Source organism: Haliotis rubra, unplaced genomic scaffold (assembly GCF_003918875.1).
Source record: "Haliotis rubra isolate DU_JTF1 unplaced genomic scaffold, ASM391887v1 Scf66, whole genome shotgun sequence".
In the NCBI taxonomy this organism is placed as follows: domain Eukaryota; kingdom Metazoa; phylum Mollusca; class Gastropoda; order Lepetellida; family Haliotidae; genus Haliotis; species Haliotis rubra.
Window position 1 is genome coordinate 272,083 of NW_025767368.1, and position 136,723 is coordinate 408,805.

Genomic DNA, 136,723 nt, shown 5'->3' on the forward strand with positions numbered 1-136,723 from the left:
GTTACAGTGACACCACAAGGCAGACACTACAGAACTGTTACAGTGACACCACAAGGCAGACACTGCAGAACTGTTACAGTGACACCACAAGGCAGACACTACAGAACTGTTACAGTGACACCACAAGGCAGACACTACAGAACTGTTACAGTGACACCACAAGGCAGACACTACAGAACTGTTACACCACAACAGACACTGAGAAATGCAGACACTACAGGCGAGACTGCAGAACTGTTACAGTGACACCATAAGGCAGACACTACAGAACTGTTACAGTGACACCACAAGGCAGACACTACAGAACTGTTACAGTGACACCTAGAAGGCAGACACTACAGAACTGTTACAGTGACACCACAGGCAGACACTACAGAACTGTTACAGTGACACCACAAGGCAGACACTACAGAACTGTTACAGTGACACCACAAGGCAGACACTACAGAACTGTTACAGTGACACCACAAGGCAGACACTACAGAACTGTTACAGTGACACCACAAGGCAGACACTACAGAAATATTACAGTGACACCACTACACTGAACTGTTACAGTGACACCAGGCAGACACTACAGAACTGTTACAGTGACACCACAAGGCAGACACTACAGAACTGTTACAGTGACACCACAAGGCAGACACTACAGAACTGTTACAGTGACACCATAAGGCAGACACTACAGAACTGTTACAGTGACACCACAAGATAGACACTACAGAACTGTTACAGTGACACCACAAGGCAGACACTACAGAACTGTTACAGTGACACCACAAGGCAGACACTACAGAACTGTTACAGTGACACCATAAGGCAGACACTACAGAACTGTTACAGTGACACCACAAGGCAGACACTACAGAACTGTTACAGTGACACCATAAGGCAGACACTACAGAACTGTTACAGTGACACCACATAAGGCAGACACTACAGAAGGAACTGTTACAGTGACACCACAAGGCAGACACTACAGAACTGTTACAGTGACACCACAAGACAGACACTACAGAACTGTTACAGTGACACCATAAGGCAGACACTACAGAACTGTTACACACCTAAAAGATAGACACTAAAGGAACTGTTACAGTGACACCAAAAGGCAGACACTACAGAACTGTTACAGTGACACCACAAGGCAGACACTATAGAACTGTTACAGTGACACCATAAGGCAGACACTACAGAACTGTTACCGTGACACCACAAGATAGACACTACAGAACTGTTACAGTGACACCACAAGGCAGACACTACAGAACTGTTACAGTGACACCACAAGGCAGACACTACAGAACTGTTACAGTGACACCATACAAGGCAGACACTACAGAACTGTTACAGTGACACCATAAGGCAGACACTACAGAACTGTTACAGTGACACCACAAGGACACTGCAGAACTGTTAGACACCACAAGGCTACAGAACTGTTACAGTGACACCACAAGGCAGACACTACAGAACTGTTACAGTGACACCATAAGGCAGACACTACAGAACTGTTACAGTGACACCACAAGGCAGACACTACAGAACTGTTACAGTGACACCACAAGGCAGACACTACAGAACTGTTACAGTGACACCACAAGGCAGACACTACAGAACTGTTACAGTGACACCACAAGACAGACACTACAGAACTGTTACAGTGACACCATAAGGCAGACACTACAGAACTGTTACAGTGACACCACAAGGCAGACACTACAGAACTGTTACAGTGACACCATAAGGCAGACACTACAGAACTGTTACAGTGACACCAAAGGCAGACACTACAGAACTGTTATAGTGACACCACGAGGCAGACACTACAGAGCTGTTACAGTGACACCAGAAGGCAGACACTACAGAAATATTACAGTGACACCACAAGACAGACACTACAGAACTGTTACAGTGACACCACAAGGCAGACACTACAGAACTGTTACAGTGACACCACAAGGCAGACACTACAGAACTGTTACAGTGACACCACAAGGCAGACACTACAGAACTGTTACAGTGACACCACAAGACAGACACTACAGAACTGTTACAGTGACACCACAAGGCAGACACTACAGAACTGTTACAGTGACACCATAAGGCAGACACTACAGAACTGTTACAGTGACACCACAAGACAGACACTACAGAACTGTTACAGTGACACCACAAGGCAGACACTACAGAGCTGTTACAGTGACACCACAAGGCAGACACTACAGAACTGTTACAGTGACACCACAAGACAGACACTACAGAACTGTTACAGTGACACCACAAGACAGACACTACAGAGCTGTTACAGTGACACCACAAGACAGACACTACAGAGCTGTTACAGTGACACCACAAGACAGACACTACAGAACTGTTACAGTGACACCACGGGGCAGGCACAGCTACTGACTGACTGAATATGACACCACAAGAATTGACACTGGCGGCTGTTACAGTGACACCACAAGACAGACACTTCCAGCACGAGGCAGACACAACAAGACAGACACTACAGACGCAGAACATGTAGAACTGTTACAGTTACACCACGGGGCAGGCACAGCTACTGACTGACTGAATTTTGTTTTATGCAGCTTTTAGTAATATTCCAGCGAAATCAAAGCGAGGACGCCAGAAATGGGCTTCACACATTGTAACAACACATGGTAGGAAATCGAACCCGGGTCTTCAGTGTGATGTGCGAACGCTTTAACCACTAACCTACCTCACCACACCTTACATTCACTGCGAGGAGAGTAACTGTATATGGATACTGGACACCAGTTCAGTGTTTCAAAGAGACATATCTGCTGTTGCCTGTCATATTAAACCGACTTCAAGACGGTATACTTGTGTACACGACTAAAACACTCCACCCAACAATTACACAACCCGTAACGTTAACTCTTAGAGTACGGCACCATTTGGAGCTAGGAGCTCAGGAAACCCTTTAACGCTATTCCAAGTATGTTTACACTTGGACACGATAATCCCTCAAAGTAGTTTTATCGTGTACTTGTTTCACAAAACATACATATCATCAGATGTAAGGTTAACTGTTGATCCTATAAAACCCACAGACTTGTTGGGTTGAATTCGTTCTAAGCGTACCCGACTTCTGCGAGATAATCTCTTGGCTTGAAGGCTCGCTCTGTGTAATGCAGCCGATATACGACAAGAGGCACATAAGAAGACGAGTTTAGGTTTTGATATATAGCAAGGCGGTGATTAATGGCCCGCCAAACGTGACATTTGTCGACAATACATAAGCGATAAACAACGTTACAAAATGTATATTTGATAGGACATAGTCCCTCTGTATTACAGAGAACCGACTGTCTCTACCGCAAGACTTACTGGTCTTTTAAAGACGTGAGACGAAACGCACTAGCCTAGCCTGTACGGTAGAGAGATGGTGGTATATACTAGTGAGAGGGAACACCACTGTTCTAGTCGATACATGTACGTAAAGACATGGATATAAGTCACTATTCCAACCAACGCTGTTTCCATATAAACGGGCTATTCGGATTAAAAGTGTCCGACCAGGTGGGGTTCGATCCCTTGTTATCAGAATGTGCGCACGGGGTATTCGGACTCAAGTTGTTCTGACAAATGAGGTTTGCGTATTAACGCTCTGTCCGTACGAACTAGGTGTCCGGGCTAACCAGGCTTCGACCAAAGATGTCTGGACTAACAGGGTGTCCGTAAGAACGTTGACCGGACAAACTAACTTTGTCAATATTTATTCAGCTAAACATAAGTGAACTAATGCATGCCGATATTATGTCGCAATGCAATCATATGACCCTGTGGCCCACTGATATGAAGGCCCAGATAAAACAACCTCGTCTGTATGAGGTGACGAAGCGATTTCTTTATTTCTGTGAAATGATCATTCTACAGATAGGCTTATTAAGAGGGGTTTGAATTTTACCATGATAGCGTCTCTGTTATTGTAGCGACAATGTCCTGCAAACTTCGATGTCTTATAATTGATTATGAATTAACATTAATTTAGTTCCTGGTACAGATTACTGCGTCTCAGAGATGGCTGGGGCATTGCTCTAGAGGGGTACCAAGCTACCAGACTACCCTGATAATGTCTCCACCCAGGGCGACTACCGACCTACCAGTCATCCAGGTAATGTCCCCACCCAGGGGAATACCGACCTACCAGTCATCCAGGTAATGTCCCCACCCAGGGCGACTACCGACCTACCAGTCATCCAGGTAATGTCCCCACCCAGGGCGACTACCGACCTACCGACCTACCAGTCACCCAGGTAATGTCCCCACCCAGGGCGACTACCACCTACCAGTCATCCAGGTAATGTCCCCACCCAGGGCGACAACCGACCTACCAGTCATCAGGTAATGTCCTGCACCAAGGGCGACTACCGACCTACCACCTACCGTCATCCAGGTAATGTCCCTACCCAGGGCGATACTACCGACCTACCAGTCATCAGGTAATGTCCCACCCAGGGGACTACCGACCTACCAGTCATCCAGGTAATGTCCCCACCCAGGGCGACTACCCACCTACCAGTCATCCAGGTAATGTCCCCACCCAGGGCGACTACCGACCTACCAGTCATCCAGGTAATGTCCCCACCCAGGGCGACTACCGACCTACCAGTCATCCAGGTAATGTCCCCACCCAGGGCGACAACCGACCTACCAGTCATCCAGGTAATGTCCCCACCAAGGGCGACTACCGACCTACCGACCTACAAGTCACCCAGGTAATGTCCCCACCCAGGGCGACTACCCACCTACCAGTCATCCAGGTAATGTCCTCACCCAGGGCGACTACTGACCTACCAGTCATCCAGGTAATGTCCTCACCCAGGGCGACTACCGACCTACCAGTCATCCAGGTAATGTCCTCACCTAGGGCGACTAACGATCTACCAGTCATCCAGGTAATGTCCCCACCCAGGGGGACTACCCACCTACCAGTCATCCAGGTAATGTCCCTCACCTGGGGCGACTACCGACCTACCAGTCATCCAGGTAATGTCCCACCCAGGGCGACTACCGATCTACCAGTCATCCAGGTAATGTCCCACCCAGGGACTCACCGACCTACCAGTCATCCAGGTAATGTCCCACCTAGGGCGACTACCGACCTACCAGTCATCCAGGTAATGTCCCTCACCCAGGGCGACTACCGACCTACCAGTCATCCAGGTAATGTCCACCCAGGGGACTACCGACCTACCAGTCATCCAGGTAATGTCCCCACCAGGGGACTACCCACCTACCAGTCATCCAGGTAATGTCCCCCCAGGGCGACTACCGACCTACCAGTCATCCAGGTAATGTCCCCACCCAGGGGACTACCGACCTACAAGTCATCCAATGTCCCCACCCAGGGGACAACCACCAGTCCAGGTAATGTCCCCACCCAGGGCGACTACCGACCTACCAGTCATCCAGGTAATGTCCTCACCCAGGGCGACTACCGACCTACCAGTCATCCAGGTAATGTCCTCACCCAGGGCGACTACCGACCTACCAGTCATCCAGGTAATGTCCTCACCTAGGGCGACTAACGATCTACCAGTCATCCAGGTAATGTCCCCACCAAGGGGGACTACCCACCTACCAGTCATCCAGGTAATGTCCTCACCTAGGGCGACTACCGACCTACCAGTCATCCAGGTAATGTCCTCACCCAGGGGGACAACCCACCTACCAGTCATCCAGGTAATGTCCCCACCCAGGGCGACTACCGATCTACCAGTCATCCAGGTAATGTCCCCACCCAGGGGGACTACCCACCTACCAGTCATCCAGGTAATGTCCTCACCTAGGGCGACTACCGACCTACCAGTCATCCAGGTAATGTCCTCACCCAGGGCGACTACCGACCTACCAGTCATCCAGGTAATGTCCTCCCAGGGGACTACCGACCTACTAGTCATCCAGGTAATGTCACCAAGGGACTACCCACCTACCAGTCATCCAGGTAATGTCCCCACCCAGGGGACTGCCGACCTACCAGTCATCCAGGTAATGTCACCACCCAGGGGACTACCGACCCTACAAGTCATCCAGGTAATGTCCCACGCAGGGGACAACCCACCTACCAGTCATCCGGGTAATGTCCCCACCCAGGGCGACTACCGACCTACCAGTCGTCCAGGTAATGTCCTCACCCAGGGGACTACCGACCTACCAGTCATCCAGGTAATGTCCCCACCTAGGGCGACTACCGACCTACCAGTCATCAGGTAATGTCACCCAGGGGGACTACCGACCTACCAGTCATCCAGGTAATGTCCCCACCCAGGGCGACTACCGACCTACCAGTCATCCAGGTAATGTCCTCACCCAGGGGACTACCGACCTACCAGTCATCCAGGTAATGTCCCCACCCAGGGGGACTACCGACCTACCAGTCATCAGGTAATGTCCTCACGCAGGGCGACTACCGACCTACCAGTCATCCAGGTAATGTCCTCACCCAGGGGACTACCGACCTACCAGTCATCCAGGTAATGTCCCCACCAGGGGACTACCGACCTACCAGTCATCCAGGTAATGTCCTCACCCAGGGGACTACCGACCTACCAGTCATCCAGGTAATGTCCCACCCAGGGCGACTACCGACCTACCAGTCATCCAGGTAATGTCCTCACCCAGGGCGACTACCGACCTGCCAGTCATCCAGGTAATGTCCTCACCCAGGGGACTACCGACCTACCAGTCATCCAGGTAATGTCCCCACCCAGGGACTACCGACCTACCAGTCATCCAGGTAATGTCCTCACCCAGGGCGACTACCGACCTACCAGTCATCCAGGTAATGTCCCCACCCAGGGGACTACCGACCTACCAGTCATCCAGGTAATGTCCCCACCCAGGGGACTACCGACCTACCAGTCATCCAGGTAATGTCCCCACCCAGGGGACTACCGACCTACCAGTCATCCAGGTAATGTCCCCACCCGGGGGACTACCCACCTACCAGTCATCCAGGTAATGTCCCACCCAGGGGACTACCGACCTACCAGTCATCCAGGTAATGTCCCCACCCAGGGGACTACCGACCTACAAGTCATCCAGGTAATGTCCCCACCCAGGGGACAACCCCACCTACCAGTCATCCAGGTAATGTCCCCACCCAGGGCGACTACCGACCTACCAGTCATCCAGGTAATGTCCTCACCCAGGGACTACCGACCTACCAGTCATCCAGGTAATGTCCCCACCAGGGCGACTACCGACCTACCAGTCATCCAGGTAATGTCCCCACCCAGGGGACTACCGACCTACCAGTCATCCAGGTAATGTCCCCACCCAGGGCGACTACCGACCTACCAGTCATCCAGGTAATGTCCTCACCCAGGGGACTACCGACCTACCAGTCATCCAGGTAATGTCCTCACCCAGGGGCGACTACCGACCTACCAGTCATCCAGGTAATGTCCTCACCCGGGGCGACTACCGACCTACCAGTCATCCAGGTAATGTCCTCACCCAGGGGACTACCGACCTACCAGTCATCCAGGTAATGTCCCCACCCAGGGGACTACCGACCTACCAGTCATCCAGGTAATGTCCCCACCCAGGGCGACTACCGACCTACCAGTCATCCAGGTAATGTCCCCACCTTAGGGCGACTACCGACCTACCAGTCATCCAGGTAATGTCCTCACCCAGGGCGACTACCGACCTACCAGTCATCCAGGTAATGTCCCCACCCAGGGCGACTACCGACCTACCAGTCATCCAGGTAATGTCCTCACCCAGGGCGACTACCGACCTACCAGTCATCCAGGTAATGTCCCCACCCAGGGGGACTACCGACCTACCAGTCATCCAGGTAATGTCCCCACCCAGGGGACTACCGACCTACCAGTCATCCAGGTAATGTCCTCACCCAGGGCGACTACCGACCTACCAGTCATCCAGGTAATGTCCCCACCCAGGGGACTACCGACCTACCAGTCATCCAGGTAATGTCCCCACCCAGGGGCGACTACCGACCTACCAGTCATCCAGGTAATGTCCCCACCCAGGGGACTACCGACCTACCAGTCATCCAGGTAATGTCCCCACCCAGGGCGACTACCGACCTACCAGTCATCCAGGTAATGTCCCCACCCAGGGCGACTACCGACCTACCAGTCATCCAGGTAATGTCCCCACCCAGGGCGACTACCGACCTACCAGTCATCCAGGTAATGTCCCACCCAGGGCGACTACCGACCTACCAGTCATCCAGGTAATGTCCCCACCCAGGGCGACTACCGACCTACCAGTCATCCAGGTAATGTCCCCACCCAGGGGACTACCGACCCACCAGTCATCCAGGTAATGTCCCCACCCAGGGCGACTACCGACCTACCAGTCATCCAGGTAATGTCCCCACCCAGGGCGACTACCGACCTACCAGTCATCAGGTAATGTCCACCCAGGGGCGACTACCGACCTACCAGTCATCCAGGTAATGTCCCCACCCAGGGGCGACTACCGACCTACCAGTCATCCAGGTAATGTCCCCACCCAGGGCGACTACCGACCTACCAGTCATCCAGGTAATGTCCCCACCCAGGGCGACTACCGACCTACCAGTCATCCAGGTAATGTCCCCACCCAGGGGACTACCGACCTACCAGTCATCCAGGTAATGTCCCCACCCAGGGCGACTACCGACCTACCAGTCATCCAGGTAATGTCCCCACCCAGGGCGACTACCGACCTACCAGTCATCCAGGTAATGTCCCCACCCAGGGCGACTACCGACCTACCAGTCATCCAGGTAATGTCCCCACCCAGGGCGACTACCGACCTACCAGTCATCCAGGTAATGTCCCCACCCAGGGCGACTACCGACCTACCAGTCATCCAGGTAATGTCCTCACCCAGGGCGACTACCGACCTACCAGTCATCCAGGTAATGTCCCCACCCAGGGCGACTACCGACCTACCAGTCATCCAGGTAATGTCCCCACCCAGGGCGACTACCGACCTACCAGTCATCCAGGTAATGTCCCCACCCAGGGCGACTACCGACCTACCAGTCATCCAGGTAATGTCCCCACCCAGGGCGACTACCGACCTACCAGTCATCCAGGTAATGTCCCCACCCAGGGGCGACTACCGACCTACCAGTCATCCAGGTAATGTCCCCACCCAGGGCGACTACCGATCTACCAGTCATCCAGGTAATGTCCCCACCCAGGGCGACTACCGACCTACCAGTCATCCAGGTAATGTCCCCACCCAGGGCGACTACCGACCTACCAGTCATCCAGGTAATGTCCTCACCCAGGGCGACTACCGACCTACCAGTCATCCAGGTAATGTCCTCACCCAGGGCGACTACCGACCTACCAGTCATCCAGGTAATGTCCCCACCCAGGGCGACTACCGACCTACCAGTCATCCAGGTAATGTCCTCACCCAGGGCGACTACCGATCTACCAGTCATCCAGGTAATGTCCTCACCCAGGGCGACTACCGATCTACCAGTCATCCAGGTAATGTCCTCACCCAGGGCGACTACCGATCTACCAGTCATCCAGGTAATGTCCTCACCCAGGGCGACTACCGATCTACCAGTCATCCAGGTAATGTCCCCACCCAGGGGACTACCGACCTACCAGTCATCCAGGTAATGTCCCCACCCAGGGGCGACTACCGATCTACCAGTCATCCAGGTAATGTCCCCACCCAGGGCGACTACCGACCTACCAGTCATCCAGGTAATGTCCTCACCCAGGGCGACTACCGACCTACCAGTCATCCAGGTAATGTCCCCACCCAGGGCGACTACCGACCTACCAGTCATCCAGGTAATGTCCCCACCCAGGGCGACTACCGACCTACCGACCTACCGACCTACCAGTCATCCAGGTAATGTCCACACCCATTGCGACTACCGTCTTACCAAGCATCAATGAAGTCAACAGGTTTATTCCATAACCTAGTTGTGACAAATCGTGCGTAAATCACACACATGCAGTGCCTACTTGAGACACAGTGCACATGGATTTAACGCTGCTAAGTTTCGGTGGCGACTACAACGGTACCTCACACGTTGTCCTCTCAACAACTACTGCACGGTAAGCAGTATTTTTTTCATCTGCTAATCAATACCGATGGACTTGACGCCATCGTGAGAAGTGTAAACATTATAGGGAACTGTCATCTAGTGGTTCCTCTGTAGCTTTAATCAGGACCAATTTGTCACAGTAGTGAATGTGACGCTAATCGCTCTTCAATGCGACTTACAATACCCCCGAATTCCACCACTGCTCTATAGTGTGCCTACCGCCCGGGGCCTCACTAAGCCCCTTGAGAAGCACACAATGTCAGTGTCATCCGCTGATCGGTGAAGCTCAATGTGTAATGATATAGCCACATTGACTTCGATGACACAGTACAGTTACTTTCTCACTTCAAAGGGTTTTAAACAGTGCAGAGTACGGACCGGAATATATTAGTCTACTTTGATTATAGTACAATTTACACTGATAAACACAAATATTAGAGAGTGGTTGGTTGGTCACCGTTTGTACAGATACGGTCAGTTGAGATGAAACAGGGTGTAGTGGAGTGAGTGAGTTTAGTTTTACGCCGCTTTTAACAATATTCCAGCAATATCACGGCGTGAGAAACCAGAAGTGAACTTCACACATTGCACCCATGTGGAGAATCGAACCCGGGCCTTCGGTGTGACAAGCGAACACTTTAATGCTTTAACCTCTAGGCTACCACACCGCCCCTGAACTTGGGTTTAACGTCGCGTTCGAGATTATTGCACTTATAACTAATCCCACCCGTGAAAATCCGGGTTAGAATTGATCTTCAGTAACCCATGCTTGTCGTAAGAGGCGACTAACGGGATCGGGTGGTCAGGCTCGCTGACTTCGATAACATATATCCCAATTGCGCAGATCGATGCTCATGCCGTTGATTGCTGGATTGTCTGGTTCAGACTCGATTAGTTACTGACCGCCGCCATATAGCTGGAATATTGCTGAGTGCGGTCTAAAACTAAACTCACTCACTCACTTTAACTAAGCCCACCGATATATCACGCTGCAGCGTGCTGAGTCCAATGAGACACAGTGTACTGATTCAAGTGAGACACAGTGTACTGATTCAAGTGAGACACAGTGTACTGATTCAAGTGAGACACAGTGTACTGATTTAAGTGAGACACAGTGTACTGATTCAAGTGAGACAGTGTGAGACACGACACAGTGTACTGATTCAAGTGAGACAGTGTACTGAGTGATTCAAGTGAGACACGGTGTACTTCAAGATTCACGGTGTACTGTTCAAGTGGACACAGTGTACTGATTCAAGTGAGACACAGTGTACTGATTCAAGTGAGACACAGTGTACTGATTCAAGTGAGACACAGTGTACTGATTCAAGTGAGACACAGTGTACTGATTCAAGTGAGACAGTGTACTGATTCAAGTGAGACAGTGTACTGATTCAAGTGAGACACAGTGTACTGATTCAAGTGAGACACAGATTCCAGTACTGATTTCAAGTGAACGCAGTGATTCAAGTGAGACAGTGTACTGATTCAATTGAGACACAGTGTACTGATTCAAGTGAGACAGTGTACTGATTCAAGTGAGACACAGTGTACTGATTCAAGTGAGACACAGTGTACTGATTCAAGTGAGACACAGTGTACTGATTCAAGTGAGACACAGTGTACTGATTCAAGAGACACAGTGAGACTGATTCAAGCAGTATACTGATTCAAGTGACTGATTCAAGAGACACAGTGAGACACAGTGTACTGATTCAAGTGAGACACAGTGTACACAGTGTACTGATTCAAGTGAGACACAGTGTACTGATTCAAGTGATACCATTACTTGTTTCATCCCTTTGACCATCACCGGGCAGGATGACGTCAAGCACAGCCTTTTGACCTATTTTTGGTATGAAGCGTACGAGAAGGCAGTTCATCCACTAAACCAGGTCTTCAAGATAACAACTGTGGTTTTGTTAATCCAAGCCTCTCCAGGAAGAGTTCACGTTTATAGACAGACAGACAAACAGGTTTATTTAAGACTCACTCGTAGTACATATAAAAACATATATCACTTCATATACATATACAAAATAAATAAAATTGCTACGACCAGTCGCTCAGCGACTTATGAGAGACATCTTAACAATTATTGACATCATACATTTCTAAAATATATATTTACAAATACAGCTTTATAAAATCATCATGTAAATAAGCCATATAAAATTTCACGTGTTTTAACTAAAATATCATGGCAGGTTTTGGCAACGCTAAAAACTACATGTACTTTATAAGTCATGTACTTGCCAGGCTATTCATTGACAAGCCCGTCAACTACGTTGCATGTAACTGAATACTGATATGTGTTTTGTGCTTCTTCCAACACAGATTATATACATCTGTGCATAAAATAAGCACCACCCTGTATTTTTACCAATTAAATTTGTCTGAAATGAAATTCTAAACTCTTTCCAAAAAATAACCTTATAATTTGATAGAGCAAGCATTTGACATTTCAAAAACGAAAACATCATTGAAATTACCATGTATTTTAAATCGGATAATTGCCTATATTTAAAACAGGTGTTTTTCTGTCCTAAAACAAGTTACCTTATTTTGAAAACTGAAAGTAATAATTGATTATTGTGTGGCCTATAAATTCGTTATTTATTGTGAATGGATGAAAGTTTGTAAACTAAGATTTAGGAAAAGTTACAGTCAAACTAAAGAAAGGAAAATTTTAAAATGCAGTAAAAGTTGCTTTACAAATAAAACAAACAGATTTTAGCTGTAATTATCAGTATCCGGTAAGGAGAAGTGTGTATTCATTACAATAAACTCAAAATCATAAAAACTTATTCCAAAATCTTATTAATGTGGCCTTTTTCAGTTTTTGTCAATTCGTAATCTGAATTGTTGGAAAAAAGTTTCGATTCTTTGACATTCGGGTTCTTCCCGATTATGCATAATTAAAGCTTACTCGATGTGTAAATGTCATCATGGTATATAACAGAATTGTTATTTTTAGTCAAAACTTAATTTAATTGTGCAGTTTGAGCATGAGAGGAATAGTTATTTTGGATGAAAATTCAGTCCCATCACATTTTCATCAACATGCTCTTTCATAAAGAATAGAAAAGGTTATGGTATTTTTAAACCTGTCAGTAAATAAAGCTTCTTTAATTATAGGTTGATTAAATTGATGGCGATACCCTAACTTTTCTGAAGCATCACATCTTATTTTCAAAATAGGGTGGTGCTTAATTAATGCACAGGTGTATATTTCCAACCTTCTGATGACTTGCCTATTTCAGATCTAGATTGAGGTTCGTTCTTTAAAACGTCTGCTTCAGTGTCACGCTCCCCGTGTTGCACAATATATGAATTTATGTACTGTAAAACACAAGTATGTTAATAAGTTTCACATTCTTTGCGTGACAGTGTTTAGTGACAAGCCAAGCGAACCAAACAAGACAGGTTCCCCAAATGTGGGGTACTCAAGTCGCTGAGAGTGTTTTCAAATGAATTATGTTTAAGTACTTCCACATGAGGCGCCTCCGTTGTATTTGAAACGCGATATCAATCTGACCGTCGTGTGCCCGCGTGTGTCATGTGTACGCTCATTTCACACTGTCACAACGCCTTACAGTTGCCCTCCATTTGTGAACAAACCTTTCTCAGTTTAACCAATTGGCACACCGGAAGTGGCTTCCACATACATGCGCATATATGTCAATTATAAATTAAGGGATATAATTGACATGCACGGCGGTACGAAACCCCGTACCGAGCGTAATACTAACTCGTCTTTATAACAGGCACGCCAAAGAAATAAAGGTGAAAAGTTCATTCTTTCTGTCCACATGTCCTAATTGGTTGAACAGAATGAAAACCTGTGCCTCCACCAAAATATAGGACAATTGAAAATTGTGCTGGTGAGCAGATTAACTCTTGTGTAAATCCATTTGTCGCTTTACAGAATAGAGTAACTGTATAATAGGCCTTAGTTGTGTTTGAATGAGCCACACAAGAACAAATATTTGTCGCTGACAAGGAATCTTTTAGCTCCTTATTATGCCCCCATTTTACTGGGCTATGTCCAATCAAGACTACCCCGACTAGTGCCGATTCGTCACCTACGATGTTATCGTTCTCAATCGGCCAGTTTTTGTTTATATTTTCCTTTTCTACGCAGTATCTACGGTAAAACTACGTAATAGACGATGAAGAGACTGTAGACTTACGTATAAATGCCGATAACACTGCGATTGAGCACCTGTTGTTGATACGGTTTCACCCGGTATTGGCCGATTGGCTACGTTTAAATCAGGTTTCTGCTGCGATATATCTACGATTCAGTCCCGATTCCTCACGATGCTCGCCGACACAGGCTTACGATATCGAAGACTAATTGCCGTAAATGCCGAGTACACGCGAAGAATACAGATCGACGCCGAGTAAAGTACGTATAATTGCCGAGTAAGACACGTAAAATCGGCCTCCAAACCACAAAATGGTCCCGATTCTGGGCTATAAAAGCTGACGATGACAGCCGATTCTTATTATCTAGCAAATCATGCTCACAGCTGCACAACTACTTCTTCCGCTGCAACAACATATGGAGATAGATCTATATCAATACAGAAGGAATCAGGCACCAAAAAAAAACAAAAACGGTTTTGGGTACGTCCGCGGTTGAGGCTGGAAAGAAGATTGAACTTTGGAAACTATGACAATCTCCTATCTGAACTCAGATTCGAAGACACGCCTTCTTTCTTCAACTATCTGCGAATGCCTCCTGATATGTTTGATGAACTGCTTAATTCCCTGTCTCCCAGACTTACCAACAGAAGACACCAACTTCAGGAAAGCTCTGCACCCTGGTCTGAAGTTGGCAGTTTTACCATAAGGCCCCTAGCCTCTGGAGAGAAGTACCCCTCCCTCTCCTATCACTTCAGAGTATCAAGACACACCATAGCCATCTTTCTCCCAGAGGTGTGCCAAGCCATCGTAGACCACTACAAGGATACAGTAAGTGCATGCCCTGTCACTCAAGGGGATTGGAAGACCATCTGTCTGGAATTCGAGCAGAGATGGAATCTCCCTCATGCTGTTGGTGCCCTCGATGGAAAACACATCGCGATTCGTAAGCCACCTGATAGTGGAAGCCTCTACCACAACTACAAGGGTTTCTTCTCCATTGTCCTGGTTGGCCCTTGTAGATGCTAATTACAGATTTCTATGGGTGGACGTCGGAGGCCTGGGTCATATGTCAGATGCACAAATCTTCAATGCCTCACAGTTGAAAGAGCGTATAGAAGATGGCCGCATATGCTTCCCCGAACCTGAACCATTGCCAAATGATGATCTGGATACGCCTTACTTCATACTTGCAGATGATGCATTTGCCCTTCGTCAATATCTAATGAAACCCTACTCAAGAAGAGGTCTGTCAGAAGCCGAACTGATTACCACTATAGGATCTCCAGAGCAAGAAGAGTCGTGGAGAATGCCTTTGGTATTCTTGCAAACCGATGGCAATTTCTTCTCAACACTTCGCATTAGGGTCCAGATGTGGTTATGATTATGGTTGAATCTGCCGTGTGCGTCCTGGCTGTCATCTGGTGGTGGGGTGGGTGATCTCACCCTCTCCCTGTTGGCTGTTCTCTTTGTTCTTGCCATGTTTCCATTACAGCAGTTGAAATTGGAGTGATGTTGACTTCGATCGCCAGTGCTGTTATACCTTTTCTGTCAGTCTGATGTGAATCATGCAAGTCGTGAGTAAAGCGTGAACATTACGAACGTGGACTGTCAATAACGAATCGTTATATGTTATGTGACATAGTTGAATTTCTAACGTCGATGTTACAGGATATACGTGAGTTGACCGGCTAACGTGACAGTACATGTTGTACAAGACAAATCTCATGGATAACAACTTCTTGATTTATTTTTCACAACGTTTCTGGGCTAGTTCTTGCCCCTTCTTCAGGTGGATGATGGCGATAGTGAACAGTACAGTATATATATATATAGAAGCCAGATATGTAAATTGAGTATATACAAGTGCAAGGGGAAAAGGAGATATTATTAAGTATGTACAAACAATGCAGTAAGATCAAAAGAGCAGAATACAATGATAGGGTATGTTTACATAGCAGGGTGGTTAAAGCAGAGATTTGTCTTGTATTACTACACCAACATCTAAATGCCTTTGAACAATTTCAGTACATGTTTTAGTTGAAATCGAAGCTCTACTAACAGGACACAGGCCGTTATGGTGTGAATGCCAGATGACCTCACCGTTAACGTCCTACAGTGATAGTCAGTTATTCGTGGAATGTATGGCAATATACGTCAATGTAATCTCAGTACCTATGATCTCTATAGAGTGTTGTTATGTCGTTGTGGTTCTGTGTTTGTTCCGAGTCATTGTTGTCACATCCTTTTATCTCTGGTGCACATCACATATTCTCCAAGTAGTCAACTCCGGGAAAAGGAATAACTTGGATCAAGCTTAAGATACCGGAGGCGAATACCAGACTGACAAACACGGACTGAAGATATCCCTCTTTATATAGGATCGCCACCTAGCGACCAAGTTACTACCGTTTGTCTCCCCATTAATCCTAGGTGATGACCCCTCGTTTCGCTGCTTATGGCAATGGCACACCAACCTATTTCAAGTCAAAGGTTGTCTGTAACATATGTAGGTGAGTGCTGGTCTTGTCATTGAGCAACAGGATAATGTAGATCCTTACACTGTCAGCTGGCTGAGTGGGTTAACCTATTTGGTCACGTGGACAAGGCCCTCGACCGTAGGAACAAAAGGTCCGTGGTTAGAGGCCCGTGAATATCCGGCTTAGCACTGGTATTCAGCGACGCATGCTTCTTGTAAGGGGCGACTGACAGGACAAAGTGGTCAGACTCACTGATTTGGTTGATACATGTCAGTCACTAGATTGTCCGGTCCAGACATATTTACACATCGTAGCCATATACTGTACTGAGCTGGAACATTGCTGAGTTCGGTGTTAAATGACAAACAAACAAATCTGTGGTTCGTATTTTTATGGCCGCTACACAGACATGGCTAGTCCATTATATCTTTATCCTATGATGGTTCATATTCGATTTTCCAATGTGTTCTATATGCCTTCGACAATATTACATATAAACTGCCTTTGAAAATCGAGGATGGGCTGAGGGTAAGACTGCGAGTGGAAACACCGGCATGGACGGGTAAGGACAAACAATGTTCTCCACTCATGTAGTATGATTGTAAATATCGTGACATCGTAAAACAAGCAACATACTTTCGAAGAGCTTTTATATTTACAAAATATCCAGTAAACAGTCATTTGTTTTAACAACAACTATCCATCCATCAAATATCATTGGATAAAATAGGTGCAGTCGAAAGAGAAAATAAGTCCTATGGCTTCGTAAAAGTAGACTAAATATAGAAGTGTGACGTCACTTCATTGTACATTTCACACGTGATGATAACACACTCCTAAACCGCATGTACTGATTACTGACGAGAGTGGCATGTGCTACCTCAATGCGGAATGGTACTGTTACAGCACGTGTTCTTCACGTGATCCTGAAGAAGATACACAACTTTTAGATAACTTCCACGCGAAACTGTACTGACCTATTATAATACCCACATCTTTGAAATTAAAAAAAACACAAACAAAATGTTCCACATTTTTATTTAAGTGTGTGCTTCATGTGAAGAAATCCCAAATCGTGTGCAGGAGAACATCCCTAAGCGCTGAAATAACAACAAAAACAGTTAGTGAGTATACCTTTCTGGTCCATGTGATATACGGGGGGTGACTTAATATAACGGTACGCGTGGAGGATATTATGTATATACAGTATATAGAGGTATTATGTAGATATAATAGTATATACACTTGATGTTAATGGAATATACAGACAATATACCAGTACATACGGACGTGTAGTGTGATGTAGATATAAGTGCTGGTTAGTGAGTGAGTGAGTGGATTTATTTTTGCGCCGCTTTTAGCAATGTTCCAGCAATATCAGAGTGGGAGACACCAAAAGTGGACTTCACACATTTTACCCATGTAAAATCGAATCCGAGTCTTTGGCGTGACGAGCATAAGCTTTAACCACTAGGCTACCCCACCGCCCCTTGCATGGTAGAGAAGGGAGGGGACATTAAGAGAAAGTAAAGAAATGGATGATAGGAAGAGGGGAAATGGGGAAGAGCCCAAACAGGGGGTATTGAGACAGGCGGTAGAGAGAGGGATAGAGAGAGTCAGAGAGTGAGTGAGTGCGGGAAAATGGTTTTACGCGTCTGTTGGCAATATCAGGACGGGGAACCAGACAAAGGCTTCACACATTGAGGCAACAGGGGAACAGAAAGCGTGGCCGAGAATTACTAGGTGACCAGTATGAAACTCACTTTGGGCAGGTACAGACGTCATTGTGATGGTCACAGTGGGCTCCATGTGCGCAGGAAGAACACTCAGCAGCGCAGAAGTCGTGTCCACCATGTGCCTCGTTCTTACAGGAGCCCGCACACTGCTGGCCACTCACCTCGCCTGGTGAACATTCAGGGACGGCGTTAAAGGTGTCATTTAATAAGAATAGATTACAGATCACCACTCTCAGAGACAGTTAACCCTTTAGCGAATACGGCCAGATATTTCTTTCTTATGAACACAAGCGAATGTCTAGTTGAGAAATGGTTTAAACATGATTTCATACCAAAACAATCGTATTTTATTGTCTTTTCTGATATGCTTAAGTTGTGAAAATTAAGTCTAGGCTAATTACAGACTTCTTTCCAAACTAAAGCTAAGATGACTGACATGATTGCATTTTCTATTGCAGCTGTTTACACTAAGTATAGTTCCTAACACACGGCCGGTAACGTTGATACCAATACAGAATGCATACAAACTTGTATTAAATAAGAATAAATTGTACAAAAGAAAGAAGAAAACTCTGACATACATACAACCGAAGTGGTTATTCACTTAGGTTCCCCGGTCACATGCACGCACGCAGGCACGCAAGCACATTCGTGTACACGCACGCACACACACACACACACACACACACACACACACACAGACGCATTGAAAATCCAAGCTGCTTAAATCTGCGATACACCCAATTGACACCACTTTATCACTTTTCTCGGAGCTGCTTACCTGTGTTGAGGGTGAAGACTGCAATGACCAGGAGAAGAGCGAGATACTTCATGTTGTCTGTTAGTGGGTATGGCGTCTTGGACAGCAACCGGGGCTTATATAGTTGACGTGACGTGTGGGAATACAGTGGCAGCAAGATAATCAGAAGTTGTGCTTTAGAACGGAGACACAAGTTTGAACACCGGTACTCTATCTACAGACATCTGTTGGAACAGAACAGAACTTTATCTCAACGCTCAATCTCTCTACCACACTAGATGTACAGGATAATGGCATTCCTCTCACATATCGTGTACAACTTTCAAAAACTCCAGTTCTGTTATCATGGAGCTCAAACAAAATATATAAAAGTTTTTAACCGGACAAAACAAACTATAACTGATCAATAAAAATATGCTATATTCCGCGAAACTATTTCGCACAGTGCATTCACACTATACTGGTCATTTGGTCTGGAATACTTTGACACAGTTGCTGACGTCAACAAGTCGCCGGTCCCTGGCCGCTGCTCACAAACAGCCAGCCACAAAGAATTCACCCCTCAGCCAGGGCGGCTACTGAGCTTCCCAGTCACTCTGATAATGTCTCCACCCAGGGCGACTACCAAGCTACCCAACCACCGTGATAATGTCTTCACCCTGGGCGACTACCAACCTACCCAACCACCCTGATAATGTCTTCACCCAGGGCGACTACCAACATACCCAACCACCCTGATAATGTCTTCACCCAGGGCGACTACCAACCTACCCAGTCACCCTGATAATGTCTCCACCCTGGGCAACTACCATGCAACCCAACCACCCTGATAATGTCTTCAGGGCAACTACCAAGCTACCCAACCACCCTGATAATGTCTTCACCCTTCAGGGCGACTACCAAGCTGCCCAACCACCCTGATAATGTCTTCACCCAGGGCAACTACCAAGCTACCCAACCACCCTGATAAATGTCTTCTCACCCAGGGCGACTTCACCCAGGGCGACTACCAACCTACCCAGTCACCCTGATAATGTCTCCACCCAGGGCAACTACCAAGCTACCCAACCACCCTGATAATGTCTTCACCCAGGGCAACTACCAAGCTACCCAACCACCCTGATAATGTCTTCACCCAGGGCAACTACCAAGCTACCCAACCACCCTGATAATGTCTTCACCCAGGGCAACTACCAAGCTACCCAACCACCCTGATAATGTCTTCACCCAGGGCGACTACCAAGCTACCCGACCACCCTGATAATGTCTTCACCCATGGCAACTACCAAGCTACCCGACCACCCTGATAATGGCTACACCCTGGGCGACTACCAAGCTACCCAACCACCCTGAAAATGGCCCCACCCAGGGCGACTACCAAGCTACCCAGTCACCCTGATAATAACTCTACCCAATGAAATCACCAAGCGACCGGACCACCCTGATAATATCTACACTCGCTTTTTGGTTTCGGTGGCGACTTCAACGGTACCTCACACGTTGTCCTCTCAACAACTACTGCACGGTAAGCTTTTCGGTATCTGCTAATACTTACAGGCAGACTTGACACCTAGAAGTGAGAACTCTGAACATTATATAGGGAACTGTCATTAAGTGTTCCCTCTGTAGCTTTAATCAGGACCAATTTGCCACAGTAGTGACTGGAATATTATGAGAATTAAGGACTGACTGTGTTTTTATTTTCGGTTCATTGACATATGAATTAAATTATATTTTCGTTGTGGTCATTGTAATTCCTGCATTCGGAATGTAAAGCAATTTTTACCATTACTGTTTGTCGGAGAATCCCATATACAGACCTGAGAATTCCCTTTCCGTCTACCAGTATCATTCGTTCACAGTACATTTTAGCGATATATTCATGCATGTTCGGTTTTACGCTCGTCTGGTTTAAACGAATGACACAAGAAGCCCATTGACAGTGGCGACCAGTGCTTGTTTCATCCTCTCGACCAGGCACGGTAACCTCAAGTACAGAATTACGACGGTTCTGAGAAGTTACTTCAGTCAGTAAACCAAGGAGGGTAACAGGTTAACAACACCAGGGAGAGTACGTTCCAACGGGCGTAATATCCGGGCTCTTCATTAATTAGCCCGGACCTGTTGTAAACCGAATGCTGATGGGTGTTCTGTGCTTCTTCCAACACAGACTGTAATTCAACCTTAATTAAATGTACATCTAGTTCGAGTCTGTTTGCGTTTCAGTGACTTGAGCCACGCTCTAAAATAAATGAAAGAAATAGGGGTTGGAGCCGCAAGTCGCTGAGCAGAAATACTTTCTTCGATTGTATTTATGTGAATGTGCTTCCAGAGGCCCCCTCGTTGTATTAAATTGTGCTGACAATCTGGCCGTCGTTACTTCACACAATCACAAGCATTACAGCAGTTGCCCTCCAGTTGTCTAACATGGACGTTACAGGATATAGCTGACTGTCTAACATGGACGTTACAGGATATAGCTGACTGTCTAACATGGACGTTATAGGATATAGCTGACTGTCTAACATGGACGTTACAGGATATAGCTGACTGTCTAACATGGACGTTACAGGATATAGCTGACTGTCTAACATGGACGTTACAGGATATAGCTGACTGTCTAACATGGACGTTACAGGATATAGCTGACTGTCTAACATGGACGTTACAGGATATAGCTTACTCTCTAACATGGACGTTACAGGATATAGCTGCCTGTCTAACATGGACGTTACAGGATATAGCTGGCTGTTATAGGTTATATATAGCTGGCTTAACATGGACGTTACAAGGTATAGCTTGCTATCTAACGTGCACATTATAGGATATTGCTGGCTGTCTAACATGGACGTTACAGGATATAGCTGGCTGTCTAAAATGGACGTACAGGATATAGCTGACTCTCTAACGTGGACGTTACTGGATATAGTTGACTGTCTAACATGTACGTTACAGGATATAACTGGCTGTCTAACGTGCACGTTATAGGATACAGCTGGCTGTCTAACGTGCTTGTTATGGGATATAGCTGGCTTTCTAACATGGACGTTACAAGATATGGCTGACTGTCTAACATGGTCGTTACAGGATATAGTTGACTCTCTTACATTGACGTTACAGGATATTGTAACAGTAGGCAGTCTAACATGGTCGTTACAGGATATATTTGACTGTCTAACATGGACGTTACAGGATATAGCTGACTGTCTAACATGGACGTTACAGGATATAGCTGACTGTCTAACATGGCCGTTACAGGATATAGCTGGCTGTCTAACATGGACGTTATAGGATATAGCAGACTGTCTAACATGGTCGTAACAGGATATAGCTGGCTGTCTAACATGGACATTACAGGATATAGTTGACTGTCTAACATGGACGTTACAGGATATAGCTGGCTGTCTAACATGGTAGTTACAGGATATAGCTGGCTGTCTAACATGGACGTTACAGGATATAGCTGGCTATCTAACGTGCACATTATAGGATATTGCTGGCTGTCTAACATGGACGTTACAGGATATAGCTGGCTGTCTAAAATGGACGTACAGGATATAGCTGACTCTCTAACGTGGACGTTACTGGATATAGTTGACTGTCTAACATGCACGTTATAGGATATAACTGGCTGTCTAACGTGCTTGTTATGGGATATAGCTGGCTTTCTAACATGGACGTTACAAGATATGGCTGACTGTCTGACGTGGACGATACAGGATATAGTTGACTGTCTAACATGGTCGTTACAGAATATAGTTGACTCTCTTACATTGACGTTACAGGATATCGTAACAGCAGGCTGTCTAACATGGACGTTACAGGATATATTTGACTGTGTAACATGGATGTTACAGGATATATTTGACTGTCTAACATGGACGTTACAGTTTATATGTGACTGTCTAACATGGCCGTTACAGGATATAGCTGGCTGTCTAACATGAAGGTTATAGTATATAGCTGGCTGTCTAACATGGACGTTACAGTATATAGCTGACTGTCTAACATGGTCGTAACAGGATTTAGCTGGCTGTCTAACAAGGACGTTACAGGATATATTTGACTGTCTAACATGGCCGTTACAGGATATGGCTGGCTGTCTAAATCGGAGGTTATAGTATATAGCTGGCTGTCTAACATGGACGTTATAGCTTACAGCAGAGTGTCTAACATGGTCGTAACAGGATTTAGCTGGCTGTCTAACATGGCCGTTACAGGATATGGCTGGCTGTCTAATATGGAGGTTATAGTACATGTATATAGCTGGCTGTCTAACATGGACGTTATAGTTTACAGCAGACTGTCTAACATAGTCGTAACAGGATTTAGCTGGCTGTCTAACATGGACATTACAGGATATGGCTGGCTGTCTAACATGGCCGTTACAGGATATAGCTGGCTGTCTAACATGGACGTTATAGTTTACAGCAGACTGTCTAACATAGTCGTAACAGGATTTAGCTGGCTGTCTAACATGGACATTACAGGATATGGCTGGCTGTCAAACATGGTAGTTACAGGATATAGCTGACTGTCTGACGTGGACGATACAGGATATAGTTGACTGTCTAACATGGTCGTTACAGGATATAGTTGACTCTCTTACATTGACGTTACAGGATATCGTAACAGCAGGCTGTCTAACATGGACGTTACAGGATATATTTGACTGTGTAACATGGATGTTACAGGATATATTTGACTGTCTAACATGGCCGTTACAGGATATGGCTGGCTGTCTAAATCGGAGGTTATAGTATATAGCTGGCTGTCTAACATGGACGTTATAGCTTACAGCAGAGTGTCTAACATGGTCGTAACAGGATTTAGCTGGCTGTCTAACATGGCCGTTACAGGATATGGCTGGCTGTCTAATATGGAGGTTATAGTACATGTATATAGCTGGCTGTCTAACATGGACGTTATAGTTTACAGCAGACTGTCTAACATAGTCGTAACAGGATTTAGCTGGCTGTCTAACATGGACATTACAGGATATGGCTGGCTGTCTAACATGGCCGTTACAGGATATAGCTGGCTGTCTAACATGGACGTTATAGTTTACAGCAGACTGTCTAACATAGTCGTAACAGGATTTAGCTGGCTGTCTAACATGGACATTACAGGATATGGCTGGCTGTCAAACATGGTAGTTACAGGATATAGCTGACTGTCTTACATGGACGTTACAGAGTATAGCTGACTGTCTAACGTGGACGTTATATGATATAGCTCACTCTCCCACGTGGACGTTACAGGATATATCTGACTGTCAAACATGGACGTTACATGATATAGCTCACTGTCCCACGTGGACGTGGTGTGAATGCCAGATGATCTCGCCGTTAACATCTTACATTGACAGTCAATATATTCTTTATTTCCTCCAACTGAATGAAGATTACAATATGCAGTGATAATATACTTTACGTTAAATAATTAAGATTGGTTAGTGATAAAGTCAAAAATTGTTCATATACAGACAAGTGTTTTAGTAAGTATCGCCAATTCCTTATTAATTATTACATAAATTATTATTTTTCCAACACATCTCTTTCTAGTTCCATGATACACTCTATTGGACATCCACCAAGTGAAGATGCAAGAATAACATCATCGTCTTGATCCCAGATCATAACAAAAGTTTCTACATCCAGAATACCGCATATTGAGTTAAACAGGTCATTTCGGTCATTCATATTGTTATGAGAGTGTAGTTTGTTGTAATTTGTAATATCACATTGATTAAGTGATAATTACTATGGGTCACAATGTTTAAAGTTTTGAGTGTGGGTTTTGGCTCGCATCTCGCATCATATATGTTCAATGGCAACAGTATATTAGCGGTAGGCCTTTTTGATAGCACTTCAGAGTTGCCTCCCTTGACTGGCTTTATTTTGTTTTTACTTCCGGTCGTATGTTCAAGAAAATCGTCTAATGTTCTGAGAGGTGTGAGGACAGGTTCAAATTCTTCTGACAGACAGTCACATTCTTTTCAGTCTAAGCTTAAAACTTCTTTGATTGGCATTCTAGAACTTGGGTTGACTATTTTTATGGATATATAACTTCTGTCGAGTCTTTAGCGAACTCGGGTGTTTTGCTTCAGGGTATAGGTGGCAATTCTTCTGCTCCTCTCCATTTTGTGAATTTGACTTCAGATCTGATTTCTGGCAAGGTGAAAGTTCTTGACTCTCTCCCAGTTCCGGGTGTCGATTTGTTGATCGGTAATGATCTTATGGGGGCCAAAGGTGGTGCTGATCCCATTGTCACTGTTTCTCCGGAGAGTTCAGTTAATACAGAAAAGTGGGAGGAATAATTTCCGGGTATTTTTCCTTCTTGTGCAGTGACTTGTTCAATGTCGAAAGGCATTTCTTCCAAGACTTCTTTGCCGAATGATTCCATTTATGATTTGTCAGGTACCTTCATGGATCATTCTTTTCATGAGGCAGAGGCTGATGACTTATCTTCAAAGAGTAGTAACTCTTCAGGTCTTCTTTATAAGTCTGATAGTTTGTCAGGTGGTGATCACATTCTTTCAAGAGAGCAGTTTATTAGTTTGCCGGTTGAAGATGTTGAGTTGAATTATGACAGGAAGTCAAAAGAGAGAAATTTCATTTGTGGTGAGAAAGTGTTAGTCTAACTTCCCATTCCTGGTCAACCACTGAGAGCTAGATATCAAGGTCCATATGTTGTTGACAAAAAGGTTAGCAACAGAGACTATGTCGTCTTGACGTCTGGCCGTCATAAGCAAAAGAGATTGTGTCATGTAAACATGATTAAGAAATACCATGACAGGTTAGAAACCAAACAGGTCAATTGTATTGCCACACTTTCTCCAGTTACTGATTGTACTAAAGACCCGCTGTCATATAGCTGGAATATTGCTGAGTGCAGCGTAAAACTAAACTCACTCACTCACTAAAGACAATGATGAACATGTTGACAATGTTGATGGTGTTAGCAATGTGAAGTTTCATGACCTTAGTGATAATGTTTCACCAAAGTTAAGAAGTTATGATGTGTTAGCTCACCTTGATGACCTTTAAACTATCACATTTATCCCCTGAGCAGAAGGTTCAAATGTCAGATTTGATTCACGAGTTCTCTCACTTATTTCCTGATGTGCCTGGTCGAACTAATATTGTTAGCTATGATATAGATGTAGGTGATGCTGTGCCTGTAAAACAACATCCATATCGCATGAATCCTGTGAAACGTGAAATTCTGCGGAAAGAAGTGAAATACATACTGGACAATGACATTATTGAACCCAGTGACAGTCAGTGGAGTTCACCATGTGTTCTTGTGTTGAAGAGTGATGGAGGTGGTTGGTGCTGCTGTGCTGACATGAAAGCTGTCAATACACTCTCACGAACTGATTCTTATCCAATTCCGAGAGTGTACGATTGCATTGATCGCATTGGTCAAGCTAGATATATAAGTAAGTTTGACTTATTGAAGGGCTTCTGGCAGATTCCACTCACAGACCGTGCAAGAAAATGTCAGCATTCGCTACACCAGATGGAGTGTATCAATACAAAGTGATGCCGTTTTTGTCTGAAGAACGCACCAGGAACGTTCCAGAGACTCGTCAACCATGCCACATCTGGTCTTGATAGTGTCAAAGCTTACATGGATGATGTCATCAATTACGACATGGAGTGGGAAGACCAACTGAAGAGAACTCGTGTTAAGTTACAAATTGATGCAAGTGATGTAGGTGCAGGTGCTGTCCTGATTCAAGAGGATGATTCAGGAATTGATCACCCAGTTTGTTATTTTTCCAAGAAATTTGACAAGCATCAAAAACATTATTATACTACCATTGAGAAAGAGACATTAGGTATTTTGCTAACTTTGCAGCATTTTGAAGTGTACCTAGGTGCCACTACGTTTCCAATTGAAGTGTTCACTGATAACAATCCCTTGACTTTTCACAAAATGAAGAACCAGAATCAAAGACTCATGAGGTGGAGTTTGACCTTGCAAGGGTTCAATCTTGTGATTAGGCACATTAAAGGCAAAGACAAGGTTTGTGCTGATGCACTTTCCAGGTTGTAAATGTGTAATGATTTGATGATGCTGTATGTTTGTATCTGCATTATATCATAGTAATTCTGCAAGATGTTTTTCATGTTATTCGTATCATTACGCGTCATCTTAAGGTTAGTTATCTTGCTACTGTAACAGAACGTTTCTGTGAAACTTTCGTTTCCTTGAGGGGGAGAGTGTTAGGAGAGTGTGTTTTTTGTAACTGGCTTTATTTTGTTTTGACTTCCGGTCGTTTGTTCGAGAAATTCGCCTAATGTTCTGAGAGAATAATGAGGGAGCCTAGCTTTGCTAGAATGCTCGAGAACTGTGTAAGAGCTATGTAAAGGCTAGTTGTTGTGTAGTGCGACACGTGTCTTATTACATGACTGGAGTTATACACATCTGTCTGCCATCATCATCAGAGTGATCGTGCTTGCCTGTATTCATCTGTGTCATTATAAACAACAATCAGTATATCTGCTCTCACTGTAAAAGTCAAGACTCTGTTGCGTTATTACTTTATATTTGTTACCCAATATTTTAGATTTGTGACTCAATTGCATTGTACTAGAAATCGGTATTGTCATTCATTGTAGTTTGTTCATTGTTTATCCAATATATTATTGAATATTTTAGACTTGTCTGTGTTCTATTTTGCTGGTTCAAAGGGGACTTTTAAACCTTTTGTCACGGCAAATTATTAACCATAACAATATTAATGGTACATGACATAAACACGTGCTTTACAATATCATTGGCGACAGTTTTACAATAACATTCTCTTGAGAAAATTTCAGCTGACCCATAGAATACAAGTCTTGCAATAACTGTTCATTCTTCTCTGCGCTAGCATCCAGAGATAGTGTTCATTACTGCATCGTATATTGATATAATGAATGAATGAATGAATACTCTTTATTTCCCCCAATAATTTGGAGAGTACATTACATTATATTACTTGTCAGTCGCACTGACAATAGAAACATACATATGACAAGGAAACAGGGATTTTACAACAAAGAGAAATATGAAGAGCTGTATATATATGGTGTGTGACATAATTTCACGGATATAATATACACCTTAAGTTCCATGAGCTGATATTTTTAGCCACATGCTCATGAATGTTGCCTAGCTGTCAAGTGTCATATCATGGACCACATCTGTAATGGCATCGAGATATTTCAGGACCTTAGCTTCATCACTAGCAGTGTCCTCGAGGCTTTCACAGTAAAGCAATTGATGCTTAACAATGTCCTCACTTTCGCAGTCACAGAGCAGACATTGTCCCGATGGTACAGGTAATATGCCGAGCTTAACAAGGGCATAAACAGGAGAAGATGATATACCATACCATACACACAGATTCCAGAGACGATGTGGAGCAAGCTGGGTGTGAATATCACTAAACCTATGCATATCATGACGTTGTTGCAAAGTGTTTCTCCATTTAATATTTTCAAATCTACAAAAGATTCGTTGGACTGTGCTTTCCCATATACTTTTACATGGGAATTCTCCGGTTTTGATAAATTTGTCTAGTACGCCTGATAATCCATACTTCTTGGCTACATTTAGTAGATCATGTGTTATGGATCTGGTACTACGTGTGGTAGTGGCGACATACTGGAACAGTCTCAGATAGAAGATCGGCTTCACAATGGTTGTGTCGGCTGCTCTACACAGAGTCGTCCTAGGAAGAGAAGCTTCATCTTGTCTATTCTGCCCATTGTCCATAATCCAAGGACCTGGATTGTAGCAGCCGTAGACGACCTCCTGTGGAGATTCTGGGCTCGCCGCGCAAAGTACCGTTGCAAAGTTTCCATTTCGTTGATTTCACAATTGCTAATATTTGGCCAGAGTTCACATGCATAGAAAGCAGATTGGAAGATTACTCTTTGCCAGATATTCGAAGAAGATATTGGGCTCAATCCTCCAGTTCTGAGGCCAACTTGTATGAATCGGCAATGTCACGGCTCAAATTTTGAAGACAGATCTATTGCATTGTCTTCTGTCGTTGATGAAAGACAAGACACAGCTGTTACTGGCGTTATATGTCAGTCACAAGCGGAGGGCATACTGTTAGATAGCATCAAGGGACATGTTCAGTCCATGTGCAGTAGTACTGGCAACAGTAGTGTCATCAGTCAGTAATACTGAGGGGATGTGCTGCTTACCAACAATTAGCCCGTATTGTAAATCATCAAGTTGAGATATCAGGTCATTGATATAGACTAGGAATACCCATGCTGAGAGCACACGACCTTGTCCTACTCCTTGTTGGACATTGAACAAATCACTCGTTTCACCATTGTATACAACACAGGCACTTGCTTCTTGATACGACTGACGGATGATATGCCATACACGGCCTTTCACACCAAGATTGAATAGTTTCAACAACATGCCATATCCCATGGAGGGCCTTTTCGTTGTCAAGAAAGGCAACAAGGACATTTGAGTGTCTATCTCGATAATATGAAATAGTCTCCTTTAATACATATGTGGCTACACTGGCTCCATGCTCTTTCTGGAATCCACACTGGAGGCGATGTGGGAAATCAGGATTTACAGTTTTGATGTAGGATTCCAGTCTGTCAAGCAACAGTCTCTCAAACACCTGTCCAGTCACAGATGTGAGAGTGATACCGTGATAATTAGCTGGGTTGCGTTTATCCTTGTTATTTCCTTTATGTATTGGAATAATAGTTCCAGCTCTCATCATAACAGGCGTGTGACAGGAGCTGACGATCATATTATAGAGGTGGGCCAGGTGTCTAAACAGAAGAACATAATGGAGCATAATATTCGGCATAATGGCGATGCTCTTGCAATAATACAGTCAGGTCCCGAGACTTATTCTTTTTCAGCTTCTTCGTTTCCTCATAAAAGTCCTTGTCGAACTCAGGCTTGTTGAGAGGTGACAGCAGATCCCCATAGTAATCAGACCACATTTCCTCGGGTGTGCTAGCTGTCTTGTCGTTATAATGAAGGGATGTGCCTGTTACGATAATCTTCCTCTGTTTCGTGACAGTTCTATGAAATTCAGCAATGTCCACTTCACAGGCACAGTTCAGCTCTGTATACTTGTGTCTGTTCAAATCCTTTTCTGCTTTTCGTTTCTGTCGGCGGAAGTCGCATTTCGCTGCTTTATATTGCTTGTTAGAGTCATGCTAATCTCCTCTAGGTTTACCTTCAGATACCCATTGTCGTCTGGCCTGATGCATCTGGTAGTGGTAGTAACCAAGACCGGAGTCTCTCCAATAGGGTTTGAGGTATGGCATGTAGTATCCTATTGGAATGTACATCGCTGTTGACGTGTGGAGATAGCTTACTATGGCATCAAAATAATATTCTACCATCTCGCTAATAGCATGTGTTAAGTCTGGTAGGGTGTCACCAAGTAGTTTGTCAACTTCAGATGAGAACATCCTCAGTTCGATGTCATTAGCTTTCTGCCATTTGTAGGTTGGAGGAGTCCATAGCTTTTGGTCTGTTAAGAACGCATAACTAAGGAATGATACACCCACTGGTGAATGATCCGATATCTCATAACCGATCTTGTTATCGTAAAGCGTTGTCAACACAGACGATTGAAGAGCACTTGGTAAGAATATATAATCAATCAGAGATGATTGTGTCCAGCCTTATTGCGCCATGTCTTGAGATGTTTGTGTCCCAGCCTTATAGCGCCATGTCTTGAGATGTTTGTGTCCCAGCCTTATAGCGCCATGTCTTGAGATGTTTGTGTCCCAGTCTTATAGCGCCATGTCTTGAGATGTTTGTGTCCCAGTCTTATAGCGCCATGTCTTGAGATGTTTGTGTCCCAGCCTTATAGCGCCATGTCTTGAGATGTTTGTGTCCCAGCCTTATAGCGCCATGTCTTGAGATGTTTGTGTCCCAGCCTTATAGCGCCATGTCTTGAGATGTTTGTGCCGTGTTTGTAAAGTTTTGTAGTTTTCTAAAATTCTTTAACATCTACTTCTGTTGCTTCCTACATTTCATCAAATCTATTTTTAGATAACTGGTGTTTTGCATGGCGATGTTTCTTACGAAAGCGCCGTTTACTTTCTTTATATGGTGCATAGGCAGCATCGTTTTATCTCTAGCTTCACCATTTGTAGCCAATTGACGGCGACAATCTCGCATTTCTTTATGCAGATTATTAAGACCATCTTTCTTCCAGTAAGGTTTAAGATAGGGCCTAAAGCGTGTGTCCCTCAAGGGTCAGTCCTAGGTCCTTTCTTATTTCTTGTTTATGTCAATGATATTGCTAATGATTTAAACTGCTTCACAAGATTATTTGCTAATGATTCGTCTCTTGGCTTATCTTCTCATGATCGTCTATTCATTAAAAGAAATTTGAATTCAAACTTGGAAAGACTGCGGTCTTGGGCAAAGCGGTGGCTTATAACATATAATCCTGATAAAACTGAGGCAATTATTTTCCCCTTGCAAAAGAATGTTGATGCACTAAATGTCTACTTTAACGGGTTCGTGTCAAAACAGTTAATAATGATAAACATTTGGGATTAACATTTTCAATAGATTGTAAATGGTCTGGCCATATTGATAATATTATAAAAATAACTTCAAAAATGATATCTTCTCTAAGTAAACTCAATTTTTTATTACCGCGCTCTGTATTGAATAGAATTTACGTAATGTTCATAAGACCCCATTTCTAATATGCGTGTGAAGTATGGGATGGATGTGCTCAATGTCAAGCAAATAAATTAGAACAACTGCAATTAGAAGCAGCAAGAATTGTAACAGGTTTACCTACATATACTCATCATGAACATCTGTATTATGAAACTGGTTAGGAATCTTTAGCAGAACGTAGGATAAAGCGCAAATTTCGTCTTTTTTACAAAATACAGAATAATATGGCACCATCGTACCTTATTGATCTTGTTCCTGGGAACGTAGCATCTAAATGTAACTATAATCTTCGTAACTCTGATGATGTCTCACTTCCTTTCTCACGATTGAAATTTTCGTATGATTCGTATTTTCCATCCACAATTAGAATGTGGAATGAACTTCCAGTTGAAGTGAGAAAAAGCGTGTCATTGAATTCTTTTAAATCTAATATTGCTATAAAACATAAAACTGCTCCTCAATACTTTGATTTTGGACCGAGAATCACTAACATCATCCTTACAAAACTACGTTTCATGTGTAGTCAATTGAATTATGATCTATTCCGTGCTGGTATAAGAGATAACCCAAGTTGTTCTTGTGGAAATGTTTGTGAAAATTCTTATCACTACCTATTTGACTGCCAATTACATACGGTACAGAGAACTACCATGATGACTAATTTACGCAGTGTTACCAATGTGAATATAACCTATGAGTTACTATTAAATGGCAATGCAGATCTGACTGTTCACATAAATCAAAACATATTAAAAATTGTTCAAACATATATTTGTCAATCAAAACGATTTTCTTAATTGTTGCAATTGTTCCCCCCTTTCCCATCTGTGTGTTCTTCTCTGTCCATCTTGTAGAATGAATGTACATAATACTATGTAAATGCTACGGAGAGGGTGTTCTAAGTTGTATAACGTGTACCCAATCCTTTTCTCATGAATAAAATATGTTTAAAACAAAAAACAAAGCGTGTGGATGGAATACTACCGGCAGCAGAAGCATATCGATGTAGCATTAGGTCAGTTTCACTTGCTTTCGTCCAGTTTAAGTTCTCTCCATGATAGCACCCAACATGTACAGGAAGAAGTATAGAGACAGTGTTGGTAGGTGATCTGAGATGTTATATGGAATGCTCGTGTCAGCGACATATCCAGTTACACTGCTTAGTGAATCAATGTCTACAAAGACATAGTCAATTAATGTTTTTACTTTGTTACATTTAGTATGGAAAGTGTACCTGGACTCGTCAAGTGGAAACACAGAATAAAGGTGACGTTCGCTTAGAAGTCGTAATAGGCACCTAGCCCTGGGTTTCATATTAATACAATGACTGATATTAGAGTCTCCTAGAATGCATGTTGGGTATTCTTGAGAGAGAATATCATAAATTTCGATAACATAATACAGTTCTGCATAGTACACACTGCCAAGGACATTTGTCGATGGCAGTCTAGTCCCGAGTTTATACACATAGCTGGTACAGATGTGCAGTTTGATACACAGTACGTGGCGGCTGTGGTGGGTGTCAATAAGAGTAACTTTACACCAAGCACCTTTCCGTACAAACATGGCTACACCTCCATAACCTCGCTGGTGCTGGTTAGAGTCACAACTGGATTTAGATTACACATTAAAGTTGTCGTGTAATGTTTCAAGAGACTGTGAATTTTCTATGTCTAGCCAGTGCTCTGTTCCATGTCGCTAGGTTAACGAGGGTAATCAGTGTACATCCATAGATGGACAGACTTGCAAGATAAGGCATCATGGTTAATACTCACTCTCGCCTTGTTTATCATTAGAGTACAATGTATTCCGGGGAACCCATTCTCTGCACTTCACGTTCTTTGGACAGAATGTGTTGTCGTCCAATATTATTTGGGCACTGTACAGTGACTGCAATACGGATGGTATAGGTTGGGTTAGAGCCTTCCCAATGTCGCAGGAGAATTATATTCGTAATAATCGCACCCCCGTTCTTTGGTGTAGTCAACGATAGCATCTTTCACTATGTCAAAAGAATCGTCACGAGTCTCCTCTTTTTGTATTTAGCCACACCTGTGAAGGATCGTCTCCACTGATTGTCAAACCGAACAGATCTTGATTGCTGATGTTCCTTAGGTTGAATAGATGTATTGTCTTGGATTAAGGTTGGCTTGTATCTCGTGCTGGAAGGGTGTCCCGTGGCTGGCACGTGATCGTGGAATGGACTATCATCAAGAAGAAGTAAGCTGTCTTCTGGGCTTGGTGGTGGATGGATATCATCGCAGATTGGGACTGTGCTTTTTTTTTGTACTGCAGGGTGTGTTACATCATGGCTTGGAGTTGATTGGCCCTCCGCAATGACTGGCCTTCCTAGGCCTTACCATAACTAGGGGTGTTAACTGCCTCTGAATAGAGCAGCTTATTTCTGGTATTCATACAGTCAATCTTGTCATCAATTGCACAAGTTGGCTTTTTTATCCCATTTATTGCTGTGTTTAGAGTGTCCTTCATGTCCACAATGTCAATATCTTTCCTTTCGATTTCACTTTTTAACGTAGTGATTTCGGATTTCAATTTGTCTACATTGCCTTTGAGCTTCTAGACTGCACTGTGGTATATTTTGATTTCATCATTCTTATGTTCAGGGACCCCTATCATATCCCGCATGTCGCTTTCATACTTAGACTTGAAATATTGCAAGTTCTCATTTAAATCCATAAACGTTTCACACATATCTTCATGAAAACAGATAAATTTGGTGAACATACGAGCTATAGTCTCCTTATTATTCAAGCTATTGTCTTGGCTCTCTATATCAGTATAATCGTCTGATCGAGTTTTCTGTTTACTCATGACTTCACTCTGTATCACGCCAGGCTCCCTACGCTTGACGCCATTAAACACGATGTTGACTCTATAAAAACAAACACGGCTAGACTTGAAATTAAGGTTCAGGAAGTAGATGGAACTAAACAACGACTGGATGAAGTTGAATTCCGTACCATGTTTATGGGTGAGAGTCAGTGGCGGATCCAGAGAGGGATGGGGGTGGGGGCTTTCAGGCGGTTCGAAACCACACACACACACCCCTTTCAAACTTTATGGATCCGCCTATGAGAGTTATGAAAAACAGATCGACGACAAAGCTACTCTTGAAGCGGACCTTCAATCTCCGAAAAACACGTTGGGTACTTGTGTACCCGAGATCCCTAAACTGAGAGAGGACGACTTAGCTTTACGTGAGTACGTCGTGGATCTCAGGTGTAGGTCCATGAAAGACAATTTCATATTTACTAATATCCCCGAGACCGAGCCCCAGCCCATCCTCGAACACTGTGAGCAAGTCCTGACCAAATTCATAAAGGATCACCTTCACTTGGACAGTAAACCTATTTAACTCAAACGTGTCCACAGAATTGGCGACAAGGTGACGGAGACAGACCCCGACCCCTCATCGCCAAGTTTATCTACACCAGGGAACGCGATGCTGTAAAATCGGCCGCACGGAGACTTAAAGGAAAACCCTACAGTGTCATGGAGCAGTTCTCGGAGGACGTTGCTCAGTACCGTAGAGAAGTTCTGATGCCCCTATTCACATCAGCTAGACAACAAGGTAAACAGGCCTACATGGTCATCGACAAGCTGTATGTGGACAGGAGGCTGCAGTCCGTACCAACACATCCTCCCTACAGGATGGCAAGCTTGACCCTCAGGACAGGGACCCGCTAGGACAGGCATGGTGGACATGCCAACCCTAGTCAGAGATGTGGAACTCACAGTGTATGACAGGACTCACACCCATTTAGCTCTGCTACTACTGATGTGGATTTCAGGTAGCACACAGAGGTAAATGTGATCTGTCATACCATGGGGATATCAAACTACTCCCAACTGATATCAAACATAACCACATGTCATATGATACTAGTGACACACAGATAAATACTTCTTATGCACCATCTGTTCGTTAAACCTAGAATGTGTTATTCATTTGAACAAATACCTGATACTTATTGTGAACAATCTTACAAATAGATCGATGGAATTACTTATGAAAAAGGTGTTGCTCAAGACAATACCGACAATATGGTTATGAATGGCAATACAGAACTTGTAAGAAATGAGACAGTTGCAGCAACACAAGCTGATAAACAGCGTGTCCTAATGCCTAACATTGAAAATACTGTTAGTGCTGATATTACTTTTGAAGCAGATACAGGCTGCGAAAACATTGAAAGAGTTCACACTTGTGATGTTGTCAGCAATGCTGACGTTACAAATTCTCCTGTGGCTGAAGGAAACAGTGCCTCATGTGTTGATAACATTATACTGCCTGCAGATAATAATATCTTAGATGATGACGCTGCTCATGATGACGCTGACGCTGATGATGATGATGATGACGATGACGACGAATGTGAACATTTAAATATACCTAATCAAAATCTCCTCCAAATACTATCGTTAAATGTATGAGCATTCAAAGAATAAAATATGTTTAAATCAATAGATTAGAATACAAACAATCCCTGAATCCAATTAACAATAATGATATTATTGGTTTTCGGGAAACAAAGACTGATCATTTAGATGAACTACAGATAGATATTTATACTCTATATCTTAAACATAAGACTGGTGCCAGGAGAAGGTCTAGGGGCATTGGAGAAGCCATTAGAAATAAATATAAAGATGTTGTTACTCAATTAGATGATACCTGCAATTATGTTTTATTGATTAAGATCAGTAGAGCGGTATTTGATTTAGATGAGGATATGTACCTTGGTATAGTTTACATACCGCCTGAAGGATCTAGATATGCAAATACATATACCTTTCATGATACTGAACAGTTAATTTAAAATTACCTTGCTAAAAGCCCATATGTCTCTTTAGTAGGGGACTTTAATGCAAGAACAGGTACCTTAAGCGATTAAAAGATTTTTTATGAATTCCCGAAGGATGATAATAATATTAATCTTTATTTGCACTGAAAAGGCCACAGGCCTATAGTACATAAAGTTATGTTACATTTGAGAGGAATTAAGATCGGGTAATCATAGCATAGTAAATGAACATTGAAATATTTTGTAGAAGAACTGGATTTTAACTACTTAACAGTGAGGAGAAATTTATCACATTTGGATGGACATAGTAATATCTTTTAATATATTTGGTTCGCAACCGGTCATAAAATGGACATATTAGGAGGAAATGTAATTCATCTTCTATTTCGTTTAAATTACAAAGTGTACATAATCTATTTTCTCTGTTTACATTCATATATCTGCCTCTTTCAATCAACAAATCATGAGAAGAACATCTGAATCTTGACAGTGCTATTCTAAACGTTTTAACATTAACACAGGATAGATATGACTCAAGGAATATGGCATTTTTAAACGATGAATAATACATGCATTTATTTGATAAGGATATCCTTTCACACCATGTTTGAATATACATATCTTTTAGTCTTGTCGTTAAGGATTGTATGAATAATGTAGGTGATTCGACATATTGTGTATTCCATGTAATTCCAAAACCAATAGAATATAGAAAGTTTTTTACATTAGTTGTCCAGCTTTTTTGTCCACTTTTATCTTATAACAAGATCATATTATAACACTTCTTGGATAAGCGATTTGAAGGCATAATCAACAGTTTTAGCCAGTACTTAACAACTTTAATGCTTGTAAGAATGTGCATTGGATACCTACCGCATTCACCATAAATTACTGAGTTGATAGTGTTAATTTTAACTCCGAGGAATTTTTGGCATGCGTATAAATGGATTTTTTCAATTCCGTCAAATTTTGTTATTCCCCAAATTTCGGCCCCATATGATAAAATTGGACTGACTTTGGCATCAAATATTTTAAAGAATGAAGAGTCGTTAATATTACCAAGTACACTCAACTGTTTCATAATTCCAATTAATGTTTTTTGTCCCTGTAACGCTGCATATTTTACATGCCTCGTCCATGACAGACCACTGGTGTAATATAGTCCCAAATATTTATAAAAGCCAGTTTTCCTTTTTATACACTTTGCCTCCATATTTGAATACAACAACTTTCTATTTTTCTCTATTTACAGTTAATTTCCATTTATTTTGCAGTAACTTTCAAGTTCATTAATTTGATTCTGTAAGCCATTGATCGTACTTGAGAACAAAACAATGTCATCTGCAAATAGCAATAGGAAAATATGAACTATATCAGGGTGGAGTTGAATCCCGTGTACACAATTAGTTTCGACTCGTCGTGCTAACTTTATAAAAAAAGGAAAATAGAAATGAGCTTAGTATACAGCCTTGTCTTACACCAAGTTGCAAGTCAATTGTTTCTGAAAAATTATGATTACTTTTAATACAGGCCTTAACATTTTCATACATATTAATAAAAGTTTACTCATTTTACCACTGAGACCGTGGGTATTAAATAGAAGCCAAAGTTTTTTTCGTTGAAAAATCTACAAATAATGCATAGAATTTCCCCCCTTTAGAGTTTAAATACCTTTGAATAATACTTTGTAGTATAAACATATTATCTACTGTCGTATATCCCTGTCTGAAGCCAGCTTGCGCTTCGCTGATCTTATCCATTGAGTCTCCCCAGTTTACAAGTCTTATATATATTATAGAGGTGAAAGTTTTACTAAATATGCTCAGTAGTGTTATGCCGCTGTAATTATTTGGATAATTTATATTACCTTGTTTATGGATAGGAACTATTATGCCAATTGCCCAACATCTGAGGAACGTACCATTTTCTAATATCAAATTAAAGAGTAATTCTAAGTATGGGACGATAAGATCTGCTGAGTATTTAAAAAATTCAGATATTGTTTTATCAATACCTGGTGATTTAATACATTTCAGTTGGTTAATGCTATCTAAGATTTCATCTCTAGTAACTGGGGAATCAAGTATTACCTTGGTAAGCTCTGAATTCGGATCTGATGGGTAAACATTCTCGAAATTATCACATGTTACATCGTCATTTTCATTCTGTAAAGAGTTAAACAGTGTCCGAAAGTGTTCTAGCCAGTCGTTCATTTCGATATTGTTTTGACCTTCATATCTAGTATTCAGGTGTTTGAGTTCATACCAAAACTTTTTGAATCAGATATACTGTTTTCTATTTCTCTCTGCTTCTCTTTATAATAATTAAGGCGTTTTTCTTACAAACTGAGTTACAAACTCACGGGCGAAATTAAAGAAACGTCACCTCGCCTTTTTAACATGTCACAAAACAATAAACTCAGACTTTGGAAATTTAACAATCATATGTGGAAAATTAATGGATTTACAACATTGTGAATGATGAAAGTGTGAACTACAGATATGAATATTCACTTAGTGTACGATAAAAGATTAAAAAATCATTTTGGTGACGTTTCTTTCGCCCGTGAGTTTATTTATTTCTTTTAACGCAATATTGATCGTGTGATTCTTTATCTTTCGATTTCCTAAACTTATTCAGAGCTCTAGATCGGTCTGATGTTAATCTTTCACATTCAGAGTCAAACCATTTATTAGTTGTTGTTGTGGGAGGGCTAACTGTTTTCTTCATGCAAGAGGCGGCCAGACAAAGTGTCTCGTCATATAGCTTATACTATCATCAATATTAACGAAAGCACAATCAATCGATTTATCGAATAATTCTAATTTATCGTTATCCCAAATGAACTAAAACGACTTATTCCTACATTTTGTAGAAGTGTTGGATTGCTCAAGTTGTACTGTTTTTAGTTTTAATGTAATGGGAATATGATCAGATTCAATTCTCGTTTGTATGCTAAAATCTAGAATATAGTCGAATATTGTTGATGAAGAAATTATACAGTCAATAACACTGGTGCCAGTTGAACCTAAAATAGTAAAGTCTCCAACTTCTGTGTCACTGGATGAATTTGAGTTGGATAATGCAGATATTGATGAAACATTAGAACCTGAATGTATTCTTGATGAACATTATTTGCCTCATGTACGTGGAACACAAGATAATGATAAGGTAAATACCTATGGTACTAAAATGAAAGATACAATGTATATGTAGAAATTTGAGTTTGTTTATTGGTAATTGTGGGATTGGCCACGACAGATTGATAGGCAAAACAACTTGCAAGGATACCAGTGTAATAGACTATTTGTTGGCACCACCTAAATGTTTGCACCTTCTCACTGATCTACAAATAAGGGAATTCCCACCATTATTTTCCGATGTCCATTGACCACTTGTCTTCAGCCTGAAAACACCCTCCTGATTCAAGTCACGGTAATCCAAGTATTTCTTACAGTCCATCGGAACAGGCCCGAAACCAAGTCGATATGATAGGTCGAAATATCACACTATTGTCAATAATGTAGATATCGAAGTCGTACACAATGTATTGCAGTCGACCCACGATGCGCACACAGGCCGCTGTAACCCGGGTATCGCGAATAGCCTGGCTGAGAAGTTCACGTACGTGCTTTCTAACGCTGCACGAGAAACATTTGGGACCCGTACACAATCTGTACACAATCTGTACACAATCTGTACACAACCTGTACACAATCTGTACACAACTTGTACACAACCTGTACACAATCTGTACACAACCTGTACACAATCTGTACACAACCTGTACACAACCTGTACACAATCTGTACACAATCTGTTAAAAACAAGCGGGTGAAACGTAATCATAAACCGTGGTTCGGAAATGAATTTAAGTTTTACAGAAATCAATTTAACAAAGTGAACAAAACGTTTTAAAAAGCAATTCTACCATGAATCGAGAAAATACTAGATTCTGATTGGTTGTTCAGAAAAATCAGACGGCATCAATTGTGGATTGACGTTCATCTGATTGTAAGGCCGCTTCACCGCGCATTAACAAATCTTATTGTGCGAACTACTTCCGTTTGACCACAATGATGGAGGATCATAACAACAACTCCATGGATTTTGACGCTGACTTTCGAATATTCCACATAGGCAATTGGAAATTTTGGGATTAAAAATGCGTTTGATTTCATTGCGCTTCACTGCGCACGTATAGAACACTGCTGCACTACTTCAGCTTGACCACCAACATGACTAATATCAACACAACAGACGTGATGGAAATGCTGATAAACATTTATTTAAACTCGAAAAATACAATAATATGACACCACCACCCACCCCCACCCCACCAATTATGGGGAACCTCACTATCATATTAATTCTATTATAAAAATATTCAAACTCAGTTACAATACACAGCCCCAAACATAAACAAAACAATATGTAACATATAAATCAGAAAGCCTTGTAAAAATACATCCCTACCTATACAAACTATGCAGCAAAACATTAGTAAACATTTACCTACCTGGTAAATGGTATATTTAATTCCGTTTAGAATGGAAATTTGCAAGATACTAGTAGATCTAACGGTCTGGCGAAACACCACATTTATGCCACTCACAGTCATAATCCATCATATCCGTTGCATCGTTCACAGAATAATTCTGCTCTCTGACAGCTTCCCCGCAAGGTTGTCACTGTTATGTTCATCTACTTTGAAAACGCTTGGACACAGTCCAGTCCCAAACGAAGAAAACAAAGTTCCAAGGAATCACAAGTTAGTCGCATGTACGCTAAGCAGCAGCACTGTCACCCTTTGTCGCATGCCGGGGTTGAGGCAGTACGATGAAATCATGATCGGCCGGTCATAAAAACAACAGTCTTTGATGAGTTACAGGTCGTAGGTTGATCAGGGAAAGGATCTATTCTTCGATTCTGCAGGGTTCAGATTCGACAGTCAGTCAAGTAATACCCACTGTCACTTCAAATTTCAACCTTTCGCAAAATGTAAACACTGGCTCGTCCGCCATTTCAAACTGTTGCGTAACTGTCTACTTCGAAGAAAATAAGTAGGTCAGGCGATTCCATTATAGTGTGGCCAGGGGTAAAGTTTCACGGCACACAAAACAATAGGCTAAACCTCACGCTACGCGTTCGGTTCCAATTGAAATTTAGTCGCCATCAATTCAGTAAAGCATGTCTCTGATTTTCAAAGACACTAGGTTTATCTCCTAAATAATATCTTGAACAAAGAATCGGTCTGTAAAACTTCAAAAGAGTACAGGAAATGTAAGGATAGAAACATTCGACAATATAAACAGCAGTTGCACCACATGTTGAGAAATTCATAAAAACACTCGCCTCGAGAATTCTGGAAGTTATTTGATATAAATGCGGAACAAACATTGAATGATGCAATGCCAGATATTGATACGTTTTTCAACCATCAAATCTGAAAATAGTCCTGAAGAGGTAACCGGTAATGATAACGAGAGCGCAGATGAAACTGATTCTATTTCAGAAACATATGACTGTTGTTATGAGAGTGTTTTTTTGTAATTTGTAATTGTAATATCACTTTGATTAAGTGATAGTTATTATGGGTCACAATGTTTAAAGTTTTGAGTGTGGGTTGTGGCTCACATCTCGCATATTATATATGTTCAATGGGAATAGTATTTTTAGCGGCACGCCTTTTTTATAGCACTTTAGAGTTGCCTCCCTTGGCAATGTTGTTTGTTTGCGGCTTTCATCATGCCGTGTGTTCCACATGATTCGATAACATTCTGAGTGGATAATGATGCTGCCTAGCTTTGCTAGAATGCTCGAGAACTGTGTAAGAGCTATATAAAGGCTGGCTGTTGCGTTGTGCGACGGACTTTATCACTGGAGTTATATACATCTTTTGCCGTCATCAAGCTGATACACATCTGCCTGCCATCCTCGGGTCTGTCCACATTTCAAGACCGTGTTTGTCTATTCAACTACTGTCATTGTAAACAACCTTCAATCAGTATATCTGTTCTCACCGTGAATGTCAAGACTCTGGTAAGTTAATATTTTATATTTGTGACCCAATATTTTAGATTTGTGACTCAATTGCATCGTACTAGAAATCTGTATTGTCATTCATTGTAGCTAATTGTTTATCCAATATATTATTGAATATTTTTAGACTTGTCTGTGTTCTTTTTTGCTGGGTCAAAGGGGACACTTAAAAACCTTTGTCACGGCTAATTATTAACCGTAACACTGTGCAGCATTGAATGAGGATATAACGCTGCAGAAAATCCCGAAAGCAATAAAGGAAGTGAAAAGAAATAACGCCTCGGGTGTAGATCACGTTACGGTAGAAAACGATTACATTATAGATTCGGCCGAAATCTTAGTACTGGTTTATGTTGAATTCTTCAATTTGGTACTTACAACAGGTTATTTCCCCGACATGTGGCTTAATGGCATCAGCCTATATATAAAAATAAAGGTTATACCAAAGCCCCAAGCAATTATAGACCTATCACAATTATAGACCTATCACAATTATAGACCTATCACAATTATAGACCTATCAAAATTTTAAGCTGCTTAGGGAAACTGTTCACACGAATACTTAATACGCGAGTTTCAAACTTTCTTGACAAAACCGCGATTTTATCCTCCGCCCAGGCTGGATTTCGTAAACATTTCATGACGGCCGACAACGTATGTGTTCTCCATTTACTTACGCAGTTCCTAAAGCTATTGAAAAGAAAATTGTATTGTGCTTTCATTGATTTCTCCAAGGCTTTTGATACCGTTTGGAGAGTAGGATTATGGTAAAAAATGCAGAAAAATGGTATTAAAGGTAAAATCCTTACATTGATAATAAACACGTATAAAGATATCAAATCTCAAGTTCAGGTAAATAATTCTTGTTCACCGGAGTAAGACAAGGAGAGAACCTTTCTCCACTGCTGATCTCTATATCCCTAAATGATTTGGAATCATATTTGTTATCAAAAGGTTGTACAGGGGTAAGTGTCGATATCAAGTGCCCAGATAACTCCGATATCATTATGGGGATACTTTACGCTGATGACACAGTTATTTTTTATGTTACACTAGAAGGCTTACAAAGTAACTTAATGCTTTTGGTGATCACACAACTTCGATGAAGTTGAATGTGAATATCAGTAAAACTACAATACTTATATTTGGAGGAGGACCAGCTAAATCCTCGAAACTAACATTCTTTTACGGTAAGAAACTGTAGTTCCACTGTAGTTCATACCTATACATATCTTGTGATTAACATGCATAGAAATAGACGATTTAGAAGCGGAATAAAACCATTTTGTGATAATGCACTAAAAGCAATGTATGCATTACTCGAGAAAGCCCGAACCTAGACCTACCTTTGGATACGGTATTAGCATTATTTGATACTCTAGTTGTTCCTATCCTAACATATGGCTCAGAGGTATTGGGGTTTGAAAATCTTGACTGAATTGAACGGGTTCACCATAAAATTTCTTAAACTAGCTGCATGTTTAAGAAACTCTACGCCATGTTTTATGGTATATGACGACCTGGGAAGACAGCCGTTATATATTAAGATATACAAACGTATGATAGCTTTCTGGCATAAGTTGAATCTTCCAAATGATGTAATAAAATTATCCCAAGTAATTTATAATTTTATCACACTGGACTCTCAAATCAACTGTAACGATTATCCCTGGCTCAATTCCATGAGGCGTATCCTCAATAATCTTGGACTAAGCAATGTTCTAAACAATCCACTTGGGTATTCCACTCCATGGTTAATAGTATCAAATGTTGAACGAATCCTTAAAGATCAGTTTATACAAGCCCAAAAGGCATTTATTATCGATGCCACAAACACTACCCTGATTTTGAAATATATCTTCTCCTTACTAAAGCTACATCACAGCAACTTTTGATATTCCGAACATCAAACCATAACCTACCGGTTGGGAACTAGTCGCTGGGGTGCAGTACCCAGAGAAGAGCGACTTGCCCTCTTTGCAGCTCACCAGCAGTTGCAGATGTTCCATTATCATTTTAAATGTGAAGCCTCCATTTCCGAAAGATCCATTTTTATATCAAATCAATTTCTACAATGGCCGAATCGCTCAAAATGGCGAACCTTCTCAAATTCAAAAGAACAAACACTTTACGTAACTTAGCAACATATATTAGAATTGTTTCCAAAAAGCTCTAATTTGTAACATGTACGCTTTTACAATTAGTCACAATATATCTTTGTACATGTATTATAAATGATGTCGATCTCACTTTGTACATCCCTGCTATCTTGGCATTTATTGTGTTCATTTGCATTTATTTGTCTCATGTACCACCGCTGGTGGGTTTTTTAAGAATAAAGATGAGATGAGATGAATCTCCAGCTAGAGGCCCTTGACCTTTATAGAGTGTTGTTATACTGTCGCGTTTCTTTGTTCCGAGTCATTGTTGTCACGGGAAACTCCGGCAAAAGGAATAACTTAGATCAAAACACCGGAGGTGAACCCCAGACTGACAAACACAGACTGAAGATATCCCTCTGTATACAGGAACGCCACCTAGCGACCAAGTTACTACCGTTTGTCTTCCATTAATCCTAGGTCATCGAATATGGTTAAAGACGCTCATATCCCTGCTATGGCAAAGGCACACCAACCTTGGTTGTTTGTAAGATATGTAGGTGAGAGCTGTTTCTGCCACTGAGCAACAGGATGATGTAGATCCTTACACTGTCAGCTGGCTGAGTGGGTTAATGGACCATGTGGACAAGGCTTCCAACCGTAAGCATGTCCGTGGTTCGAGACCCGTGCATATCCGGCTTAGCACTGGTCTTCAGCAACGCATGCTTGTCGTAAGGGTCGACTGACAGGATAGAGTGGTCAGACTCACTGATTTGGTTGATACGTGTCAGTCACTGGATTGTCCGGTCCAGACACGATTATTTACACATCGCAGCCATAATTATTGCTGAGCTGGAACATTGCGGATCTCAGTGTTAAATAACAAACAATGGCCGCTACACAGACATGGCCAATGCATTTCATCTTTATCCTGTTTTGTTTCATATTCGATTTTCCAATGGATTCTATATCTCATGGACAATATTACAAACAAGGGGATATAAACTGCCTTTGAAAATCGAGGATGGGCTGAGGGTAAGACTGCGAGTGGAAACACCGGCATGGACGTGTAAAAGACAAACAATGTACTCCACTCAATGTTTACTAAATGTCATGATCGTCATACTGTTGCATGCATATCAGAAATGGTAGATCTACTTATATTCATCGTACGTAAAAATATTCACAGAAATAAAAAATACTAACAATACATACTTGTTATCATTTATTAACATTCGTAGATGGCATAACATACATATATAATCACATAAGCGAACCGTTTCATATCTATTTCATGACCACATTGGCACAAAACTCACGTTTGTTTTTTACCGCATATCAGCTGCCATTATGACCCGGATGTTGAATATGTTACAGTTTCCATACAACTAATTCCATAATAGCATGTGGACGTCTAATGTACAATCAGGCGTGTATCATAACATATATAATTTATAACTTGAAAAAGTCTTTGATGGTCATTAACATCAAACACGTCTAAGTGGTGTGTCAGAAATGTTTGCAAAGTGTTCAACGATGTTTTGGCCTCAGATAGCTTGAAGCATTGGAATCAGTCATCAGTCATAGAGACGCTCAACCACTAAGCAGATTCAGCTGGTAAGCTGGTTCCCGGCTCCCTTTGCGCGCGCTAACGTTTGACAAAGCTAGGAGCCGGTATAGGCTGCCATTTAAAACGCTCTGCTCGTTTATTTGACGTCACATCCGGATTGGTCAATCTGGATTCCGCCGCGATTAAAGATCTAGAAATCATAAGACTTGAAAAGTGAACGTTGTGCGAGAATTGCGCTCACGTGGTCCTGGATCTGCGTATGGCTATAAAATTACATAGAAATGTAGAATATTAAATTTCCTATCCGTTGGTATTAAAAATAAGTACACCTACCTCGGCGGTTTGAGAAATAGACACTGTTAAATGTTGTCCAAATCTTTGTTATGCGTTAAAAAGCAGTAAATATCTCCGCTTTTGATTGTGTATTGATGAAAGCACTGTGCTACGAATTTTTTAATTTGGCATCGTTACGGAAAGGGTGAGCGAAGAAAATACAGCCTGATATCTGAACTACTTAAGTATATATGAAATGGGTGTGTGTGCTTATGCATAATGTTATACGCTCAATCTTAAAAATGACTCGCAATAAATGTCGAAAAAGGATTTTGTTCTATGACGTCAAACGACGACAGAGAGGCCATACACGTATAAAGATAAGGGGTCATAACTCCCACATGCTTAACACTAGGTCAATGTAACTCAGAATACTTGGAGAGAATTTGTAGTGGATATGGACGCTATATTTTCGTTATGGTTTGTTCACCATGAACCAAACTATAGAAGTACAAAGTTCCACAATGTGAGCGGATATGTTTTGATAGTTGCACAATTCATAAGAAAATATGACAAAGTACTACATGAGAAAGCACGTAATAGCGATTTGGATGGCCCTATCTGATATATAATTTAGTTCTTAGATTCCCATATTCTCCTGTTAGTGTAGATGTATTTTGACTAATTTTGCATCATTATTAATAGAGTACTAACCATATCTTCAAATGTAATGAAATTACTGAAAATAATACCACTGGATGCGGAAGTATTTTGTGACGCAGTTTCATAGGATCTGAAAAGTGAACGTTGCATTGGATCTACGGTCCTCCGACTATAACATTATGTTCAGATGTAGAATACATTTAGATCTGCTGACACTTGTCTAAAGGTACGAGATTTTGTATACAACACTAACATTGTCAATTTCCTATTAAAAGTATGTTCAAACCAACTAATTTTATCAAACGTTCATAAATCTATAAACTACACAGTGTAAGATCTGAATTGTGATGATTTGTTTACATTTTAAACAAGTAAAGTTTGCTCCGCCTTCGTTTTCACACCTTATCTATATTGCTCAATTTCATATAACCACTTTGTATTGATGAAAAGACCATATTGCTTAAAAAGCCTTCCCATGTTGATTTTTAATATTTGGTGAAAATTGATGAACAAAGAGTTTGCCGCGGTGTTGATGCATCGCATCAAAAGTATTCTTGTTGCTGTACTAAAGTGTCTTCAGGACACATTCAGCATTTTCTAAGTGAATAATTCAATACTAATATATCGCCACAAAATATTATAAAATCATTTTCCGCCTTACTACTGATTTTGTGCCAGTGTTGGCACACCTACCCACTCTAAGACACACATACCTTTCTAACGTCATCCGCGAAGAAAGTTTAGAATATTACAATACGAGATTTAATTTGTATGCGTGGCTCGACCGATGTCCACATGTATAAATTACCTGCATATTTGTGTCGTTCATACATCAGTGATGATATTATTCGCTCACAGTTTTCTGACAAGCACATAATAAAAATCTTTGAAGCATAGGGAAATTAGGGTGTGCATTTAAATAGCGACGATCCTTTCACGCAAATAAAACGAATATTTACGTTTACTATTATTTTTCGTGAATATTGATATCAAATATGTACAATAACAGAAAGTAAGAATTTTTTGAAAGAGGTTTCTAGAAAATAAGAACAATTTATATTTTTAAAGGTCTTTCAAGCGTCTGCATGACCGATTTTTGTGTTTTGGACGTCTTCCGATGAAGGACAGCGCGGCCGTCTAAAAATAGAAACCAATGGAAAATGACATAACATTGTCAATAGGACCCGTAAGTAGGTCACGGCACTTCGCGAGAGATTACGTAGTTTAGAACTTCCGGTGACAAACAACGTTTTTCGGCAATGGCGGTAACACTGTTACATGGGGTATGCCGTTGATAATCATACTCGACACTCGCTGTGTGAATCAGAAACCTATGCCATGTAACAGACTATGGACTGCTGGAGCACTGTGGCAATGCTGCATGAATAGCACGTGAATATTTGCCAAACAGATGCAGAGTTGTCACAGCGTCGTCTTCAGGCTGGCCCATTCATTAGTCGAGGTAAGTATGTTACATGGATTTCTTTGTTTTCATTTAAAGGCTGGTATTGTTTAAGCATGGCACGCACAGTAAGGGTGGAGTTGACATGTGTGCAGATTGGCGAATCGTTTGATTGCATTTGATATCTTACAGTGGGATTTTATTGTCCCCCGGAGTGGGGACCTAATAAAATATGGCAGGCAGGTATCCGGTATAATGCATGTGTACCAAAAACTGTGTCAATAAAATATCTTGCAGTTGGAATTATCCAGAAGATAACTTAATGTGCAATGAAAATCCAGGTGTAATTCTAAAAAGATAAATGTAATGAATTAAATAATAATTTAATTACATGTAAACAATGATGATTATATCCACACTTTGATTGATACCAATAGCTCTGAAACACTGAATAGGTGTCTCTCACAAATGTATTCTGTAATATGAGCTTGATTATTATATTATTACAACCCCATTTAGCATTTGGTTGTGGTGCAGCATGTTCAGTTAAACATAACATCATGCTTAATGTATCAATAATATCTTGATGTCAACATTGTAAGGAACTGTTTACATTTTATATCATACTTGGTCTCACGTGTGTTGTGTATTTTTTTCAGTTGGAACAGATGCACATCTTTAAGAGGAGAAAGGAGGAATAAATTTCTTTATCACCACAATTACTATTGACATCAAGAGCAACACAAACTGAAACAAATCTTCAGATTTCTTTTAACATCTGGTGGTCAAGCAATATACTAGTAAATTGCAAATGAAGAAACAGCAAGTCATTGAAGTGTTGTATATACAGTTGTAAAACATATTAAAGCCCTACACATCATCCTTTGGACACTTGCTGGAACAGGAAATGCTTGTAACCAGCAAGGTGTTGTGGAAAGTCTTGTGACATCTTGGAACTCTCAGATAATTCAGTGAGAATTTAGATGAGTGACCATGAAAGAACATTTGTATTCCAGATGATACTGTTACAGTATTTTTTCAGGTTTAGCGTCTGAAATGCAAAGAATGTTTGATATGTTATGAGTAATTATGTCTTTGGAATAAAATTGCAGAATAGTTCTAAAACTTGTTTATTGTTTTTTAAGTGTGCATAAAGCAAGCACAAACTGAATGGTTTGGAAGATTTCTGCTTTTAGCCATGATATTGATTTGACAGTAAATATACAATGATGGATGTAGGAGATTAGATTTTCAGTGTATATAGCAAAGGTTTCCAAGTGAGAGAGTTGGGTTTTACACCATTTTTAGCAATATTCCAGCAACATCATGCTGGGGAGAGCAGCAATGGGCTTCACACTTTGCACACGTGGGGAATCAAACCCGGGCCTTCAGTGTGACAAGTGTCAACGGTTTAACCACTAGGTTACCCTACTACTCCAGTTTCCATGAAAAAACATGCTTACCAATGAAAAGTTAAACTTAATCAATGGCATAGGCATGTGATTCTACATGACATGGAATTTTGTTGAAATATGAAATTCTTTGTTTGTATTTGCTGTAAGATTACAACACTGGTTCACAGCACAATAACCAGTACACATTATTCTTTTCCATAATTTTAAAACCTATTGGTCTAACTGTATAGTAGAAAATATGGAATGCCAGTTACCAACCTTGGCCTCATTGGCAGAATATTTGGAATATATAAGTTACTAAAAATGGGTGAAAAACACTATATTACATGACAAGTAATCATACTCATGCTGCTATCAGCCAGTGTCTGCAGAATCTACAGTCATGACATAGTATATATGCACATTTAGTTTCCCCATGTATTGATCAGTATATTTTACAATACAGGAAATGTCTTTGAATGATTACTCCATATTTTGAGTGTATTTGGTCTTGCATTTTTGCCAATTGTGACTTGAAGATGCTGTGTGCTGCTTCATATTTTGCTTACAGCATAGCAGAATCTCACCCCTGCATAACCAAGAACTAAGTAACACTCATGTACTTTAGATCCTAGTACATAGTTCACTCACTCCAAGACATCTAGTACAAAGTGTAATAAATATTGTCCAACAACCAGTTTTTATATATCACCTCTAAAATGATGTTCACGTAATTTGATAAATAATTGTTTCATGATGAATATTCATAAGGCTGAGGGTTTTCACATTTTTGTTTTGAATATCTGACAGTAGTAACCGAAATAATTGTAACCATGCCATCAAGGTTATTTTGTCGAGCTGTTGATTGATTTGTGACACTATGACTTCTTGTGTGAATAAAAACGTCACCATAAATGGGAAAGTTCATATATTTATAAGAAAAATTATAATGTTACAAGAACTGCTATTTATTCCAGGCATTGGGAAAGACAGGGGCCATTTTGCACATTAGAATAAAAATGCCCCATTAAAATTTTGAAGTTTACTATTGATACAAGGGCAGTGGCCCATTCTAAATTCAGAAAATGGCTAATAATCCTGAAATTTTTGAAGGTCTCCATCCCAATCCCTGTATTCAATATATCATTATCAGTATATTTACAGCATGGCAAAGAAACAATTTGACACATGCAGACCCCCCTATCCAAAGTAAATTTATAATGCATTTTCTTTCACATTTGCAAAACCAAACAAAAAAATATTTCTTGTATCTTTGAGTCATTCTGTCACCTGAACTTGCATACAATCATCCCTTGGACTTGGAAGAGAGTAAAATTATTAAGCCTACCAACTAGTTTACAAAGTATTTATATTAGTACCTCAAGTATTTATACACATGCATTTTACATTGCATAAAGCCAATTGTCTTTATTGAATATTTTGTAACTATTCCAAATTAAAAAACTATTTTTTACATTTCAATATTGATATTTGTTATAAACTATTTGATCTCAAATAGTTCCTAACAAATATAAATATATCGAATATGTAAAAAATAGTTTTTAATTTTGAATAGTTACGAAATATTGCTGCAGCATAACAAATGAATTTAGAAAGTAAATAACAAATTAAACAAACAAAAATATTCTAATTTGGAATTACATACTTTAATTGAAAAGGGAAATGAGACAGAGTCAATGTGGCCAAATATCAATAGAACATCAGCTTGATAAAGTTGGTAGCACATGGCTGTTTACTGAATAGCAGTATATTAATTAATAGTTTTATTAATTCAATATAAATACAGATTACTCAAATGCATTTTACGTTAACCATTTCATTGATTCCCGAAATATGTTTAGTGACAAACACTGTCCGCGATACTGAAAAGAAACACGTTTAGCGATAGAACTGCACTGGTTGTCAAAAATATATTATAGCTAAAGAAAGGTACTCATATGTTTTCGAATTGACTCATGGTTGTCGGTTGTCAGTAAGGAACCGATAATCCTTGAAGGAATAATAATTTTTCGATCTTATCGTCCCCAAATCATCCAATTATTACGACTGTCACCAGCTGTGACAGCCAAGCATGGTAGTACAATTGGTCCGGTCTAGTAAGGTCATATTAGGCGGTCGCGCAATTTGGCACCACAACTGGTTCTTGCGTATTCGCTTGTCACACACTCCGGCACAGCGATGACTTAACATAACATCGCTGCCACAGGCTAATTTGCATATCACGTGACCGGACTTTTCTCTTGTTTGTAATCAAACGCGCATATTCATAATTAGAAGAGACTGGACCCACGAAAGCTTTTCGGCGCTCTCTTCATAATGTTTTACATTGTTACATATATATTCTTCCACAACTGCGACAGTTAGGTCTATGACAGTACATATTTAGATATCAAACTGGCTGCATCGTTTGCTCTCCGTCGGCTTCGATGACAGCACGTGGAGCCGTACAACCTATGTAAACAAAGGATCGCTACGCAAATCGAAATAGTGTTACATGTTTAATAAAACTAATTCATTCTAGAGTAAAACAAATCTGCACATTATATTAAATGAACGGTGCAAGATGTGACGAATCGTCACACTTTTCTGGCCTGTGGCAGAGGTACTATGCTGGCTTGCCGCATGGAACTCTGGGTAGGAGAGTGCGCTTGTCACCGGAAATCTAGAAGCGGAAGTAGGGCCTCGCGAGACTTACGGGCCCTATGTTGGCTTTTCGTAGGCCTTCTCGGCCATCGTCTCTTTGGCCTGTACCGGCTCGTATATTCCGATATGCGAGACGGGGCCCAGCTTACTAAGCAGATAAGCAGGGCCCCGTCTCGCATATCGCAATATACTAGCTTTGTCGAACGTTAGCGCGCGCAAAAAGAGCCGGGAACCAGCTTACTAAGCAGACTGCTTCAGGAGGTCAGATACGGTTGATCGTCCAATCTTCACATCAAACTTCTGCTCTGCAAAAGTGATGACTTCTTGTTGTGTTGTCTGGGGTTGTCTTTCTTCAAAAGGAAATTTCTTTCTTGATCAATGGGCGTAACTTCTACAAGGGGTCGCTTAGCAGGTGGTGTACTCGTGACAAACATCTTGTGATGAAAACTCGTGTCGGTTGTAAACATTTTATACAGCTCGCTCTACTGTTATTTCTTGATTAAATCGTCTCAAATAATTATCCTGTGTTCCTAATTGACAAGTGTGATGTTCACCGACGTCAGTGTCAAGTAGCCAGTAAGGCACACGCTAATTACCACTCACGTGTGATTGTTTGTACGGTCGGATCATCCGACCGGCTGTTTTGATTGTCGGATTAACGAATGTTTTTACAATGTATTTACAATAATCAGTTGCTAGATTGGTGTGTCGGAGTCGGAACGCGAGAATGTCGGATTAACGAGAGTAATTATCACTGTTTTAAATGGTTCCGTAATTTTTTGTCGGATTAACGTGATTGTCGGATTAATGAGTATCGGATAAACGAGAGCTGACTGTAGTATGATTGTAAATATCGTGACAACGTAAACAAGCAACACACTTTCGAAGAGCTTATATATTTACAAAATATCCAGTAAACAGTCATTTGTTTTAACAACAACTACCCATCCATCAAATATCATTGGATAAAATAGGTGCAGTCGACAGAGAAAATAATTCCAATGGCTTCGTAAAAGTAGACTAAATATAGAAGTGTGACGTCACTTCATTGTATATTTCCCACGTGATGGTAACGCACTCTTAAACCTCATGTATTGATTAATGACGAAAGTGGCATGTGCTGCTTCATTGTGGCATTGAACCGTTATCGCACGTGTTGTTCACGTGATCCTGAAGAAGATTCACAACTTTTGGATAACCCCAACCCCACCCATCACCACCACCACCCCACGCCCCATCCCCTACTGTATTAGCTTTTGCAAAATACAAACATCCTTGAAATAAAAGACAGAATAAAATATGACACAATTTTATTTAAGTATTTGCTTCATGTGAAGACATCCAAAACCGTGTACAGGAGAACATCCCTAAGCGCTGAAATAACAATAAAAACAGTTAGTGAGTATACCTTTCTGGTCCATGTGACGTACAGGGTATGACTTAATATAACGGTACGCGTGGAGGATATTGTGTATATACACTGTATATAGAGGTATTATGTAGATATAATAGTATATACACTTGATGTTAATGGAATATACATACAATATACCAGCACATTGGAACGTGGCATGTGATGTAGATACAAAAGTGCAGGACAGTGAGTGAGTGGGTTTGGTTTTACGCCGCTTTTAGCAATATTCCAACAATATCACGGTGGGGGACACCAGAAAAGTATTTGGATTCACGCATTGTACCCATGTGGGGACACGAAACCGGGTCTTTGGCGTGACGAGCGAACGCTTTAACCGCTAAGCTATCCCACCGCCCCTTACATGGTACGGGGATAGGAGAAAGCAAAGAAATGGGAAGACAGAGAGGGGGGAAATGGGTGGAAGAGCAAACAGAACATTGAGGGGGAATTGAGACAAGCGATTAGAGAGAGAGAGAGTGAATCCGGGAAAATGGTTTTACGCGTCTGTTGGCAATATCAGGACGGGGAACCAGACAAAGGCTTCACACATTGAGGCAACAGGGGAACAGAAAGCGTGGCCGAGAATTACTAGGTGACCAGTATGAAACTCACTTTGGGCAGGTACAGACGTCATTGTGATGGTCACAGTGGGCTCCATGTGCGCAGGAAGCACACTCAGCAACGCAGAAGTCGTGTCCACCATGTGCCTCGTTCTTACAGGAGCCCGCACACTGCTGGCCACTCACCTCGCCTGGTGAACATTCAGGGACGGCGTTAAAGTTGTCATTTAATAAGAATAGATTACAGATGAGCACTCTCAGAGACAGTTAACCCTTTAGCGAATACGGCCAGATATTTCTTTCTTATGAACATAAGCGAATGTCCAGTTGAGAAATGGTTTAAACATGATTTCATACCAAAACAATCATATTTTATTGTCTTTTTCGAATAAGCTTTTAAGTAATTTCCAATGTGAAAACCTTATGCTGATTACAGACTTCTTTCCAAACTAAAGCTAAGATGACTGAGATGAATGCAGTTTATATTGCAGCTGTTTATCCTAAGTATTCTTTTAACACACGACCGGTAACATTGACACCAATACAGAATAAATACAAACTTGTATTAGATATAAATAAATTGTAAAAAGGAATAAAGGAAACTTTGATATACATACAACCGGAGTGGTTATTCACTTAGGTCGCTCGGTCGCAGGGACGCACTCAAGCACACAGAGCACAGAGAGAGAGAGAGAGAGAGAGAGACATTAACATTCCAAGCTGCTTCAATCAGCGATACACCCAATTGACACCAATTTATCACTTTTCTCGGAGCTGCTTACCAGCGTTGAGGGTGAAGACTGCAATGACCAGGAGAAGAGCGAGATACTTCATGTTGTCTGTTAGTGGGTATAGCGTCTTGGACAGCAACCGGGGCTTATATAGTTGACGTGACGTGTGGGAATGCAGTCATAATGCAAGATAATCAGAAGTTGTGTTTTTTAACGGAGACGCCAGTTTGAACCCTGCTACTCTATATACAACAAGACATCTGTTGGAACAGTTCGCCACAACCAAGTTAGTGTTTTTTGTCAACCACACAATCTCTCTACGACGCTAGATTACAGGATATTTGCATTCGTCTCACATACTGTGTACAACTTTCACAAACTCCCATTCTGCTGTCATGAAGCTGAATTACGTGAACAATATTTAAAACGTTTTAACCTAACATAACAAGCTATCACTGAACACTACAAACATGCTATATTCCACGAAACTATTTCGCACATTGCATTCACACTATGCTGGCCACTTTGCCTGGTTTACTTTGACACAGTTCGTGACGTCAACATTTTGCCGTTCCCTGACCACTGCTCACAAACAGACAGCTGTTCCCACAGATCACAAGACCTTATCTCTTCACACACAATTACACAATTACAGTTCTTCGCTATCTCCTCGCGTGCTTGTGTTTTACTATATATATAAATATTGCTTCATGTCGAAATCAGCACTGTTCCAACTGTCTCACAGTGATGACGGACTCAGCCAAACATGGATAACAGCAGGACCATCGATTCACAATCTGACACAGATGATGCGGATAATCTGCCAGGTCACACACTGCAACTGTCCCATCATAGACTACTTGCAGCTTGTTCTGCGCGTCCCCTTATATTGCGCTGGGCTGTCAAGAATCTCCACCGAATTCTGAACCGCGAAGAATTGATCTTCAGTAACCCATGTTTGTCGTAAGAGGCGACTAACGGGACCGGCTGGTTGCATTGGTTGACACATGTCATCGTATCACAGGTGCGTAGATCGATGCTCATTGTGTTCAACACAGGATTGTCTGGTCCAGACTCGATTATTTACGGACCGCCGCCATATAGATAAAATATTGCTGAGTGCGGCGTAAACTAAACTCACTCACTCCATGGAATGCTATGATAGTGACTAAGGAAGCGTTACTGAACTGAACCCCCATGCTGTACAAGATCCCGCCATATAGCTGGAATATTGCTGAGTGCGGCGTAAACCAAACTCACTCACTCCACGGAATTCTACGATAGTGACTAAGGAAGCGTTACTGAACTGAACCCCCATGCTGTACAAGATCCCGCCATATAGCTGGAATATTGCTGAGTGCGGCGTAAACCAAACTCACTCACTCCACGGAATTCTACGATAGTGACTAAGGAAGCGTTACTGAACTGAACCCCCATGCTGTACAAGATCCCGCCATATAGCTGGAATATTGCTGAGTGCGGCGTAAACCAAACTCACTCACTCCACGGAATTCTACGATAGTGACTAAGGAAGCGTTACTGAACTGAACCCCCATGCTGTACAAGATCCCGCCATATAGCTGGAATATTGCTGAGTGCGGCGTAAACCAAACTCACTCACTCCACGGAATTCTATGATAGTGACTAAGGAAGCCTTACTGAACTGAACCCCCATGCTGTACAAGATCCCGCCATATAGATGAAATATTGCTGAGTGCGGCGTAAACTAAACTCACTCACTCCACGGAATTCTATGATAGTGACTAAAGAAGCGTTACTGAACTGAACCCCCATGCTGCACAAGATCGTCATAGGATCGGTATTAACACCATTCGTTTACAGGGAGCAGAATGTCCGCAATTCTGAAGTTCGAGTGCGTATGTAATTGAAATTAAACGGAAAATGAATGGATAACATGAAATATCATCCCTACCAAAACATTTCACTGAAAGCATCCGAATGTTCACATGGCATATGAAACTATAGTCAAAAGTCTCATACCGCTGGAGTCCGTATATTATCAAAGTTAGCGTTATCGTTTATTATGATAAATAGTACTCTGAATGTAATCTGTCTGCGACGTTATCAATTAAATTGATAACGTCATATAATTTTTTTTCTCAACAAGAGAGTGAGTGAATGAATGAGTGGATTCCAAACTGATTTGCCCGATTTCTAGCTAAATCAAAGCTGTCAGTTCGAAGTATTGTATGTATGATATCCAACATTTGCCTCTTAAGGGATCAATCAGCATGGAAATGTGTAAATATTACAATCAATATATCCAGTCAGTAATACTGCACCAACGCTACCCGAGTTGATACTACTGTGAGCATATATTCCCCTGCAGTCAGAATGCTGGAGTAAGTGAATGAGAGAACAGCCTTCAAACTTCCCACTTGTCCGCTAAGACAAAATTGTGCTGAGAACACATAAAACTAAAGTGAATAGTAGTCCTGTTTGAGGTGTTTGACAGGTATATATCTGCTTCAGTTCTCAATGCTTCAGTTTGGCTTCAAAAAGGAACTGAATAAGACTGACAGACAATAGAAACAGTAAAATGATTGTCTTGATGAAGCAGGGCCAGTTAAAGTTGAAGACAAGTGAAAGGCGGTTTACACTACTCTTTGCTCCAGAGGTAGAAATCCCAACACATTAGTTAACATGTGACACATTTATTTGAAGTTGTACAGTACATTATCCAAACTATCTTTTCAATTACTTTATATCAGTAATACGTACAGTACAATATACAAATGAAACATACTTTGTATATTTTGCCAGTTACTATGTACAACGGTGTTATATATAAACAATGACAAGAGGTTCCCCAACATGACCGATGACAAGCTATGACATACAGCTGTACCATGCTATGTTGCCGTACTGAGGTCAATTTTACGATTTCAAAATTATCATGATCATTGCCTCTCATTTGTAGTCAAGGACACAACAGGCATGGAAACTCCCTCCCCCATTTCATCAATCAATGTAAAACATTCATCATGATGAATGATGTAATTTCTGTGTAGCTTTTTGGTTAAATAATACTAATAATTATAAAAATTGCCCTATACTTCTGTCCCACTCTTAAACCTCATGTATTGATTAATGACGAAAGTGGCATGTGCTGCTTCATTGTGGCATTGAACCGTTATCGCACATGTTGTTCACGTGATCCTGAAGAAGATTCACAACTTTTGGATAACCCCAACCCCCACCCATCCCCACCGCCACCCCACGCCCCATCCCCTACTGTATTAGCTTTGCAAAATACAAACATCCTTGAAATAAAAAGACAGAATAAAATATGACACAATTTTATTTAAGTATTTGCTTCATGTGAAGACATCCAAAACCGTGTACAGGAGAACATCCCTAAGCGCTGAAATAACAATAAAAACAGTTAGTGAGTATACCTTTCTGGTCCATGTGACGTACAGGGTATGACTTAATATAACGGTACGCGTGGAGGATATTGTGTATATACAGTATATAGAGGTATTATGTAGATATAATAGTATATACACTTGATGTTAATGGAATATACATACAATATACCAGCACATTGGAACGTGGCATGTGATGTAGATACAAAAGTGCAGGATAGTGAGTGAGTGGGTTTGGTTTTACGCCGCTTTTAGCAATATTCCAACAATATCACGGTGGGGGACACCAGAAAAGTATTTGGATTCACGCATTGTACCCATGTGGGGACACGAAACCGGGTCTTTGGCGTGACGAGCGAACGCTTTAACCACTAAGCTATCCCACCGCCCCCTTACATGGTAGGGGAGGGACATAGGAGAAAGCAAAAGAAATGGGAAGACAGAGAGGGGGAAATGGGGAAGAGCAAACAGAACATTGAGGGGAATTGAGACAAGCGATTAGAGAGAGAGAGAGAGAGTCCGGGAAAATGGTTTTACGCGTCTGTTGGCAATATCAGGACGGGGAACCAGACAAAGGCTTCACACAATAGAGGCAACAGGGGAACAGAAGCGTGGCCGAGAGGGTACTAGGTGACCAGTATGAAACCTCACTTTGGGCAGATACAGACGTCATTGTGATGGTCACAGTGGGCTCCATGTGCGCAGGAAGCACACTCAGCAACGCAGAAGTCGTGTCCACCATGTGCCTCGTTCTTACAGGAGCCCGCACACTGCTGGCCACTCACCTCGCCTGGTGAACATTCAGGGACGGCGTTAAAGTTGTCATTTTAATAAGAATAGATTACAGGATCAGATCTCAGAGCACTCCAGGCAGACAGTTAACCCTTTAGCGAATACGGCCAGATATTTCTTTCTTATGAACATAAGCGAATGTCTGATTACAGACTTCTTTCTTTTTTTCTGAAAACTTAAAGCTAAGATGACTGAGATGAATGCAGTTTATATTGCAGCTGTTTATCCTAAGAATATTCTTTAACACACGACCGGTAACATTGACACTAATACAGAATAAATACAAACTTGTATTAGATATAAATAAATTGTAAAAGGAATAAAGGAAACTTTGATATACATACAACCGGAGTGGTTATTCACTTAGGTCGCTCGGTCGCAGGGGACGCACTCAACACCACAGAGAGAGAGAGAGAGCGCGCATTAACATTCCAAGCTGCTTCAATCAAGCGATACACCCAATTGACACCAATTTATCACTTTTCTCGGAGCTGCTTACCAGCGTTGAGGGTGAAGACTGCAATGACCAGGAGAAGAGCGAGATACTTCATGTTGTCTGTTTAGTGGGTATAGCGTCTTGGACAGCAACCGGGGCTTATATAGTTGACGTGACGTGTGGGAATGCAGTGATAATGCAAGATAATCAGAAGTTGTGTTTTTAACGGAGACGCCAGTTTGAACCCTGCTACTCTATATAAAACAAGACATCTGTTGGAACAGTTCGCCACAACCAAGTTAGTGTTTTTTGTCAACCACACAATCTCTCTACGACGCAAGATTACAGGATATTTGCATTCGTCCTCACATACATGTACAACTTTCACAAACTCCCATTCTGCTGTCATGAAGCTGAATTACGTGAACAATATTTAAAACGTTTTAACCTAACATAACAAGCTATCACTGAACACTACAAACATGCTATATTCCACGAAACTATTTCGCACATTGCATTCACACTATGCTGGCCACTTTGCCTGGTTTACTTTGACACAGTTCGTGACGTCAACATTTTGCCGTTCCCTGACCACTGCTCACAAACAGACAGCTGTTCCCACAGATCACAAGACCTTATCTCTTCACACACAATTACACAAATTACAGTTCTTCACTATCTCCTCGCGTGCTTGTGTTTTACTATATATATAAATATGGGCTTCATGTCGAAATCAGCACTGTTCCAACTGTCTCACTGAAAGTGATGACGGACTCAGAAACATGGATAACAGCAGGACCATCGATTCACAATCTGACACAGATGATGCGGATAATCTGCCAGGTCACACACTGCAACTGTCCCATCATAGACTACTTGCAGCTTGTTCTGCGCGTCCCCTTATATTGCGCTGGGCTGTCAAAGATCTCCACCGAATTCTGAACCGCGAAGAATTGATCTTCAGTAACCCATGTTTGTCGTAAGAGGCGACTAACAGGACCGGCTGGTTGCATTGGTTGACACATGTCATCGTATCACAGGTGCGTACGTAGATCGATGCTCATGCTGTTCAACACAGGATTGTCAGGTCCAGACTCGATTATTTACGGACCGCCGCCATATAGATGAAATATTGCTGAGTGCGGCGTAAACTAAACTCACTCACTCCACGGAATTCTATGATAGTGACTAAGGAAGCGTTACTGAACTGAACCCCCATGCTGTACAAGATCGTCATAGGATCGGTATTAACACCATTCGTTTACAAGGAGCAGAATGTCCGCAATTCTGAAGTTCGAGTGCGTATGTAATTGAAATTAAAGGGAAAATGAATAGATAACATGAAATATCATCCCTACCAAAACATTTCACTGAAAGCATTCGAATGTTCACATGGCATATGAAACTAGTCAAAAGTCTTATACCGCTGGAGTCCTATATTATCAAAGTTAGTTAGTACTATCTCTAGTACTCTGAATGTAACCTGTCTGTGACCTTATCAATTGAAACGTCATATAATTTTTTTCTCAACAAGAGAGTGAATGAAAGAGTGGATTCCAAACTGATTTGCCCGATTTCTAGCTAAATCAAAGCTGTCAGTTCGAAGTATTGTATGTATGATATCCAACATTTGCCTCTTAAGGGATCAATCAGCATGGAAATGTGTAAATATTACAATCAATATATCCAGTCGGTAATACTGCACCAACGCTACCCAGAGTTGATACTACTGTGAGCATATATTCCCCTGCAGTCAGAATGCTGGAGTAAGTGAATAATAGTCCTGTTTGAGGTGTTTGACAGCTATATTTCTGAATCAGTTCTCAATGCTTCAGTTTGGCTTCAAAGAGGAACTAAATAAATATGACAGACAATAGAAACAGTAAAATGATTGTTTTGATGAATCAGGGCCAGTTAAAGTTGAAGACAAGTGAAAGGCGGTTTACACTACTCCTTGCTCCAGAGGTAGAAATCCCAACACATTCGTTAACATGTGACACATTTATTTGAAGTTGTACAGTACATTATCCAAACTATCTTTTCAATTACTTTATATCAGTAATACGGACAGTACAATATACAAATGAAACATACTTTGTATATTTTGCCAGTTACTATGTACAACGGTGTTATATATAAACAATGACAAGCGGTTTCCCCAACATGACCGATGACAAGCTATGACATACAGCTGTACCATGCTATGTTGCCGTACTGAGGTCAATTTTACGATTTCAAAATTAACATGATCATACCTCTCACTTGTAGTCAAGGATACAACAGGCATGGAAAATCCCTCCCCCATTTCATCAATCATTGTAAAACATTCATCATGATGAATGATGTAATTTTTGTGTAGCTTAAACAATACTAATAATTATAAAAATTGCCCTATACTTCTGTCCAACTTACTGCAGAACAAATATTACAATAACTATGGCATGAAAAGTATATTGCACTATAACCATGCAGTCATACTGTTTCTACAAAGATATACAAATATCTCACAGAGAAAAAATTCTAAATATAAACTTATTTTATTAAACAGAACTCATAAAATATTCGAAAGCCTCAAAACGGCATACAATAAGTGAAAAGTGACATATTCATGATATTAAAAGTATATGTATATATATATATGAATTCATATTAAAATCACCAAAATTCCCTCGTTTCCAACATTTTCAGTTTCTTCTAAATAAAATTTGACAGTGAAAACAACTGATGAACACACAGCCATACAGTGATGAAGTAATGACAGCAATCTGTGACAGGTAACCACCATGAGATCAACGTGCATCTTCCCACCAGCAAGTCCCTCCTGCTGCTGATGTAAGACAGAGGATCAGTGGATCCTGTTGGTCTGGAGACCCTCTGCATCCTCCAGCAACTGCTCGACCCGCTCTCTCTGACAAAACAAAGTCAGCAAACTGTCTCATCTCTGCACCTCATTTCACTATTTTTTATTTTACTGTAGTCAGCCACGGATATTGGAAATGATGTGTCTCACTACCCTGCTTGTCTTCTATATCGATCATGATGAAATGATTTTCTTGTTTTAATGATATTTCTCTGTACATACATATTGCCCAATTATAAAAGTTGTCCTTTGTAACACATGTAAAATGCATGATAGTACTTAAATAAACATACAGTTTAAGATATGCTTCACAATCAGATCATTATTCTGCTATATATTTATGTGCAGAGATTGCTGTTGAGCTTTTAAGACAGGAAAAACATAAAAGATGGGGACAACAAAGCACCAGACTCTCATGTTATTCTAATATCCTTATGTTGAACGCAATGCAGAAAATGTATAAGTAGAATTTGTTCATTTCTCTCCAAGGTGGGATGCAATGTATTCAAAATGGTGAATGGATTTCAATCAAACTTTTTGATCTGAAGTGAGACTATTAATCTAGGACTGATGGGAGAGGAAAAACAACATGGATATCATTACGAAACACATGAGGTGCAAGGAATATATTCTGACCGGAGACGCTGCAACTGAAGGACTGTACAATCAACAATGCAGACATTGTTCCAAGGACTAGGAAACACAGTTGTGTGCTACTCACATCTAGTTTGTCCAGACGATCTCCTCGGTCCTTGGTGTCTGGGTAAGGTGGGAGCAATGCCTGGAGTCGGACAGCCTTCAAGGCCACCGGCTGACATGCAATCAAGTGGCTGATTTCCTGGGCCTGTAACATTCAGTAGGACCATATAATCCCCTCCCCGTGTCAATACATACAACTATACACATCCATCATACCATTTCCAGTGCCTAAATATTTCCATGGTGAAATGCCTTACACAGAGCTACAGATAACGTTTTGAGTCATTGAGTTATGTACTCGCTTGTGTTCATCTCGATTGGGTATCCTAAGTTTCCTTTGAGTAACCAAATAAATTGTACTCACCTCACTCAAACTCAATTGGGTATTTTGAAATTTTCCATTAATTTTAAAAATATAATAAAGTTTAAATTATAGTGTTTGTTATTTATATTTAATATGTAATATGAGAAACGATAAGAAAGACTGCAAGTTGTCAAGTTCATGTCCTGATATAGAACCTCTCAATATACCTCGGTTATTTTATCTATCCACTGGTATGCAAGCTAAGATTTGACATTTTTTGTGTGTACGCATGCTAGATCACATTTATTGATTATTTACAAAAATTCAAACGTACTTGTACGCAATAGACTTAATAGGAATTGAGTTTTCACATAAATATTTGCGTAATTTACGCAGATACGCAGGTTATCTGTACCTCTGCTTACACATATCACATCACTTCCAATAGTTAATATACCAAAGATAAAACACTGTGCATGTCTGTCTGTCATATTGCTTCCACTACTTAAATATTCCATCAACTTATATGCAACATAGATTTCTGAGTCACAAGTCAAATAATCCCCATCATCTGAATAGGCCAAATAAAAAAAATGTTGTGGTTCCCCTTTACACCTCTTAAAAATTTAGGGTAGGTAGGTTGGAATTTTTTTTTTACATATTTTTTTTTTAGAAGGAAAGTACAAACTAATAACACATTTATCAATGTGTAATTGTTTATTCAATCAAGCTTATGGCCATCATGTCAACTTTCTCTATCAGAATGACAGATATCTGTTGGTGCCGGGGAAACACAATGGTATCTGAAAGCTTATTTTATTCATTCCGCTTAAAAAAATAGGGGCGGCACCAGAATTCAAGGGTCGGAAAGAGATCCTTCCGTTCCCCCCATATTATATTTGTAACATTACCGTGCCTGGGGCCCTTATCATCGACGTGGTTCGACCCTATATATTGTAATTAATTTTTGGGATTTTAGTTATTTTTGTTTGTTCTCTAGTAATTGTTGTGTTAGGTTTTGTTAATAATTTTAGTACATATTAATTTATACATATTATTTGGGATGGGGGAACGGGAGGAACTCTTACCCAAGGGTCGGTCGGGTGATCGGAACCACAACATATTTTTTTTCAGGCCTTATAACATGTCCATATGATTTACTATCCACAAACATCACCAGCAGCAAGACACGTGGACAATAGTAGAAATCCATTGCATACTTGAGAAAGTAGACCAATATGAATGGAATATAGTCAGAGATTTCCAGGAATGATGACAAACCCTATTTGCTTGATAACGCAGCCTCATGATCCTTAACCGGTTCCGGGATTCTGCTGCCCTGGAACATGAAGTGTATCTTGTTGTGAGAGGTGAGTTGAACCAAGGGTATCATTCACAAGGGCATTACCACTTGTCCAGCAAGTATTGTCAAAGATACAAATTCCACTGAGCATGGTGACTGGTAAAACTATGTGGGACATGTCACATATGACACAACTAATTCATTTCAGAGCAATATCATGGAATAATAATTCATTATTAATTATAACCACTACAAGCGATATATTAGGATTCAGATATTAGGAAAATATAAATATAGAATATTAGTTCCATCATGCATCAGTAATAGCTTAGAGAAAGACTCCAGTCAAAAGTAGTAAAACTCATCTCACAGACATACTATTGAAAAAGGTATAAATTACGGCTGCACAATTTCACAGATGTTCAAGATAAAATCCTAGCATAAGGTATCAAGGACTTAGCAGTGTCTTATTGATACCTTAGGCGAACACAGTATCTGATTTCCAAAATTCTTTTGAAGCGCCATGGTGCAAGCGAGAGCCCGAGTCTCATGACTCTTCGCCGTCGACGGTGGAGGAAGGTCAGCAAAGGCATATGCATGCAGATCGTACTTCTCATCCAAAACGCCAAGGTAGTGCATGAGACTTCCGAGGCGGAGGCAGTGGATATCGGAATGAACAGTCTCTTACGCAGTCTGCGGCGATCCTGCGAGGCAGCTTAGTAAGGTAAATCCGTAATGCTCGAAACAGGCACAAGGAAAGATATTCTTTGTCATCTGGGCCCAAGATAGTGGACAGCGGCGGGATCGTAAACGTGCAGTCCAGCTGTACTGGCGCTTCTTAGAACCATTACGATTCGATTTACCCATGTTGAAACACAATCAAACTTTCTTAGAGACAAGCACACGTCCACAGGACATAGCAACAAGAAAGAGAATGACAGGCACAGGTAGTCACGTGATCATCTGAGCGATATGCACGCTTATTGAGATGATTGACAGGTGCTGCTATCGGAGTGGGGGCAGAGATCAGGTGGTCAGAGGCCAGTAAGATTTGATTCAACTTAGCCTACAGCATGTTTCCACACATGGTCGTAGAAGAAGAGGAGAGGTGCATACCGTCACTTGTAGTGGTTGTAATTAATAATAATTTTTGGTTTGAATTATTATTCCATGATAGCAATAAGGGTGTACAGTGCATGGATGACACTGGGTTTTTTTTTCTTGTATCAAAGCTTGAAAGCATATTGTGATAGAGTTGCCAGCTGAGTGTGACACATGTCGTAGGCAAATACAACTTTTGTGAAGCAAGATAGGTACCCGGGTATTGCATTGACAGATTTAAAGATTACTTACCTAACAAATATATGGTTTGAAACTATGATCACAGCTGAGGTGAGGTGAAATTGGGTTTAATGTCATGTTGAGGATTATTGAACTGCTATAGCAACACACATGTATAAGTCAATGGCTGTTGGTGCTTCACTGGTTCCATAATTCTAGCTCACAGAGATACCATGTTGAAGTTAAAATAATATAATAAGTCATCTTCTATAGCACACAGTGATTGCTCATGGTGCTTAATCAGAATCTGATTATTATTACCCTGGACTTATTAGCCCAAGCTGCCTGTTAGGCGCTAGAAGGTTATAGTCACTGTACCCATTTTCCTGCTGGGTGAACAGAGGCAATTTTGAACAAACTGATTTGCCTAAGGTGAGACCACATGTATCACATGTGCTTCGTTGTGGGGCAGGACTGAAGTCCTAGAAACTCTCAGGAGTCAAGCTGCCAACACAGTCACCCATCCAAGGACAGTGACCGAGCTCGATGTTGCTTAACTTCAACTGATTCGTGACCTGAGCTCTGTGCACAGGACCACACACCACCACGTTTAATGTGACTATCCCACTCATACGGATTATATATTTGTTATTTCACCTGTATAGTGAAAGACATCTTAAAAAACATCGTTTGGTATGATGCATCCAGGGAATTGAGCTGCCCACTGTCTCTACACCAAGCAGACATTCTATCCACTAGACCAAGGAGGAATGTGAGGAAATGAGACTTTACACAGTGAGTTGGGGAACATGGACCTCTTGGTCACCCATGTCGCCTGGTTTTAACATTCATTGCTTAAACAAGTAACAAACTTGCAGCTGTAGAAGTGACAAACTCACTTTAGTTGTCCTATTAAGTTGTCATATTTGTCTTTCTCCTCCACTTCCTTTTCTGAAGGTGGAGCACACTCTCTGAAAAGGTGACAAAAAATGAATTAAGTTACAGGAAGATTCTGAAAATATCTATATATATGGTTCATCTGATTGATGTTATTACTTTTAGGATTAAACTTAAACAGAAAATTAAACTGAAACATCAACAAAGTATAGACCTGATTTTGTCTCTGTGACAGCATAAGTGGAAATATAATACAATGATACGGCAATATGCAGTGGACAGTGATAGAACATGGTCGAGTGGAATGTCCCATGAATGATGCATGGTCAACGTCTTGGTGGAATGTCTATCACTGACATGTGACAGAAGTGGGCATAAAACAATCAGTGATATATGACAGAAGTGAGATTCTGATCAATGATATATGACAGAAGTTGGATTCTGATAATGATATATGACGGAAATGGGATTCTGATCAATGATGTGTGATGGAAGTGGGATTCTGATCAATGATGTATGATGGAAGTGGGATTCTGATCAATGATGTATGATGGAAGTGGGCATCTGATCAGTGATTTATGACAGAAGTTTGATTCTGATAATGATGTATGACAGAAGTTGGATGCTGATCAATGATGTATGACGGAAGTGGGATTCTGATCAATGATGTATGATGGAAGTGGGCATCTGATCAGTGATTTATGACAGAAGTTTGATTCTGATAATGATGTATGACAGAAGTTGGATGCTGATCAATGATGTATGATGGAAGTGGGATTCTGACAATGATGTATCATCGTGGGATTCTGATCAATGATGTATGACAGAAGTTGGATTCTGATAATGATGTATGACGGAAATGGGATTCTGATCAATGTGGGATGCTGATCAATGATGTATGATGGAAATGGGATTCTGGTCAATGATGTATGATGGAAGTGGGATTCTGATCAATGATGTATGATGGAAATGGCATTCTGATCAAGCATGGATGATGGAAGTTGGATGCTGATCAATGATGTATGATAGAAGTGGGATTCTGATCAGTGATGGATGATGGAAGTGGGATTCTGATCAATGATGTATGATGGAAATGGGATTCTGATGACTGATGTATGACTGAATGAGATGCCAATCAGTAATGTATGATTGAAGTGGAATGCCAGTTCAGTACTGACCTGGTCCTTGTTTTCTTCAGCTCTACAAGCCTCTTATTAGTGGCACTCACAGCTTCACTCACATGCTTAGGGGGTTCCTCATACTAAAACAAGTGGCAGGTTGAGAATTCAATGATGAGACATTACCCCTTGGTGGAGTGAGAAATAATGTTTAATCTAAAACATTTTTAGATGTTATCCAAAAATCGTATGTTTGGAAAAAACATAAGTCCAATATTTTTGCTATCATGAATAAGAATGTGGTTTCAATTCAACTTATATAAAAAATATCAGAATGATCAGAAGGTTTGTACAGTTTTCAGTGGCAAGTGGGTTGACAAATGGAAAACAGAATCGGTTATTTGCAGAAAACAAGTTCAATGTGTTCATTTGTCTGTTATATGCCAAAAGATGAATATTCTCAAAACAAAAGAGGAGAGAAAACTCACGGCAAGATATCTGCTTCTTTCTTGAGGGGATAGTTTCTTCAGTTCAAAAGGAGACAGCTTTTTCCTACTCCTTTCAGACTTCTCAGGTGGTAGAGAGCTCTGGAGGCAGAATACAGGACTGACATTAAATGTATGTAAGTTTTCCTTCAATAGATAACTGTGAATATATCACTCTCTCTGACTTATAGTTATAAAACACTTGATTATGATGCAAGATTACGGCCTGATAAAAAATGTTCATCACATTAGCAGCTTAACGATGAAACCATGTCATGCCGACAATATCTTAATCTCATCTATTTCTGTGATCTTTTGCTTAGTTTCTACTTTCAAATTTCGGGCTAGTGAATTATTTTGTGGGCTAGTAACTTTCAGGCATAGCTAGCCCGACTGGTTTGCACAATTTGGAAACTATTTCGCACACTGACCTCAGGTGATTCTGTTGCGGCCAATTCAAGGCTCAGTTGGTAACAATGGGAGACCTGCCTGTTTGTGCGTGATCATACAAAAGTGAAGCATATTGTCATTCATCCTATCAACCACTGGTCTGCCTGGCCCCTGAATTTATTTTTAACCTCATGACATACCGGTATACAGAATACAACTACTGCTGACCATTGTCCAAAACAAAATTAATTCGCTTACTCTGTGACTTTAAGAACACGTTCAACCCAATCAGACCTTAGTCAAATGTATTTAGGTTTACTACATCCATATGTAAAGTAACAAATAAAGAATACCAGAAGATAAGGAAGTTAATGATAACTGAGATACCACTTCTCTTAATCACTTTACTAAGCTTCACAGAAGTTCAAGATCCAGGTCAAAGTTGCCTACAAAGATACATGTTTGAAAAGCTATTACAGGATTCCTGATATTATGCAGAAGAGCCTACAGCTATTTTTCACCCTTTGAACAAGCAGTATTACTCTCATAACTGACTTGTGTGGTGATGAAGTGAATGAAAACACTGACTGAGACTATCATCCAGATTAAGGGCTAACATTGTAACATGGTTATGGTTTGTTCGCTGTTTAATGCAATAAGCAATAAGGTTAATCTCTTCCTAATTATATCATCCAGAAGACTGGAAACTAAAATGAGTGAGTTTATAATCTTCGTAGAAAGAGCATGCTGAGTTGTATCACTAATGCTGTGATATGTTAGCACCAAAATACTGAGTCCTTGAATATGGCTCGATATAAAGTGAGTGAGTGAGTTTAGTTTTATATCGCTTTTAGCAATATTCCAGCAATATTACTGTGGGGGACATCAGAAATGGGCTTCACACAAGAAACTAAAATGACTGCACATTTGATTGTCTACACACATCAGTTGGACGTACTAAAATAAAAATGACAAAAGTAATAATGACTAGGGGATTACAACAAATCCACTATGAGGTGAATATGATATATATTACGAAACTTGGATAATGAATGCAAATATCTTTTTACAACTGGAAGCAGTTGATATATTATTCATTATATTCAGTTAAACAATAACAAAATAAGTTACTTATATGCATGTTAACAGTGTTAATTTACCTTGTATACAAATATTCCACAAATGACAGCTATTGAGTGTTTCGGAATTTAAAATCAGTATAAATTTTAGAGATGAATCCACACAAAAGGACTTTATAATCTAAATAGTACACTGATTGATTTTACAGTGACCATAAACATAAAACAATCCCAAGACCCTTTTAGTGAATCAGGTAATAAGCGTTGTTGTGACAATAACTTAGATCAGTCAGTGAGTTATCCTTGGGTCTGGTGGAACCATTTGTGAGGTCTGTATCTCATCAGTGCTTGAAACTGCTGAATGCTCAGACGGGTTAACTTTGAGCTGTGCATGAAAAATAAAGTTACCTGACATATGGTCAAGTTAATATTTGAACAATATTAATTTATACTGGCTCTATTACCATTTAAAACAATTTTTCCATAACATAGTATTAAAGATGATCATTAGTTTTTGTCTCAACAATGCCTCTCTGTAGTAACTTACAGCAAATTATAATGATCGAGTTTACTGAAGCTCATCAAAGATATCTTCTGTTTTATTTAATGAAAGAATACTTTTGTAGACAGTGCTGATAGGACTGGTTGGTTTTCAGTGGGCTGAATGTGATCAACCATGTGGTCTGGTACAAATTTTTGGGGGGGGGTTCTTACACTGATCGTATTTATGAGCCTGCTGACGCGAGTAGCAATACATTTCTACTGACCATACTGACAACGAGAACATTGTTTCTCCTACAAAAGCAATAATGTTACTATAGATAACAAATATCCGGGTATAAGGCATCATGTGTACAAAACATGTCTCAGGAAAAGTAAATAAATAATCACCGGCATCTTGTAATCTGTGATGCTGCAGAATATAATTTTCTGTCAAACGCGGGATTTCCTATACTGCCACCATCTTGTTTACTGTTGTTTAGCAACAATACGCGGAATTCACGCGATAGTTTTCGAGGGTACTCGAGACCAGGGGAAGTAACTCTCATTTGTGAACGTTTTCATTTCATGTTTCGCACGCAAACATATTTCAACATGACTTTATGATTTGTCTCTCGATGTTTTCACATAGACCCTGGACACGTTTGTGATATACTGTAAGTTACTGCTTGATCAATCAGGTTGATCAATGGCGATACTGAAAGAATGAAAACATTCAGCATGGCAACTCCGACACTGTCGCTTTCATTTCATGATCAAACCTGTGCCCGTATTTCTGTCGCGATCAAACTAAGATCACTAGTTGATGGAAAGAGAGGGGGCATTTAAGTTCATCAGTCATAACTGTAGATTGTATATACTGTTGTGTACTATTTTATTCTCCTGCAGATAGGAAGTGATTCCAAAGGCACAAATAAGCAATACAAATAAATCATGTTTTGTTTTTTACTGTTGTCGCACACATACAATGAATAAGGACATTTCGTTTGGCTAAACACTAACAATAAACTGCAATCATAAGACAGTTTCAGTAGTAGATAGTTTGCTCCTTTAGTGTATGCTGAATTGTGCAATTGTATGCATAAGTCCTAAGACAGGTAATTCTGTTCGGATGCGTACAGTGTTGGAATCAGTTACCCACAGGACTACCCAGACCATTCGGGAGTCGAGTGATATATTCTCTCATTACCAAACTTCACTGTAACTCCAGTTAGGCAATCCCTATTTAGGCTGTGTACCAAAGAATAAAATCTGTACTCGACCAAGCACTATATGCATGCATTCATTTATTTGAAAAATCCTATGGACTCTGAAAGTCATACTGTGTTTGTGTCTGCTGCATAAACAGAACAAGTTTTCATCGGATCGAAAACAATTAATCAGAAGACCCATGGTTTTCCTGTTTCATTACCATGAATAAAGGATGTATTTAAGGACAGCTTCATGTCATGAAATGTTGGTTCATCAACAAGAGAGGGGCAGTGGGGTAGACCCTGGCTTGATTTCCCTGATGGGTACAAAGGGATATTGCAAACGCGGCATGAACTTAAACTCACTCACTCATGCACAAAACTTTTAAGTGAAAATCATCATCCAAACCAAGGACAATGAATATGCTTGAATTTTGCCCCAAACATTCTGTATTTCATGCATCTGATCCATTTCACTTCAGAAATTGTATTCATGGTAATGGATTTATGACTTGATTTATTTGATCTATGCTCTTATGATGTCATGATTCCAGATGGAGGGATATTTATGAAGAATGTATTCTCAGTTACATTTGTCTTGAATCTTCTCTTTGCTTATGCCCCAAAATAACAGTGTATGTCTAAGCATGCAGTGCCAAGGGGCAACATGATAAAATAATACTGTTGATAAAGGCAGAGTTAAACCTAACTCAGTGACTCATGAAGTGTTTCAAGGCCATTGTTTTGTATGTTTCAGGACTTGATGCACAATGCTTCGTGTAGTATGGAACATCATCAAGACATTAATCAGCCTCGTCTTTAAAATATTTTCACCTTTTAAGCGTTTGGTATGTCGCCGACGAAGAAACTCAGACGCAGATATTATTCCTGTTGGCAATCACATGTCGACATACGATTCCACCACTATTGACATGATGCCAGTGCCAGACAGCAGCGAGGTAGGACACATCACAACCTGAGTGTCTGTCAACATGATGCTAGTTGCTTGCATACTAGTAAAATGAATTTTCTGTTTATTGTACTTCAGGGCTTCAGGCTTTTGTGTAAACAGTTATGAAACAGGCAGATTTACATATAAATATGTTAATAACACATATATTTTGCTAAGATAAGAATATTTGGTATTTGCATCAAAAAGTACCCCAAAAATGATGTTAGGATGAAGGTAAAACTTTTTGTATTAATGTATAGTTATCATGATTGTATATGTACTGGACATGCAAACACAGAAATGGAAATCCATTTCAATGATGTAAGTTACAAAGTTGACATCCTTCTTAAAGTACTTTATTCAGTTTACCTTCACATCCTCAAATAGATCTCCCCTAGATTGCAAAACATGCAGCACATGATATTGAGTAAGTTTAACAACGTACCTTGCTACCTTGCGTGGCACTTGGCATTATTTGGAGGAAACAAGATAATTATAACAATGGTTATTTATAAAGCACCTGTTTCCATGCTCTTGTGCATGCTCAACACATTATTACCCCGGATAACCCAAGCTGCATATGAGGTGCTACTGCTAGAAGGTTACCCGTCATATGACTTATCCCACCGGGGGACGGCCTCCGTTGTGTAGTGGTTAGAGTGTCCGCCCGGAGAGCGGAAGGTTGTGGGTTCAATCCCCGACCGCGTCATACCAAAAGACGATAAAATATAGTACTTGTTGGTCCCTGCCTGGCACTCGGCATTAATGGGTACAACAAGGACTGGTCAGCTCAGAGTCAGTATAATGTGTCTGAGTGGGGTATTCATGCTTCACTGTGGCATGGTATCTCAGTGGGCTAGCACTATAAAACCAGCTTCAGTCTGGGCTAGTACAAGCAGCCGCACATACACACGCATGCACGTTGTCATATGAGCGACATATTTTCAAGCACGACGTTAAACCCAATTTCACCTCACCTCACCTATCCCACTGGGTACCCGTTTACTGCTGGGTGAACAGACGCAATTTATGAACAAACTCATTTGCCTATGGTAAGACCACATGTGTTCGTGCTTGCTTCGTTGTGGGGCAGGACTGAAGTCCTAGAAACTCTCATGAGTCAATCTGTCAAACACGGACACCCATCCAAGGACTCTCCACGACCATGATTTGTGACCTGGGCTCTACGCACAGGTCCACACACCACCACCAAGATGTGGTCAGCTTTGAGTCAGTATAATGTGTGTGAGTGGGGTATCTCTGTGAAGGTGCAGCGTGGTATCTCTGTGTGCTAGTGACCTAAAACACCAATAGTCTGGAGGTACACATGGTACAAGCTGCCACATCTGCATGCACATCGCTATTGAACTGAAGTATTTTTTAACCTAATCCCCCTTATACCTTGCCTCCAGTTACCACTACTTGAACTGTAGACGACAACTCAGCGTTTAATGTTTTGTCCACAGACAGAGCTTCAGTCCTGGGACACATGGGGAGTAGAGGACATGGGTCGTAAGAGTCACAACTCACACATGACAGGTCATGTGACAGCCAGTAACTATCGGCAAAAGCGTGTGACAGAACCAGAACCGGAGCCTGAGATTGATTATTTCCAGGACCTCACACCAGACTTTAAAAAGGCACCAAAGGTGGGTTATCATGTGGACAGTATTGACAGTGTAGAAACTAACTTGACACTTCTCATATACCATGTGGTAATGAATAACAGTAGGGTGGATGAATGTGGATGGATTAAGACGCTACTGGTATTGAGAACATACCTGGTGATAGCCAGGCTAAACCAACTCATGTTAGTATACAGAAGTCAGTCATGTGTAGTTGCATTCATACTAGTGGTGGTCCGATTAATTGAAATAATCGAAGATTGGTCGCAGTGGCCAAACGACCAAGCAATCGATCACATTTTCTCATAATCGAACACAAACCATTTTGGAACCGCTGTAATAGAGTTTGAAATACTTGATGATGGAACATATCTAGGACGTTGTCAGGGCCTGAAAACGTGTTTATTTCTGAGAAAACTCACTTCACTTTCTGAAAAGTCATGACTGAATATTTCTTGAAGTATCTGGGAAGTTAATGTTACACTGGAACTGAATCATTTTACACTGGATGTGGAATCTGCAAATGTAATTTGTGCAGTTTCTAAAAAAAACACCACAGAACCAAATGTTTTTTTCTATATACTTATCTGCAACTACAACCTGAATAGGAAAATCTAAAAAATGACGCTAACCAATTTATTTTCGATGATTGTTCGTTGGTAATGAACCAATCATCAATTGTGAGATTTCAACCAATTCCCAACACTAATTCATACAGGAGTCATTTTGAAATTTTCAACAGAAGAGTCACAAAGGCAATTGTCGGTATAAATTGGATGTTTGTATTCATTCTTGCTTGTTTTAGATATTACTGAAGAAGAAAGATGAGCCGAGTATCAACAAGACAGCAATCTCCAACAGACTGGCAGTGACATCTGATATCCCCATACCTGTATGTATAACACCGTCCTATACCTGTATAACACCGTCCCACACCTGTATGTATAACACCGTCCCACACCTGTATGTATAACACAGTCCCACCTGTGTATGTATAACCACAGTCTCATACACTGTGTATAATAACACAGTCCCACACCTGTATGTATAACACCGTCCCACACCTGTATGTATAACACAGTCCCACACCTGTATGTATAACACAGTCCCACACCAGTATGTATAACACAGTCCCACACCTGTATAACACAGTCCCACACCTGTATGTATAACACAGTCCCACACCTGTATGTATAACACAGTCCCACACCTGTATGTATAACACAGTCCCACACCTGTATGTATAACACAGTCCCATACCTGTATGTATAACACAGTCCCACACCTGTATGCAACAAGACAGCAATGTATACTGGCACACATCTGATATCCCCACACCTGTATGTATAACACCGTCCCTATACCTGTATAACCAGTCCCACACCTGTATGTATAACACAGTCCCACACCTGTATGTATAACACCGGTCCCACCTGTATAACCTCCCACACCTGTATGTATAACACAGTCTCATACCTGTATGTATAACACAGTCCCACACCTGTATGTATAACACCGTCCCACACCTGTATGTATAACACAGTCCCACACCTGTATGTATAACACCGTCCCACACCTGTATGTATAACACAGTCCCACACCTGTATAACACAGTCCCACACCTGTATGTATAACACAGTCCCACACCTGTATGTATAACACCGTCCCACACCTGTATGTATAACACAGTCCCACACCTGTATGTATAACACAGTCCCACACCTGTATGTATAACACAGTCCCATACCTGTATAACACAGTCCCACACCTGTATGTATAACACAGTCTCATACCTGTATGTATAACACAGTCCCATACCTGTATGTATAACACAGTCCCACACCTGTATGTATAACACAGTCTCATACCTGTATGTATAACACAGTCCCACACCTGTATGTATAACACAGTCCCACACCTGTATGTATAACACAGTCCCACACCTGTATGTATAACACCGTCCCATACCTGTATGTATAACACAGTCCCACACCTGTATGTATAACACAGTTTCATACCTGTATAACACAGTCCCACACCTGTATGTATAACACAGTCCCACACCTGTATGTATAACACCGTCCCATACCTGTATAACACAGTCCCACACCTGTATGGATAACAGTCCCACACCTGTATGTATAACACAGTCCCACACCTGTATGTATAACACAGTCCCACACCAGTATGTATAACACAGTCCCACACCTGTATGTATAAAACAGTCCCACACCTGTATGTATAACACAGTCCCACACCTGTATGTATAACACAGCCCCACATCTGTATGTATAACACAGTCCCACACCTATATGTATAACACAGTCCCACACCTGTATGTATAACACAGTCCCACACCTGTATGTATAACACAGTCCCACACCAGTATGTATAACACAGTCCCACACCTGTATGTATAAAACAGTCCCACACCTGTATGTATAACACAGTCCCACACCTGTATGTATAACACAGCCCCACATCTGTATGTATAACACAGTCCCACACCTGTATGTATAACACAGTCCCACACCTGTATGTATAACACAGTCCCACACCTGTATGTATAACACAGTCCCACACCTGTATGTATAACACAGCCCCACATCTGTATGTATAACACAGTCCCAACCTGTATGTATAACTGTATGTATAACACAGCCCCACATCTGTATGTATAACACAGTCCCAATCTGTATGTAGTGGGACACAGTCCCACACCTGTATGTATAACACAGTCCCACACCTGTATGTATAACACAGCCCCACATCTGTATATATAACACAGTCCCACACCTGTATGTATAACTGTATATATAACACAGTCCCACACCTGTATGTAATATGATGACAGTCGGACACCTATATGTATAACATAGTCCCACACCTGTATGTATAACACAGTCCCACACCTGCATGTAATAAGATGACAGTCAGACACCTGTATGTAGTGACACCATCAGACAATCCCACACCTGTGTGTAGTAGCACAAACATACACTTCTAATCCTGTAGGTAGTAATGCTAACTTTCCCTGACCTCGGTCATAACTCCAGAAACTGAATACAACATCACTTGTACAAATGTTGTATCATTGTACCTGTCATTGTGACTGCATGTTTTGTCATTGTAATATTTGTAAGTCACAGAGACGGTGGGAGTTTAATCCGCTTTTAATCCATTCATGTGTATCACTAATCACATCTGTATGTATAACACAGTCCCACACCTGTATGTAGAACACAGTCCCAACCTGTATGTATAACTGTATGTATAACACAGCCCCACATCTGTATGTATAACACAGTCCCAACCTGTATGTATAACTGTATGTATAACACAGCCCCACATCTGTATGTATAACACAGTCCCAAACTGTATGTATAACTGTATGTATAACACAGTCCCACATCTATATGTATAACACAGTCCCAACCTGTATGTATAACTGTATGTATAACACAGTCCCACATCTGTATGTATAACACAGTCCCAACCTGTATGTATAACTGTATGTATAACACAGCCCCACATCTGTATGTATAACACAGTCCCAACCTGTATGTATAACTGTATGTATAACACAGCCCCACATCTGTATGTATAACACAGTCCCAAACTGTATGTATAACTGTATGTATAACACAGTCCCACATCTGTATGTATAACACAGTCCCAACCTGTATGTATAACTGTATGTATAACACAGTTCCACATCTGTATGTATAACACAGTCCCAACCTGTATGTATAACACAGTCCCACATCTGTATGTATAACAAAGTCCCACACCTGTATGTATAACTGTATGTATAACACAGCCCCACATCTGTATGTATAACACAGTCCCACACCTGTATGTATAACACAGTCCCACACCTGTATGTATAATAACACAGCCCCACATCTGTATGTATAACACAGTCCCACACCTGTATGTATAACTGTATATATAACACAGTCCCACACCTGTATGTAATATGATGACAGTCGGACACCTATATGTATAACATAGTCCCACACCTGTATGTATAACACAGTCCCACACCTGCATGTAATAAGATGACAGTCAGACACCTGTATGTAGTGACACCATCAGACAATCCCACACCTGTGTGTAGTAGCACAAACATACACTTCTAATCCTGTAGGTAGTAATGCTAACTTTCCCTGACCTCGGTCATAACTCCAGAAACTGAATACAACATCACTTGTACAAATGTTGTATCATTGTACCTGTCATTGTGACTGCATGTTTTGTCATTGTAATATTTGTAAGTCACAGAGACGGTGGGAGTTTAATCCGTTTTTAATCCATTCATGTGTATCACTAATCACAGGGACTTGTTAGACACAATTTAGCAGCAACATGTATCATCACCATCATTGTGATCGCTCTTTAATATTAACCATATATCTCACTGCTGACTTTACAGTTTCTGCCCCTGTGTCAGTCATTTCATTCCAAGATATTTGGCTTCCCTAAAAGTGGCATGGATAGGTTTTTATATCCGTCTGTGTGATAGCAGGGCTATGGTGGTGAACAACAAGGGCAGTGTGAAGTAGTCTAAATCGGCCCAGGGTTGGTGTCAAGGGGTCGTGGGGTAGCCTAGTGGTAAAAGTGTTAGCTTATCACACCAAAGATCTGAGTTTGATTCCCCACATGAGTACATTATGTGAAGCCCATTTCTGGTGTTCGTCTTCGTGATATTGGTAACAGCGACATACAACTTCACTCACTGGTGTCATGACTCTGTATGTCATGCATGTAGTTTATTTTGCAGGGTTCTGAGCTGGGTAGCTGGGAGGACCAGGAAAACGCTTGGGGGGACGAAGCTCAGGAGGACCTGTCCTGGCAGGCAGAGGCCGCCATGAAGGAGAAGAGGCGACTCGAACGCCAAGAAAGGACAATGGAACAGCAGCGGAAAAAACATGAGAGGGAAATGAAAGGTGGCCAGAAAAGAGACAGTCACATGATGGCCGTCAGATTGTCATGATGTAAAGTCAAGTGTGGTCATCATTGGATTATGTGGAGGACTTTGTGGGTACAGTGGACATACGGTGGACATACAGTGGGATGGGTGTTGGACATTATCACATTTTGTTCTGCATGTTGTAATCTGTTTTAGTGACATTGTCATCTTGTTTAATGTCATTGTGCTATCTTCCGAACAACTGAATGACATTTTTAGATGTGTTTCTGTCGGATATGGTGTCTGTCATCTGTGTTAATGTCAGGCATTAAACCGACCTGAAATCAACCCAAAGAATGTTTATGCATCTCGTGTTGGTGAAAATATTTTGTATGTTAAGTTCGGAATAAGATAACTTTTCCCATTTTGATATGCATCTTTCATCATCCCATCTTTCTGGTAACCTTGCTGTTTTACCATGGTTACTGCTTGAGGTAGTCACCAAGGCTGCTACCGGTTGCTACTAACTGGAGGTAGTAACACAGGGCTGTTTAATGTTATTATATCCGACTTAACCATGTTCACAACACATTCTGTTTACCTACATATCCAGTTCACACAGAGCTCCAGGTAAGCTGGACTTGTTGGAATAAATCACCATCACCCATTTATTTAACATGCTAATACAATGAGGAAAACAAATCAAAAGTGGCAGAATAAATTTGAGCTTCACGTGCACAAATACACATCAATTTTCAATTTTCAAATTCCCCAAAAGTAACAATGTAATTGCCCAATGTAGCTTTTGCACGTGTTTTGTATTTACCTGTATTTCTTTACTGATTTATATTAACTGATCCAATATGTTGAATGCAGGCTTCTCACAACATGAACCATACTAAGTGTAAATAAATTCAACAGGGACTCTGTCACTTTTCTTGTTAAGTCACAATAAGACTTTGCTCGGCTGTGGTTTTGTGCAACATGTTACAGACTTGGGGTGAGCACACAAACCAATGCAAATGAGAAGTCACATAAAACAGCAGTTTCTTGACATTTGATATCTCAAAAGTGTCTACTCATTGGCGTAATAATAAATAAGAGACTCCATCCATGGCAGTAAAACATATGGAATACCTAGAGAATATATCAAGCCCATTGTCAATGATGTGAATCTGACTGCAAGTAAAGCCTCAGTTGCTCACAACATCATCTGCAGACCTGTAAGTATGGTTACCCAGTGCAACAACAGCTGCACCACAGATGTTACAGCATCAGCAACTACAAATTTCGCCTTCAATTTAGTTTAGGCTTTTGTACCATCCAAGAACTGTATTTCAAATTTTGTTCTGATTCTTTTTTTCCATATCTTGAAAATGTGATGTTTGATATTAATATTTGACCTTTAGAATATAATGATATTATAATGATCTGGATGCATGAATTATGGTGATTCACGTATTCCTTGGTGAATTGACATAATACTAGTTATGTACGTCTGGCCTATCGGACAAAGCCTTCGCATGTTACAGGGAAGGACTGCCCAAGTTCCATTCCAGACAGGTGTAGTGAGCTGGGTGTCATGTCAGATTCTGGGAGAGCTGTTCCTGCTCTTGAGATCCCCGTCACTGAAGACAGCAAGATTGGAATATAGAATTTTGTTTATGTATTGTTTGACAAAGCTATTAGCAGTTTTCCAGCAATGTGACAGCAGTATGTAAATAACCAAGCCTGGACTAGGCAATCCAGTGACTGACATATATAATCATGAGCATCAGTCTACGCAATTAGGGTCAGCATCAACCAAGTCATCAAGCTGACCACCTTACCGCTAGTCGCTTCTTACAACAAGCATGGAAGACTGAAGACCAGTTCTAACCGGTATCTTCACAAGTAGAATATTGAACTATGATGGTACAATCATATATTTATTATGCTGCTTGAAATTGAACAGTTGACTTTTTGTTTGGGACTATTAATGTGTATTAAGTTGATGATTGGTTTTATCAGCTTCATCCATGAAAATGGTTACAGTGCTGAACTGAACATGGGGATTATGAAGACCAATGCATTGCAGCCACAGAAGGAAGAAACTATTTGTCCTTAGGGATGTGGATATTATTGTGGCATTTTTATTAAGTTGTGTGATCAGATTCCACTGCAGAAAATATCTCCAAAATATTCCTGCTCCCTTACTCCCATTGCTCAGTATGTATTTATGATGTCAGGTCCCGAAACAAACTGAAGTCTGAGTTTTCACTTAAGTTAGAGTTTTTACTCAAATTTGAGAAAACACAGGAAAATGCATTTCCCAGAATAAACTGAAATTGATGTTGAACTTTAACTGAGTAGACAATCTGAATTTGGTAGATAGGTTACTTGAGTTGTTTTGCCTTTTTGGTCTTAGAAACTCAGCTGTTTCAAATTGTCAAATTCAGTTTGAAATTTGAGTAAAAGTTTCTTCCAGGGAATGTTAAGGACAGTATGTTATGGCGTGCTACATTTTTCCCATCATAAACTATTGATTTCCCTCGTGCTAACCTAAGGACCTTGTGCTGTTCCTCAAATATTTCCAAATCAACTTGAATTGCAGAAATGTTCTATATATATCTTTACACATGGTACGCAGCCTAGAAATTCAAAATATTCATACATTTGGAAATATTTAAGCAACGACACAAGGGTCTGTGGTGCTAATGTGAAGCTGACTTGGACAGTTAAAGGAATGCAGTATCTATATATATTAGTCTGTTACAACTTGATAAATGATGGATATGAAATAAAAGAATTTTCACTTCATTAGTAATACACCATGTTACTAATAGTGAAAATGTATTGTGTGAAATGTGTTTTTGTCTCAGTAGTCAAAGTGAACTTGTATCATAGATATGCCATAAGCTTATTGGAGCTTATATGATATGCAGTGATTTGTCATCCATTTGTGGATGGTTAGATTGTCCACTAACTTGACTGCTCCAATCTAAAACCACTTTTCATATCAATGCCCACCTCGGAGGAGATGCATGTATTCAACGTTACCATGGCAGCAATGTAGGGTAGCAGCAGCATGAGGATAGGCAGTTTCTTCCGTGTAGTGAACATTTTGTTATCAAGAAATACAGACTCCATATAACCCTTCCAACTCTTTAAATCAGCTCCGCAAGAAATGTGGTATTTGATAAGTTATTTTTCCAAACATTTCTCTATGTTGTGCCCCGTTGTTCCATAGTTTAGAAGCTTTCATCCAAAATTAGGTAGGCATACCCCGTTACACTGTTAATACTCACGCAAAACTTGTTTAAAACTGAGCTGAACCAAACTCTCTCACTTTCTCATTGCATAGTGGCCTGGTTTTCTCAATTTAGTATATCCTTTATTATATCCTGATTAATTAATTTCAGTAGCAGTATTTGATCATATTTCTGTATTCATGTGGATCCCAGGCTTGTCGTAAGAGGCGACTAACGGGATCGGGTGGTCATGCTCCCTGACTTGGCTGACACATGTCATCGTATCTCAACTGCTAATGATGTTGATCACTGGGTTGTCTGGTCCAGACTCGATTATTTACAGACGCCGCCATATAGCTGGAATATTGTTGAGTGTGGTGTAAAACTAAACTCACTCACCCACTCACTCGTGTGGATCCAAAGGATCATTTTCACACCTGACCTTTTTTCATAGATCACTTTGGGCCTTTGATCTGTCAATTGTATTGTAAAATAAAGTCTGTTAATTGTATTGTAAAATAAAGTAGAGGTTACATTTATGTTTGATGTCAGTTTGACACAAATCCAATTTTTAAACCGGTCTGAGACCTCTACTGCAAACTTAAGGGGAGGCATAAGATGGCATGGTTTATTTCACTATTGTACATTGTAAGGGGGACAACTCCATTTGGTTTATGTGTTTTAACCAGCATTGGTACGGTTCACAGGCCCCCACTGCGGGTCAGAAATCGATAAACTAGGCCCCGGTGTAGTATCAACACCCCCTACTATATATATTATTAGTAGGGGGGTGTTGATACTAAACCGGGACCTAGTTTATCGATTTTCTGACCCGCAGTGGGGGGCCTGTGGTACGGTTGTGTAACGTTATTCAACCGCAGTCACTGTTAAAAGACTTGAGTTAGTGGGGTATATCAACTCACAAGGGGAAATAGCAATCACAAGAAACAGTGTTAATTGGGTCAGTTTCTTGGGGTGTTTTGTTGCGTGTTTTGATTTGTGGTTTTTTTTTCAGTTTTCGGGATTTTTGGACAGTACTGTATTCAACTCAACTGCCTCTGTTACCATCGTTTGAGGCAATGCGCTTTGAGCATACCTTCATGGCATGGATATAGCGCAATATAAGTGTCATTAGTAGTAGTAGTAGTAGTAGTAGTAGTAGTAGTCTGAGGAATGTTTCGGTGATGTGAGTTATGAGAGTGGTCTGTAAATAATCAGTCACTGTCTGGTCAAGAATGGATTAATAAGAGCAATGATGACAGCGGCACTAAAACGACATTCACTCATACTCACTGAAATTTCTATGGTATGGGTGTGTTTCAATGGTATAAAATTAACAATTTTAACAATGTAATTAACAATGTGTTCGACAAGACTAATGCATCGTCACCGTGCTTTCACTCTAACACTAAAGCACAGTAGAAGAAAGTGTTTTTGGCCCATTCTCCACTAAACGTGCATATAGGTGAGGGTGGGTGCTGAGAAATAAAGTATCTCATAGATTACCATTTGTTTAGGCAAGCTGCAGGGTAACGTCAGGGGAACATATATCTGAAGTGGCTGGACTGTGCGATGCTTGTGCTGGTTTTATGGTGGTCAACATTCATATACCCCTTTTTGTGTATGGACAGATACGTTACTACATCACTTGTTAGATGAGAGAACTATATGCAAAACAACATGCACATAACAGATATGAACGTATTTTATTGAATTGTTGACACATTTTATAGTACAAAACACATGTCAAGTGGGTACGTGTTGCACAAACAGTGTTTGGTTGAAAAGAACAAACAACTTCCTCTATATTCAATGATTACAAAGATAACATTTTCTTCATAAAAACGGGAATTGAACCAAACGCGTACATATTTCTACAGATGAGGCATTTGTCTGTGCACAATATGGTCAAAGAACAGAAAGATGAAAATATATGACCTTAACCTCTCAAAGAAACTATTTTCACCAAGAGTCAAATTGTCACGTATCTGTCACTCCCACGTCACGTATCTGGTTCACTATAAAACGAACATATATAAACCAACAATCCTTTAACCTTTAAACTAACATGTAGGAGATCAACGCAAGATACAACTAAACCAAAACCAGTGAACCCTTACGGATACAACAGCAGATGAAATCAGTAACGTATCTGTTCACATAGTGGTCTTGGCATTTGTGACGGACTGAACAAGATCTGGTGCCATTCTGTAATACCTTCTGGATCGCCAAATGGACGTTACTTCAACTGACATGATTATGTCATGGAATGCACACCAGATGGCATCAAGATGGTCTGGCCATTGCAGTCAGATTTTACCTTGAACAGTTTTCTTTGTCATGAAAGATACAAAGGCATCTGCATCCTCCATATCAACCTCAAGCAATTTTCCTGGAAACCAATCATCATCATACATCACAGCTAGCATACCCTTCCAGTCCCCCCCTCCCCTCACACGCGCGCGCGCATTTGGGCGGTGTGAGACAACCTCTATAGACGTAGACTCAGTATCTTTTGGCAGAACCCCAGGTGTATCTGATGACGTGGATTGCTGTAGTTCTGGAGTAGATGTAGTGTCTGGTTCAGTTACGTTGGTTGTTACTGACGTCAGGTCATGGGCAATCCAGCCGTTACATGGTTGATTCCATTTCAGTTCAGACAGTTGTCACAGTAGCAAGATGTCTCTCGAACATAGATAACCCTGTCTCCAGAAGACTGTACATCATGAATCTTCATAGTTCCAGGGACTGTTTTAGATTTCAGTGAGGCACTTAGGCTGCTGCAGCATCATACTCACCCTGGGAGTAGAAAATATACCGGATTGATTTGTCATTCCCAGATGCCCATTTGTAATAATCACGGACATCCTGAATTGTAGCTTTACCTTGTTTGATAACCTGTGCTGCCATACGTTTAGGTGTCTCCCTATCCCACCGCATGCATCTTTACCATGTCCACACTCACAATAATTCCACCTGGCTCGGATATTGTCAAAATATTCTGTGTGCTTTCCAATGATGTTGAACATAAACTTGTTTCTGTACAGGGAAGATGGACCATCAGTCAAGTAATGGACATCCGCTTTGGATAGAAAGCTTTCACTTCAGGTATCAGCTTCTGTAAGATGGTGTACACAGCATTAGCATTATGATGGCTGACATCTGACACATAGACCAAGTTCTTATGAATTAGGTCGTGTGATTCCTGACGCCATATAGTTGGAATATTGCTGAGTGCGGCGTAAAACTTAACTCACTAAACTGTGTCACTGCTGAAGTAAACATCAACCGGGTGTAATGAAGCTTCTGTAGCATTCCAGTATGCATACTGAATTCCATTCATGGTGTGGCATATAAACTCCGCAAAGTCCATCTTTATCACGGCGTGTCCTTGGGGCAAATTCATTTTCAGATCATGGAGCGCTTTGTATTGTGGAACTACTCTTTCAGTATGTTCTAAGAAGAGGTGGTACTGATGGGGTTGATACTGATGGGGTTGATACTAATGGGGTTGATACTGATAACGTGAAATGCTGCAGTACTGTAGTAGCTGTAGTGTCTGGTTCAGTTACGTTGGTTAGCATCACAATTCTTCTTGCGTTCGCGATAGGCTTTTTGAATTTCAAACCCTGTTTTGGCCATGACTGTTTGAACTTGAAATTAAAACCCCATTTAGACTTTAGAATCCGTTGATGGTTATAAGTTCATGCTTTAACATCTAGGAAAGTTAGTAAAATCTGATAGAATGTGCGGTAGAAAATGTGCAACAGATACGTTACCAAATGCAACAGGTACGTTACCATGAAAGACTTCAGTAAATCATCCATGCATGTTTATGCAGTAAGCTAATTATAATAGCAGTTTAAAAATAAACTTTGGATTATATAGTTGACGTAACAAAACCCCAATATAGCATGTTTTACAGCGTTTAGACTGGTGATGATACAAGATTGCATGGATAATAAATACTTACCTTTCAGATTGATGACGTTCCTTCTCATGCGTCCTTCCTTGGAACCGGAAATGCTTCTGTGATACAAATATCGTTAATTATCACGTCAAACGTGAGTTCTTAGCGCGGACAATTCAAATTTTGACACGGTAGTGACGTATTGGTAACGTATCTGTTCTTAACGTATCTGTTGGACATAAAATGCATATGTGGACAAACAGTTAAAGACGATTCATTCCAAATCAGGAGGCAACATATGTAACGTATCTGTTGATATTTTCGCGTACTTGTTACAGTTGAGAGTATTCTCTCAAATGTAGTAATATTGTTAAAGCATGCGTCTTTCCACTGATTGTTAAATATTGTTTTATATTCATTTGCGGTTGAGATGACATTATAATTATTGCTATATACTTTCAATTTTGATTTCATAATGCAATATGATTTCAGGTAAGGCATCTGTCAATTATTTTGGAGACACCTACTCTGAGCCTGGCTTGAAAAACACTGACATACTAAGGTATTCGTATCGTACTATATATATTCTTATGTTATCGAGACAACATTATGATCTAATATTTAGAAAATTTGTTCACTATTTCGAATATGACTTACATTATTGTAACTGCTCTATTGGTTAGCGACATGCATATGTATATAAAATGGGCACATTTAAGAGCCTGAAAGTAAATAAAATACGTTTCTATAACTTCTGTTAAACATGTTCTGACACTGTCATAAGGTACCCTTTGGAGCATCAATTGTTCACTACCCAAAAAAAACATTTTATAACTATCCCAAAGCGACGCCATTAGCTGTTAAATGCACGTTTAGTGGAGAATGAACCATTTACAGAATTTAATACATTTGGAAATGTGATATAATCTACCACTCTCATAAGGTACCCTTTGAAAGCGACGCCATTAGCTGTTCAATGCACGTTTAGTGGAGAATGAACCATTTACAGAATTTAATACATTTGGAAATGGGATATAATCTACCAGGTAAAATACATGCTTTCACATCTTCAGTATATTTACAGATTTCATACAGCTGATAAAATAAATGAGGCGCTTCATTTCCTGGGTTAGAAGAGGTTACCACCAGTCTATTGTATGTAAGAACCGGATAGATTGGATTGGGTGGTCAAGCGACTAGGTTGGACGCATTGCATCGTTCCGGGTAGATTGGATTGGGTGGTCAAGCGACTAGGTTGGACGCATTGCATCGTTCCGGGTAGACTGGATTGGGTGGTCAAGCGACTAGGTTGGACGCATTGCATCGTTCCGGGTAGATTGGATTGGGTGGTCAAGCGACTAGGCTGGACGCATTGCATCGTTCCGGGTAGATTGGATTGGGTGGTCAAGCGACTAGGTTGGACGCATTGCATCGTTCCGGGTAGACTGGATTGGGTGGTCAAGCGACTAGGTTGGACGCATTGCATCGTTCCGGGTAGACTGGATTGGGTGGTCAAGCGACTAGGCTGGACGCATTGCATCGTTCCGGGTAGATTGGATTGGGTGGTCAAGCGACTAGGTTGGACGCATTGCATCGTTCCGGGTAGATTGGATTGGGTGGTCAAGCGACTAGGTTGGACGCATTGCATCGTCCCTCGATAATGCTCATAGTATCAATCACTGGATTGACAGGTAAAATCTCGAATTTTAAAGTCGTATGTCCTTCAGCTTGAATGCTGAGAATACAGGTTATTCAGCAAACACACAACTCGGGTATCTAAACACCACCTGGTGAACTGCGGCCTTCCTCTAAACAAGGGCTTATTGGATAGGGATTAAGTTGACCCGGCAGCCGGAGGTTTCAAATGAAATATTCCCGTGCTTCAAATACTCAATAACACCCGGAAATTGGCCAACACATGATGTTTATCGACATTGTAAACACAAAAGTAAACCAAAAGGTCCACACACGTTTTTGTGTCTGCACTCATTGACATAGAGTACGGGTACAGCAGTGCAATGTCATCAGCCGGCCGTTTCGGCTGTCTCCCATGGTAGCATCTGGAACTGCTCATTTGTGACGTCATTCGGACATTACGTCACAATATGATTTGAATGACGTCATCTCAGCTGACGACGTAACAATACAATGGTGTGAGCGATGTTTGTTTGTATTAATACGCAGCGAATTTCCGGGAATCGAATACCATTTGATCATATTTATCAACCAATCAGATTAAAGAACACAGTGACTTTTGGTTTACAATGAACATTATACACATTTAAATTGGGCGCATTATTTGCAAGATTCTTCTAAAATATATCTTTCTTCTTTTCCCCATCCCTCATTTATTGAAGGTCCGCCATGTTCATGATGGGAAAAATTACAAAATTGATGTAGATGTATATACAATTATATTAATCAAGATGATTACCTAAAGCTACAATTTACATAAGAACATACATTTACATGTGTATACAATTAATTTATACAAGAAACTTCCGAAGGTGGATATACATCATTATACATCTGCAGAGATCAATCAGTATAACATTGTAGGAGATGCCGTCTTCTTCGGTAAATGTATAAAGAAAATCGTAAAGTGATTGTTTCCCATGTCCCTTGATCAACATTATCATTAAAAACAGTTTCACCTCCAAATAGAGAAAAGAGCATATCGAGTTCATCCTGTGATTCAAAGGCAACATACCGCCTCCGCGGTGTAGTGGTTAGAGCGTTCGCCCGGAGAGCGGAAGGTCGCGGGTTCGATCCCCGACCGCGTGATACCAAAAGACGTTAAAATGTGGTACTTGTTGGTCCCTGCCTGGCGCTCGGCATTAATGGGTACAACAAGGACTGGTCAGCTCGGAGTCAGTATAATGTGTCTCAGTGGGGGTATTCATGCTTCACTGCGGCATGGTATCTCAGTGGGTTAGCACTATAAAACCAGCTTCAGCCTGGCCTAGTACAAGCAGCTGCACATACACATACACACGCATGCACGTCGTCATATGAGCGAAATATTCTCAAGCACGACGTTAAACCCAATTCCACCACCACCACCATCAAATGCAACATAGGTTTCCACATCAAGAATGTCAATCATAAACACAAAAAAATTCGTTTCTCTCAGTGTGACGTTGTTCACAAAGTAGGAGTATATGAAAATCATCATCATAGGTATATTTGTTACATAGGTTGCATTCTTTAGATATTTTGCAACGTGATGAGATTTTAATACATATTTGGAGGGCAGATTTATAATTGGGATGCAAGTATGCCAATTGCCAAAGGATATGATAGTTTAACTTGCAATGGACCCGTGCATAAAGCGTCATGTTTGTATTAATTGAGGTTTGCATAACCCATCTGTGTTCTTCATAGTTATGTACAGATGTATTTACAATTTTTCGCCATTCGTACTTTGGAGGGAATACACCTTCTGTAATATTTTTCTATATGTACATGTAAATTATATTTGTAGAGTACTGATAGTAGGTCATCACAGATTGAAGGGGATTTTGTTGATGTGGTTATTGCTGCACAAAATTTGTTTTTGGCAAAATTATTACAAGAGATTTTGCATAGACGTCCAATAAAAGATGAGTTTACATTTGTCGATGTAACCAATAAGTGTCCACGATCCCAAATTTGCAATAATAGAGTCTGTTGATGATCGTTTATCAAGACCCTGCACAATACGAGCAAAATATCGGTGTGTAAGTTCAAGCGCATCAGCTTGTTGACCTCTAATGTTAGGTAATATTTCACTGCCATAGAGGCTTGTTGTAAGTATCATTCTCAGCCAGATTTTGACACATGTGAATGGGTCGAGTTGAGAGTAATGAAGTCCCGCAGATCTTAGGGAATTTATGTTTTGTCTTGCTTTCTGACAATACCTATCGATTCTTGTTTGTGTTGAGAGATTATCAGTTAGGAGAGCACCTCCATATGTAGTTGATTCAGATTGGGGGATAGGCGTATCACCAAGGCGGTTTTCGAAGTTAGAATAAGTGCACTTTCTTTTGCTGAAGACAACTATAGTACTTTTAGCTGGGTTGTAGGTCAAACGCGATTTATGACGACACGATGTCTAATGATGATTGTAAACCTTTAGGTGATGCACTAATAAGCGTGGTATCGTCAGCAAGCAAGACTGCGGGAACATGCATACCGTATACACAAATACCACAACTGGGCCCAGATTTTCGAAGCTCTCTTAGCGCTAAGATAGTCGTAAGTGCCATACATTAACATTAACTTACGACTATCTAAGAGAGCTTCGGAAATCTAGGCCCTGGCTTCTCTGAGAGAAGTGATAAGGTCATTTATAAAAATAAGGAAGAACCAAGCTGAAATAACTCTTCCTTGGCCAACACCTTGCTTGACACAATATGTGTCTGATCTCTCACCCTGGTAACAAACAAAGGATTCGCTATGAGTATAACAGTGATGTAAAAGATTCCAGGTATTACCGCTTGTACCAATTTCATGTAATCTATAAAACAATCCATCGTGCCAGATTCTGTCAAAGGCTTTTTCGTTGTCAAGAAAGGCAGAGAAAACAGCAGAATTTCTATGCATATAAAATTGAATACTTTCCGTGAGCGTGAATACAGACATAATGGCGCCATGTTGGCGTCGAAAGCCAAATTGTAACATATCTGGAAAATCTGGCCTTTATTTTGTTAATATATGTTCGATTCTTTTAAGAAGGAGCTTTTCAAAAAGCTTACCGAGACAAGATGTTAAGATGATACCTCTGTAATTTCGTGGGTCACTTTTGTCTTTTTTGCCTTTATATAGTGGTATAACCATACCGAGTCCATATTCCTTTGGGGCATATTGAAAGGTAGTGATAGCATTAAATAGCTTGCATAGGTGGGTGGTGATAAAGTCACCTGCAAAGATGATGTGTTCATTTGTAATTCTATCAGGACCAGGTGATTTGTTTTTTACTCAGACATGTAATGACATCTTTAACTTCACTGAAAGAGAAATCCTTTTCCAGTTCTTCATCATAGTCGTGATGGGAGTTTTTGATATCAGTAACCTGTTTAGACACATGGTCTTTAAAGTCAGAATCAAATTTCTCTGATACATGTGGTTGAGCTAAATCTGAGAAATGTTTCCCCCAAATTCTACAAATGTCAAGGGGTGTTGATCCACTCTCTTCCCAATAGGTAACAACAGGGACATTAGTAACAGTTGCTCTCTGTTTTCGAATATTTTTATGTAAAGAGTTTACATCCATTTCAGCTGAAACTTCGATTTCTTTCAGCATTTCATTTCTATTATGCCTTTTATACTATACTATACTATTCTATACTGTTGTCAATACGCTTTCATCAATTGTTACTGATATGTGTCACAACATGACAAGCACGCTATATCTCCTGGTCGCTGCTATTGATTAGCATGTTCATGGTTATATCGATATCTTTATACCTATGTTATAGTGCAAATACTTCACTAATATTTCACACACAAAAATATAATAACTATGATATTCGAATTTTATATTTGAATTCACAAACTACCATCACCATTATTTATCAAGGATGAATCCCCAAGTTCTCGGTCAACCCGAAGAAATTGCAAGCATCCTGATCTGCATGTTTCAACATCTTTATCTGGAATGTACCATCCAAGAAGCAGCGGACAACCGACAAGTTAACCTCAAGTTTAGAAAACAGCCAGCTAACACAGTGAGTGATGTCACATTAAGGCCGACAACCATGAAGTCACGTGTCAAATCGGGAGAGAGACAGAAAACGCCATAACATGTACATCCAGAGAAAATCGTTTTGCCGCCATCATGATGAAAGTACATCGCTGAGCCCGCGAAAGGTAAATACAGTCAGCATAAGTGTAGCAACTAGGCAACACCTGTATACAGTGATACATAATGTCAATCTGGGAATACCCTATCAGTTGACACTGGAGCCATGACAAATCCGACATCGTTTTCAAGTGTTGGATCTCCGACCTCACCGAGTAATGGGGAAGCTGCAACTTCTGTGTTGAAATCTGTAGCCACAACCAGCCGGCAAATGTCAATCCCACTTCCACTCGATACACAGAAAATGTTCTCAAATGGGAAGTCAAGAACAACAGACCAGAGTTTCTCATCAAATGGCAGGATCTACCGAGCAACAAAAACAGCTGGGTCCCTGAGGTTAAGCTTGACAGAGTCGCCATACATACCGGCAGGCTGACTAGAAGCGTGTACATGGACCCTAACCATACGAACAGTCCCCGTATGAAGCCCATGTGGCCTATATGCAGGAATATCGGGCCAGGATGCGATCTGTGGTTCACATGCGGGATAACCCTGGCTTTTACTTTTATAACTGACGACAGTTTTACGTTGATGTTTTAACATTCAAATAGAAACGTATTTCGACGTGAGGCCATGTCTTTCTCGAAAGGGCAGCAATTGTCACGTATATAGTTACTTCAGGGTACTCTGTTTTGACAAGGTGTTAACTTTCAAGATTATACCTTTTCGATTGCTTCACTTTTGTAAAGTGTTGAGGTTCATCTCCTTAGGTTAATTTAGACTATCCTAGCCACAAACTTTATTATGAGATTTATAATTTTAATTGGTCATCCCCTTGATCAATATCCGCCACATCAATTAGCCCAAGGCAATGTTATTGTTTCTCTATTCTGTCTGTCCATTGTGGTCTCTTCGTCAGTCCATTATTGTTTTTACTATATATATATTCACATCTATACTGTCAGCCTGGTACTCCGACTGCACCTGTATGTGCGGCCGTGAGTAGGATAACCCTGCTTGCTGGACTTTTCGCGTCATAGTAAAGTTATACTCACTGCTCGACTTATTTCTTAATGATTCACAAAGTAGCTATATTGTCAAGCATTCCGGTATTCCGACTGTCTGTGTTGGGACAACCGCGAGCAGGATCACACTGCTCGGAGGACACGTCTGGGGTTGAGCAGGAACTCCGCTCACCTCATTTATGTACACTTGTTTGCCATGTCTTGTGTAACCAACTAAAGACGTTTGGACTCAACTATTCCTTCGTCTTTGTCAACGTATTGTTCGTCTTAATTCTGAGCTAATTCCCCTGTCGACCATATACCACGCGTTGACACAAATACTTGCAATGTCATGAATATGTCACTCTTATTGCATGTCATTTTGGGCATTATATATTTGATATGTATATTTTTGAAAGCAAGCTGACGCCACAGGCAATGTCCCCGGAGTGACCAGATCTGTCACATATATATTTGTTCAGGTCACACTATGGACATTGCCTGTGGCGTCAATGTTTTTTCATCTGTTTTCGTCAGTGAGAGAGGTCTTTCAGTTCACAAGCTTAAACCACTCGTGTTCCCAGCCAATCTATCTCATTACAACACAATATCTACATATAACAGCCGGTGGTGAACAAACTCTATCAATATTCATAACAGGAGACAAACAATATACTGTAGTCACGGACAATACAATGATACGTTCACCACAGTCATTTCAACAATACTGTTACCCACTTATCCTTCCTGGTCAGTCCTATGACCGCTATATCCTGCTTGGACAGTACCATGGTCCTTATGTCCTCCCTGAACAATACTGTATCCCACTGTGGTCAGTACTGAGACCACTAGATACACCCTTGAGATTACTATGATTTCTATATATCTTGGACAATAACATGACACCCCACCCACTCCACCACACACACACACACACACATATCTTCCCTGGCCTGAGACCACTATAACCACCCTGGATCTTCCCTGGTCAGTACAGTGACCACCATATCATCCCTGGACAAGACTATGCCCACCTAACTTTCTGTTCAATGCTGTAACCTCCCCTATCTTCGTTGGACAATACTATGACCCTCCCTATCTCCCTGGTCAATAGTATGACCATATCCATACATTATTACCCACGTGGTCAACGTATGGGTAGTTGCATACTAATCTCGTACGTCACACGAGTGTCGTATGGCGTTGACCTGTGTCGTAACGACTTGACCTGAGATTCTAACGATTTGACTGGATAACCGATGACCTCTCAATTAGGTCACATTCTGACGTAACTATTTTTTCATTCATAACAAACACGTGAATTCATTCATTCTACAACTTAAATGCATTGTGGGAATGTAAACATTGCGAACGTTGCCGTGTCGCTGTTTAATTGTGAGTCGAACTGAGACATTATATCCGTCGAAAAACATAAACGCAATGTTTCCACCAGTGATGTTAGCCGAATGAAGCAACTGCAAACCAAGAAACGGGGTGCTACGGAGTAATTTACTGTAGGAGGCTGTACGAGGCGATGACAACTGACATGCATCCTGACGTCGGTTACCAAGGCAGTGACGTCATTACAGTGTGACGTCATGCAAATATTGTACTACAGTACAAAACTCTTCCGCAACCTCTTTATGAAACCGGTTTCGGTTTGAAACCAAAAAATAACAAAAATACGCAATTTTGTCAATTTATTGCATGTAAGACGTGGGTAATAAATAAAATACCACACTCGGTCTCATTACATACGAATTCTATATAGCCATCCTGCATATAGGTATTACCCCCATGAAGAGACGAGTTACAGATTGGGAGAATAGGTTGAAGAACTGGGTTTATTGTATGCTATCGTAACCTGTCCGTGTCCATCATTGCTCCTAACATCAGTCTCTCGTGTGGCCTAGAACTGGATCATTTGCATCATATAACTGGAATGTTGGTGAGCATGGCGCTAAGCAGAACCACCCCACCCCCCACCACCCCACCCCAGCCCAACCAAAAGGAATCAACCCGCCAACTGATTACCCATAAGTTCTAGACCAGTTCTTATGTGGTCTAGTGGACGCACACGTAGACAATCACACACGCAATAACCTCAAAGGCGACGTCTTCACCACACTTCACTCTCAATCACTCACTCTCATCTCTCATTCACTCAAAGTCAACAACAGTGTTAACCAGCTGTCCGACAAAGTGAACCTGCCATCCAAACATCACCCATAAACAACAGAACGTTTAATTACAAAGCACAAGTGACAGAAAATCATTGTTAATTAGCATATCATTGACCCGCTGAACGCTGAGCCGCTTTAATAATCCCGTTATTTGAGAGGTCACAGACAGTTCTGTATGAGTTATGGTGCTGGAGATGATCTCTATTACATCACAGCATTCATATAGCAGCCAGTCCCAGTCCCATCCAGCTACAACCGTTAGAGACGGCATACACGGCACAGACACCAGCCGTACGTCACATCGGTTTCCACTGTTTATTTCCTTATTCGATATCGACCGCAGTATGATGAATTTAAAGAAAAAGTTGCAAATAAAAAATGAACTTGCTAGACAGATCATTGCTGAGTTTTGGGGGACATTCATCCTCGTGGTAAGTACTTCGTGATCGCGATGGTCCATGTTTATGTAACTTCAATGTCATTTTTATTATTTATAACTGAATTCAGGATCCTTGAGACGAGAATGCAGTGTCTGTATTGTATTCCAAACCTACAAAGTTGCAGTGAACCACTGAGATATGAAGACTTTGCGGTCTTTGAAGATGTTTCTTCGTTATATTTTTTGGCCATCAACCGAACGTTCTTGTGAAACACGCGTGTTGTTTGTGTTTGGATCTGCTATCACTGTTTATCAATACTAAAAGTTTTACGAAACTTCAGACATTAGACAATGACTTGGACATGAGAACTGCGGAATTTAGCAATTCTCTGGCTTCCTGTTGAAATTACTCTCCTGTCTTGCAATTAACATATTTGGAGGTATAATATTTTGTTGAAAACTGAGCACATAATTGTATTAAAACATCCCCCGATTGTTCACGATCCCTCATTTTTGTACACTAACAAGACCCTTGGGGAGATGCCACTCTAGGGTGCTGATGTCACTTCCTTGATCTCTCTCTACTACTCTGTAAGAATTAAATGAAGTTTAGCCGAACTGTAACATGTTTATTTCTACCTTGTTGCTGAAGACCTTCTCAATAGCATCTGGGGCCCAGTACGTGCTCAGTGGTCAGGAGCTATCCAGTTACCTGTCCGTCAGCTTCGCAGGGGGCTTGGGTCTCACCCTTGGTATCTACTGGTCTGGAGGGGTGTCAGGTGAGTGACATTGTTCTCACACTTGGTATCTACTGGTCTAGAGGGGTGTCAGGTGAGTGACATTGTTCTCACACTTGTATCTACTGGTCCGGAGGGGTGTCAGGTGAGTGACATTGTTCTCATGCTTGGTATCTACTGGTCTGAGAGGAGTGACAAGTTTTCATGACAAGTTCTCTCATGCATGGTATCAGGTGGAGGGGTGTCAGGTGAGCACAAGTTCTCATACTTGGTATCTACTGGTCTGGAGGGGTGTCAGGTGAGTGACAAGTTTTCATACATGGTATCTACTGGTCTGGAGGGGTGTCTGGTCTGGTAGGGTCTGGAGGGGGTGTCAGGTGAGTGACAAGTTCTCACACTTGGTATCTACTGGTCTGGAGGGGTGTCAGGTGAGTGACAAGTTCTCATACTTGGTATCTACTGGTCTGGAGGGGTGTCAGGTGAGTGACAAGTTCTCATACTTGGTATCTACTGGTCCGGAGGGGTGTCAGGTGAGTGACAAGTTCTCATACATGGTACCCATTTGGAGGGATGTGAGGTGAGTAATATGAATTAAACGGAAGTTATGCTGGCAATTCAACAAAACATATGAGGATATAAACAACCCAGAACTGGGTTTACTTTTCACAACTGAGAATATTATTGTATGAATGATCACATTAAATGGGCTCCTGTCAGATAAGTTCACATGGCTTAACTGTTTTCACAGATCAAGCATAAGCTAACCAATTATTCGGGCAACTAATTGTTCTCCGTGTCAGGTGAAAGACAGTATATGTGCTGAAGTTTGTTTCAGTGTCTATATTATTGCAGCCTGTAATGTTTTTCCTTGGAGGGTCAGTTATATATATACCTGTGTGTTTCAGGGGGGTGCCTGAACCCCGCCGTCACCATGGCGTTGTGTCTGCGGGGGACCATCCCATGGTACAAGTGGCCCTTCTACACCGTGGCCAACCTGGGAGGGTCCTTCTTTGCTGCAGCGGTACAGTATCTGCTTTACTTCGGTGAGACACATCAGTTTGTATCTCCATTTGTTGTATAACGCCGCACTCAGCAATATCCCGTTCATGTGCGGAGCAAACAAGTCTGGACCTGACAGTCTAGTGATTGATATTATGAGTGTCAATCTACGCAACTGGGATACGATAACCAGCAGGATCCAAGTCGGCGAGCCAGACCACCCGATCCCCGGTAGCTGCCACTGACGACACATATGGCTTGCTGTTCTATTCATCTCTCATAACTGGAGACTGATAAGACTACACGGCGGGATCGGGTGGTCAGACTCGCTGACCTGGTTGACACGTGGTGTCATATCCCAACTGCGTATATCGATGCTCATGCTGTTGATCACTGGATTGTCTGATCGAGACACGATTATTTACAGACCGCCGCCATATAACTGGAATATTGCTGAGTACGGAGCTAAACAAGAACAAGAACAAAAGAACTTACTCGGGAAGCGATGTGTTGAACGTTAGGTCAGGTATAGCACACCTGGCAACGTTGTGTAAGTGGTACTTAGAGCACGACAAACGCTCATGTATGATATCCGTCTCTGTAGTGTAAGGCAGCTCCACCCAAGTACATGCTGTACACAATGTTACTGTTTTAACCAGACGCCCTGAACCATTACGACGGTGGCCTTAGATCGACCACGGGTCCGACAGCTACTGCCGGGATATTCGCCACGTACCCACAGCCGTATGTGACTACTGCAAGCTGCTTCTTCGACCAGGTGAGCTAAGACGGATTTAGATAAACTTCTTCACAAAACTATTTAAATCAAAACGCATCATCATTCACTGCTTCTCCTTTTGTGGAGTGAGTGAGTGAGTGAGTTTAGTTTCACGCTGCTTTTAGCAATATTCCAGCAATATAACACAGGTCACCAGAAATGGGCTTCACACATTGTACCCATGTGTGGAATCCGCGGTGATACGACTGGAATATTGCCGAAAGTGGCGTAAAACCACACTCACTCATTCACTTTTGTGAATGTAGATTTTAGGTCCATCTATGTGAGTAGTATGTGAGTACCATGCTGTGTGGGAATTGTGAGATTTGTGTGAATGTTGTTGGAATTGTGTGATTGCTGTGTGTAAACTCCGAGATTTGGTATATGAGGGAGAATAATGCGAGAACTCGACTGGGAATAATGTGATTACTGCCTCAAAACTGTGTGATACTGACTACTTTCCCAGTGCTAGAATTCTGCCCTTCAGGTATTTGGCACGTTCATCCTCCTTGGATGTGTGTTGGCAATCACAGACAGGCGCAACATGGCCCCTAGTGACGGCTTCCTCCCCGTGGCTCTCGGCTCCATCATGCTCGGCATGGGGACCTGCTTCGCCCTCAACTGCGGCTACGCCATCAACCCAGCAAGGGACCTCGGCCCCAGATTGTTCACTGCTGTGGCTGGCTGGGGGTCAGAGCCTTTCACGTAAGCTGCATCCCGAATCATTATGTAGTTTCTGTTTCTGACAGTTTCACCTTACTCCTGTCAAACAGGAAAGTATGACTAGTTCACGCTTGAATTTGTCCGCACCCAAATCAGGAGTCAGAACTGTGGGGAGAAATCCTTCGCGAAACAAGGTGCGTTTGTTTGTTTAACGCTGCAGTCAGCAATGGTTCATTTATATGGCAAAGGTCTTTAAATAATCGCGTCTGGACAAGACAATCCAGTGATTGTCATGATGAGCATCGACCTACGCATTTAGGATACCGTGTCATATATCAACCAAGTCAGCGATTCTGGCCACCCGACCATTTTAGTGGCTTCTCACGACAATGATGCGTTGTTGAAAGTGTTGATGTGTTGCTTTCACTCATATGCTGCTTCCTTATTTAAAAAGATAAGACAAAACAAACCGTTGCTATGTTTTTCATTGTCATGATCAATAAGCTCAATCTGTCCGATGACAACTCAGCACATGCAGGGTAATGTGGGAGGGGAGCCCGAAGTAATGCAGGCCTCAGATATCACTACAGGTGAAACTCGGTATGGTGCTGAAAGCATGAAGACTGGCTCCTAACTGGGAACGTGTACAGTTCTAAAGAACTCAGATGCATGCTGAATACGTCGTCTTAGACCACTGAATATTCATGAATGTTACGTGCGTAGACAACATCTTAGACAACATTTTGACCCGTGAAGGCCCATGTTTGTCGTAAGAAGCGACTCATGGGATGGAGTGATCAGGCTTGCTGACAAGGTTGACACGTCATCGCATCGAAGTTGCGTAGATCGATACTCGTGCTGTTGATCACTGGATTGTCTGGCCCTGACTTGATTATTTACAGACTGTCGCCACATACGTGGAATGTTGCTCTGTGCGGTGTGAAACAACATACAAACAGACACCATCTTGAACTGTTCCAGATTCCGGGGGTACAACTGGTTCTGGGTTCCCCTGGTTGGCCCGATGGTTGGTGCCGTACTGGCCTGGCTGGTCTACACCATGTCTATAGAATTACACTGGCCAGACGGGGACAAGAACACCAACGATGAACAAGTGGTCAGTGTAGCAACTGTGGACAAGGGTCACATAAACCCAGCCTTCAACTGTGGTAAGTGTACACACAAACATGACTAATGCAGCTTACTTTAAGGTCTCTGTCACGAAACTGTTTAAGGGTTTGCTCGTGGGCGAAAAGTTACGGTATCAAAAATAATTCCTTCACACATCTGGGCAATGGACTAGAGGGTCTGCCTGTTGCCAGCAGTTCAAATTCGTAACTAATAAGTAAAGTCATGCGTGTTTCAAGCCAATGCTATACAGGAGGGGAGGTTGAATGTAAAGGGAAGTGTGTGATCCAGTTATGCTATCAACTTGTACCTACGTGGACAACGTGTTATGGTTTTATATAGCGTAGCATAACCTTTACAGTGTCACGATTTGGCACACCAATATTGGCCAACAATCGAGCTTGTGTTCTGCCGTGACGAGAACGCTTTAAACACTAACTTTTGATGAGGATGTACATTATTGTAGATACCCCCGAGATGTCGCATACTCGTTTGTGATGCTTCTACGAGACGACCCGTATCCGGCTGTGATGCAGATGTCCACGAAACGTCCAATACTAGCCAGTGATGTTCCTGGAACACCCCATACCCGGCCGAAATGTTCTCAAATCAACCAACACCAACTGTGATATCGCTGTTCTATGGTATTGTGTGTACAGCATTATACAAGCGTGTTCATGCCGAAGTGTCCGCCATGCAGAGATGTCCGCCATGCAGAGGTGTCCGCCATACGGAGGTGTCCGCCATGCAGAGGTGTCCGCCATACGGAGACAAAGGATAGTTCTGGAAAATTACCATATTGTCGTAAATCATAAATATATTTTTACTTACCTTCTTGTTCGTTCATTGGATGATTGCCTCAGTATGTACGTCTAGATAATAATATTTGTTTTGTTGAAGCAATGTTAAAATATGGTCAGTTAGCATGATGCTTATGACTGCTGCTCCCGACCCCACAGGGGTACAATGTGTTTAGCCAATTTCTGGTGTCCCCCACTGTGACATTGCTGGCATATCGCTAAAAGCGGCGTAAAACACACTCACTCACACACACTTTCATTTGATGTCGGTGTTCCTGGGACACACACACACACACACACACACACACACACACACACACACACACACACACACACACACACACACCCAGCTGTGATGTAAATGTTCCTAAGGCGTACGCTGCCGTGATGTTGATGTGATACCCAATCCATAGCTTTGACGATGAGACGGCACATATCAACCTGTGATGTTGATGGTTCTGAGATATACCTAACAGGGCTAGGATGTTTTAACTTTAAAGACATCCAGCTCCAGACTGTAATGTTGATGTTCTTGAGACGTTTCAAGTCAGCCTGGGAAGCAGATGTTTTGTGAGAGACTCCGTACATTGCGGGCACTCGTGGTTCATTTCTACATACAAATGAATGAGTGAGGATATATAGGCGAAATAACATGAAAACGATGGAATATCTGCGATAAAATGGTTCCAAAATCAATGCACTGAGAAAATGTACACTAATTAGCAATAGCAGGAATATAAATAAAACCGTGGCTGAGCAGCAACTCATTTTGATCCATGAATCAATGCAATAGGACATGATCTGACTACTGACTAATTAAAACAGTTTAAATCATAGGATGATCAGATTACGCCATATTTACCAGTTTGCTGAACAAACCCTAGCGCTTGGATCGATGATACAAAGGATTTGGGCCAAGTGTCTCGGCTACAGAGAATTTGTAATCTGATGTTCAGCCTTAAGTTGCAGCGAGCAAAGCATTCTAAAACACCGAGGTTCAAAGTCTTGGATACCTGATCATTACTATGACTTGAGATGAGACTGATCTTTACTTTAAAAAAATGGATGAGCATGGGGATAATGGTGACTTAGTCGATGCCGTGTGAAAATAACCTCATCACTTCTATTCTTCGTCTGTAATTTTGTCATTGGGAACATCGAGTGCACATGACGATCCAAGCCAACCATCTCAGATTTTCTAGTCCAGACATAACAAAAGATTGTGGCTTAAGCACTGACCAGGAAACATTTCCTTTCTTGAACTCGCCTTTTGAAGCCTGTTTGACATTTCGTTCCTTTCAAGCACACAAGGCCTAGCATCCATGATCACACGATATAATAGTTAAAAAAGAATGTGTAAAATCTTTCGATTTATGCAAAATGACACTTCCATATCCAGTTGCCCCAGACTGAACAGCAGGTACAGCTGCCACGGGGTCTGAAACAATTACTGTCTCGTTGTTGTCGGTAACCCACTAATACGTTTAGAGAATAGCAACCACTTCATCACCAGACACAGAGAGGAGATCGAGACGAAATGTCAGCTCTGGGATCTGAAATGTTTCAGGAGGTACAGTTCAAATATCCTTAAAAGCATTGTTAGATGACAAACGTATTTCTCAGTAAGAATATGAGCACTATAATTAGTCATACTTTTATGGAACCAAGGGATCTGTGTACACGTTCCTGGTGTAAGAAGGCACCATGGCGGGGATTATAAAGACGACACATGGTGCATGGACATAGACACACGCGTCTCGGTGGAAGTGCGATAATGCCGAACACGACGTTAAACCCTATTTCTCCTCGGCTCAATATCATATGACTTCCCGTACTCCTGGCAACCAAACGACCCTGGGGCTTCTGTTTGGAAACGATCATGCTGGTCTCGGCTTCCAACCTTTCTAATTCCGAAATGATTCTAGGAAAGGATCGTATTGCTCTCAAGATATTAGTTATAAGAGTTGGTGACTATTTTCTCCACGACTTACACAGGTTGGATTTCAAGCAATTAACCGATACAATACAGGCAAAGGAGTGTGTTCGTCTGAATTCTAGAATTACAATTGCACGTTTCAATGCACAGTGTTTGATAGTGTTCAAGTCGTCCAGATGGTAGTTAGCAACGGATAGTGAAGAATAAGAGAAAAGCTGAAATATTAATGAAATCATGTTATTGAAATATGCTGTGAGCCCATGGTGTGTGTGTGTGTGTGTGTGCGTGTGTGTGTGTGTGTGTGTGCGTGTGTGTGTGTGTGTGTGTGTGTGTGTGTGTGTGTGTGTGTGTGTGTGTGTGTGTGTGTGTGTGTGTGTGTGTGTTGGGGGGATTGAGTTGTATTCGCACTTTACGGACATGATATCAGGTAACTTTTCGAAATACTCATCCTTTCATGAATGTATATAGAAAGATTACCTGAACAATTGACTTTGTTCGATTGATGAAAAAGAAAATCAAGCTTAAAGTATGCTGGTAATATTACTATTAATATGGGGCGTGGTGGGCGAGCTAGCTAAGGCGCCAGGTTAGTGATCCAGCGAGCATGAAGTGCCGGGATCGCCCACCTGTGCCCGGGTGTAAAAACCTTGGAGTCAACTTTGTGTGCAGACTCTTTCAGTGTTACGTATGTTATACTTGGGATAACACTTTCTTAGTAAAGTACAGATTCTAGTACATTTGGTTTGAATCCCATCCGGGATTCGAACCCACACCCTCAGAGTCAGGCACCTAATCGCCAGCACACAAAGTCAGACGCCTAGACCGCTCAGCCACCGCGGCTTCTTTCAGTGTTGTCACAATCCCTAATGCACAGTACACAACCCTGTGCACTTAAAAGAACCCACGAATCCGTTGGTATATGTATTAAATAGCAACTCATCCCAAGGTTAATATGTAAAATGAACGCCCGAGCAATCTTAATCCCATTATTCTCCTGTCTGTTATATCACTGGCTTCCTCCCACTAATTCCCTATAGCTTACTCTGTTTGTGTAACAATTGCCTTCTTGTGTAAACATCCTCCAACCTTGTACATCAACCTCATTAATTGTGCAAACATCAATCACTTACTGTTCAACTTTACTATGTATATATATATACCTTGCCTCTAGTATTGTACATCATTTGCTTGATAACGGTGTTAGTAGCTACACCGAAACGTCGCTCATATTATATTAAAGAAGTTGTATATCCATAGAACTCTCCTCGTTGTTCATCACACCAACTTCTAAATGCCACTCAAACGAGTTAACATATCAAAAGGAAACGAAAACAAAAACAAATCACAGAAATACAACTCAGTTGTGAGCACATGGTGTTTAGAATAGTCAAGCTCATTCGTGTGCAAGATGTCGACTGAGTCGAATGATGAGCTGGTTGCAGCTAGACAAAATATTGAGCATTTAAGTCAAGTCTTGGGACCGGAGACTACCAAAAACATGGATATTTCGTCTAATTATTCCGATATTAGAGACGATGAAGACGCCGTTGAAAATACCCGTTACAAGTTCCTGTCAATTGACTTGGATATTGAAGAGCGCGCACAGGACGCCGTACCCAAGAACACACGTCGGAGGAACAAATGGGTGGTGAATACCTTCAGCGACTTGGCTATCTGGAGGAATAACAACCGCCTTAATGAAGAGAAGATTCTTACCACGCTTGATTTCATGGATGACGCACAGCTATCATTCTGGTTGATTAGGTTCGTGAGGGTGACAACAACGACCAAACTCTAAAAGGGATCCCCGAACAGCTCATAATGGATCGAACTGGGCACAGGTGTGTTAAAGCTAAGTTGTTTCTTGTTTGATTAACAAATATACACAGTTCGTGCTAAATCCTTTTGATTGGACAACATGAAACTATTTGAAATATTACTATTTAAGATTTTTTATATTATTTTTGGGGTTATCGGGAGGCGGAAAGAAATAATATTGCCTCCTAACATATATATATAAGTATCAATGAACTTGTTTGAATTTTAAAAATGGGCGAATGTGGACTGAGTTAATATATTCATAGTATCGTTTAGTCATGTTCATGTTTGTCACAAATTGCATAGAAAAACCCATTGTAATTAATCATTTTCAAAATTAATGGTCATATCCTGAATAACACAAATACTACAAAGTAACATCCAACTCTATTTTGCAGGTTGTCGTAACTACAAACGGACATCAGAAGACCAGAAGATAGAGGTCGGCGCCGTGATTAACAGTTCTCCGGCCAGGGCCCCGTTCCTCAAAGCGATCGTAGCGCTACGACAGTCGTAAGTTAATGATCAAGTATGGGAGTTACGATCACGTTAGCGCTACGATCGTTTTGTGGAACAGGGCCCAGGGCAACAGCAACTACTGACTGTAGTACAGATGTCAGTGAGAGGACTGATACCGCAGCCCCGAGAGAGATCAGATGCACGTGTGATGTTCCTCCATCAATGCCAGGCGGAATCATTTTGGCATCAAATTGCACTATCAATAGAGATATCACAATCGCAAAAACGTATTACGTTTTTTAAGAGCTAGGTATAAATATTTTCCCAGATCAATTAATGACAATTATATTCCTTGACATTAACAGTTGAAACAGCTTCTCATGTGATGGGAGATTATAGTAATATTTGGGAATTGTATTTTCTCTAATACCATTGTAAAATGGACACTCAAGGCAGAAATGATATTCATTTTCAACAGTGGGAATGATACAGAAAGGACACAAGCGATCACTTCGCTCAAGACCAAGCCGTCTACCGTATTCAATCATCAACATATGACTGGAGCTTCGGAATTTACTTACAGCAATGAGAAATACTTTAGTCTTGATATGGCTGGTGTAAAACTCATAGGAGACATTATCTTTAACGTTATGTAGAAAGTCGAGTTTTGAAAAGCACAGAAGATCATCCTTCCATGACTGGTTGTCGTGGTCGATACATCTTTTTTTAAATATAGACATGAAAACAGTGATATTTCCCACATTCTGGTAAAACCGAACATTTCCAAACCCATAACGGTTTAAAATATTTTTCACATTCAATGCCCAACTTTGGCGTCCTTTCTCTGCAATGCTATATTGATACTCATATGCTTTCTTCAAGATGACATTATCATCTTGGGAGATCAATCTAGTCCAATATTTAATAATTTTACAATACATATTTACCTTTAATGAGTGTCTACCAAGTTCAGCACAGGCAAAAATATTTGGGGTATTTCTTGGAAGACAAAGAACTTTACGAAATTTGTCGTGAATATTCATAACGTTAGGTGATGTGTGAAAGCCCCATACTTCACTGCCATATAGCAGAATTGGTAGAATTTTTACATCAAATATTTGAAACGAGACATGTATAGGTAGGTTAGAAAAGTTAGGTATTGAGGATCTAAGTATAGATAGAACTTTCCATGCTTGTTCGGCCAAAACCTTTTGAGTGATATACCATGAGCCTGAGCTTGACAAATGAACCCCAAGATACTTGTATGATTGGACACTTTCTAAGGTGTTATTATTAAGAAAGAACTTTTCACATTTCATTAATCTGCCACCTTTTCTAAACACAATTATTTTACTCTTGGTTACATTAATTTTAAGTTTCCATTGGTCACAATATGTTACTAACTTATCTAATCTCTTTTGTAAACCACAAACTGAAAAATTAAAAAGTACAATATTGTCGGCAAATAGGAGTATGAATAGTTCAATAACTTCTAGATTGATACATCTCTGATTATCTGATGCTAGGCTTTCAACAATATCATTCACGAAGAATGAAAATAGAAAAGGAGATAGTTGGCACCCTTGACGGACGCCATGAGAACAATCGAAGAAGGCTGTATAACCATCATTCATGGAAACACATGATTTAACAGAATGATACATGTTTTTAAGCAATCTAAATGTTTTGCCTTTAACGTTTCCCATCCACAGTTTATAAAAAAGGCTATTCCTATCAACTGAATCAAACGCATCCTTCAAGTCAATAAAAGCACAGTATAGCCTCCCTTTATGTAGAGAGAGGTACCTCTGAATGATAGAGTTAAGTATAAATATATTATCATGGGTTTGGAATCCATGTCTGAAGCCTGCCTGTTCAGGGATGAGAAATTCTTCCCGCTCAGCCCAAAGAGTCAATCTGTTACTAATGATTTTGGAAAATATTTTACTGGACACCTCAAGTAAGGTTATAGGCCTATAGTTGGTTGGATCATTAACACTGCCCTTCTTGAAGATAGGAATAATTACTCCATAGGTCCATTCAGGAGGATAAATACCTGTAGACAGCACTCTATTAAATAATGATTTTAACATTTCAATGCACACATCCGGTGCACTCTTGAAAAATTCAATAGTTATACCACTAAACCCAGGTGCTTTACCATTTTGCATGCCATTGATAGCATCTATAATTTCTTGATAGCTTATTTCATTATCTAGGGCATCATAGTTTGCAGATTGGTCAATTAAGTTTTCACTGATAGACATTACAAATGTGTTAACATTATTATGAAATTCCTCATACTCTACTGAGAAGTGTAAACCTTGAAAAAGATTCTGGAAGTGTCTATTCCAATCTAAGGGTTTGATACCGTTGTTGGTAAATTGTGGTTAGGGTCTGACGGTTCTCCAGAACATCTTACTGTCTCTAGCGGATAGTGCACTGCAAAGTCTATCTGTAAAATCTGATAAAGATGAAGAGATCTTTAATGTACATAGCTGTTTGTGGTATGCCCACGAGTCGATGTATCGTTGTCGATCGCAAGAACTGTTACTTATGGAATACTGTAAGGGGACATTCTCGCGATCTCGCATTCTCGCGATCTCGTCCTTTGGAAACAAGCTAAAAATGCCAAAAGTGCGAGAATGTCCCTTACAGTATTCCATAGTTACTAGCATGGAAAGCACGAAGCAGGCGTCGAGTTGCGTTTCGCGCAGAGAGGCATTCGTCATCATACCAGTTGTCTCCCTTGTCTCTATGCAATGCAGACAGCCCACTTTTCTTGCAGTAGTCAGCACATGACTTGACAATGGCATGAAACAAAACAGAAGCTCTGTTAATATCATTATTTTCAATATGGTGATTAAAGTTGTCTATAACATCAGGTTTCAATGATTGCCAGTTATGAAGATATTCAGGCAGAGATTCACCCTTCCAATAAAATTTAGTCTTCGGTGTGAGATTACTCGAGTCAGTGACATTGTTTACACCCGTATCAAAAGACAATGAGACTGTTACTGGTAGATGTGTCAAAATCGTCAAACAATTCAAAAGCATTATCTGAGCATATAACGTAGTCTACGACGCTCTGGCCACTGTTAGCAAAACATGTTATTTTACCATTACAGTCCAGTGTTTTTACAGAAGTCTAGGAGGGCGTGGCCACGTCTGTTGATGACGGAATCCTGGGATACACGTTGTGGGATCTCGCTGTCAGGGACATAGTTAATCTCGTCGTTTATCGGAAGATAGGTAGCATCATCATTCTCAATAAAATCCTTATATGAACCATTGCCTGTCCGCGCGTTCAAATCGCCTTGGACTATAACTCGACAATGTGGATCTGCAGACCTAAAGTTGCTAATTCCATCCTCTAGTATGTCAAACACTGTTCCATCAGCATACTTGTTAGAGTTTTCTGGGGAGTAGTACACAACACCGAAGTATAAGATAAAGTCCTGGTTCGGAGGCTGGATACGAAGCCAGACAATGTTCTCACTAGAGCTTGTTAAGAAGGAGACAAACTGTGAGATTGAGTCTGATACCATAACTGTGATGCCACCCGAGTTCCTTAATGCATATTAATGTTTCTGACGAGATCTGGTGAAGATCGTATAGCCGGAGAACGAGAAGACATCTTTGTGATTAGACCAAGTTAATCCTTTCCAAAAATCTGTAAATACTGATTTGTCAAACTTATTCTTAATACCCTCTATATTCCAGAATACACATTTACAGGAGCTGAATATTTCCGGACCTTGGCCACACCGCTATCTAGCAGAGTTCGAGCCTGGACCCCCTGTCCTAGGCTTGAATGTTTTAATCAGGACAATATTATCCTCATTTTCATTCAGACGGTAAAGGTTGTTATCTACCTGCAGTTTGTCTGATTTGAGTGTAGCAAATTTACCTTCTTGTTTTGTCTCTATCATGTATCTTTTCAGAATCTTCCTTACAGATCGTACGTTTCCACGGAGCTCGGCTCACACACGTCCGTCCCCTACACCCGCTAGTAGGCGCTTTCTTTCTTGAATATTGCTCGAGGCGAAGCCGAGAGTAATATTCAAAAATCCTGACGTACCTTTAACCGAGGGAAGATACAAAACTGAGGCGTAGTCGAAGTTTTTATGTATCCGGACGAGGATACGTTTGTCAGGCTATTTTGACTGATCTCTTGTCACGTTATCCGGGGTTTAAGCCATACCGCCCTAGGGCCATACTACAGAAGCAACCTCTGATGACGTCACAAGAGGTTGATATGAAAAATAAAACCACTATCTATTGTAAAGACCATATCATCCCAAGGTGTGTAAGACCAGAGGCGTGTTCAGAACCGCAAGCGCCCGCGCTATTGCCTCCAATGAGCGCTCGCATCGGCCCTGAACGGACGCGAGCGCTTGGTTACATTAAACCATTCGTGACCAACTCGTGTTATTCCGGGACAAGCCGAATAGCTTCTTGTCTTGTTGGAGGTTACGGAAAGGGGCGACTGGTGACGAATGACATTAAACATGGTCTCCATCTTGGTTCGCTTGGCGAGGCAGCTGTGAAGATGGTTCGCGGGCGCTCAAACGGGCACAGGCGATCAGAAACGAGCGCTCGCTAGCGTTCGCGGGCACTCGCGGTTCTGAACACGCCTCAGGTGGTGGCCACATGAATACGTGCAACCACCTAAAACGTGCAGTAAACCTGGACAAAGTACTGTGACTATGTGTCCCAGTCCACCCAGCTGTGAATGGGTACCTCGTAAGGGTGGGAAAGCCGTGGCAGCAAGAGTTGTATGCTCTCCAGGGAGCTGAGATTGATAAGATATGCCGTTGAGATTAACGTCCAATGATCGCTCGAAAAAATACCAGCGCCTTGAGCATGCACCAGTGCGTGGATATGTGCGCTATATAAATATCCAATAATAAAATAAAAAATAATACTCTTACCATGTATATCTTGTATTATGCAACGATTAAAGTTGCTATTTACCTCTCGACCAAATGTAATTTACTTCTTTAGAAAATCGACTCCGAAATTGAACATGAACGAAACATTACATCGGAATTTTGCTAATAACGAAACATGGCTAGACATGCTTGTTACAATGTATGGCATGGTTTATTGTATCCGGTTTCATTCTGTTTTCCTTTCTCATTCTTTATTCCACCGAGGTTGTAGAATTGATTTTGTCTAGCAAGATGAACTATTTCGGAAGAAACATTAGCATTAACAGTGTAAGTATCATCATATGGGAAATCTGCCACTTTCATCTCATAATATAAAATATTCAAACCATTTTGCTGGTTTAAATGTTCGACAGGACGAATTGTTATTACTGGTCTGTTCCGGTTAAGTTTATTTCTGTAAACACAAAAGGGTCGTGAAAAGCAATTCAATAATCATAACTGCGTTTCAATTTGACTGCTAATCTGGAAGATGCAAATGAGGGCTCAAAAGGAGATCACCAAAATCAACTTAACCATTTCTCAGAATGAAGTCCGATCAATGAAATCTCAAACTACTCTACCACAGTAATCAATATTCATTGCTACTGTTTACGTTATCACAAATAAAATGTCGATTTCGATATGTATCACTTTCAATTGTCTATATTTCTTGGATTGCCTAAATTGTAATTTTGAAAATGATCAAAGATTTTGTTTTTAAAATGTTTTCACCCCATAAGCTTCAAACTCAGTATTTGGGTGTGTGTTGTGTTTAACGACATGTCAGATCCAACATAAATTGCACGTCCTCTTCTACATAGATTTTAAACATTAGTCATATTACTTATTCAAACACAATGTATGTTCACTCTAAATGTGTGTTCAGGTCAGCAGCGTATCTAGAGAATGCAGTTTCTGAGATTAATCTTGGAGAATGTATTTGAGTTTTCACTCATGTGCAGTCAAGCTTTGTCCATTAGTGTGGAATGGTTAGTAACACGAATACCCGATCAGTGTGGAGGATGGTCACCACAGGAACATGTACAGGAACAGCCCAGATTGGGGAACCGGCTGACCAACAGAGAACACGTTGTCCACTGAAGATTTTACTGAAGTGGTCATCACTGAAAGATTAAACGTAGGAGTCACTGTGGTAACACAAATGTTATCGATGCACCTGATATGCAGGTTTCACAGAAAGATAGCCTTTCTATACAGGGACGTGAACAGCAGCAGCCTATACTTGGGACAGCCTTTGTGAACAGTAGCAGCCTATACTTGGGACTGCCTCTGTGAACAGTAGCAGCCTATACTTGGGACAGCCTTTGTGAACAGTAGCAGCCTATACTTGGGACAGCCTCTGTGAACAGCAGCAGCCTATACTTGGGACAGCCTTTGTGAACAGTAGGCAGCCTATACTTGGGACAGCCTTTGTGAACAGTAGCAGCCTATACTTGGGACAGCCTCTGTGAACAGTAGCAGCCTATACTTGGGACAGCCTTTGTGAACAGCAGCAGCCTATACTTGGGACAGCCTTTGTGAACAGTAGCAGCCTATACTTGGGACAGCCTTTGTGAACAGTAGGCAGCCTATACTTGGGACAGCCTTTGTGAACAGTAGGCAGCCTATACTTGGGACAGCCTTTGTGAACAGTAGCAGCCTATACTTGGGACAGCCTTTGTGAACAGTAGCAGCCTATACTTGGGACAGCCTCTGTGAACAGTAGCAGCCTATACTTGGGACAGCCTTTGTGAACAGTAGGCAGCCTATACTTGGGACAGCCTTTGTGAACAGTAGGCAGCCTATACTTGGGACAGCCTCTGTGAACAGTAGCAGCCTATACTTGGGACAGCCTTTGTGAAGAGCAGCAGCCTATACTTGGGACAGCCTTTGTGAACAGTAGCAGCCTATACTTGGGACAGCCTTTGCCAGCCTATGTGGGACAGCCTTTGTGAACAGTAGCAGCTATACTTGGGACAGCCTTTGTGAACAGTAGGCAGCCTATACTTGGGACAGCCTTTGTGAACAGTAGCAGCCTATACTTGGGACAGCCTTTGTGAACAGACAGCAACAGCAGCCTATACTTGGGACAGCCTCTGTGAACAGTAGCAGCCTATACTTGGGACAGCCTCTGTGAACAGTAGCAGCCTATACTTGGGACAGCCTTTGTGAACAGTAGCAGCCTATACTTGGGACAGCCTTTGTGAACAGTAGCAGCCTATACTTGGGACAGCCTCTGTGAACAGTAGCAGCCTATACTTGGGACAGCCTCTGTGAGCAGCCTCTGTGAACAGTAGCAGCCTATACTTGGGACAGCCTCTGTGAACAGTAGCAGCCTATACTTGGGACAGCCTCTGTGAACAGTAGCAGCCTATACTTGGGACAGCCTCTGTGAACAGTAGCAGCCTATACTTGGGACAGCCTCTGTGAACAGTAGCAGCCTATACTTGGGACAGCCTCTGTGAACAGCAGCAGCCTATACTTGGGACAGCCTCTGTGAACAGTAGCAGCCAGCCTATACTTGGGACAGCCTCAGTGCAGCCTATAACAGTAGCCAGCCTATACTTGGGACAGCCTTTGTGAACAGTAGCAGCCTATACTTGGGACAGCCTCTGTGAACAGCAGCAGCCTATACTTGGGACAGCCTCTGTGAACAGTAGCAGCCTATACTTTGGACCGCCTTTGTGAACAGTAGCAGCCTATACTTGGGAGAGCCTCTGTGAACAGCAGCAGCCTATACTTGGGACAGCCTCTGTGAACAGCAGCAGCCTATACTTGGGACCGCCTTTGTGAACTGCAGCAGCCTATACATGGGACCGCCTTTGTGAACAGTAGCAGCCTATACTTGGGACAGCCTTTGTGAACAGCAGCAGCCTATACTTGGGACAGCCTTTGTGAACTGTAGGCAGCCTATACTTTGGACCACCTCTGTGAACAGTAGCAGCCTATACTTGGGACAGCCTTTGTGAACAGTAGCAGCCTATACTTGGGACAGCCTCTGTGAACAGCCACTGTGACACCTCTGTGAACAGCAACCACCAGCCACTGTGAACAGCACCACCACGACTGCTACATGCTGAAGAAACGTTAGATGTAAGTTCAATCGAGAGATCTTCACTATATTTGGCGAGGAGGGGAGGTGATGAGGGGTTAAACAATCACCACCATATAACGCCTCCTGTTACGACCCGGCTGAGGACCGAGCCACCAACATTCCGCTTAGAGGAGCTCGCTCTATACAACACGTACAATGTACAATGTACAATATTCAGCGGGCTTGTCTTAGTTTTCTGAAGAAACGTGACCACTCCTAACTCGTGGAGACATAAAAAAAAATCTGATCACGGAATGTCTCAAAATACATCCTCACGCCATCGGGAAGATGTGGAGAAGTTCAGACATAGCAGCTTCATCTTCTGTTCAGCGAAGGAGTTTTATTTCCGCGAAGCTGTCTGTTCATGTTGATCAAGTACCTCACCAAGGTCAACAACACTCTGAATAATACCTTTTGATACCCAGAGACCTTTTGGAACATCACTATGTAGGCGTCCCATAGCTTACTGTCAGTGATCCGTAAGTTATGCATCAGTCTTAGTTAGAGCCAATTACAATTTCACGCCTTTGTGATTGTTTAACTAATTATTCATCACTAACTTTGCTCTGCACTGCTCAAGGCTGTCAATTAGACGAGAATCTGAAATACTTTCCTGACGACAATACCGCTGTTGGCATTTCCGTTTGAATTCCTCTTTCATCGTTTATAGACTTTCATTCCATTTCCATCCTCAAAATCTTAATCTACCCAGCAGTCATTTCATTAAACGCCCACGTGAACAAAGTAACGAGACATTAGACAGTGGCTAACTGTTGGTTTACGTATATTCGTCCCTTGGATGAAATTAGGACAGATCCGTAACAGATTACAGACAGATCCTAGTTTAAATTCAGACAGATCACAAATAGATTTAATTTGCAGAAAGATCACAGAAGTCGCAGAGAGATCCAATATTTGATTATTTTGAATTACGGTTCTGCGGCAGAATTGAATCCCGCTTTGAGCAAAGTAAGTTATCTATCTAGGAAAAGGGAGTTAGAAATCAGAACATCTTTAGCCAGCGAGTTTTGCTTAACTATCCTCTATACGATATATATCGTCAATCTATCTATATCTATATGTATCTATCTATATAATATATAATATATTATATTATATAGATAGATAGATATAGATAGATTGATAGATAGATAGATATAGATAGCTATATATAGATATAGATAGATATAGATAGATTGATAGATAGATAGATATAGATATATATAGATAGCTAAATGTAGATAGATATATATATATAGATATAGATAGATTGATTGATAGATAGATATAGATACATATAGATAGCTATATATAGATAGATATAGATATATAGATTGATAGATAGATAGATATAGATACATATAGATATAGATAGATTGATAGATAGATATAGATATACATGTATATAGATAGATAGATATAGATAGATAGATATAGATCACTTGATCAGGCTAAATAACTTATAAACGTGATGTAGTAGCAAATGTTTCACAGTCAGAACACACCTGTCAAATGTTTGCAGCTCAGTAATCAAGAATTTGTAAAGTTATACAGTATTTGTATTAAGAGCAATATCTAATTAACCTAAAAAAAGATCATGTTTTCAAATGACCCATAATTATTACCAAAATCTAGCTCTTGTCGTGATGAGCAAGTTATCCAATGCGCCCATTAATTTTATGTTTTTAGTTAACACCTGAGAGATTTCAGTGGCACCGATAGTTACTGCTTATCCTTTAAACATCAATAAACACTAAAACACATTAATGGTGATATATTCATACCAGAGAGAATAATTATTTTAACAAACACTAATGAAGCTATTTCAGGGAATATGTATAAACAACGCATTGTTATATATTCCCTGATTAGGCTCATTCCCCGTAGCTATATATCACACGAGTTGGGGGTTTAACTGAATTCAATCACTGAACCATTACCGGGCACCGCCTTGGGCCTCAAAAAGAAGCACTCGTACAATCGCCTTTATTTTCAGTATGGTTTCTGCGTTTTGATCGGCTACAACTGGTATGAAGTAGGCCTACGTCAAATCAAGCATCACTTCACCTTAGTATATCCGATCAGTGGTCAGTTAGTGAGTTAACATAAGAACTTCCTAGGTTGAACAACCGAAGGATGCTGATACAGTTGCTGGGCGCAACGTGAAGGTTAAGATCAGATGCATGATGTAAGTTAAAGGATTTTGACAGTGTTATGATGTTGGGTGCAACCTGAAGGATATTGACAGTGTCATAATGTGTTATGATGTGAAGAATATTGACAGTGTCGTGGTGTTGTGTTAACTTGAAGGATATTGACAATGTCATGATGTTGGATGCAACCTGTAGGATATTGACATTGTCATGATGTTGGATGTACTGTGAAGGATATTGACGATGTCATGATGTTGGATGTAGCGTGAAAGATATTGACTGTGGCATGATGCTGGATGTAGGGTTCAGGATACTGACAGTGTCATGATGTTGCATGTAGTGTGAAGGATATTGACAGTGTCGTGATGTTGGATGTAGTGTGAAGGATATTGACAGTGTCGTGATGTCGCATGTAGTATGAAGGATATTGACAGTGTCGTGATGTTGCATGTAGTGTGAAGGCTGTTGACAGTGTCATGATGTTGGATGTAGTGTGAAGGACATTGACAGTGTCGTGATGTTGGACGTAGTGTGAAGGATGTTGACAGTGTCGTGATGTTGCATGTAGTGTGAAGGATATTGACAGTGTCGTGATGTTGCATGTAGTGTGAAAGAAATATTGACAGTGTCATGATGTTGGATGTAGTGTGAAGGATATTAACAGTGTCGTGACGTTGGACGTAGTGTGAAGGATGTTGACAGTGTCATGATGTTGCACGTAGTGTGAAGGATATTGACAGTGTCGTGATGTTGCATGTAGTGTGAAGGATATTGACAGTGTCATGATGTTGGATGTAGTGTGAAGGATATTGACAGTGTCGTGATGTTGGACGTAGTGTGAAGGATATTGACAGTGTCGTGATGTTGCATGTAGTGTGAAGGCCATTGACAGTGTCGTGATGTTGCATGTAGTGTGAAGGATATTGACAGTGTCATGATGTTGGATGTAGTGTGAAGGATATTAACAGTGTCGTGATGTTGCACGTAGTGTGAAGGATGTTGACATTGTCATGATGTTGGATGTAGCGTGAAGGAAACTGACAGTGTCACGACGTTTGATGTAACCTGAAGGCAACTGACAGTGTCACGACGTTGGACGTAGTGTGAGGGATGTTGACATTGTCATGATGTTGGATGTAGCGTGAAGGATACTGACAGTGTCACGACGTTTGATGTAACCTGAAGGAAACTGACAGTGTCACGATGCTGGATGTAGTGTGAAGGATGTTGACAGTGTCATGATGTTGGATGTGGTGAGATGGACATTGACAGTGTGACAGTGTCATGATTGTGGAACTTGAAGAATGGTGTCATGTAGTGTGAAGGATATTGACAGATCTCGTGATGTTGAAGATGTGGTGAGTGGACATTGACAGTGTCATGATGTTGGATGTAGTGAAGGATATTGGATGTTGGATGGACTTTTTGGTGACAGTGTCATGATGTTGGATGTAGTTTGAAGGATATTGACATTGTCATGATGTTGGATGTGGTGAGATGGACATTGACAGTGTCATGATGTTGGATGTAGTGTGAAGGATACTGACAGTGTCGTGATGTTAGATGTAGTCTGATAATATTGATGTGGCATGATGTGGCATGATGTGAAGGATGTTGACAGTGTCATAATGTTGGAAGTAACATAAAGTTGTTACACTTGCCCTAACGTGAAGTCGTTATGCCATAGCTAATTCATACCATATAGTAGTGCTAGACTAACTGCTCTACATTTCCATTCAGCTGGATACACTCTTGGCCTCACGGCATCTGACCTAGTGGCAATCTGAATAACCAACAGTAATCCACGAGGCGAAAACTCCCCAACCTTACACGCCAAACAAATCGTAATTCATCATCAGCCCGAATCATATTTGAAATAGTCAATTCTCTCGAGATTCGCGCTGCAAAATCCTTTTTCAAGTTCCTCTAGTCCTGTGTTGAAGTGGAAATAATAACAATTTCTAGATTTCTCTGAGGTAAAAGGCAATTACCAATATCCGACTTGGTCGCCAGTGCTTCCTAGCGGCGAGCGACAAGAAGTGGCCCGCTTCAGACTCTCAACACGAGGTCGCAATCAAGGGTCCGCTACAATATAAGAAATCATTGTATTTTTCTTACTCTCATTCGGTTAGAAATCCCTTAAGAGCGTTCATGTTGTTGTGGAGAGAAACAGTCTGCAGTTATGAATGCTTGGGTTTTATAATGCATTCCATCGAAGAACGAATTCGCTCAACTAACAGTTAATACCCAAAGTGGGAGTGTTGAAGCATTGGATTGTTTTATACATCGCTTGGGTGTTTAGGGTTGTCTTCGTAGAAGGTTGAACAGATATGAGAGACAGCGCCAACTCATATCCACAAGGACAAAATGTACATGTCATTCATCAGGAATGCATGTCCACAAGGACAAACTGTACATGGCAGGCACACAGAATTGGTATCGTAGGACCGTCTGACCGCAAGGACTTCATCCACATGATGGAGAAAACATATATCTACCCAGTGGTACTTGACATGCCACAGTGGTGTATCAGCCCTCAAAAGCCGATCTCCACGATACACAACAAGAATGTCTGCTCACGAGCCGTAATCCCACTCCACAACCAATCCTGATTAATTATAGCATTGATCATTGTCAGTGAGTAGATTCAGATAATGGGAACAGCCTCATAAAAAAATAATAGTATCCAAAGTAGATCTGTCTCACTGTGAAGTAAATCCCAATGTGAACATATCCAGTTACTAGTAGATAGTTGTATTTCTTTATCGCGATAAGGTATGTTGGTGTTTTTGTATTATAGATCAGATGCAGGACTCACTCACTCACTCAGATGCAGAGATCAGATAGCAGACTGGTAGCTGGGGTTAGGCGTACAAGTGTTTCGTAAAGGATTCGGAGTACATGAGGCCCTTGAATAGCTGAGGCGCCTTAAATTGATGTGCAAAGTTAGGCGTTCAGGAAACCTTTGATAGTGGGTCGAATCCAAATATTCGCCATGATAATGGTTCACGCTTTGGGAGAATTATACTCTTACCGTTTGGTTCCACCCAGGAGGTAAACGTCTTTGTCATGAATTACTTCTGGTTATCTTCAAACATTTACTGTCACTTCTGATCTGAATGAAAATCAACTCGCCCACTCACACACTCACACACTCATTCACTCACTCACAAACCCGCTCACTCACAAACCCACCCACTGACTCACCCACCGAGATGGACGGGAAGCAAATTAAAGGCAGGTGAATCTAGTGCCAATGGTCAGGTGAAATGGGTTCACGTCGCACTCCAGATTATCACACGTATACACGTGACCACGCGATGCATTATTCCCCCTCTCGAGTGAAGGGAGCGCTGAAAAACATTTGTGCTGTGCAGAGTTGTGTCCCTTCAACATGCCGGCTTAGGTTCCTGTGCTTGTCGTCACGTGCACCTGTTAAATGTCCCGTGTTACTGACCACCAGGGAGATGGCACGTTATGCTTTAACTGTAATACTGTACACGGTGACGATAAACTCAACTCACTCACCCATCCACCCTCCCAGCCAACCCCACCCCACTCACTGTTGTTTACCGTAATTGACAAAAATCAATTACCCTTGTATGCCAGACGAACAGGCAGACAGCGTGAACTAATTGAACATGCATGTCCGTCAGATTAATCAATCGTCCTGATTTGTGTGATTGATCTACATCTGGAATCACCATTGCACATGTATCGATTACCATCCGTACCGGACACGTACATGGTGCATTACCTGGAGGTGTCGCGGTACAGGAAGTCCTTTATTCCCGGCCTATAGCGCTGTTTGTTGTTTACATGTCCCAACATCCGGGGTCGAGTAACTGCTGTCAGCTCACACTCAGAATTAGGGGGGAAATTACGAAACTCCATTACCTAACCCTATGCGTTGTCAACAAAGCTGTTGTACGATCTATTACGTCAACACGAGGACGTCCCAGTCGGTGGTGTTGTCTTACGAACCTGGACGTAACAACAGAGTTGTAGTGACGGTTGTCAAAACACTATGTTGGGTACTGGTTGCATAGGAGCTCTACCCAACTGCACGCAAGTCAAGGCGGTGCGGTACTTGTGATAGGAGAAATAAAACAGTCAAAGCATGCCCGTCTGGAAAATGTTGTTAACTTGGGGTTGGGGAAGAAAAACAGACCAAGTTAGTCATGGAATTAGATTACCTTCGGAGGAGCCGAGAAACAGCCAATGAACGTCAGTCCACGTAACCGCTTTACCTTGAACGTAGCAAGAAACTATCAATTAAATTTCACTGTACTTTAAACCAGTTACGTGACAGATGATGCTCAATGCACTTTTCTATTCTGATCATCATCCATTCTTGAATCCATGTGCAGTTTCTGCAAACAAGTTCCATTTTCATATACACGTACCATTATATTCAGCGATACCCCGTCCATTGGAAGGAAGCCCATTTTAGCGAATTCGTCCGGATTATTAAATTTCGTACAAACCCTCTTTTTGTAAGCTAATATCCCCAGCGACCAGCTCCAGGATCTTGGGTTAATGGGGTTAGGTCTATTGGAGTTTCTCTCTACAGCATTAGCACACAAGATGTCCCTAAGCGACCCAGCAAATACACCACTTATCTCAGGCGCCCTGGTGACGGTAATCCATAACGTTTCATCACTGCCAGTGTTTTTTTGTACAGCGCCAAGCAATCTTTGAAAGCAATCCCAGCATCTGTGTAAGCAATCCAAGTAAATATATAAATATGTCATACCTTCCACCCTGAGATTGCAATGTAAACTAATGTAACGATCGTTTAACGTCAGTATAGAGGGTCCATCCCCATTATGGCGTATAGCACGTATTTAAAACTAAAGACAATAGTATGCAGATTGTCTTGTTTGCATGATAGATGTATCCCTACAAACACGCACAGTTTAACTCCGTTAATACGATAGCCCAAAGAAACCGGAGCCCACGATAATCTGGAAACCCTGTAGGTCTGGAAGAGTTTATTTTGAACACATACATGATTATAATATTAGTTTGCTATTTTTACGCAGCTTATCTCGAACTTAGCAACATACAAAGCCGCATTACTGAGGACCAATAATTCCTCAGTTGGAGAATTCGTTAATCCGAACAGTTTACCTGAGAATTGACCTGTGAAGATCCGGGTTATAATTAGTCTTCAGTAACCAATGCTTGTCGTAAGAGGCGACTAACGGATGGTCAGGCTCTGACTTGGTTTACACATGTCATCGAATCCCAATTGCGTAGATCGATGCTCATGCTGTTGAAAACGGCATTGTCTGGTCCAAACTTGATTATTTACAGACCGCCGCCATATGGCTGGAATATTGCTGCTTGCGGCGTAAAACTAAACTCGCTCAATTGCCTGAGAATTGTATAGTCCGGATTCAAGGCGTTTTTTCAGTAAATTAAATGACAACGTAAGCATGTGCATACGAAAACATGTGTGATGTATAGATAGTTTGCATGTGTGTTAATGAGAGTTACTGCTACGGCCATGCGTTCAATCATTACATCATCGACTTCATACACCAAGGCTCAGTCGTCATGAGGTGTATCGACCACCTAGTTAACGAATCCGTTGCAACGGGAACGTGTACGCCTGACTTCCATGCCATTGATCACAGTTCTGATTATTCATGTAGAATTAGTGACACATTGCCCAGGGGACCTTCAAATCAATTACAGTTTGATAAACAATCAAGGAAACTAGGTAATCACGTGTACGTCGACCAACCAATATACCGGAGGAAGTCGGCAGTAGATGAAGCTGTTCCCAGGGGTGCAGTGTCTTTATGAAGCCTGCTGTGGGCTTTCAAGATGAATTATTGGACAAGTTAACGTTTGTATCTAGGACCTCCCACGGGGTTGTGTATTAATCTTGGACCGGGATGGAATTACTTTGATTTGGTCTGAAAGTCTTTGGAGCTCAGAACAGATCACAATCTCGAACTGTTTCATCCCCCTCTCTAGTAGTTCCTAATCTGTTCAATTCCACAAATGACAGAACATGGACAAACTTGTGATGGAGAACTGATGATATTCATGGCTTCACAGTTTCCGTTGATCAGTGATCAGCATTTAAACTACAGGGTGACCTCCATGACGGGACAACTGTACAGACACTACTGGGTGACCTCAATGACGGAGACACTACTGTGTGATATGACAGACACTACAGACACTACTGGGTGACCTCCATGACGGTACGACTATACAGACACTACTGGGTGACCTCCATGACGGTACGACTGTACAGACACTACTGGGTGACCTCCATGACGGGACGACTGTACAGACACTACTGGGTGACCTCCATGACGGGACGACTGTACAGACACTACTGGGTGACCTCCATGACACTACTGGGACCTCCATGACGACTATACAGACACTACTGGGTGACCTCCATGACGGGACGACTGTACAGACACTACTGGGTGACCTCCATGACGGGACAACTGTACAGACACTACTGGGTGACCTCCATGACGGGACGACTCCACAGACACTACTGGTGTGACCTCCATGACACTACTGGGACACTACTGGTTACCTCCATGACGGGACAACTGTACAGACACTACTGGGTGACCTCCATGACGGGACAACTGTACAGACACTACTGGGTGACCTCCATGACGGGACAACTGTACAGACACTACTGTGTGACCTCCATGACGGGACAACTGTACAGACACTACTGGGTGACCTCCATGACGGGACAACTGTACAGACACTACTGGGTGACCTCCATGACGGGACGACTGTACAAAGACTCCACTGGACACTACTGGGTGTACAGACCTCCCTCCATGACGGGACAACTGTACAGACACTACTGTGTGACCTCCATGACGGGACAACTGTACAGACACTACTGGGTGACCTCCATGACGGGACAACTGTACAGACACTACTGGGTGACCTCCATGACGGGACAACTGTACAGACACTACTGGGTGACCTCCATGACGGGACCTCCATGACACTACTGGGTGACTCCATACAGACACTGTACTGGGTGACCTCCATGACGGGACAACTGTACAGACACTACTGGGTGACCTCCATGACGGGACAACTGTACAGACACTACTGGGTGACCTTCATGACGGGACAACTGTACAGACACTACTGGGTGACCTCCATGACGGGACGACTGTACAGACACTACTGGGTGACCTCCATGGGACGGGTACAGACACTACTGGGTGACAGACACTACACTGGGTGACCTCCATGACGGGACAACTGTACAGACACTACTGGGTGACCTCCATGACGGGACAACTGTACAGACACTACTGGGTGACCCTCCATGACGGGACAACTGTACAGACACTACTGGGTGACCTCCATGACGGGACGACTGGACACAGACACTACTGGGTGACCTCCATGACGGGACAACTGTACAGACACTACTGGGTGACCTCCATGACGGGACAACTGTACAGACACTACTGGGTGACCTCCATGACGGGACAACTGTACAGACACTACTGGGTGACCTCCATGACGGGACAACTATACAGACACTACTGGGTGACCTCCATGACGGGACAACTATACAGACACTACTGGGTGACCTCCATGACGGGACAACTGTACAGACACTACTGGGTGACCTCCATGACGGGACGACTGTACAGACACTACTGGGTGACCTCCATGACGGGACAACTGTACAGACACTACTGGGTGACCTCCATGACGGGACAACTGTACAGACACTACTGGGTGACCTCCATGATGACGGGACAACTCCATACAGACACAACTACTGGGTGACCTCCATGACGGGACAACTATACAGACACTACTGGGTGACCTCCATGACGGGACGACTCCACAGACACTGGGTGACCTCCATGACGGGACAACTGTACAGACACTACTGGGTGACCTCCATGACGGGACGACTGTACAGACACTACTGGGTGACCTCCATGACGGTACAACTGTACAGACACTACTGGGTGACCTCCATGACGGGACAACTCCTACAGACACTACTGGTTGACCTCCATGACGGGACGACTCCACAGACACTACTGGGTGACCTCCATGACGGGACGACTATACAGACACTACTGGGTGACCTCCACGACGGGACAACTATACAGACACTACTGGGTGACCCCATGACGGGACAACTGTACAGACATTTCTGGGTGACCTCCATGACAGTACGACTATAGAGACACTACTGGGTGACCTCCATGACGGTACAACTGTACAGACACTACTGGGTGACCTTCATGACGGGACAACTGTACAGACACTACTGGGTGACCTCCATGACGGGGCGACTCCACAGACACTACTTGGTGACGCCCTTCACGGGACGACTTAACAGACACTACTGGGTGACCTCCATGACGGGACGACTCCACAGACACTATTGGGTGACCTCCATGACGGGACAATTGTACAGACAATACTGGGTGACCCCCATGACATGGCAACAGTGTTAACACCAAAAGGTGACGCTCTTGACGAGACGACAGCATAGATACAACAGTGTGAGCCCCATGACGTTGACGAAGCCATAGACACTACAGGGTGACACTCAAGACGCGACACAGCTTTGACACCCAAAGGATGACCCCCATGACGTGACGACACCATAGACATTATAATGTCGCCCCCATAACGTAACCACAGCGTAGACCCTACAGGGTGAGACCCATGTTTTGACGACACCATAGACATTATAATGTCACCCCATAACGTAACCACAGCGTAGACCCTACAGGGTGAGACCCATGTTTTGACGACACCATAGACATTATAATGTCACCCCTTTGATAACGTAAATGTCATCCCCATAACACAGCGTAGACCCTACAGGGTGAGACCCATGTTTTGACGATACCATAGACATTATAATGTCGCCCCCCCATAACGTAACCACAGCGTAGACCCTACAGGGTGAGACCCATGTTTTGACGACACCATAACGACACAGCGTAGACCCTATAATGTCACCCCCATAATGTAATGTCACAGCGTAGACCCTACAGGGTGAGACCCATGTTTTGACGACACCATAGACATTATAATGTCGCCCCCATAACGTAAATGTCCACAACGCGTAGACCCTACAGGGTGAGACCCATGTTTTGACGACACCGTAGACATTATAATATCAGCCCCCATAACGTAACGACAGCGTAGACCCTACAGGGTGAGACCCATGTTTTGACGATACCATAGACATTATAATGTCGCCCCCATAACGTAACCACAGCGTAGACCCTACAGGGTGAGACCCATGTTTTGACGACACCATAGACATTATAATGTCACCCCCATAATGTTGTCACAGCGTAGACCCTACAGGGTGAGACCCATGTTTTGACGACACCGTAGACATTATAATGTCGCCCCCATAACGTAACCACAACGTAGACCCTACAGGGTGAGACCCATGTTTTGACGACACCGTAGACATTATAATGTCGCCCCCATAACGTAACGACAGCGTAGACCCTACAGGGTGAGACCCATGTTTTGACGATACCATAGACATTATAATGTCGCCCCCATAACGTTGTCACAGCGTAGACCCTACAGGTGAGACCCATGTTTTGACGACACCATAGACATTATAATGTCATCCCCATAACGTAACCACAGCGTAGACCCTACAGGTGAGACCCATGTTTTGACGATACCATAGACATTATAATGTCGCCCCCATAACGTAACCACAGCGTAGACCCTACAGGGTGAGACCCATGTTTTGACGTCACCATAGACATTATAATGTCACCCCCATAACGTAACGACAGCGTAGACCCTACAGGGTGAGATCCATGTTTTTGACGTCACCATAGACATTATGTTGTTACCCCGTGACGTGACGACATCATAGACATGTGACCCCCATGACGTAACACTAATACAGATATAAAACGTCGACGCCAGAGTATATACTCCTGATTATTCGTTACAACAGGTAAAATGTATCATTCAAAATCAGTGATGACGAAAGGACTTCTCTGATGGAGTAAGCATGTTCTTCCCTACCGGTAGCAGAAACCAGTCAGTGTTTGGTTGTTGCAAGATGTCGCACACCAGTACTGCCCCACGTGACGCCGCCATGTCTGGTGCTTATAGGTGTAACAAACGTGTAATAGCTTTGTTTGTCTTGCAACACGCAACACAGTTGGATCAGTTTAATGTCTCGGCCCAAACTTGCCCTTTTTCAAGAACTGACAACGATTGTACATTTTGTTGGGGTTTGAAGTTTCACCAGCTGTCAAAGAACTGCTGTTGAAGTTCGAAGTTTGTAGCAGCTGTCAAAGAACTGCTTTTAGGGTTCGAAGTTTGTAGCAGCTGTCAAAGAACTGCTATAGAGGTTTGAAGTTTGAGTCTGTTTGGAGTCTGTTTGGTTATTGGCATCACATGGCAGACTGGAAATCGTCCACTGTTTATTACAAAGCATTGGAAATGCAAGGGGCATATATCTGGTGCAAAACCTTGTACAAGGGGGGCGTTCTTCCTCTGTTACCCCTGCATTTGTCAAACAATATCTGAATTAATATCGTGCTGGAAATTGAGAAACTCCTTCCAGACAATGGATGGGTCAGCGGAACACTTCCAACAGCAGCAGACAGCACCGGGGGCCAGGGGGGATTCTAAAAGTGACTTGTTCCGAGCCAGTGATTAGGAACTCATCTCTACCATTTATTTTGTTGCCATCAGAAAACCCTAGGGAGGTCTTCTGGCGAGGAATTCAGACTTCAGCAAGTTTCCAATGACAGTGTTTTGAGTAGTTTTGTTTCGATATATTTACATCTCATATATATCAATACCATAAATAAAGGCCGTACATTAATTGACTATTATTTCACGTTACGAGTACAATTCCTGTAGGTTGCCATAAGAAAAGTTAGTCTCTCCAATGGAGTGAGTGGGTGAGTTTAGTTTTACGCCGCTTTGGCAACATTCCAGCATCATCACAGCGGGGGACACCAGAAATGGGCTTTACACATTGTGCCCATATGGGGACTCGAACCAGGGTCTTCGGAGTGACGAGCGAACGCCTTAACTACTAGGCTAAACCACCGCCCCCTTCTTCAATGGAAGGAGCGAAAGTCGATGTTCGCCACACGCAGCTGTTTCAACCCTTCAAGACAACAGGCGTTGGTGATAATAACACACGTACGGTCCACGGGGTTTCAGTCACACAAGAACAGGTAGCTCAACCTCCGTAACCATTCAGTCCTCTGTTTAATAGATTCCTTGTTAATCATTAGCTACGGAGGTTTTATTCTGCCTCGCAACTCAGTTCCTTTAGGGGTGTGGTTATTTCTTCGTTTAGTGGTAAAATGTGGATTAAAACAAAATTTAAACCCAAACATGTGGGAAATACGAAAGTGGTACTGTGTGAAAACCTTCCTACCAGAACCATAATCCGGAGTAAACATGCCAACCGGCCCATCACATTCCCAATATGATCGGGCGATCATCTAATGTAATCAAACCTCGGACACGTGAACCCCGAGCCCACCCTTCCCCATCCCCCAGATTCCTTACCATAATAAATTATCATCAGCTTCTCCGTCCCCATGCCTCCGTCCTCTACCATAAATAACTGTCAACAGCCCCTCCCCCCTCTCCCCATCCCCGATCCCTTATGCATTGTCAGCTTCTCCGGCCCCTACCAAAATCCCTTCCCTCCGATCCCTTACCAAAATGCATTGTCAACAGCTTCTCCGGCCCCTACTATAAATAACTGTCAACAGCCCTCCCCATCCCTCCGATCCTCTACCAAAATGCATTATCAACAGCTTCTCCGGCCCCCTACATAAATAACTGTCAACAGCCCTCCCTCCTCTCCCCATCCCTCCCATCCCTCCGATCCCTTACCAAAATGCATTATCAACAGCTTCTCCGGCCCCCCTACATAAATAACTGTCAACAGCCCTCCCCTCCTCTCCCCATCCCTCCCATCCCTCCGATCCCTTACCAAAATGCATTGTCAACAGCTTCTCCGGTCCCCTACTATAAATAACTGTCAACAGCCCCTCCCCATCCCTCAGATTCCTTACCATAATTAATTGTCAACAGCTTCTTCGTGCCTCCAGTCCCCTACTATAGGCTACTATAGTTAGTTGTCAACAGCCCCTACCCTCCCCATCCCTCCGATCCCCTCCCACCATCTGATGTTCTCCCTCTCCCCAGCCAACACTCGAGTCCCACCGAGCGGCCATCACAGCTTTCATCACACATTCAATGGCACACGATGTTCGATATTTGAATGACGTCATTTAAATGTAAGTGTTAGCAAATTTCTCAAGCTCGTCGCTTACGACTAAACCCCACCATCACCTCCGTGTCAACAGCGGTTCTTGTGAACGCCTCTCCAGATCAATCATGGGTACCAAGACAGGGGGGGGAATAGAGGCCATTGATTCATCCCACGCTGAGATAACTTGGACAGAGTAAGCAGACAGTTAACAACCGATGGTATTAAAGATCATTTTACTCATGCACAATCGATACTCCCTTTAGATTTATCAAAACGCCTTTCGAGATGAAACTATATCAAAGTGTAGATACAGGCTGACTGTACATTAGGTTCGGCAATTGGATACAGAAACGTTATTACGTTATTACTCCATAATGATGACGTATTTGAAGTTTGACTGTCATAAAACGTCGCCTTGGCGTATTTACAATCAACAAAATGATTACATTAAATTGGCAAATGTTATTGCGTCGTATTTACAGTCACCTCAATGGTTATATCATGTCGGTAAATCTCATTGTGTCATATTTACAATCATCACAGTGACTGTATTAAATTGGTAAGTGTCAGTGTGTCGTATTTACAATCACCCCGGTGATGACGTTTTGTCGGTAGGTGGCATTGTGTCACATATGCAAACACAGCCATGTGTCATACTTTATGTTGAGATGGCATCGTACTGGCTCAAAGAGTCATTGTGACGTGAATACAACAACCACGGTGCCTTTCATATGTACCATGGGTTATTGTGACGTATTCACAACCTCCACAATGCTTGTCATTAACACAGTGTGTCACTGGGAGGTAAACACGACAATCACGGTGCTTGTCATATGTACCATGGGTTATTGTGACGTATTCACAACCTCCACAATGCTTGTCATTACTGGGAGGTAAACACAGTGTGTCACTGGGACGTATTCACAACCTCGAAACACACAATGTGTCACTGGGAGGTAAACACGACAATCACGGTGCTTGTCATATGTACCATGGGTTATTGAGACGTATTCTAACAAGCAATGTGTCTGTCTTAACCAACCTGTTTTATTATGTACCACCACCAGTGCTTGAAATTGGGACCATGTGTTATTATGACGTATTCACAGCCACCGAAATGCTGTCAGTGACACAATGCTTCATTGTGACGAATTTCCAACCACCAAAATGCCTGTCCTTAGCACAGTGTAGTAGTATGACGTATTTAAAACCAGAGTGATTGTCATTCAAAGTGTGTCCTTGTGACATATGTCCAACCACCACATTGCTCAATATTAGCACAATATGTAACTGTTTAACACAATCACAACCACCACAATGCTTGTGACGTATTTACAACACCACCGTTGTTGTCATTGGCTCCACGTGTTGTGATGTATTTACAACCACCGTAGTGGTTGTCATTGGCTTCACGTGTTGTGATGTATTTACAACCACCATAGTGGTTGTCATTGGCTCCACGTGTTGTGATGTATTTACAACCACCATAATGGTTGTCACTGGCTCAGAAATGACAGAGACACTTTCGCGGCAGTCTGTGCAGTATTTGTTCCGCATGACCAACGGACAGTACCAGAGATATGTTGATGTCACATGAATATGAGAACTGTTCCACGATCGCTCAGATCTGGTACTGACTGCATATGCCCGACGTCTATTGCTTGAGAAATAATATGTAATTATTTTATTGTATATATACTATGATATTATATTGGTCCCATGTGTTGTGACGTATTTAGAACCACCATAGTGGTTGTCATTGGCTCCACGTGTTATGACGCGTTTACAACCGTCCCCGTTATTGGCACACACTTTCACTTACATATATATATATATACTGAACATCATTGAAAACGCACTACCTGTAAATTTTGAAATATGGTAATAGGATTGTTTTGAGAGTGAAAATGACGTTGGAAATGTTGTTAATAACACAAAAGACAATAAATAATGCTGTACAGTAAAGAACGGATTGCCAGAACACATCATGGAACACATCACATGACAACAACACAATTCATGCACAACACACACGAAAAGCACAAATTGCATGCGTAAATCATGCTGATTATGGGTATAAATGACCGTCGGAAAACAACCGTTCTCATTTTAGCTGTTCCTCCGCGAGTAAAGTTTATTTTGCAATGCCAAGATTGTCACCAGAGGAACGAGAACGGGCGTTGGGCAGGTTGCAGGTTGGCACATCAAGCAGGATTATTGCCAGACGATTTCGTTGCCATCATTCCACCATCATAAGACTTGCCAACAGGTACCAACAAACAGGAACCACCGGGGACCGCCAACGTCCTGGCCAGGCACGTGTTACCACCCCTCGCCAAGATCGAGACATTGTTCGGCGCCATATTCGGGATCGTACGTTGCCAGCTGCCAGAACCGCCAACGCTGTCCAAGGCCGACGTGGTTTGATCAGTGCTTCCACCGTCCGACGCCGTCTCCATGCGGCAGGATTACGGTGTCGACACCCTTATGTTAGACCCATCCTGACTGATAGACATCGCCGTGAACGCCGACGATGGGCTGTACCAGCATCGTTTGTGGTTGTTACGACGTTGGCATGGTGTTGTGTTCTCCGACGAGTCACGTTTTCACTTGCGAAATGCTGAGGGGCGTCTACGGGTATGGCGTCGACGGGGAGAACGATACCATCAGGACTCTGCTGTGCAAACAGATCGATGGGGTGGAGGAAGCAGTATGGTGTGAGTGTGTGTGTGTGTGTGTGTGGGGGTTCAGTCATCATCACAAAACCGCTCTTGTAGTTTGTCGTGGCAGAGTGAATGCCCTTTACTATCGTGACACCATTCTTCAGAACAACGTCGTTCCCTTCTTTAACCAACATTAAGATCTGCACACATTCCTACAGGACAATGCTCGAGCGCACACTGCACGCCTTGCAACACAGTTTCTGGCAAACAACTACATTCCTCTACTTCCATTGCCTGCATCGTCATCAGATTTGTCTCCCATTGAACACTTGTGGGATTACATCGGCCAACGCCTCTCACGTCGCCCACAGATCAACAACCTTGGGGAACTTGAGAATGCCTTGCAACAAGAGTGGAATGCATTGCCTCAAAACATTATTCAGAGACTTATCAGTTCAATGAGGAGACGTTTCACAGCTTGTGTTGCTGCTAACGGTGGTCATACACGTTACTGACTTTCCAATTTGACTCCATCTTTCTTTCATTGTCAGCTGAATTAAAACTTCACTGTTTTGCTGGATTGTTTCTGTTTCTTTTCTTTACCAATCATTGGACTACAAAAGTATGTAAACTTTACACCGATTGCTCATTTATGCTCTTGGAAATCCAAACTAATGCAGGTGGTGCGTTTTCAATGATGTTCAGTATATATATATAGCTATATTGAGATGTCTATGCAGTACATGGTGTAGTTTTGTTGTCGGTACCTACTGGTACTTGACCAGGGAAAGACCTTGGTTCCCCTTGATCTAACATCATTGGTACAATTGGCTCTACCTGATGACACTTACCCATTTTGAACAATGTATTGGCTCTTTCTCTGTGAAAGAATACCTAATTTCTTTGATGGAACATTCTGTACTTTCCTCTTCGAAAATCCCATTAAATACATTTTCTTCTGCTAATAGAAATAACGACACTAGGGGCATTTGGCTCCGTGAGGCTTAGGCCCTTACGGGTTTTTTGTCATTAAAGATGAAATGGAAAAATAATTTCTAGTTACCTTTTGGGTCTCGGTGACCTTTCAAGCGTCCTGCGTGGTAATGATGTTATTATTTATTGATTGAGCAACAGCTGGATGTGCGCACAGGTGTCCACAAATAGTTCGTGTCTCACCTTCAATTAAAGCGCTGATCATGGAGGTTCAGTAAACATGTAGTCTCCATCTGTTAGAGATTCTTGAATTGTGTTGTGGGACATATCAATAAGCTGTGTCTATTTTTGGTGCAGGGAAAACGAACAAGAGACAAGTCGTGCAGGATCTCTTCGACTCAGACAATCTCTATACAGCCTTTCGTTCACTTTATGAAATTATTCCCCTCCCGATGAACCGTCAGTGCGTGTAGTTGGTGCAGAAGGTGTCATTATGTAAGTCTGCTGCAATTTCCTTAATGTGAAGTAGCGCGTCTCCCAGCACCCAAGTCACCTAGTGCTCCCTCCCTGATTAAATGACGCAGCCTCGGCGATTTGAATCCCCTGCCATGATTGATTGAAGGGGCGCAGGGTCCATCACTGGGGGCTGTGTTCCCGCGTCGCTCGATGGCGTGTCACAACCTATTACACAACGGTGCACGGAAGACAGTTTCCATACAGAGGGAAGCAGACGCGAACATTGCTTTATTCTGTACATAATGGCAACTGCAGGGCTTCGATCAAGTCATTCAACTTACACAAACAAGACGAATGGACGTTTAAGAGGAAAGAAGCCGATTTACTATCGTGTAATGAGACGTGAGAGATGAGGTTGTCAGTGTCGAGGTAGAGTGGAACCTCGCTTATTCGAATTCATTTAACTCGAAATATCGTTGATGATAACGAGACGCTGTTGTCCCTGCCAGGGACCTTTCTGGATTTCTGGGGGGCGGTGGGGTAGCCTAATGGTTAAAGCGTTGGCTCGTCACGCCGAAGACCCGGGTTCGAATCCCCACATGGGTACAATGTGTGAAGCCCATTTCTGGTGTTCCCCGCCGTGATGTTGCTGGAATATTGCTAAAAGCGGCGTAAAACCAAACTCAGTCAGTCAGTCTGGATTTCTGTAGGTTATGGACACCGCAAACGTCAAGGCAAACATTAACCAGAGCTACACGATCTGCAGCAACAGGCCAACCTCCTCTGTGAGAATGGGCAACCATTCCTTAATGTGTCATCAGTATGTTTTGGTTCCAAAGGGAGGTTCGTGCAGTCATTTTAGGATAATTGTGGACACGCGGTAAAAAAGTTTTACAAATACTTTGGTCGTGACGGTGATGTAACTGGCACACGCAAATACTTCTCCGTTGATGTTTGCAGAACCTATGCACTTTTATAGTTTCCAATAACTGTACCTCTTAACACTCTGGCATCGCTTTTGGGGAGGTGAAAAGAATCAATATCAGTTTCTGAAGTGTATGATAGAATGAGTGAATAAAGTGATGATAATAAAAAGAAAGAGAATCTCTTCTTCATCCATGTTTGAAAGCTGGAGATCAACTGATTACCACAAGCTATAATCTTGCTGGTAACATCAGCAGGCGATGAACGGACCCTGAAACTGAAGACTTTCAGACATGGTACTCATATTGGAGATGTGCTTTGTAATATTTAGATTTTGTGTTTTAGATTATTAATGATGTTTCTGCTAGTGCTGTGTATAGATAAGAGTCTCTTTCACGCCAAACACAACATACCCTATCGAAGGAAAGAAACTTGCATAACATTCTGTAGGATTGTTGGTATATAAATTTATTATGTTGGGGTAGAATCACACTTGTTGAGCACAATGAAGCTTGTACACAGAAGCGTAATGACGCTCTCATGACATGCGCTGCACCGTGTACTTGTTGAGCCAATTAGCTATATAGACCGACTGATCCCTATATATTGTAACATGTATCCGTCTTTCAGCTGCATTGACCAACTGACTCGTTTTGTACAGTGCACCTGCTCAGTCTGATAGTTATTTACACCGACTGAACCCAGTTCTACCGTGTACCTGTTCAGTCAGGTATCTATTTAGGCCACTGATGCCCCGATTACCAAGTACCTGTTCAGTCTTTTACTTATTGAGACCGACAGAACTCAGCTGTACCATGTACCTGTTCAGTCCGATATCTATTTAGACCGGCTGACCCCCCGTTTGCCATATACCTGTTCAGTCTGATATATATTTACACCGACTGAACCCAGCTGCACCATGTACCTGTTCAGTCTGGTATCTATTTAGACCGGCTGGTCCCCGTTTACCATATACCTGTTCAGTCTGATATATATTTACACCGACTAAACCCAGCTGCACCATGTACCTGTTCAGTCTGGTATCTATTTAGACCGGCTGGTCCCCGTTTACCATATACCTGTTCAGTCTTTTATTTATTGAGACCGACTAAACCCAGCTGCACCATGTACCTGTTCAGTCAGGTATCTATTTAGACCGACTGAACCCCAGTGCACCGTGTGCCTGTATAATCTATTACCTGTAGAGAATAACAAAGCTCCATTGTACGGCGGAGCTGTATAATCTGTTGCCTATATAGACCTACTGACCTTCATTGTCCTATTAATCTCTGTATTATCGACTGAATGGGCAGGTGCAACAGGACGACGAAAGATCGGCCTAGTTCCACGACCAGGCTAAAGACTACCTCGACATCGACCACACCGTGCCTCGGTATGTTAACACTAGCAAGATTCCCACTTCTCTAAGCGAGCTTAGCACAGTAAATTGCCGTTAGATACAAGGCCCTATGACGAGATATAACAGGCCGAGAGAGCTTCACTATCGAGTTATGCGTCTATTTTCGTATGTGTTTTGTTTGCTTTCATCTCCATCCAAGACGACCCTATCAGCTGCAAGAAACAGTCATTCAATACTAGCGCCGTGTGTATGTCGCGAGATGTCGCAAAATCTCTCGAGATTGCGATGAATGAAACAGACACCATAATACAATTGAAGAAACTCATGAAGACATTGGAAACCCCAAAATAACACTCCACGTGTCCTTCATAATATCTTCATATGAATATATTATAGGAATCATTCAGCGATATTTGTGTAAGGTCCTTGTTTGCAGAGGTTCCACACGAACTAATGGAAGGGCTGTCGTCTGCCACTTGCCCATCACGTTCTGTTCTCACCCCTGTCAAGTGAATCCCCGCGGGTCAAGCTCCCTCCACGCTGTCGTACACGAGGCTGTCAGACGTTCCGGCAGTTGATGTCTAGCAGGAGGAAGAAGGATGAATCCTCCTGACAGCATACGTGCCCTGATGTCATCCATCTCAGAGCCTTCCGGGATTTTATTTTTTCGATCTGTCAAAGCATACACTCAACACATAGACGGATCCAAGTCGTCTTAAGATGTTCAAGTCGCATATGTCAAACCTGTGGCGTACTGTCACGATATAGTTACCGCATAACATTGAAGGTGTTATATATGTGTTATTAGTTTTGTATTTCTGTTTAATTGACTCTGTGGGATACATGGAACTGTCTCCGACATCCTCGTCACCACGTATCTGGTCCGACGTTTTCTGGCGCTGTCAGCAGATCCAGGAGACCCTGTATCGATCTGCTGTTTTAGTTTGAGTTAATGTTAGTGTTTCTCTACCACGTGGTCGTGTTACGAGCTCCCCATCTGTCCCGTCAATGCTGTGATACTCAAGATATAGATCCTTCAGACACGATCGAAAACCATCTTCATCTCATATAAACCCCATGGGTGCTCACGACAAGTCTCCAGTACATCGTACTGTCGCAGTGTTAATGGAAGTGTTAATGCTTATTTTTCATGTTTGGTATATACTTGTCATTTTCAAAGTCTCGAGGGGACAATCATAACATTGTACGTTATCAGGTTAGACGCGTTACACTTTCATAATGATGAGAGTAGAGAAATGTGTGCATAATTAATTACATGGATGAGTGATTGAATTTAGTTTTACGCCGCTTTTAGCAATATCCCAGCAATATCACGACGGGAGACACCGGAAATGAGCTTCACACAGTGCACCCATGTGGGGAATCGAACCCGGGTCTTCGGCGTGACGAGCGAACGATTTAACCACTATGACCCGCATACATGTTTTGTCGCTGTACAAAGAGCGAAAGCTGAATATGTACATTGTATCATTTGGTATATTTATAACTGCAACACCTGAATTTGAATTTCTTATTTGGAGGCAAGTGTCAGCTGTGTGTTGATTCAAGAACTCCGTGTAATCCCCATGTTATGGTTCTTGGGGTGACGGGAGCGGATTATCTCCCTTTGGCACGCATTAACCCTATGGTCGTGGGTTCGATTACCAAAATGGCTATAATTGTGGTTCTTGATTTGTCAGTAAAATACCCTCGAGTACACCACAGAGGTAACGTCTAACACTGCATTAAGTCTGTTTTACCTCCTTCATTAAGTTGGTATTGACAGGCTGACTCCCACTCCTATGGATCAGGACGGTGGGGTAGCCTAGTGGTTACAGCGTTCGCTCGTCACGCCGAAGACCCGGGTTCGAATCCCCACATGGGTACACTGTGTGAAGCCCATTTCTGGTGTCCCCCGCCGTGATGTTGCTGGAATATTGCTAAGAGCGGCGTAAAACCAAACTCAGTCAGTCCTATGGATCACTCCTGGGTGTGAAATATACACGATGGCTGACGGCTCTTGATTTTACCCACGTAACAATTTCAAGAACTTGCTGTGTCTGGGCTTTTCAACACCGCATTCTGCTATCTTGTGGGCAAGGCTTCCAACATACACAAACGACGGTCTTGGGTAAAAGTTACGCAATGCATAGTTCTGAAGGTCCTGTCTCTTCTTAGGGTTACGCGACGCACAATTCCAAGGGTTCGGCGTCAGAGACTAAGTATTATCAACAGATCCTTCAATACAAAATTGCTATAGCAAAATAGTTCCGGTGGCTTTCCAGTAATCTTGCGCGTTTGAGGAAACAATTACAGTTACTTTCAAAGAAAATCGAATTTTCTCACCACACTAATCAGATGAATCAATAT

At 41.8% G+C, this 136,723-nt stretch overlaps 3 protein-coding genes and 4 long non-coding RNA genes across 9 annotated transcripts; 3 read left to right on the top strand and 4 right to left on the bottom strand.

Moving 5' to 3' along the window:
- Positions 1 to 17,724: 17,724 nt before the first annotated feature.
- Positions 17,725 to 56,090, bottom strand: LOC124257435. 3 transcript variants are annotated; one of them, XR_006893273.1, is made up of 4 exons: positions 56,076 to 56,090; positions 19,222 to 19,414; positions 18,468 to 18,606; positions 17,725 to 17,804 (listed from the first exon to the last, which is right to left on the bottom strand). It is a non-coding gene; the product is annotated as an uncharacterized LOC124257435 (long non-coding RNA). The 3 variants fall into 3 exon arrangements; XR_006893272.1 differs by lacking the exon at positions 56,076 to 56,090 and adding an exon at positions 56,037 to 56,051; XR_006893271.1 differs by lacking the exon at positions 56,076 to 56,090 and having other exon boundaries at positions 19,222 to 19,422.
- On the bottom strand, positions 54,126 to 55,762 carry LOC124257436. Its single transcript, XR_006893274.1, has 3 exons — positions 55,589 to 55,762; positions 54,859 to 54,997; positions 54,126 to 54,206 (listed from the first exon to the last, which is right to left on the bottom strand). It is a non-coding gene; the product is annotated as an uncharacterized LOC124257436 (long non-coding RNA).
- Positions 56,091 to 58,841: 2,751 nt separating the features above from the next.
- LOC124257391 lies at positions 58,842 to 60,322 on the bottom strand. The gene is made up of 3 exons (XR_006893256.1): positions 60,218 to 60,322; positions 59,578 to 59,716; positions 58,842 to 58,922 (listed from the first exon to the last, which is right to left on the bottom strand). It is a non-coding gene; the product is annotated as an uncharacterized LOC124257391 (long non-coding RNA).
- Positions 60,323 to 62,140: 1,818 nt separating this feature from the next.
- Positions 62,141 to 71,567, bottom strand: LOC124257390 (protein LKAAEAR1-like). Its single transcript, XM_046691437.1, has 7 exons — positions 71,462 to 71,567; positions 69,105 to 69,203; positions 68,677 to 68,759; positions 67,501 to 67,572; positions 65,299 to 65,356; positions 63,736 to 63,858; positions 62,141 to 63,062 (listed from the first exon to the last, which is right to left on the bottom strand). The coding sequence occupies exons 1-7, from the start codon at positions 71,465 to 71,467 to the stop codon at positions 63,000 to 63,002; spliced, it is 504 nt and encodes a 167-aa protein (XP_046547393.1). The 5' UTR covers positions 71,468 to 71,567; the 3' UTR covers positions 62,141 to 62,999.
- Positions 63,684 to 82,595, top strand: LOC124257392. The gene is made up of 3 exons (XR_006893257.1): positions 63,684 to 63,697; positions 65,437 to 65,439; positions 82,218 to 82,595. It is a non-coding gene; the product is annotated as an uncharacterized LOC124257392 (long non-coding RNA).
- On the top strand, positions 71,608 to 82,595 carry LOC124257389 (receptor-binding cancer antigen expressed on SiSo cells-like). The gene is made up of 5 exons (XM_046691436.1): positions 71,608 to 71,727; positions 73,019 to 73,220; positions 74,680 to 74,862; positions 75,644 to 75,730; positions 79,622 to 82,595. The coding sequence occupies exons 2-5, from the start codon at positions 73,032 to 73,034 to the stop codon at positions 79,832 to 79,834; spliced, it is 672 nt and encodes a 223-aa protein (XP_046547392.1). The 5' UTR covers positions 71,608 to 71,727; positions 73,019 to 73,031; the 3' UTR covers positions 79,835 to 82,595.
- A 13,608-nt stretch (positions 82,596 to 96,203) lies between these two features.
- LOC124257442 (aquaporin-9-like) lies at positions 96,204 to 101,239 on the top strand. Its single transcript, XM_046691498.1, has 7 exons — positions 96,204 to 96,290; positions 96,891 to 97,017; positions 97,881 to 98,018; positions 98,634 to 98,752; positions 99,240 to 99,457; positions 100,397 to 100,584; positions 101,010 to 101,239. Exons 1-7 carry the CDS (start codon positions 96,204 to 96,206, stop codon positions 101,039 to 101,041), a joined length of 909 nt encoding a protein of 302 aa, XP_046547454.1. The 3' UTR covers positions 101,042 to 101,239.
- Positions 101,240 to 136,723: the final 35,484 nt, after the last annotated feature.

Bases quoted from the DNA above. Each gene is read 5' to 3' on its own strand.
- LOC124257442 (XM_046691498.1), top strand. From the start codon at position 96,204: ATGATGAATTTAAAGAAAAAGTTGCAAATAAAAAATGAACTTGCTAGA. The intron at 97,018-97,880 runs GTGAGTGACATT...TGTGTGTTTCAG, and splicing joins CTGGTCTGGAGGGGTGTCAG to GGGGGTGCCTGAACCCCGCC. The intron at 98,753-99,239 runs GTGAGCTAAGAC...TCTGCCCTTCAG, and splicing joins CAAGCTGCTTCTTCGACCAG to GTATTTGGCACGTTCATCCT.
- LOC124257389 (XM_046691436.1), top strand. From the start codon at position 73,032: ATGCTTCGTGTAGTATGGAACATCATCAAGACATTAATCAGCCTCGTC. The intron at 73,221-74,679 runs GTAGGACACATC...TTTTGTCCACAG, and splicing joins CAGTGCCAGACAGCAGCGAG to ACAGAGCTTCAGTCCTGGGA. The intron at 75,731-79,621 runs GTATGTATAACA...TTTATTTTGCAG, and splicing joins CATCTGATATCCCCATACCT to GGTTCTGAGCTGGGTAGCTG.
- LOC124257390 (XM_046691437.1), bottom strand. The intron at 68,760-69,104 runs GTGAGTTTTCTC...CACTTGTTTTAG, and splicing joins AAAGAAGCAGATATCTTGCC to TATGAGGAACCCCCTAAGCA. The intron at 63,063-63,735 runs GTGAGTAGCACA...TTGTTTTGTCAG, and splicing joins ATCGTCTGGACAAACTAGAT to AGAGAGCGGGTCGAGCAGTT.